At 47.0% G+C, this 130,608-nt stretch overlaps 3 protein-coding genes across 3 annotated transcripts; 2 read left to right on the forward strand and 1 right to left on the reverse strand.

The window, feature by feature from the left end:
- Nucleotides 1-76,263: 76,263 nt before the first annotated feature.
- CAMK1G (calcium/calmodulin dependent protein kinase IG) lies at nucleotides 76,264-92,365 on the forward strand. The gene is made up of 13 exons (XM_030473303.1): nucleotides 76,264-76,559; nucleotides 80,535-80,652; nucleotides 83,622-83,750; nucleotides 84,518-84,592; nucleotides 85,361-85,499; nucleotides 85,628-85,751; nucleotides 86,299-86,374; nucleotides 86,914-87,026; nucleotides 87,976-88,054; nucleotides 88,480-88,567; nucleotides 89,672-90,105; nucleotides 90,589-90,719; nucleotides 91,739-92,365. Exons 2-12 carry the CDS (start codon nucleotides 80,561-80,563, stop codon nucleotides 90,680-90,682), a joined length of 1,443 nt encoding a protein of 480 aa, XP_030329163.1. The 5' UTR covers nucleotides 76,264-76,559; nucleotides 80,535-80,560; the 3' UTR covers nucleotides 90,683-90,719; nucleotides 91,739-92,365.
- A 432-nt stretch (nucleotides 92,366-92,797) lies between these two features.
- LAMB3 (laminin subunit beta 3) lies at nucleotides 92,798-121,564 on the reverse strand. The gene is made up of 24 exons (XM_030473299.1): nucleotides 121,520-121,564; nucleotides 118,900-119,047; nucleotides 118,091-118,155; nucleotides 117,449-117,603; nucleotides 108,098-108,212; nucleotides 107,838-107,911; nucleotides 107,217-107,399; nucleotides 106,603-106,666; nucleotides 106,138-106,313; nucleotides 105,634-105,757; nucleotides 104,726-104,914; nucleotides 104,488-104,643; nucleotides 103,745-103,941; nucleotides 102,837-102,948; nucleotides 101,890-102,262; nucleotides 101,373-101,533; nucleotides 99,966-100,174; nucleotides 98,393-98,593; nucleotides 97,562-97,706; nucleotides 96,094-96,301; nucleotides 94,929-95,070; nucleotides 94,263-94,439; nucleotides 93,675-93,828; nucleotides 92,798-93,243 (listed from the first exon to the last, which is right to left on the reverse strand). Exons 3-24 carry the CDS (start codon nucleotides 118,137-118,139, stop codon nucleotides 93,107-93,109), a joined length of 3,501 nt encoding a protein of 1,166 aa, XP_030329159.1. The 5' UTR covers nucleotides 118,140-118,155; nucleotides 118,900-119,047; nucleotides 121,520-121,564; the 3' UTR covers nucleotides 92,798-93,106.
- Nucleotides 121,565-127,647: 6,083 nt separating this feature from the next.
- Nucleotides 127,648-128,657, forward strand: G0S2 (G0/G1 switch 2). Its single transcript, XM_030473307.1, has 2 exons — nucleotides 127,648-127,791; nucleotides 128,044-128,657. Exon 2 carries the CDS (start codon nucleotides 128,079-128,081, stop codon nucleotides 128,376-128,378), a length of 300 nt encoding a protein of 99 aa, XP_030329167.1. The 5' UTR covers nucleotides 127,648-127,791; nucleotides 128,044-128,078; the 3' UTR covers nucleotides 128,379-128,657.
- The last annotated feature ends 1,951 nt before the right edge of the window (nucleotides 128,658-130,608 follow it).

Consider the following 130,608-nt stretch of genomic DNA (forward strand, 5'->3'; position numbering starts at 1 on the left):
TGGGTTGGGTAAGCAAAACCAAGAGGCAGAAGCTGATGTCTGAAATACGGTCCCACCACTGCACCACCCTCTGCTCGGGCAGCCTTTGGGAGCAAACAGCTACATGAGGCACGGCTTTATATTTCTTTCTGATGTGACTTACACATTTGGTGACAAAGTACTGTACTACAATACCCCATTTATCTTATTAAATGGTCCCAGAACAGCTCTGAGAAATGTATTTAACGTGGAGACATCTATTAATTAATAAGCACATTAGTCAGCAATCAATACTCAGTTGATGATATTGTTTAAATTATACATGTACCATAAGGATATGTTTCTGCCTTCCTCATCTGTTTTAAGGCATATATTGAAAACGAGCAGTGCAGAACGGCTTTGCATTCAAAAAAGTTTGATTAAGATTATTTTTAAATAGACTAATCCTATGAACATATTATATTGCATAAAATTAGCCCTGAGCACAGTCAGTTTATCACCTCACTCTCTTCACAGTCCATTGATTAAGCAGGCACTGGGAGCAGTCTGTTCTTTACTGCGTTTGTATTTTATTGCAGCGATACTGTTATCTGCTTCAAAATCCTGAGTGAGGCATTCCCAGCAATTACTTCCTCTCGGTTTGCATGAAATGTACAGATAATTCTCAGGCTGATTCCCTACTGCCATTTGTATTACTTGAAGGTAACAGCAGCAACCTTAAACTGCAGATCCCTGTCCTCAGACCTGCTCCCACACAACACACACCCTCACACCAGCACCTACACGACAGCCCCTAGTGCGTACTGCACACAGACCGCTTCTATAGGGCACCCTTTCTGCTTCCCAGGAAAACAGGACTGGACTGACCTGATCCCAGGCACAGAGTCATTCTGCAAGAGGAGACCCCGTGGCTCCTTGGGCCACTTATGCTAATGCAGGTAACTCAGAGTCTTTCTGTGGAGCAGCATCACAGAACCATGGAATGGTTTGGGTTGCAAGGGACCTTAAGATCATCCAGTTCCAACCCCCTGCCACGGACAGGGACACCTTCCACTAGAGCAGGTTGCTCCAAGCTCCTGTGTCCAACCTGGCCTTGAACGCTGCCAGGGATGGGGCATGATGTGCTCTTCCTCCTGCCTGAAAGGGATGCTCCTTATGCTCACTTTCCTCCCTAATAACCAAAGAGCAGCTTTTGCCTGGCAGTAAACCCGGATTTCTTGGTGACACACACCCCCAGGTGTGCTTCCCTTCAGTAAATCCAATGACAAGACACATTTTGTTCTTTCATTTGCCTTGAAATCAGACTTTTCTTTTTAGCACAGGATGAATAAGCACAGGTAAAGCCCCCAGAAAGAACCAGTGCAGGCAATGCTCCTCTGTGCTGTTTCTCCCCATGCTGCCTGCACAGCTCATCCCTACCACGGGGCTCACAAGCCACCGTTTTTGCATGACAAGATGACACCAGCCTCAATTTTCCCCTAAGCAGGGCTGCCATAAATGGGAATAACTTAATAGAAGTGAGGAAAGTCAACAGAATTATTCTGGGGGGTTGTCAATATGGAGATTTGCTTCAGCCTCGTGACTGTGTTTTAATAGAGCTTAAATTCTCAGCCTGGACATTCTCAAAGTGGATTAAAAAGTATTTATTTTACATTAAGAAGCAGTCTGCTTAGGTGTAAAGTTAATATATTATAATACTTAATGCACTAATATTTATATTAATGTGTTTAAGTTATATTCAATTGCTACAAGCCATTTACACAAGTAGTTTTACCTGGAAAGTTTTAATTAAATGAGTGTACACAAGCCCTAGAGCCAATGGGTTTACTTTTAAATTACTACTCTATGAAAGAACAGTGTATGTCCTCTCTTCCTACACATAAAACTTAAAGTTCATACTTTTATTAGCATAACTGTCAAAGAAATCTTTCATCTGCTTTGCTTTCAGACACTGAGGATTGATAGATGGCCATTTTCCTCTCCATTGTGGCATTTGGAGCTACATGACCTGCTGAATTATGGCAGTGTTCTCTTGTTTACTCATAAAGACAGTATTACTTGGCTTTTGGCATCTCAGCAGCCACCCTCCAGAGCAGAAAAATACCTGAACCTAAAGATCTTTACCAGCTGATGGAATTACAAATGACATAAACACACAGAACTTGTAATAAAAGTCATTACAGGGGCACAAGCTGATTTGATAGACCAAATGAAAGGTGTTTCCATGCTGTGGGCAGAGGCAGCAGGGAAAAGTGGATGATGGAAATGGGATCATCCTGTTCGACAGCCCTCAGCACTGCCCTACCAGCGCCACGCGTGAGAGGGTGCTCTGCTCTCACCTAACCCCTGTGCTCGTCCTGCAGCTGCAGCCCCTGGAGTTACACTTTTCCTGCTCTCTGCTCTGTGGTGAAATGACAGAAGAAAACTGAGGGACCCAGAGCGTGAAGCGGGTTCCAGAGGTGGCTGAAGGGGGTTTGGGAACTGCTGGGAGGCAAAGTTACACGGGAAGGAAACGCGTTTCACCACCACGTGCTGTAGAACAGAAGATGCTCTTCACCAGCCCCTGCAGTGCCTGGGTCAGAAAATGAGTCTGAGCCACTGGGCTGAGCAACAAGCCTGGACTGCCACCAGTTCATGCTCTGTCCCTTATACTGTCTGCACATACAGATGTAGTGTACTGAATCAGAGCTTCCCAGTGAGGCATATCCAGAGCCGCACTGGCTCAGCCTTGAGGGAGACTTTTGTGGGAATATTTACAACTGTGAGTACCAGATTTGTTTCCTATGAATGTGTTCCAGTGTTTACCTAAAACTTGCCCTTTTAGCAATGGCTTTTGCCAGTAAACACCTTTGCTGTGATATTTTTGGCACATGGGCTTGAACAGGGACACTAACCCAGCCAAACATCTTAAAAGCTAAAATGAGCATTCACAGAGTATTCATCCAACTCTGCAATTACATTACTTCTGCTTTGCACTAAGGAGTAACCTTTGTGAGCGTGATTGTCCATGAGCTACCCGGACCAAGTGAAGCTCTCCCAGGCAAACCTTGTCTGGTTCCAGGGAGTTCTGCAATCCCACAAATACACGTTTTGGAAAGTTTTCCTACAGCTTGATACAAAGCTTTATGCGTTCACCTGGCACTTGAGTGGAACTGATGGGTTTGGCTCTGCCTGAACTCAAAATGCAAAGTAAAAACCAACCGATGTCAGAAGACCAGAAGAAGGACTCACACAAACCAGAAACTGATTTTCCCAGCCACACTGCACGTGTCTGGCTGCTGGGTTGCTTATGAATACAGGAGGGATTTTTCTCTCAGTCATTCAGCACTGGGTTAAAGTGCTTAGAGAGGACAGCTCAGCTGAGATTGCACAACCAGACCTGGGATCGTGGCTTTAATCCTAACAACAGACTTACCTGGACATCGGGACTGAAACCACACCAGGAGCCCAAGCGCACGCAGAGCTGATGAGCAGTTGGTGAGCACAGGCTGGTTTCACCCCATCATCTCTCCAACATCCTGGATCAGACATTTCTGGAGGTCAGCACAGAAGCATGGTGCAGTACCTGTGATAAAAATAAAAACATAATGTGTTCTGATAGTTAGATTGAAAATTAGCTTTAGGGTCTCCATGCATTGCTTTCTTAATGATGTGAAATGTAGTAGCCTCAACTGTAATAAAGATTACTCAACTGTAATAAAGACGAATTACTTTTTAATAAAATAATGAAACTCCAGTAAACACTCAGGTTTATCACTTAATTTATCCCCAGTGCTCACACAGAAAGAATTTTTTTGCTCCCTCATTTTTAATATTCTCAGTGATTAGATTCCAATAACCTGCTCCACAGTAATGTGTGTCTCATTTCCCTGGACAGCCAAAATAGGCCATAACTTCCTCTCCTTTAGAGCACTAATGCTGTAATTTAGAACTTCTGTCAAGATGAAAGATCTTCCCAGGGAGTTGCAGCAGGCCCATGGCAACACTTTGGCACAGGGCTGGATAATGAAGTTTTCATTATTAAATAAAGATATTTTAGGAATGTCATAACCCATGAACCCATTCTTCTACCACGTGTCGGCACGTTGTTTGTTTCTCATCTGCTGGTTCCATCCTCCCCCTCCTCACTCCTGTTTTTTGGCTACCTTGTGAGCTCCCTGATCTCACCAGAAGCATCAATTCAAGCCCCTTTCCCAGTGGTCCTAGGGTGGGATGGACTGGAGCATGGCTGGGTAAAGCAGGGGCTCACATCCCTTTGCTGGCAGACAGCCTGAGCCCTGCAGGTTGGTGTTACCTGAAGGAAATGCTAATGTGGATCTTCAAGCTCAGGAGCATCAAGAATTATGGAAATAGGGTGTTTTTCAGGAGGAAATTTAACACTTCTGCGTGGTGCCACACTGGGTCTTGGTAAAGGCAGCAAGTGAAAGCAAAGGCAGATTTGCAATAAAGAAGTTTCCCAGCATTTAGGTCTGAGATGAATCGACAGATCTCAGCAGGGTAACTTGTTGCCTTCTGAAGACACAAGACAGACAATTATGCATTTGCACAGATAGCCCTGCTCACCTATCAGAACATTGCATTTATTTTTGGAGTTTAAAAACAAGCTGTAAACCCTATCAGGAATTGAATTAATTGGAAATAATTTCCCCCTTCCCGTGTTAAGCAAACAGGGAAGTTCTGTGTGACAGCATGAATGCTCTGTGTAATGGTTTGCTAAGATCCTACTGATTAAAACCACAAAATCTCATTTGAAGATAGTTAATGGATTCTGCATTTCTACAAAGTATTATGAAGGCAACATTCATCTGAACTGGGGGCCTGTGCTGATTACAACTCAATTAGTTGTGATTCAATTCACTGAAGAAAAACACCCATTTCATCAGCACAAAGAAATAACCACTGGCCACAAAACACACTTTCTGGAATCGCTCTACCAACTCTTTGATATTGTGTTTAGAAAGCTCATGCTGCCACAACGCTTTAACTGTAGCCCTGAGTTCATGTCACTGGGCTCAGTTCATCCTGTTAATGCTTTTCCTTGAGACCACCTCAGTGGATACCACCCAATCTGGGAGTTTTTACTATTCAAACTAGATGCCAGCTTCGAAGCACATCCTACAGCACGGGGGTGAAAGTATTTGGGATTTTGATCTGCTGCGTTTTGATGATGGAACACCCTTTGCCAAATTCAGTTGTTGCCTTCAGCACCATTACCAGAGGATTCTGGATTCTGCAGAGCAAACGCATCCTCTGGTGCCGCCAAAGGCAGGGAGGGTGGTTGCACAGGGAGCACAGATGCCATGGTTTAATTTTGCAACTTGAAAGCAACCAAGGATGGTGCTGCTGGCTGCCAAAATGAAATCCTCACACTGGGGCTTCAGAGCTTAGAGCAATCAATGTGAAATCCTATTTTTCCGCTTAGGAGAACAGGTAAATCTCAGTGTCCATTCAGGGGCAAGTCTGCTGGGTAGGACAAAACTAGATGCCACCAAAGTGAACAAGAAGCTTCCTGCCTTGCTTTTTGCCAGTGCTATTGGGACGATTCATGGTGAGCACTCTCTCTAGAATCATCTCCTGCTTTGTGTTCTCTCACAGCATATCCCACTCTTCTTTGGGGTCCCTCTCTTTAAGTAGAATCATAAAATCACAGAATCAAAGAGTAGTTTGCATTGGAAGGGACCTTAAATCTCATCCAGTTCCAACCCCTGCCATGGGCAGGGACACCTTCCACTGGTAGTTTTGGTTTAAGCAATTTTTAGCCTTCCTCAGCACAGATCAAGTTGTTAGTCTGCACAAATTGCTTTCAGTGGCAATGCTGGGATAAGTCAAGCTTCCAGAAGGGAATCTATATTCCTATGAAAATAGTCTTCAATTTCAGTGTCGTGTTCCCACGATAAAGCTCAAGAACAGCTCAAGGCAAATGAGGACCAAAGCAAACGCAGCGCGTAGGTTAAGTATCAGCATTAAGATCTTGCTTTCGTCTTCCTGCAAAGAAACAAACAAATAAATATGAAGAAAAAGGAAAGGAGGATAGTGTGAGGAGGGAATGTCCCCAGGGCACAAAGCTCGGGGAACTTCCAGCTCCCTGGCCACTAGGTGTCTGTCTTGACTCAAAATCATGACCTGAAGCCAGGCTGGGGAAGCTCTCCCATCCCCAGCCGTTGGGTAGATGAAAGAAGTGCTTTCCATCTTCCCTGGTCTTTATCATACTGAGTCCTGGATGTCTTTGTCTCTCATCACTGTATCAGCAGCACCTCTGGGGATGAAGTTCAAGCCCCCCCTTGCTCCCCGCCTCCAGAAGCCCTGATCTGGCCGAGGTGGCTCCCGCTGTGCGCTGTGGTGGGTGCTGGGCCGGAGCCCTGCGCTGCTCTTGGAAGCTCTTCTATTTATGGAAATTCAAGCCTTTCATTTCACTTAATTAAAGCACCCAGGAGCTATCGGGCTCATGTTTTTCAGGAGATTAAAGCGTGCTTTTAGAAGGCAGGGAAGGGCCAAAGCCTGAAGCTTAAATACAAACCAACTATTCAGTGGGAAGAGATGACACGAGATTCAAACCCATGACACTGGGATTCAGCACCATCGCAGCTAAATTCTGATGTCAGATTCCTACCAAGAAGTTTAAACTGGACAAAATAACACAGGAAACATATTCTGGAATATGTTTCTTTCTCCACAAGTGGCCAAACCCATAAGTATTCAGGAAAAAGACAAATACAAATGACAATACGAACTACACTTTTCTGCTTTATCTGGTTCTAGACCAATTCAAATATTAACCTAAAATATACATTTTTCATTTCACCGAAAAACTGTGTGATAAAATCCTACTGCCATAACAGAAGTATTATTCACAGCAGTAAAACCATTGAAAGATTGAATAGACCAATCCTCCTACTCTACTACTAGATGGACTTGCAGAAGACCCACTTGTGTAAAGGCAGTTTGGAATTCAGCAAAGGTAATGCAGGGAGTTATAGAGGTGAGGCATCCATCAGAACCTCAGGACATCCGGTTTCCATTTCATAGCATTATCTAGTCTAGCATCAGCACATATTCTGATCGCACTCACAGCATGGTAAAACTAAAACCAGTATTAACCCTGTAGGAGACAATGGACTTTTGCCAGTGCAACCATGGTGAGATCATCCTCAAGCCCTGGGCCATGCTGCATTACGAGTGGCTATCCCAGGCAAGCACCTAAAGCCATTTTAAAATGGCAAAGAGCAGCTCCGTGGATGATCACCAGTTTGGGTTTTCCAGCCAGCACCAGAAATAGCTAAATCTGATACATATACAATGTGGGGTGAAGAACTCATTGCTACTGAGTTCACCTAAACCTTAGGGGTCCAGCGGGTGCACACTAATGACCCATTCACGTGCAATAGCTGCTTTCTCCCCTTCCAAGCTGCATATAAAAACCCATTTGTCATTTTGACATTTTCAATGTCTATCTGATCACACTGCTGTCACCCCAAGACTGTTATCACCAATAGACTATGCACAATAAAATCTACAGATACCTACAACAGTTGACTGGGGGGTTGTAACTTCAAACTGCATTTTAAACGGGAGCAAAACCGCTCTTGGCAGAAGTACCATGAGAAGTCATCCTTTCAGATGTGGCTCATGAGCAGAGACACCACCACGAGACACAGGCTTTCCCACTCTCTATTCCTTATCAGCGAGTAGCTGACTTTCCCCAGGGTTCCCCTTGAAAATGCCACATGAAAATATGCCGTGGTTCCAGCTGGCCAGGTGGGTATTGGAGCAGAGAAATGAATCTGCTGAGCTAATGGAGCTTAGGTCAGAACTGTGTAAATACTGGAGAAAAGAATTGGCAAACATTTGTTCAAATGAAGGCATGGAATTAGTTTCAATAGCACCCACGAGTCATAACGGCTCTTGTCCGCTCTCCTGGAGTACTTGCACAAATGAACTGTTGTTTGAAAGAATATTCAGACAAAGCAGCCTAAAAACACAGGCAAATACATGCTCGAATCTGAGCAGTCACGCAAATATTTCCTCTGATGACTAATGACACCAAAGACTTTTTCCTGCTGTTTGTGAACTCGGGAGTCATCTGCCCAGGAGTCTGAAGTGGACCATGTGGAAAAGAGCACAGATCAGTAAAGAGCAGTTTGAGAGAGGTGCTCATTTAGATTTCTCAGTATTTCTACTAAGATTCAATCCAACGTCTTTCTCCTCATTAGAAAGTCACTTTAATATCAGCCAATTTATCTAAAAGCCTCTGAATTCCTCTCTGCAGGAATCTGTATATCCCAAGGCTGTTGCAAACATCCGTCTTCTTAGCGCCTGTCAGTAACTTCCTACTATCACAGCTCTAACAATGACAATATTCCTCTGACAAGTAAAATACCTACTTGAGCACTAAAATGTGAACTCAAAGCACGGCAGCTCTTACTGTACAATAGATACTGTGTCTGAGCATCATGGGGCTTTTAAGGAACAAGAGGAGGTAAAAAGTGGAAGTCTAGGATGTCAGCAGCAGGATATATGGGTGGAGAGTCCGGAGGCCCCACAGGTCGCTGAGGTTGGAGACGGGAAGAAGCTGCATTGGAGAAGAGTTTCTGCAGGGCTCTGGCAATTGCCCACCACAGATCAAGCTCCTACTAGCTCAGTTGAGCTCAAGAAGGCTGACACTTAGCCAAAAGTCTTCAACAAGCTGGATCTTGAAGAATAAGAAAACAACGCCCTGACATTTGTATTTGCATAAACATTATTTAATCAGTTCGGTGCCATCTCATTTCTACAGTAGGCTGTGCCCAGACAATTTCCAAAAATGAGTTTAAATGCATTTAATTCTGGTGGGAAGAGTTTTCATTGTGGCAGTTCCTGAAGGCAAAGAGCGCTAAAAAAGAGACAAGGGGCACAAACATCCTTCTGCTGTGCTGCTATTCCAGACATGGCTTAGAGAGACACTTGCTAGCTGGTAAATACTTTTATAGCAACTTCTTTCCCAGGATTTTGAGGCTAGTAACTCATTTCTAAGAAACTATTCAACAGACATTAAAATTAGGTATTGTGAGTAGTACTGCTCATCGTTTCTGAGCTAGCAACTAATCCCTGTGCTTTCTCCAGGGCTTCTGCAGATTGTGTTTCCAGAACACTCACGCACATTCAACCTGTGACACTTCGCTTCTTTCCTTTAAAGAACAGACCTTCCTGGCTTCCTTTACTTGGTAGTTGGAGTGGGAAAGCTTGCTAAGAGGAACTCAAAGCCTTTGAAGATAATTCCTGCATTGGTCAACAACTGTAATAACGTAGCTAAAATTACAATGTGCTCCAAGCACTGAACATTAAAGACCTTGCATTTATAAAACCAATAAATCAAACATGGTAAGTACTCAAATCTAGCTCAGAGGTGCAGCTTCCCTTCCCCGAATCACAGAGGTTATGTACTTGAAATAGCTCTGCCTCCCAAAATCATCGAATCAGCAGATGATTTTGCAATGTCGGTCAGCCTGTTTGACGTTCCAAGATTCACACAGAACTGTTGATCAGGAGAAGCTGATCATCAGTGGCCTCTTTTCCTCCCTTTCTCTCTCTCGTTCTGGCTCCGAGTGCATTAGTTTGTTGATACAGAGAGGAGCAACTTCTCCTGAAGCCCCACACTGGTGGCCATACATTTCTGAAAAACAAACCATGTATATGTTCTCATACACAAAATAAGAGGGGTTTTTGTGACTTCAGCTTACTTAGCAAACGTGCCTGCAAAGACTCTCATCAACTCACAGATAAAAGCAAGGCTTTTAAGGACAGGAAGTCGATGCTCACATTTTCCTGGTGTATCTAGTCTGTTCTCATGAGAATGCATGAGCAGCCTTCTCCCACCAACCTGAAAAAGACCTGGAAAAGCAGCACAAGCTGGGACTAGTTTCTAGTTTTTCTCCTTTGCAATAGAATTAATATTATACATATAAACCCAAAGAAGATGTGGTCTTTTTCCTTGAACAAAGGAGGAGCCCTTTGCCTAACATCAGCACACTTGCTTATTTAGGTCCAATGGCAACCAGAGAGTTTATAGCTGGCTTGTGTTACTGACAGACTTCTCCATGCTTCTAACACTGAGAAAGAAGTCAAAAAGAAAATAGTCTCATCTTGAATATCTTTTTCACTTTCTTGAACCCTCAGATTCCATCTCGGCATAACGGGGGCTCTCGTAATGGTCCATCTGTGCAGTTCAGTTCAACTCTCTGAAGTAGCCTGAGATCCTCAGCTCAACAGCAGGAGAAAAGGCAGTGACAGAAGCATGAGCAGATGTCACACGTAGTCACCAGGCACAAGGACTGCCACTGCAGTTCCAACCTGGCTGCCTTTATGCACTGCCCTGCGCATCCTCCTGAGGTTGTGGATTCGCTTTGTTGAAAGCAGAGGTTCGAAACAAAGGGAATGGGGCATGGAAATTTACTTCCATTTAGCTGTGACTGGGTTTTATGTGGAAAATGCACCCCACCCTCTCTATCTGAGAATCAGCCGGAGCCTAACTCCCAGTGCTCTTGCTCAAGGGGAGATCTCCACTGTCAAGTTGATTTGTGATGCATTTGAGTTGACAGATTGCCTTGGGCAAGGGAGGAGGTGGGTTTGCAAAGGAAGGAAGGAAGAAGATTAAACCTCCATCAAAATGTGTGGTTACCTACGGTAGGGAAGGGGAGAGGCAGTGGGGGAGGGTGGAAACTCAAAAAGCAGATGAGAAAACTTCATTACCAAATAGGGAAAAGGTGAAGAGACTTTAAGATTTTACCCTTTAAGATCTCTGGTTTTCCAACCGCTTCTAGCGCGAAGCCGCGCTTTGGCTCCGCAGTGTCAGAGACTTTCCCCCAAATCTGAGTCCAGTGAAGCACCTTATGAAAAGTTTTAAAGAAAAGAGTCAGGAAGCACCAGGCATCTTGATTTTCACCAGCAGAATGCAGACAAGGGAGAAAAGCGAGTATGTCCTCATGTTCTGAGACAGCAAGAGGGTGCGATGCCATTTGAAACTGCTGCACACTTGGGCTGTTCCCCTGAAAAGAAGTTTCTGAGTGATTCTAACGCTGCCCTCATGCTCTGAGAAGGGTAACACACTGTATGTGTTGGAGGCACACAGATATCCCCTGTTCTGTATGATTCTTTCTGGTTAAAGGGGCATCTAAAAATAATACCTTGAACGACACTGAAATTGCAAGGAAAAAAGAAATCAGTATCTTTTTACTATTGTAAAAGCACATGATCTCAGAGGAGAAAAATGACAGCTCCTCCTTCATGGCCACACACTTGAGCATCCCTAGATTTGGCTTCTCAGACTTGATCTGTGATTGAACCAAGTAAAAAGTCAAAGTTAAGTGTTTCCATCAGGTGGTTAAAATGCAAACACCACCCAGCTCTCTTCATCTCTTCATTCGTGCAGTTTTTCAGCCATGGCATCTGCCTGGGTTCCTTCTTCTGTTGGCACAGTGTCCTCTCTCCCAGTGGAAGCAGGTTATGGGATTTGGAATGGGGTTGGATTTTCGGAGTTCCTGTGGGTATAACCCTCACTTCTCCGGCTACATTTCTACATCTACAACACTGAAAAGCAGCTGAGCCTTCTCTGGTTTGTGCCTTGTGAGTGGCACCTCCATCCACCACACCACCAGGAACACATGTAGGGTACAGCACAGGCAGTGCAGCAGATCATCAAGGATACATGATGTAGCATCAGGAACCATGAAGCCAAACAAAAAATACCTCTAACATAGATAGGAAGTATCTGTGAACCATATGGATCCACCTCCACCTCCTCTTAATGCAGCTACCAAGGGATCTCACACATAAAGTATTACCAAAGACCAATAAATACCTAGAAAAAACCAGGCCTCCCTTATGCAATGAAGTCAAGAAATTGAAGTCCCAATTTCAAAATATGAAGGTTTCAGTCACTCTGTCCCTCTCCCTAACTTCACAAGCTGGGAGAGAGGATTAAGACCTATGGTTTCCATTCTGACTCCATCCTAATGATGTGTCCAAACACGAATGTAATACCTCATGGGAGCCAGGATTACAGGTACCTCTTGGATCTTGTTATGCACTTCCTGGAAGAAGGGCAAGGAGAGGGACTGAAATTGTCTAATGCAATACAAGAGATCCCATGCTTGGAACATCTTCCTTCAGTAACTTGGATAGTACGTAGCCCTTGCTAAAACTTCATAATCATGGAGGGAAAATGTAAATCATGGGATTAAATAACATCAGAGAAAGATCATTTACAAACTCAAATTACCTGTTTTACTTCTACTTCCATTATATTTCTATGTAATAATTTCATATTGGAACACAGGAACAACTATTACCCAACCACTATTTTTTCCCCAATAATTAATTACTTCCAATTCTTATTCTTGTGCACATGCACTAAGTCAGTTCTATTCTAGTTCAGTTCTGCTTGAAAACACACACTTTGTGCTAGTGGGAGGTTTTAGTGCTTCAGCATACTTATTTTATGTGGCTGTCCACTGATGTCCCTCAATTCCCTATTAGACCATCCCCATAAATCATTTCTTTATTACTCCTCCTAGAATTCATCCAGCAATTTACTTTTCAACTGTTTGTATCATTTTCATATCAAATGCTGGACTTTAGAACAGTCCTGTATAACAACCATCTTTTCCCGTAGCTAAACAGTCTCAGCCATACATTGCTATGCTCTCCCCATGCCTTAGCCTCTTTCCTCAGCAAGTTATTACCAGTAATTAATGTTTTACCTACTTAAACTGCCAAATAAGTTGCCGTCTATTGCCATCAACAGCCAGATAAACTTGCCCAAGACCTTATTGACATTTTACAGCTGTGTATTTGGTATTATCTTTGTTACTTCCTCCAATGTTTCCAACACCTTTGAAGCTCTCTGACACTAAGAGCACAACCAAGAAGTTGCTACAGACTATTTAAACTTACTCCATCCTGATGCCGTCACAATCTCTGCTCATTTTCCTTCCCAGTGGGATGTAAAGAGAAGTGGAGCTGGGGTGTATAAACCCTATTACAAGCTCTGCCTTTTCAGCATTAAACAGCAAGCTAATCATTTTACTGGAATTCTAAATTGTTATACAGGAGGAATAGATATATATTTTCTTTAAAAGTCTATAAAATAATATATATTTTTCTGACCATATTATCAAATTCCATGAAGCAGTTGAGAAACAGAAGTCTCTAAAAAATTGGAGTATGTGTTTTTCTGGGACTCATACCAATACTTTCTCCCCATATCTTTTATGCAAAGGATAAACAGATCAAAGACAAGACTGAACAAACCAAAAATGGGATTTTATAGATCAGCATAAGAAGGAAGCACCAAGATGCCCAACATGACTACAAGGAACCATCCCAATCTGTATTTTGAGCACATAGTATTTAAATACCATGAAGATGGGAATGAGGGCATGGTTCTAGAGAGCCATCTTGCCTACTGAATAAGTTACACTGAAACATCACCATTGGTAACTATGACCAAAATTAGCCCTTGTTACTTAAACTTTCTGTCAGTGAAAGCTTTGGCACCACTTCCCTTAGACTTTATCCTTTGACGAAGACAAGGATTTTGCTCTTCCATATGCTCTAAGCAGGATTCCGGTCAGATGCTGGTGACATGAGGCTGTTTGGGGGAGGAGTTTCAGGGGCTGGTCCTCAGCTGGGTGCCAGGACAACTCTGACAGTCAGCTTGTTCCTATTGATCACAGTTTCAGTGGTGGCTTCTGAGAGAAGTCCTTAAGGCCTGGTAATGACTGCACACTGCAGGATTACCTCTTCAAACCCGAAGGATCGATAGTAAAGGTTCTCTGCTAGAAGTGCCATTGGTAACTTCAGCCCCCAAACACACACAGCGCCGTTGATCTCTGCCTCAACACCCAACACTTTTCTTTTTAATTGCCCAGCACATTAAAACTTCTGAAACTACTTAATTACTGGATTTCTACTTCATGAAAGGCTCAGTTGTAATTATAGGTTGTTTGGGGAAGGGGGTTTCTCTTTACGTTCTAATTGCAAATAATTGACTGTAAAACATTTCTGAGCGTAACATTTAGAACAAAGATGTATCCTTTGAAGTCAATATTTGGTTTATACCTTTCTGCAAAGGGGATACACAAGGAAATATGTCTTGCTTTTAGCAATATTAACTTATTCTTATGGCAGCAGAGAGCTAGACCTTTCTGTGCAAAGTACTCCACTAAAACCAAATGGATAGTCCGTGCTTGGAGAGCTCACAAGGCATTTACATGGTGATTCAGTGACAGGTATGAAGCAAAGAAATAAACACAGAGGAAATGATAAGCACTGAATCAATCCTGACCAGTTCACAAAGTATCATTTTCCATACCCTCATTTTCTAGTCTTCTTACCCTGTTTTTAAATGACCTGTCATCACCACGAATTACTTTGAAGAAGGGATGTGGAAGGAAGCAGCCTATCGCTGTGAATTTGAGTTCCCGTGGGACAACACACTTAAGCTGGTCTCCTGGAAAAGCTTCATTCTACCATCATTATATTACCTCCATCGTTATATTACACACGGAGAAGGGTTTTCTGGGTAAGAACTTCACACTTGAACACGTGCATTTCAAAGGACAGGAGAACTTAAAAAAAGCCACTGAAGGCTTGGGAAACATCAATGCAGTTTGGAAACCTTGACACGAAGTACAGAAACCAGATGGTTTAAAAGTGAGTCTGATCTGGTAATCTCTTTGAAATCTTTACTCAGAGGAAGGCATGAGGAGCCCTGGAGGCTGCACACAGAGGTAAATTATGTGTTTATTTAGAAAAGAAAGAGGCCAACTAAAGAAAGAAGGTACTGAAAGGAATGACACTGCCTATGGTGTCTCAGGGGGAAAAGAAAGGAAGGTGGTTTTGTTCTGGGAGAGAAGTTGGTTATTTGCATTATCTACCAGTAAAGCATGAAGCTACTTAAAGACATCTCATCATTCTGTTCAGTAAAATAGTGAAATTAGTCAAGATGACTACGAAGATTTGGGCCTAGGCTTGCAAGTTTTCATTATTTTCTCCATGGCCATGAGGGTGTGATTCATCTAGATCTAAACAAGTCACCTTGGGCTCCCTTGAGAGATAAGAGAGAGAAATCAGCACAAGGCATGATTCATCACATCTCAAACTGGTGCCACAAAGGGCCCTTTGGAAGTGTGTGTGTGTGTGTCTCTATCTCAGATGAGTCTAAGCAGAGCCTGGGCTGCCCAGCCCTGCCTGGCTGCTACAGAGACCTCAGTGAAGGGGTTTAACATCAGATGTTTGAGGGCTCAGACTTTTCCTGACTTAATGTCTGGTTTTAGACAAGGAAATACATATATGCCCATGGTAAGTACAGAGATAGTTCCCCCCAAAACCCTAAACCTGTTAATTCACTTCTGGAAAATAAAAGGAAAATCAGTCAGTGTTGTTTCATCTCCCTCTTTGATTATACTCCTTGAAATCACTGGAAAATCAAGTTTTAGCCCAACTACTGAATAAAATATCTTTCCTGTTCTTGGTTGCTTAAGTTTCAGTAGTGAGTCACCATCCTTCTACTTTATTAGCTCTCCAATTAAAAGGGACATCAAGGTTTTCTGCATCTGATTCCCCTCTATATCCCAGATTAATGTATCCCAGATTAAGTTTGACAGAACTAATATTAGTTCGATTGTTCCTGGAATATCTCATCTGTAAAATGAGGAGAAATCAATTCAACAGAATACCTAGGGGCAAAGAACAGGAGAAAAGGACTCCTTTGTAAAAGGAGGGTTTGCCACGATGAGGAAACAAGGGAAAATACAACTCTGGGGTTGTTTTGACAATATGCTTTTGCCTTTAGGAATGCCCGTTTCAGGAAGCCTGATGCAGGGAAGTAGCAGGGGGGAAAAAAAAAAAAGCGAAGCTACAGCAGAGAGAAAAGAAGGCCAGTGAAATAATAATAATAATGAGGAAAATGTCACATTACAATTTGAGAGCAGCATCAGCAGCTGCCTGCCCCCCGAGGGGGGATGAACGCAGACGGCGGCCAGGGCGGCGTGCTGCGTCTTGTGAGCATTCCTGCGGCGAAGGCAAGTCCCTGCAGCCCCGGGAACATTCCAGCGCCCGCACGGCGCTTCCAGCTCTGCTGCTTTGCAAAAAGAAAGAAAATCCACCTATGCTGCTAACATGGCCCCTGCCCTGCACTTTGCGCTCAGTCAGGTCTCCTTAGCAATCCCGGAGCAGCATCACGGTGTGTTCCCATGTTCAGTGGTGGTGGGAGCTGTGGGGGAGCAAGCCAGAGCCCTCACAGTACACCAAGGTGGCCCCCTCAGTAACCTCAGCTTCCAGCAGTGGTCACATTAACTTTGGATATTTGTTTGTTGTAGCAAGAACAATGTGCATGTGCAATGGTTTGCTCAGTCTGAGCTTCACCTCTGCACACAGATAACAAAGCAGAGGAGATAATGCAGTATTCGGAAATGATCATGGAATGGAACCATGACAAGATAAAATGAGCCTTTATTTCCATCCCCATGCTTGACAGCCCCTCTGCTCCTCTGCTGTGAGAAACTTTGCTCGATATTTGATCAGCTACTGCCCTAGATGTGGGCTGCCCCTCAAAAAAGTGTTAATAAGCACTTCATTATCCTGATGCTTTACCCTGCCTGTTCCAGGGAACGCTGCACACTCATCTCCAGTACATTATCTATACCATAACGGGTCTAAACACATAAGGAAATCTGATTAATCTCAGGTTCAATGGGACCAGAGCATCAACCAGGAGCTGTCTCCCTGAACTGCTGCAGTCTGCACATTTCCAGACCACAACTCCTAGGACAGACCTGGTGCAGAGTTAACTGGGTGGATTTGGCTTCATATACTGTTAGGATCCCCAGCTTGTACTGGAAAAAAGCTGGGAAGAGTAGATGGATGGCAACAGAATGCAAGCATATAAAGGCTCAGTTCAGCAGATCTGTCTTTGTGCTACCTCATACGCTGCCTGCTGAGCTGACAAGAGGTGCACTGGAGCTACATCTCCTTTTTTCCCTTTTGCCTCCTGTTGTCTTCACAGAATTCTAGGATATGCTGCCAGCTGCTCATTCATGCCAGCGCAGGATGAGTAATAGTTTCTTCATTCCTAAATGAGCCCCTCTGATTCATGGTATGTGCTAGTCATTTTCTCCAAACGCCAAGGGAATCAAAGTTTCTCATGGGCCCCCTGCAGAAAGATTAACACGCCAGCAAAAGCCTGATTGGGAATGTGGGTAAAGAACCTGGGTTGTGTATTTGTTCTTTGCCTGCAGTTCTTCCTCTCTAAGCAAAGCCCATCAGCATTTCCATGGATATTACATCCATTACCATAATGAGAATGAGGTAAATCTTGCTCACCATCTTCTTGCTAATTCTGCCCTGACTGTGCTTCTGTAATCTTCATCAGATCACACCTTCTGTAAAGCTGCAAGAGCTGTAGTTATGAGATCATGTCCAAAGCAGCCTCAGGTTCATGGGCATTGCTGGATACATTTTTCCAAAGAAAACATGCACAGAGGGAACTCATAAAATGTCTGCTCTTTCTTCGGTTGCTTCAGAACTAAGAGACTTGTAAATCATTGCTGAATGGGATGCTATATGCTTTTCTGCCTCTATTATGTATTATGGGGAAATTAATAAGTAATGGGATTTGCAAGATGAAAAGCAAGGAAACCCATAGGGTAGGTGATGGTGAGGCATAATTTAAAAAGTCAATGAAAGGTTCCGTTAAATCACAGTTAAATTATGCTGATATTCACCAAAGTCCTGTGGTAAAATGCTTTGTTCATAAAATATTGAGACTCCTTTCTGCAGTGACAAATGAAGGTTCCCACAGCCCCAGAGGACTGAAGGAGCTGGAGACAAGCCCTTTTTTGTACCATGTGAGCAAGACGACACAGCGTGCTCCAGAGCACTGGCTCAGCATGCCTCAAAGCTCCTCTTGGGTGCACTGATCCTCAGGACAGGTTCAGAGAACGTACAGCACGGGTTCAAACTTCCCAGGATGCGTCCTCTCCCTTCTCACCCCTGGCTCCTGACAAATGTGGTCACAACATTAACTAATCCCCACATAACTTGCCCTTAGGCTCTTAAACCCAGGCTGCTCCACTCCCTTGGGTCCTGCCCTTGCTCTGCATTTCCAAGGGAAAGGGAAGCTCTTGGAGCCACCTTCCCCGTACTCTGCAGAGGTCTGTGGGGTCGTCCAGCCATCCACCTGGTTTACTCTGCATGCTACTCATGGTAGCAAGTGATCTCTTGTTACAGTATGCACCCCACAGCACAGCCCTGGTGTGGCACAGAGCTTGTCAGAGCAAGCAGAATGTAAATAACCCTCCAGGCAAATCCCCTGTAGTCCTTCCAGTTCCTGCAGATACATGGGCCTCGCAGCCTGGCATCACGTCTGCAGAGCATCAACATCCTTTTACCTTTAACCATATTGCTGCTCTGTGTAGGAGGAGATAAATCCACTGGTTTTTACAAGCTGTGCCATGCCATCAGTACAGACTGGTACATGGGCTTTCTCTTTCATTTCTCACAGAGAAGAAATGCCTTTCACTGAACCTCAAGAAGTTTTGCACTTGGAAAAAAACCATTTTCTCAGTTTGGTAGATAAGAGAACAGAAACAAAGGGAACTGAAGAGGGTCTGTACAACAGTATTGAACATGAGCTTTGTGACTGGTGAAAATGGGGGCAATTCCTGCCCCAAAGGTGAGAGGAAAACATGTCAGGTGAGAAATGTCTTCTCATGACATCAGGATACAGCTCTTACAGCAGTGTCCTCAGACAGCATGGGTTGTGTGATAACAACACTTGGCATCCTCCATGACTTTGCCCCATTGATGTTGGAGGTAATTTGTTGGAGGCTTTGGCATGAGCAAGGACAGGCTCAAACCCTCTCTCTTCCATGCAATCACTCTGTATCCGCTATCTGCTAAATGAAGCCTTGTAGAAAACGGCTCAGCAGTGAAACTCTACCTGAGATCACATCATTTTAATACCGTCCCCCTCCCACCCCCCATTAAAGCTTATAAAAAGCAATGTCTGGCTTTGTGAAGAATTGTTTTGCATTTTGGGACCTTAAGGAATTAGATGGGGCAAAGTAATTATCAGGAAAGTTCTAGGAGTTGAACAGCAATGGGCTAAATGGGCAGAAAGCTGTAGAGTGCATTGAGATAAGGAAACTAAAATTTGGGAAATGACTAAAAAAGAAGGTCTAACCTTCCTGTGGGCTTCAGCCCATTCTGAATTGATTTGAATCTATATTTTAAAGACTCTTTAAAACTGTCTGCTCAAAAGTGCCAAAATACCTTTGTTCATCAACACCGCCTCTGACCCAAGTCAAACTTTGATGAGGTCCACAGGAAAAAAAGAATTCATTGATTAAACATAATGATGTATTTTCTGCTGTAATTAACCACAGCACATTCACCGTAACTCCAGTGAGAACAGAAATGAGATTATAGGACTGTTTCAATACTTCTCCTCTCGTTTGTTTTAGCACTTGTGTAAGCACGGTGCATGATCCTACAAGTTGTTGTTATTGCACTTATTAAAATTCACACCAATATTCATTTTAGAGCAGATTGAAAGGGATGGAAGCAGTAATTCTTATACTTACTAAAAATAACTGCCTTTCCAAAAGAAACCACCCCCCAAAACCAACTTCTCTAAGATTCAGGATAAAACTTCTGTCTTGCAGAGCTAAGTTCCTATTTTGGCAGCAAAAGTCAGTGTCTACCACTTGATTTTTACAGTCCAACAGAGAGCAAATTTGCTCAGCAGCAGCATGACAAGCGAGGCTGAAATTCAGGAGTTTTATGGCACATTTTTACTGGGTGATTCCACTTTTATCACACTGGCATTTTGCTAAGATGCTGTTACAATTACGTGTTGTTCTTTCTGCAGTTTTCTCTAGGGCAAATCCCAGTGAATTAACAACTTTCTATGAGCCTTGTCACCCGGAGAGACACTCCACATACCCCCAGGATGTCAGTCTATAGTGCCACCAGCAGCACCTCCAAAAAATATAAAGGCCTTATTCTTGTCTCCATCGTGAACAGTTCGCAGTCAGAGGAGCACAGAGATAACCCAGGGGAAGACTCGTTACAGAGAGGTTAGCGCTGCCTCCTGAAGATCTCGCTGTTCTTACCATGCTCCCAACTCTGCAGCTCATGCCTCTGCTCCTAGTTGGGAAACTGCAACCTCACGTAACCACTGAGGAGTCTCAGCATCACAGAGCAGGATCAGGCCCCGTGTTTCCATAATTGCTGCATGAGGCGTAACATTCAAGTCTAATCCCACTTTAATTTTGAGACACGCATCCAGGATTGCTGTAGGGAATCCTTCCATTTCAAGGGAGAAATGGGTAATTGTCTTTAATTTTGTTTTCTAACCAAGACAATCTCCTTGCAACCACCACTGAAGGGGATGGGGCATTTTCCAGGCCTCATGCAGCTTGTCCAGGGTGATATTATATTTGGATTGGCTTTGGATCCCCTGTATTTAACCCCCAGTGACAGGCGTCAACTCGACGAGAGGGGCTGTATGTGGATGTGTGCTTAAAGGGGGCTTTGAATTGAAACTGTAAGAAAACATCAGCAAGGAGAGAGGTTTTTGTGAGGGTTTGCTGTTCTCTTAAGTGTGTGCGCACCTGATCCGGGGGAAGGAGGAGCCGGCTGTTGTTTTAAGTCTCCCTTTTCTTTTGTGCTGTGCCTGGGCAGGACCCAGATGTCTGGAATGCACCTTAAAACAGCCTTATCTCCAGAACCGATCATTACATGGCAGGTGGTGGAGCCTACTTTATTTTCTCATTTCTCTTCTTTTTCTTCTCCTCCCTCTAACTTCCCCCTCCACCCCAGGGTAGGAATTTCTGAACCTCAACCAGTGAACGTCGCATGGCTCACACACCTGGAATCTGCTCCTCTCCATCCCTGCTCCAACACAGACACACAGGGAGGAAGAACATGAAAAGCCACAGGCAGACCACAGGCTATTCCGGAAGATGAATGCCCATATTTTAAGCTTGGACACAAATTACCCTCCTAAAACTCAGCAGAGGCTCCAGTGACACACCAGAGGTGGTGGCACTTGGCTGGAGCAATGCTGCAAACCAGTGCTAAAATGAGCATTTACTCCCCAGCTCTCCCAGCAAGTGCTGGTCAGAGACCTGCTGAACACCCCACGGGTACAGCTCATTCTGGCAGCAAGTCCTGCCTACAGCCCAAGCCCACCAAGGCCATGAGGCTTAAATAAGACAACACAGTTTTCACCTGGACCTGAGAACACGTAAAATGACCTTCCCACCTCTCACAATGCCTCGGAAAGGTCTAATCCTTTTAAAACAGGAGCGTGTTTTGTTTCAGAGCTTTGTAATGGCAAGGACTGGTTTAGGATCATCATACACCCAGTGTAAACACTGTGTTTCTGCTGTGTAGGCAGCTGCTCCCACATTGCTCTGCTGCAGCACAGACACCCTTAGCCTGGGTTTTCACATTTGTGTCCCAACAGCGCCCAGTGCTCAGATGCTTCATCTATTAATGCACAAACTTGGGTGCCTGGAACAAAGGAGGAGTGAGAGCTGCAAAGCCTGGCCTAGTCTGACTAGTCCAGGCTCTTCAGATCTACGATTTGGGTGCAGGATAGGAATTAGAATGCAATATCCTCCAACGTGTGATGGGTCAACACTAACTGTGCCGGATCTTGTCTGAATTAACCAGGGAAGTGCTGCCACGATCAGTGTTTAAGCACTACCAAATCTGCCATAGGGAGCTGATAAGCAAAAGACAATCTGTTGAAATCACTGCCAGCCATTTTTGATTCTTTTCTGATTGAACTTAACCTGTGCACAGCTGGATTTTGAGGGAGCTGAGCACTTCTGTAAGGACAGTCCATAGCACCAGGAAGGCAGATGCTGGCTGGAGCCCCAGCATCCCTGCTGCAGCAGCACCTTCCCTCTAACTCAGCAGCTCCTGGGGTGGATTTGGGCAGAGAAGAGCCTGGCGTTGTTGTAACTTGTGCAGCAGAAAAGCCTAAGGATTAGAAGTATGCAAAAAGCCTGCAACTGTATCGCCTCTGCTCTGCCATCCCTGAAAACATAGCCCACAGTTATGCTTTCTGCACTGGAAAACCCCAGAAACCACAGCACACGAGTAGCAGCAGAGCTGGAGGTTCTGGTTTAATTAAAGGAAGGTTTTATCACTTCCAGACTCCTCTGGGCTGGAGGAGCAGAGGTGGCACAGAGCTTACTTTTGGAAGGGTTCACAAGAGCCTCCCGACCCAAAGCCTGGGGGATGTTGGGCTGCTCTGAACTAAATTATCCACCCTGCAAATGGGCAATGGCATTGTCCTAAAGGGATAAGTGTGACAATGCTCTCAGCCTTTGCCCTGTCTATTTAGCAGAGGGGCACCAGACCCAGCTTTCTCAGTGCAGTTTGAAGAAAATAATGTCTAATTTATAGGATTAAGACACTAAAAACCTGCAAAAATCCTTCCACTCTGTCCCATTTCTCTTGTTCTCCCTGCAGAGCAGGAAGACGACAGACCAGGGAGATGGGAACATACACCCAAACATAGGAGAAACTCAACACTGTCACCAGCACTGTGTTATCTGAGATATCTCAATTTATACCCATGTAAAAGGAAAAGGAACCAGGCTCTGGAGTGACCTGCACCCAGACAGCATCTGACAGTGACTAAATCTATCCCCCACAATGGGGGAGAAGGAGAATCCCTGCCCCGAGGATGTGCATCTCCTGGTGTGCTGCTCTGAAAGCAAGAGCTTTGGGAAGGAAAGCTTGGAACAGCCACGTATGCCTAAGACCAGTCTTTCTTACTGTTATATTTTGTTCTGGAATTTGCTTAGGCTGAGGGCCCCTTCAGCCCTGTTCCCTACTATTAATGGGATGATTTTTTTCCACTACGTTCCCTTTTGCCCATCTGCAGTAGGAATGGTCATACCCATTCCTGCAGCACCTCACACCACCCCAGCCCAATACAGACTATAGGTCTCTGAACATCCACCTCCAGGTAGGGGGATGCCCACCACCCAAAAGTGCCATTCTCCAGAAACCCCGATTACAGATGTTACAGGACAGGATATAAATGTGCTGTTTCCAAAGGCTTCTGAGCTCCTCAGGTTTAACCGTCCTGCTTGTTCACTACTGAGAACAAAAAGCCTGGCTTAGAAAGTTACTTCAGGTCTGTGTTTGAAACGAGCCCAGGAATAAATGAATCGATATAAGAAGCTAAACATAGAGAGACATTTGGTTTTGTTTGATTCTGCAAACTTGGAACGATTCAGAGGCAGGAAATCTGCATAAATTATTAGAGTAAAATTAATACTCAGCAAATTCCTGGAACTTAACCTTTGTCTTTTTTTTTTTTCTGGGGCTATTTACAGTCTATTTACTTCAGTGTAATTTTAATCAAATGTTCCCAGAATCATTTAATGGCATCAAAACATTTGCAAAGTCATTTCAACATCACTGAGCTCATTTTGTAATAAAATCAAATCGAAACCTGGAAAAATTTCTGGATGAGATTTTAGAAATCAAATTAATTGACTTAAATAATTTGAAAACAATGTTCTTTTGAAATGTTCTTTGGTTTTGGGTTTTTTTTAAGGGAAATGTATGAAATACAGTGAAATATTATGCAAACAAGCAAGATATTAAAGACAGCACGTGCCTCACCTGAGCTTCTTCATGATGCTGGTGTCCTGGCACTCTGGGCCACTCCGTGGCCATTTGCACCGCAAAGCTGTGACCCACAGCTGGGATATAAAGCACCATAAACCAGGGGACATACCAAGTGCTGGAGCAGCATCAGCTGTAGTGCAACAGCTAAACCATGAGACTGTCCTACCCAAGGGCTTGCTCTGATTTTGCTGCAGGATTAGCACTTTACTGCAGGTGAAAGACTTCTGAACGAGAAAGGAAATACCCTTAAGAAAACAGTACAGACTTCATTCACCCCACAAACCAAAAGTGAATGGTGGTGAGCAGCACGCATATCTGTGCACACAGCCAGTGGCCACTGAAGTATTTCCTTCTCTCCTGCACATCACTGTGCCTTGTCCTTATTTCCTTTATGAGCACTTCCACTAAAGGCACTAACTGTTTGTGATGGGGGAGACGCTCAGCTCTCATAATGCCATTAACTTTGGGGAAGGTTGTGGTCCTGGACCAAACCTGTGCCTCTCTTCTTTCCTACACTGTTCCTTCAAGAACACAATCTACTCCTCACACCTAACTGCATCCACTTCCACTGGGCATCCGTTTCGACCCAGAGGTGGTGGCAAAACTGTGTTTGTGCTACATGTGCACAGTCTTTTGGGGGGTTTTGACTTTGCTTTATTGTTCCAGCCGAAATGCAGAAAGAGAAATTCAAATCAGGGAAATGCAATAATCTCGGAGCCTGCTGTTCATCAGCGCATCACCCATTAAAGAGCAGAGGCCTTTATTAAAAAGGACACGTCTTATTAAAAAGATATGAAACAAAAGTGATTTTTAATTTTATTGGAGAGCCAGAGTCATTGCCAGAGACAGCCCGTGGCTACGTGTGATGATCGAGTCAAGAGGGAGGGCAGTGAAGCACTAACACAAATATGAAGCTAATAACTTTTTTACTCGTAGGGAAAGTGCTGTTCAATTCCTGGTGCTCCAGGCGGGTGCAGCTTGAGTGGAAATTTAGAGAGATTACATCCACCTGCTTCCATTTCTTACATCCAGGGCCAGATCTTCAGCCAGCGTAAATCAGTTTAGCTCCACGCAGCCAGGCAGATTTATGCCAGCTGAAGATGTAGCCCCTGGTCTTGCACTTCAGAATAGGAAGCTTTAAAATACAAATGAGCACGAACCCCTTAAAATATTCTGTCTTCATAGAACTTGGGAGGAAAACCAGACCTCGTGACTATCTCCTATCGTCCAACAGATCCTGCTGGCTTTAGGGTAATGGATGATACTCTCCATCAGGGTGGCTTTTAAAGTATATCTTAAACCTGAAAGTATTGGTCTGGTTTTTGCTTGGTGGGGTTTTAAGTATTGATTTTTATTCCTTCACTAACACCTACTGGACCAATGTTTTATTTATATATTTGGGTATATGCAAAAACTAAAAGGGATTGTTTCCCTCAGGCCTGTGTACCTGCTCTTAACCTTAGGAATCTGCTTGGCTGCCCACTACCTCCAAAGACATCTGCATACAATGAATGGGTTTGTACGTGGTATTCCATACCTCTGCATGCCGGCAACAGGAATAAACAAACAGCAAACACACAAATATCAGTATCTCTTGTTCCCTTACCAGACACTTCTGGGAACAGACACAGAGCAAAGATGAGACCATATCTCTTCCACAACCCACATAATAGAGCCACCAGATAGAAAACGAGGCCAGGCACAGGCAGCCCCCTAAGGAAGACTCGTTGCTTATCTGCAATGTGTTACCTACACAACACGTACCCCCCTTCCCGCGATGCAGCCAAGAGCTGAGTGTAAGGCTCATGCACATTGAGCTCTGCTCTGTCTTTAGGAACAGCCTGAGCCCAGGCAGATGATGGCAAACTCTGTCCCACCAGCTCGGGGCTGCCACCATGGACATGCAGCCCTGAGAGCAGAGCAGCTCACAGCTCACTGCATGCTTGTAGGCAGATACAGTGCTGCACAAAGAGTGAAAAACTGCAAATAACCAATGTGGGACCCGGCCAGTCTAGTTTGCTTTGCAGCAGGCAGGAATACCAGCTTCTCAAAGTCAGTGGCTTTGCAAGGTTCTGCAAGTACAGACAAAGAACAGTTTGCATGTGACTCAGAAACTGAATATACCTGTAAGACAGTGACTGATGTCAGACTCCCCTGGCTGCTTGATGCCTCTGCTACAGTCATTCCCGAGCAATACACCGATGAAGCAAGTTGCTTCATGTTTGCTGCCTAGATAAAACAGAAATGAATTCAAAGCAGATGAGGATTTAGCTGTAGTATTGAGTGTTGCTGGATGCCTGGTGAAGGACAGTTAGTGCAAAGTGTGAGTTGTGGACCTGCAGCACTTGTATTCAGTTTTGTTGGAAAAGGGGAAGTTTGTGAAATCAGTGGCAGATGCTCTAAAACTGTACTGAAGGCAAGGACCAGCCAAGGACCCTGTTATGCCACCTTTGAATACATGTGTAGGGCAGATCTCCTTGAGCCACTGACCTGGCTCAAGGAGAGGTGAGACTACCTGGTCTGTGTGATGTGGCACTAAGGAGGTTTGTCACCTGAGCCCAGGCAGAGAGACAGGGAGACACCTCCTGATGCAAGAACGTCGCTTGTTCATGTCAGGTGAGATGAGCAGAGCGGAGCCACTGCTCCACCCGAGAGCTCGTGGGTAACACGGTGTGACCTAGGGAGGGCACACAGCCAGGTCCCGCCACAAACACCCTCCTTGATCAGGTCTAAGCCCTTGCCATGAGTCTGACAGTCCCCAGCAGGGATCACACCCTGCCTTGACTTTCTCCAGTGTCCACTGAAGATGCTTCTTGACGTACTCCCAGCTAACGCCACATTCAGCCATGAAAAGCCTCAGGCAGAGGCAAGGTATGGAAATACTTGCAGAGTTTCAGCTTGACTTTCTACTTCCTTGTTCTGGTAGTGATCTGGAATAACTCCCTCAAAATGTAGCCAGACAAAAGGAGCTTCAAAAAGGCAGAATGGTGTCACACAGAACTCTGCAGCCACGCCAGCCCTGGCACACGCAGACAAGGAGATGACTTGTGCTCACCCTGTCACAACAGCCTCTTACAGCCACATCATGCAGATTGCCTCTGAATTGTCCAAGAGGTGCCTTGAGGACATCCTTACAAGCAGGTTATCCCCCAGCACAGCGCGTGGTCCCGGGGCACGTTCCCTGGCACAGCACAGGCAGAGCATTCCCAGTTTATCAGGATACAGCCGGGCACGTGCGGGCAGGCTGGTGGGAGCACGGCCAGGATGCTGCAGGAGCAAGCCTTGCTCTTAAGTCCCAGACTATTCTTTAAGAGCCACATGGGCAACCTTAGGCAGGAAAGGGAGACAGAGCACCCAAGAGTGCATCTCCCTCCTCAGAGTATTATCTACACAGCCCTCCTGAGAAAAAGCAGAGCTGATATGGAGGGACCATGCTTTGGGTGTGAATTCTCTTGGTAGCTTTTAAACTCAGCTCCCGGGTGCTCTGGCTGAGCTCCACAGGGGCAAAGGAAGAATTCGGCATTTTTCTCAATGGGATGGAGGGGAATGATCCTGGGTTTTTCTGGGAACATCTACAATACCTGCAAAATTACCTCCTGTCCATCGAGTCAAGATAAATCACTTGCATCTTCACAGATGCTGGTGCAAACTTTCTCACTGCGGAACAGCTTCATTCTTGGCTGAATGAGACAGATTCCCTGAAGTAGCTTCTATGTTTACATTTAACATTAGTTTCTTACACATCAAAAAATGCCCTCTCAGAACATGAAAATACAAGCTAGCATCAGGGAAGGCAAGCTAAGCCTCAGTCATTAATAGCACAATGACATACTGGGATTCTGCATAAAGCCCCTGCATATCAGCTCTGCAAACAGCCAGAATGGAAAACGTGGTCTCATGGGGTGGGATTTTGCTGAGAGTTAGAAAAATCTTACATTTTTTTGAAAGGCAAAGGGATCCAAATCACACTTGAGCTGCTTCTCTTCTTTTGTCTCATTATAATTGCCATCATCAAAACCCCAGAGCTGAGATGTCACCGCAGGCAGGGGAACACACATTGCAACAGTAAATAATGCAAGAGAAGAATATTAGTCCATAGCATCCGTTTTATGTCTTTTGCCTGTGTGATGCTGGAAGGTAATAAGAGCTCATCGTTTGCAGGCAGTACCTTGCAGTTCTTCACTTTTTTTCCCCAAGGTGTGGTCAAAGTCACTGAGGTAGAGATGGTTCATGGAGCAAATATGCCCTGAAGCTATGCATCCCACACTGGGAGAGGCAGAAGACATGGGGAAAAGCTAAAACAGGAGCCACAAGCCCCCACAGCACATCAGTACTTCGGCTGTTACTAACACACACAAGCTGTCCCAGTCCTGATCCGAGAGCAAAGCACTCTAAGAGGTATGCAACTTCACCCACGTGCTCCAGACCTTGCCAACAGAGCTTCCTTATTGCCCCAGTTACCCCAGTCTGAAACCAGTGAAGCCTGTGCATGTGCAGGTTTGGTGTTACACAGATGCTATTTCTATCACAACTCGTTTTCATCAACCCGGAGCTCCAGTGGCATGAGGCAGGAGTGCAACTCCCCTCCTGTTCTGAGGAGCTGCCCTGGTGAAAACATCACCCTTCTAACCAAAATCATTCAATTAGTATTATTAGTGTTGGCTGGGCCTCAGTCCCTGTGACTTCCAGCAAAGCTGAGGCTTATACTTTAAATACTTTGCTGAATCCTTTCATCTCCTGCTCAACTAAAGCCACACATACGAATACTCCCCTCTTCCCCCCAATCTACATAAAGATCAGAACATCAACTATTATGCAGAATGATTAAAATGATCCATCTCTTATTTTAATATATGCTCTGAACAGAAAAGTTCAATCGTTCCCACATGTAGGAAGACAGGAGGGAGCTGCAGGCGCCTCTCTGACAGCCCCAACTCGAGAGTTCACCCCGAGCCCCTCCTGAACTGCGCTGCCTTCATCCTGTAGTACAGCCTCTGGGTGTGCTTCACCTCTTCCTTGTGTTCTCAGGTGGGATCCGGTACCAGGTTTGCACGGGGCCTCCCTTTGAGCCCCCCCAAAGAAAGTGATTTTGCCTTTAGAGATGTCACTTACAGACACAGAAATAGAAACTACTGCTTAACCCTTCAAAGCAGCAAGCTTCAAATTCCAAACTGTGTTAAATTTCAGGTGTTAAACAGCCACCACTCTCCATTTGTACATTCCTACACGCTACCAGTACTCAACTTGGTCAGAAGAATGCAGCTTCAAATTGAAAGTTATTTATTTAAACACCATATAAAAAAATCTGGGTGTTACATTTAAAATAAATCTGTGTGTTCCACTTCTCACATACCCAGCTAAAGCCAGGATCCATGCACATGAGTACATTATCCACAGCATGTCTGGATTGTCCCAGCTTTTCAGAAGCCATCATACATGGCACACCAACTGACCAAAGGTGGCTACCCTCAGATGTTAAGTCACAGAATCCCAGCCTGGTTTGGGTTGGAAGGGACCTTAAAGCTCATCCAGTTCCAGTCCCCTGCCACGGACAGGGACACCTTCCACTAGAGCAGGTTGCTCCAAGCCCCTGTGTCCAACCTGGCCTTGAACACTGCCAGGGATGGGGCACCCACAGCTCCTCTGGGCACCCTGTGCCAGCGCCTCAGCACCCTCCCAGGGAAGTTGTTTTCTTCAGATCTGAAGGGGCATTACCGGGCACGGAGAGCTCACACGTGGGGCTCGCTCGCAGATGCACTGTAGCCTAGAGAGCATCGCGGAACAAGTCGAGACAATGCAAAGCTGAATAAGGCTAAAGAAAGGAGCGTTCCCAAAGGCGTGTCCTTGGCCCAGGCTGGAATTGCTGCTCAGATAAGCCAGCATGTACCTTCATGTTGGGGAAAGGGAAGGGCTCAGGTTACTCACAAACTGCACTCTGAGCTGCAGACAAAAGGCCAGGAATGAGTTGACAAAGCCTTGCAGCTCGGCATGCTGGAACAGCTCCGAGGAGCCGGCTCACAGAAAGGTCTGTGTCTGACCCACCAGGAAGCGAGCATCCCACAAAGCAAGCCTGGCAGGGAGCAGATGCTGGGGATGGGCACTAAGGTCCTGGGGAAGGGGCTAAAGGTGGGAGTGGGTTGAACAAGGACCTGTGTTGCTAACTCTGTCCTCAACACGGTCACTTCTCCAAGGACCTCTCTTAAATACTCAGATCAAACGCTCAGAGAGGCTCTTCCCCCAGCGCACAGTCACAAGCAGATGCACAGCCAATGGCTGCAGAAACTCACAGGAGCTGTTTCCTGCTTCTAGCCAGTAAAAATGAAAAAGAACCCAAACCAGAAAACACGTTTCTCAGTATTTTCAGCTTCAGTCAACTCATGAGAAAATCACATCCTGACTTCTAAACATTATCAGCAAATGGATTTAGAAAAAACAGCAGAAAAGGCTGTAACATAATGAGAAAGCCTCCAGAAGCCAAGGATACTTATCCAAACTAAACTCATATTTTTCAGTAGTACATTTGGAAACTCAGCTTTCTCAGAACTTGCAGTTTTATAAGGATGGAGTCACAACAACTGCTGGTGGTTTTGCTCTGTGAACACGTATGTATTCACAGCAGCAATTGCATAATCCCATGGCAGCAGGGCACACCATTTCACATGGAACATGAAGTTTCCCAGAAAACTAAGTCCTACATACCCCTGCTTTATCGAATGATTGTTTCTTACAGACTGAGACACAGTTTTCACCAGTGCAGGTAGCTTTTCCACAGAAGACTGACATAGCCCTTTGTATACAGCAGCAGAGCAAAGCTTATGATTCCCCCCCACGCCTGTGCTCCACCAAGAGAGCAAATCCAAGATCAGGAGTCTGAAATATGTTTGTGCCCAAATCCATTATTTAGAAAGGGCACAGCCATGGCTGCATGACTCTCTGCCTTCCTCTTGAAGAGGAACATGCTGGCACATGCTGAAGGTAGGAAAAGCACCACTGCAGGAAACAAAGCCTAGCCTGGCTGGAATCACAAACAGATGAACTGCAAGAAAACTGGGAGAAAGCTATCTGCAAAGAATGCAGACCTGCCAGTACCATTCCCATCCATGCCCTAAGTATGAAGATGGTAGAAGTCAGGCTAAGCTGCTTCTGAAACCATAAAATCAACCTCACACACTGCAACACCCTGTGTACTAACGTGCCGTCACCCTCAAGCATCACCCTGCCAGCTGCAAACCTGCCCTCATGCTGCTTTGTTTCCTCAGTTGTGAAATCAAGTATTCTCCTTTTCTGTTTGCACACTGACATTCCTCCCAGGAACGGCCTGTTTGAGGCAGGCAGCAGGAATGAAACTAAAACCCAACAACACTTTGAAAAAGCTTTCTAAAAGAGCAGGCAGCGAATTTCATTTGGGTGCAACAACCAAGATACTGACTCCTCGCTGAAGGTGGGGGCTTTGTGTCATGTTTGGGCCCAGGTCTCCTATTATAGTGGGTTTACAGCAACAGAATTCATTTCTCTTCCTCAGACATCCTGCTGACTTACAGTTCATGCAGCTACACATGTATGCCCATAGTGCTTTCAAAGAGGCTTGGCTTTATTGCCTATGGCTTTCCTTGTTTAAAAACAAATCATGGTTGTGGTCCACAGATTCCTTGGAAAACGAGTTATCCTCTGTCCTTCCCACCCCCATTCTTTAAAATGTCTGTTATTATGGAATGTAACTTTGCAGTGTTGCTTTAAACTACAGAACAGAGGGAGGAATATTGCCTCTGATTTTTTCCAGGAAATAGGTTTCTCTGTAATTTTCCCACCCTGTGCTGTTTCTCTGTACAATTTTATAGCATAAATAACACAGATCTCTATAGGCATGTATCTATGATTCAGTTATATCAGCTTCCTGATACCCCTCCTTAGCCCTGAACCTCTGCCACCAGCTACTTCATTCAGTAGGGAGCATGCAGCAAGACTGCAGCCTGGGAACACAGGGCTCTGAAAATGGATCTGTGTATGGAGAGGTAGAGACCTCCACAGACCCACAAGCTAAAACAATGCCAAATGCTTCTTTCAGGGCTTTCAAAGGGCACTAAGGCATTAAAATTCACAGAGAAGCCAAAAATTTCATCTTTTTCCCTGCGAGGATAGATGCAAAGCCTTTTTTCTTGCCCTTATTGGTTTTTATTTTGCAAGCATTAAAGTATACTCCTCAGCAGTGCTCTGGTGGCTTTAGGCCACATACATCAGCTTAAAAGGTTTCTTTTTAAATCACTGTTGCATTAGTCTTGTCAGCAGGGTGATACATTTGGCCTTCTTGCTACCAAACCAAGCGTGCAGCCCCAATTGCGCACAGAGGGTTTCATTCTGAAGTGACCTGTGACTACAGAGCCTGTTCCATGAGCTTTAGACAGACTTTGCAGCTGAAAATTCCCTGCGAGCAACAAGTCTGAGCTATGTGAGGATTGTGGGTCTCATCAGTTACCCAGGGGTGGTTCAGGGAAGTTGTCACACACACACACACACACACTGACCCACTGCACTGTGCATAAAGCAGTTTGGCTTTTAGGCTGACTCCCAAATACCAGCCAGAGAGCAATGTGTTATTGCAGAACTGTAACAAACGCAGCAAGAGAGAAACTGACAGCCGAAGCTTGCATTTGATCCATCTTCTAATGCTGATGCTTTTACCCAGAGATCTAAGACCAAGGAAAAACTTAACAGCATATAGTTATGTTCTAAAGTAGAGACTCAAGAATCACTACAAATTTCAGGTTTTGACCTCTTGCAGACACAGAAAATGCAAGCAACCTTCCAGCAACTAAAACACAGCCATTCTGTCTGATCTTCAAAGGCAGAGGAGAAAGGGCCTGCTAACTTTAGAGCCTTGGGACACTGTCTTACAACTCAGATACAATCGATCTTTAATCATTTCATTGGCAGGTTATTTAAGCCCTTCCCATATGACAGCCCCTCTGGAGAGCCTCAGCAGAGATGGGGCAGCAGCTGCTGGGTCTCCTCCTCTCCCCAAAGCAAGGGCATAACTTGCCATGGCCAGGCTGCAGCCTCGGCCCCTGCACGGCTCTCGGATGGGTGCAGCTATGTTGGCAGAGAGCACAGTTCTTACACACACAGGAATTAATACACAGCAGCACATCATCTAGTGAGAGATGAGAACGTTGGCACGGAGGCGCCTCATTGTCTTCTCAAGGAGCTTTGTGCCCATATTAGCTCACTTCAACACAACTGCATCCTGACACCTTCAACAGCTTCAGACTTGGAATTTTACTGCCCAGATTTATATACTTTTTCAGTTGTTCCTGCCAAAGGTCCCCTTCTTCCCTGCCACAAACCTGCATCACATAAACACTGCTTGGAGGCTGGTTTTTTTTCTAGTTACTGAAACAACAGAAGAGACTATCTTATCTACAGGTAAAGGTTGTGCTTTCACCTCTTCCCTGGTTTAACACATCAGGATTTAGCTGGTCAATACTTCATACCTCCAAGAATGTGCAAGTATGAAACAGCAAAATGAAACACACTATGGAAGAAACAGTGAAGTTTCCAATTTCCTACTTTACTGGAAGGGCAGAAAGACCCTTTCCAGAGCCTCGGCACAAGCAGGCATGCTCTTACACTCAGCCTTGGTTTGCCATCCTATAAACACTGGTGGGAAATACAGAGCTAATGCGATGTGTCACCAGCGTCCTTTTATAAGCCCTGAGCACTGTGTTGAAACATGGATGTGGCACCTAAAAGTAACAGTGCAGAGAGCAGGTTACAGCTTGTTGGCTCTTTTCAGTGGTGGCTTAAGTGAACGGTACCTTCTGAAGCAATCAAGTGAAGCTGAGCAAAAAAATATGTTCAAGTAATCTTCCCTCTAAAACTTCCTTCTTTTAAAGAAGCAAATATTTTCATGGAAGTGTTCCCTCCTGCAAAGACAGAATTCAATCTCCTGGAAAATGGTTTTCTTCCTTTGCTTCTCTATCTTTCATCCTTTCCCTTTTCTACTTACTGTTTCACTTCTTTAGTGGTGAAAGAGAACAAAGGGAAAATGGCAAAACCAAACTTGGACAAAAAGATTCTAAAGTTTCAATTTTATTTTCCAGGAGCCCTAACTGAATGAAAAGCCCAATGCTCTGTTATGCTTCCATCAATTTATTTGCACACTGGTTCAGTTTGAGAGGAGCTCTACTGAAAACAAGGCAAAACCTCTGCCCCTGTGCAGGGAGCTCTCTGCAGGGAACACAGAATCCACAAATTACCCTGTCCTGGCACCTGCAGGCACCTTTTCTGTACCTTCTCTACTTTGGAAACACTACCTGTTATTTGTTGCACATTTGGACTTCACTCAGAGCAGCCACTGACTTGCTTTGCCACAACTCCCCACAACCAGAGGCTGCAAGAGTTTGAGCACGGAGTAAGTTCTGTTCTCTGGCTAGCACAGTGAGAGCTGGGAGCCCTCCTGCTCTGCTGCAGGCTCACTAGTACTGAGCTCTCAGGAGAGATGCAGAGCATTGCCAAGATACATCCCGCAGTTCAATCAGATGCCTCTAAAGGAAGAAAAGAGCCAAATGTATTAATGTGGAAGAGCCAGATACTAAACTACGCTGCAGAACCAGGTGTGCTTGCTCATGCCAACTCCCATTGCCAAAGGGGGAATGAGAACAGAACAGAGGCAGCATTTTGTTTTAAATTTGGAAGTGAAAGGGAGAAAGGAAACTTGCATGGAGCCTGGGATGGGGTGAGGATGACAAGAGGTTGGGGTAATCGGTTTTCTTTCCTCTGCAAGTTGCAAATGAGCAATTATGGCTGAGAGTATTTGAAATAAAATTCCTGGAACCTGTCAGCAGTTGACTGGCCTCTATACAGATGGCTTACTGAATGGGGAGCACGATCAGAGTCCTGACTATATTGAGCCATTAAGGATCTAATATCATTTAGCGTAGATGTGAATTCATCAAGACAAGTACCCTGGAAATACTTTGGCATGTTCTACCTTTTTCCTTGCAGGTTTCAGTAGCTGCAGTCTTATTCCAGTTGCTATAGGTGCCCTATGCCATCCCAGACACATCTGCTTGTCAGGGACGAGCAGAACTCATCCAAATGGTGAAATACAAATACTACGTTTCCTATATTGCTGGGATGGAAATGAGACCATACATTTCTGAGCAGCTACCATCAGAAAGCAAGAATACCTGCGAAGCAGGCTTTAAAAAGAATGAATCAGTAATTCAAATGATACATCTGTAGTCTCAAACAAGTGGTTAGGCAAGGGTACAGGAATAAATCTCTAAGAAACCTAAGCAAGCCTCAATCTTTCTCCTTTTCTCTAGTGTTCTGCAATACAAAGACATTCTTATAAGCTTTAAGTCTTAATTTTGCAGCAAGTACTTCTCACTATTCACAGCAATAAGCTTCAGCACATCCCATCTCCACAGAGACAGAAGCAGCTGAAGAAACAAAGTGGCTGAACAATGCACATACTCGTGTCGGGGTTGCGCAAAACTGCACCACAGACGAGTCCCAAACGCCACAGGTCTCCCCACAGCTCGGTTCGAGGAGGCTGCAGAAGAGAGGAGTAGGGAAGATGACTCCCTATGATCAAACAAGGGCTTTTGGCTTCACTTCAGAAAGGTTACAAGATGATTTTCTTTTCATGCATGTGGGAGAGTAAATGCTGCACAAGGAAAGGGTGCAGGATGGCTGCTTACACATTAGAGTCAAAGAAACCATGCAAAATAAACATGAAACACGGCGTTCCTCTGCGGTTCGTTGTTCAGTGATGGGAAACATTAAGAATGCATACTCTGAGGGCTGCATTTAATCCTTGTTCCTATGTAGGCAGTTGCTTTATAAAGGTATTTTTCACAATCATAAATAAACTTCGGAGGCAAACGGGGGAAAACCCTCAAGTAATTATTCTCCACCTGCTTGTGGACTGAATTTACAGTGGGCAATTTCAGGAGACATGGCCCTGAGCTTTCCTCTGCTGTGTTTGATGTCTCAAACCTGCAGACCAAGTAAATAATTTGATTCAGTTTATTGGACAAATTTAGAGGTCAAAGCTGACAAGCCTTCAAGACCACACAGGTTTCCTCCTTGGAAGGCAAACAGTGGAATGTGCCTTTCAGATACTGCGGGGAAGAGCCTTCGTCCCCTGACAGATTTCCATCAGCAGGGTTTCAGAGCTTGCAGCAGCAGCTTTATGATGTGTTGGCAGGTTGGGGTTTTTTTTTTTACACCTAACGGGTATGTGCTGAAAGTTTAAGGGAACTGATAGTTGAAATGATTGGGTATTATGGAACAACATTACGTTCCTGCTCAGCTATCCATGCCTCAGCCAGTCCCACCACATCTGTCCTTAACAGTAGCAGTTGTAAACTTTAGAGGTGTTTGTTATTCTGCAGGAGCAAATAAAACAAAGAACTGATTTGTATCTAAAAGAGCTACTGCCCTGGCTTCAAACTGTTCAGCAGTGCAGAACTGTGGAGAGTCTGGCTTATTGTTTCATACAGAAAATAAAAGCAAGCAATGAACAGTGACAACCTTCAGGACATATTTCTCGTCTGAAAAACACTGACTTCCTTCTCTCTAGCAGTATTGCAGCAGACACATTTACAGACTCTTTCACCTCCCTGTTTAAAAAGCGTGGCAAAAAAGAGCTTTTAATTCATACTTGTGGGTAGTCAGGATGGACACTGCAGCTCAGGGCAATTCAGCACATTAAAATTAAAGCAGCAAACCTCATGACCTGTGTCACAACCAAAGCAGCCTGGATTTAGAATCTGCAATTCAGCCAACAAACAAGTGGAAAAGCACGATTCCCATGCAGCCCTTACATGGAAAACGGTGTGGAAGAATAATAGTAAGTTGCTATCACTATAAAAAGAAATAAAGATGTTAAATTGGTTTTTTTACTTCATTACCTACACCCTGCTCCACTTGAAAGGCAAACTAATTGAAATATTTTGATCCATGAAGATTAGCAGATTTAAAAGATCCCAAAGGGTTTTGGCTAAATGCAAAGCACGGGCAGGTCAAGCCCGGCCTGCAGAGCTCTCCCAAAGCAGCGTTTGGAGGCTGAAGGCAAACCCAGCTCAGGGAGTGCCATGCCCGGGGCTGGCCGGGTGGGTGGGCACCCTCCAGCCCTGCACCCATGGGAGAGGAAGACAAAGATGAAGGTTTAGAAAAGAGAGAAAAAGAGCAAGCCTCAGGAGATGGGGGTAATGCACAATGCAACTCGAGGGGTCTTGCTATAAAGTGGCTTCCTTTAGAGCTGGAATCACAACCGTTGCGTGGAAGCATGCTGACAGAGCATCCCTGCACTCCAGGTTCTTCTATCCAAATTCTTCATAAGGATACACCCCCATGGCAGGTTCTTGCTACCTGAATTACTAGTTTACAGGGATTACGTTACATTCCCAACCTCACAACACGTTGTGTACTCAAGCGGTAGCTCTTAAATACATCTCCCATCTCTTTAGCAGCTCTGGAACCGCCAAGTGAGATGGTTCTTTGAAAGAAAGGCAAATAAAAGAAAAACAATGGGGCAATTTGAGCTGACAAAGTGTTTCTCTTTCAAATGGGCCCATTACATTCTGTATTAATGCTTTTAAAAAACTGTTCTGTCACAACTTGTGCCAGTGGCTCACCACCCTCACAGTGAAGAGCCTCCTAATATCTCATCTAAATCTGTCTGAGGTCTTTTCATTTCGCTACCAACACTTTAAAGGGAGGAGACCCCATCCCACATCCTTCAACGGCTGGGAGCAAGAGGCCACCTGGAGATGTTCGCTCTGGGGACGGAAACGCAAAGGGCCGGCTCCCAGTGATGGTTTCACCCCTTGGCACAGCCGTGGCTTTGGGAGGAAGCCGGTGGATCCCTGCCCCGGCCCGGGCCGATCCCTCGGGCCTCAAGGGCGGCGCCGGGCCCGGGTCCCGGTTCCTCAGCCAGCGCGCACGGCCGCGGAGCGAGGGGAGGAGCCGGCGGGCGCACTGCCCGTTCCATTGGCTGCGCGTACGGCGCGGGGGGGAAGCGCGGCCTCCTGAGCAGGCGCGCAAATAAAGATGGAAGGTTGCGGGGCAGCACCTGGAGGGGCGGAGCGGCTCCCCCCGCGCCTCGCCGCCTTCTTAAGGTCCACGGCGCTGTTTTGGTGTGAAAGGGGCCCTGCGCGCCTCTGCCCCACAGCAAAGCTTCCCCGTGAGGGACTGCGCGCTCCACCGCTGGGATTCTGTTCAAAAGGACCAAAAAAAGAAGAGAAAATCCCCGAATTTACTTATTGAGCAGCTGTTTTATTTCAGTTTCCTGTCTCCTTAGGCTTTTTTTGTTATTTTTGTTTTGGTTTAAAGTTAAGTAAAGCAGTCGCAAGCCAGGACTGGTACCTAGTTAACCGCAACAGGTGAGTGAACGCTACGAACACGTGCTCTGATGTATGGTATGAACCTTGCGGGAGTCGCTTGGTGTGGAGATGGGGTCTGGGGAAAGAAGCTGTAACGAGGTGTATTAATACCCTTCATACAGGAGATGCTCATTCCCTATGAACATCAGTGTAGCTGCTCGGTGCTGTGCTAAAACTTAGGCCAGGAAATGGCTTTTAATAGGAAAAATGCAAGCTTCTTAAACAGTAATAGGTTTAAACTTAAACAGAGGAGATTTAGGTTAGATAGAAGAAAGAAGTTCTTCCCTGTGCGGGTGCTGAGGCGCTGGCACAGGGTGCCCAGAGAAGCTGTGGCTGCCCCATCCCTGGCAGTGTTCAAGGCCAGGTTGGACACAGGGGCTTGGAGCAACCTGCTCTAGTGGAAGGTGTCCCTGCCCGTGGCAGGGGGTTGGAACTGGATGGGCTTTAAGGTCCCTTCCCATGCAAGCCAGGCTGGGATTCCCTATAGGTATTTTAAGTCAGAAATAATAGCAAAGTTATTCAACGCAACAATTGATGAGACATGGAGAGGTACTTCCTAAACTGGCAAGAATCACTGGCCTTTAAGAACAGTGTAATGCTATTAGAACCCATGGCCTTGCTCTGCATCTACAGCAGCGCAATGAATACCAGGTCTCAGCTGCCAGCTAAACCACCATTTGTAAGAATTTAGCTTAGTTTCAACCAGTTGATTCTTCTCTTTTCTATGCAAATCACTCAAAAGGTTTTACCTATCCAGCGATATCATGAAGAAGTGAAATATTTAACAAAGTACTTGTATTTGTTATTTTTCCCTTATAGAAGAGTTTTAACTTGCTTTGGTTTGACAGGTTTGCTAAGGTATTGACCTCCAAAGTCCTGCATTGCTATGTGGCACTGCAGATGCTGAAGTATTAAGCTAGGCAAGCTCTTTCTTGAAGAGGCAGAGCTTATCTCTGGGATCAGAGAAGCCAGTGGGCTCAGGTTGCTTTGTTTGCCCTTTTGTGGATGTCTTGTTCATGCTGGCTGTCCTGCACCAGGAAGAGAGAAGAGTCCAAAGGCCTTCTCACTCACTTTTAAAACAGACAATCATGAGCTTTATAAATTACTTCAGCTACTGCTGTAAAAATCAGGTTCCTCCCCAAGAGCAATGCACAGTGGTAAAGCCAACTATGAATTTTACTTACTACTGTGTTGTAAAACTGGCTCAAAAGAGAAATGCAAACCTATTTTCCCTTTAAAAACCAAGAGCAGCTAATCTAAAGCAAAGGCTTTGGACAAGTGGGAGGGTAATGGCAGAGTAAGGCAGAAAGATGGAAACCCCTGAATGAGCAGGAGATGATACTTTGAGTAGGAATATTTCCTGGAAAAGGCCCAAGCCAAGGTCATTTTCAGACAACACCTGGATCAGGAAGGGGTTGCAGAAGAGTGCTGCCTCTCGAAGTCTCACTTAGCATCAGATCTGAACTTCAGAAAGCAGCTTTTACTTATGCTTAGTTTTAAATACAAGCTTATGTTCCAGTAGAACAAGCTATGAAATATTTTCTAACCAGGATTATGAGTTACTGGCACTTTTGAGAGCATAGAGGGCATTGGGCTGAAAGTTTCAACACCTTGCAATCATCAGGCCTAACACAAAGTCCATTTAATGTAATAAATGCAACGAGCTTTGGCTCAGAGCATCCATTTCTTAGTTCCCCTACAGACAAAGAAATATAGCAAAATTAGCTCACTTTAAAGTTCAGGGAAGTCCAATACAATTTTATCTGACCTTTAGTTAAAGGTTTGCTACTTCTGAGGATGCAGCAGATCTTTGCTACTGCTCAGGTAGATGTAAAAGACTGCAGCTTGACTCTCAAGACTTCTCCCCAGGGAGAAGCAAAAACCAAGTGGTATCTCATGAAAAAAACCCCCATACTGGTACCCTTTAATTTACTTTACATGGGTTGTTCAGGACTGAAAAGAGGAATTAGCTGGTGGTGGGAGGTCCCTGGAGCTTGTATTTCAAGTTTTTGTTATCGTTGTTTTAATGTAAGATGTTGTTGATAAGCACCTTTACTTAATCTGAGCTGTTCCTGAAGGAAGCTGAAGCCAAAGCCTTCAACTGTTTATTTGCTCTCCTGGGCATATGGCTTTGTGGATTCCAGGCATTAAGTGGTTAATAGCTGGAAGCTGTGCATTAGGCATTTATGGTGCTAAAGCCCGTTGTAACTTGCCTGATAAAAGGCATTTCAAATAAGCCAGGATTGCATAGAGGAATTTCAGTTGATGGGTTCCTGCCTGGGCCACCCTTTCTCAGGACTTACCCAAAAGCTTTTAACATGTCTTGACAAATGAAGGGAGAGGCTTCAATGCAGCAACAGACAGCAGGTTTATATTTAAAAGCACAAGTGAGAGAGAAACACCCTGAACTATTTGTTCTGTTAAATCCTCCATCAGTACCTCCATAGTGGGGGGTTTTGTGAGTTGGGTTTTGGGGGTTTTTGTTCAAGTACAGGTAAGCATTCCAGTTCAGGTCTCTGCATCCTGACCTAACTTTTCCCAAGCTGCAAAGTACAAACAAATTAAAAGTGGAAATCTGAAGTTATCTGGGTGCATGGAAGAGTTGCCAAAACACGTTGCTACTCCGAACTGGAGCCTTCATTTCACCAGGCACTTTGAAAGACCCAGTTTTCCCAGGCATCAAAGAGGCAGGAACTGTGACCTGGGTCCCTGTGAAGCAAAGCCACACGAACTGGAAACAGTATTTGCCATTCCTGCCTGGGATATGGTGAACTTTCATTTCACTCATGGGATTTGTGCCATTCAGGGTTGATATTTTTTTCCCCCCATGTTTTTGATTCTTTATCTGAGAAGCAACACACAATGCTGAGTATATGCATTATATTCAGACTTCATTTTACAGGTAAAAACAGGACATATATTAAATATTTCAATCTATAATCAGATTCCTTTGCAAGAATCTCAAGCATCTTTACTGCATTGATGGGTTGGGTTGCTTTTTTTTGGGGGGAATATTTCTAACAGTCTTCATTGTCTTTATTTTTGTCTCCTTCACAGATTGCAAATTCTCTGGAAGAGCCTACACGTCTGTTAGAGGGTTTGGACAGTGCTTAGCTTAACTATTTGAATCTTCATAGTGCCTCAGGGCAATCCCATGATATACATAATCCATTTCACAGCTGCACTAAGGTGTGTGCATGAGCAGCGGCAGCCTGGCAATGCCATGTTGGGACAAGCAGTGTGTTCCTTGCTCTGCTATCCGCCCGTGTTTTACGAGAAGCCTGAAGCAAGGAGACTCCAATTATCATATCATGTGGGGCTGTGACTAAGTGAGATTATTTCTCCCTTATCTAGGCTAAAGGGAAGTAGTAGCTTAACACATTCTCATTATTGCCAAAGGTCTTTAAAAAGAACCAGCATGTACAAGAAAATTGCCTCCTGGCATTCTTTGGATTTTGCAAATTCAGGGATTTAAGGCCAGGAGGGACTATGGTGATTATCTTGTTGGACCTCCCTTGCAAAAGTCATAAAAGCTCAAAGCCTTGAGCATTTAATTTGGAGAAGCTCCTGGCAGTTTCAGATCTTCAAAAGATGGAGAATTGCCCTATCCTTTGGTAAGTTGTTCCCACAGTTAACAGTACAAAGTGTACCTGGCTACTTGTTACAAGGTAAAATTAAAGTGAATGGAAAAAAAACAGGGATATGGGGGGGGGGGGGGGAAGAGCAAGTTAAAGTTTCAGCCCATAGCATCCCCATAAGCACTGGTTGTAGAGTTTCAAATCTCCTACACACAAGTCACACACGCAGGTGTACCAGCTCTGCTTCCCTAAAAGGTATGTTAACACATGACACACTCGCCTGCGTTTTCCAAGTGAAATAAGGACGATCCATGGGTTCTGTTGTCCTTCATTCCACCGGAGTCTGTCTCATACCTAACCAGATTTCAGTGGAGTGAAGCACAAGAGACATGGAGATGAATCAGCAACAAGAGGAACTACTTCCCACTGACAGAGAAGGGGAACTGCATGGAAGTTTGGATACACCATGGATCCAAACAGAGCGGGTGTGCTGGGGCACGGAGAGCAGCAATACACGAGCAGTTCAGTAACCTGAGCATTACTTGAACGGCTCCAGTAAGAACCCATTTCAAGAATGTACTTTCTGCGTAACATGTAAAGATTAAAAGCCTACAAAGACTACAAGCTGCTTTCTGGAAGGCTCAAATACCTTATTAACAGGAAATTAAACCCTAATGTGGACAAATTAGATGTGTAACCTCATCGCTTTCAGTCACCTTCCCTCTAGGATGGTCTATCCAGTAAAGAAACCAGAATGTAACCTTGTTTCACAGCACACATGCATCACGCCGTTTGCCTTGAGGATCTTTCAGTCCAGATTCACACCAGCACTGCCTGGTTCCTTCCAACTCTCCTGCCACTCTGCCTTCAGAATGTGGCAAAAATCTATTAATGTTTTTGGCCCATTTATTTTGTAATAAAAGGAATGTAAATAAGATTTAAGTTGAGGGAGAACTTAGATTTTTCAACCTGAGCATGAGATGGATCTTTTCAGGTGTCAGTGTAAATTCCTTGAAGGTTAATGCCGTTAAACATATTTGATGCATAAAAGTGTCACATCTAATACTAATCATTCACCAACTGTAATTGCCTTTTCAAAGTTCTCGCTTCCCCAAGACAAATGCTCCCAAAAATTAGGTCTGGCAAATTTAAAACAAAACACAAATAATGTCCTCCTACTGTAAGGACACATTATTTGCTTTGATAGATTTAGTACCAGATTTCAAGAATTTATTGTCCTGTATTATTTCTGAGCTGCCTGCCTAATCCTTCTTTCCACCTCCTATTGGACTGATTTTAAAAGCATTCAAAAAACTACTTGCGGATGGCTTTTCTTACAAACACAGACCTGTGAAGGGTTTGCTCCCTGGAAAGCCAACAGCCAGCTTCCATGTACAGTGGTGCTGAGCTCTTCCAGCCAGCAGCGCGAGTTATCAAAGCTTCCAGCATTGATTTCCAGGTTTGCTCTTCAGCATAACGCACACCTTGTGCTGGGTATCTTATAAGAAACCATTTCCCTGCTTAATGTTTTAAAGTTGCACTCTTTTTCAAAAGAAATAATTACAATAACAGGACCACAACATATTTTCAGACCAGAATCTAGCCAACCCTATCCTGTTTCAGTTTCCTATACTTTCTTATCCATCTACTACTCTGTCTCTGTGGGTATCTTTAAATACATAATGAACAGAAAGAGCTCTGGAGATCTTTTCCTAAAGCATTTTTCCTCAGGGCATCCCAGAACAACTAAGACCTTAGCAAGCCATTCCTTAGCCTTGTGGTGGTGATTGATGGTGGAGGGTAACAAGAACACTGGCAACAAACTGGGGGTTTTCCCCTGTTATCTTTTAGAGAGACAGAGTGAAAGTGCAAGAGAGCAGGTATCATGTGTGAAGCATGAACAGATGAAAAATGCACAAGTTTGCTTATTTTCCAATTAATGGTAATAAAATAAAGGGAACTCACCTTCCCACTGCCTGGGTAACAACAGGGCCAGAGGGCAGGAGCCTGTGCTGGGTAACTGCTTGCTTCTGCTGCAGATCCACGATGCTGCACTCACCACTTTCTCGCCCTTCCATCATCGCTGGCTGGCTTCAGCTTCCCAGGCAGGGGAGGCCTTCATTTGTAGGACACTGTGAGCTCTATGGATGAAGACAGAAATATAGTTGTGTATTAATGATATGCTAGGGAATATTTACAGCACTACAAGCAATATATTACTTAGCCATTTGTTGTTCCCCCCCCCCATACGAAAGACACTTTGCCTAACAGCTTTCCATACATTAAAGCAATGAATGTAACGAGACAGCAGCCAAACTGCCAGAGACACACATTGCTCTGGACAAGTCTTTGTCAATACACTGTGCAGTCAGCAAAACTGCTTTAAGAGATGATAGGTGCTATGTAAATGCAAGCTCCTTATCAAAGGAACCATGGCTTGTTGCTCACACTAATGTAGCACCAGAGACAGGAAAAACTTAAGTTACTCCTTGGAGTAATATGAGCAATCTGAAGACAATTCCAGACCTTAGAAAGCAACTGATGATATAGAGCTGGCAATTCTGACAAGAAAAACTTACTTTCAGGCAAAAGGAATGAGATGAAAGCAAAACAGCCAAAAAAGTACCAGCCAGTAGTCCTTGTTCATGCATTTGGAAACTGCCGCTTGGTGCTGCCAGCACCAGTACTTGGGGCATTATGTTAAACCTCTGCTTATCAAAGGGGCCTTCTTAACACCAGGTACACCTGTACAGATGAACACAGCCCTTTTCTAGCTGCAGCTCCCCACACCTTGTAGGCTTACTCACAATGACACAATGTTATGTGCATAGAACAACTTAAACCCCTGTGCCCCTTCCTGCTGCTATTCCTGAATAGTATCTGTCACTGCAACTTGGTGAGAGGGAACTCAAATGGGTTGATCTGGGGCATATTTGAGATGTTGGTTACTAACAGCCTCAGTGTCAATTTCACAGAGCACAGAAAATAAACCAGATAAACCTGTTCCAACGCTGAGGCGCTGGCACAGGGTGCCCAGAGAAGCTGTGGCTGCCCCATCCCTGGCAGTGTTCAAGGCCAGGTTGGACACAGGGGCTTGGAGCAACCTGCTCTAGTGTGAGGTGTCCCTACCCGTGGCAGGGGATTGGAACTGGATGAGCTTTAAGGTCCCCTCCAACCCAAACCAGTCTGGGATCTAGAATTCTACGAAACATGGTAGCCGAGTCTATCAAGAGACACCTCATTCTCAAAAAGGGCACACTAGCAAGAACAAGAACCATGCCAACTGCTCTGACCTCAGAGATGGCATTTCTTAAACTCCTGTTACAAAGACACACCAGCCATGAACAAGCACTTTGACACTGGCAGCTTCATCATTTCACCTTGTGACCTGTGAGCTGCTCCACTCCCAGCGAGGGCTTTGGCACAGAAGCCACAACAGAATCCTCTGCACGTGCAGGTATCTGCTGTGCTGAGGTGCAGTACAACACCTCTGGCACAGGTAAGGAAAATCATTACAAATAACTCCCCCAAGCAATGCAGTGCTTTCACTCCAGATGCATTTACTGGCCAGCACAAAAGCAGCAAGTACGCAGCCACTCCAACTTCCCCGTCAAATAACAACACTGGCATGAGCTACAAGATGCCTAAAATGGCACAAACCCAGAAAAATCTCTGTCCTTGTCGAATCTTTCCCATAGGAAGATGAGAATACTATTGAGCCAAGCTGAACACCCAGGGACACACCTAGAAAAGCCAGTGGTTTTCAACCTTTTTAATAGTTGCATTTCAATGCTGTGCCTAAATTCCTTACCTAAAGTCAGTTTTTATCCAGGAGACAGCGAGGCCCCCATACAAACCTCACCAGCCCTTTCTTTGAGTTGCTTCAGATAAACATTGCCTCGTGTGTGGTGTTAACTTCGCAGAGCTCTGAAGCTGAGGGGAGGTTTGGATAAGAGGCCCTTTAGAAACCCTTTACAAATGTAGCTTTGATTGACTGACTGATTGAACTTAATTGCAGACATTCTCTTAATTGTACACTTAATTACTGACACTGTGTCAAAGACTTCTGCTGCAGCACCTGGAGGACAACCTTGTGAGTGCCAGTCAAAGGCAGCTGCACCAGGCATCAGGGAGGTGCTGCACGTTGCTACAGCTTGGAAAAGGAAAAAAAAAAATCATAATATTTTAATACTATACAATTAGTGTTTCACCCACCCTCAAGCATGCGTGTGCACATACACACAATCACAGATCTCTTTGCAGGGAGGGCCATCTAACACATCAGGAAGAGAAAAGGAACAAAGAGTGGTAATTATGGGCCCATGTGATAGTTGCACCCTTTTGTGGTCTCTCCTACCATCGCAGCGCTGGGAGCTGCAGGGGGAGGGCAGCATGCCATGGGCTTTGGCAGGAGCCATACAGCTGCTGGCCACCCCCGAGTTAGTAACTCCAGATCTTGTCTGTTAATATTGGAACCAGAAATAAAACCCACGATACTCATTCAAACGGTAAAACTCCGAATATTCTCAGCAGCAAGTTTGGGGCACTGCAGGTCTGCCTGAAAATAGCTCTGCATGGAGCACAGATAACAGCATTCTCACCATTTGTAATAAGAAGTATCTGCAAGAACTTTATTGAGAAGTATAGAAGCCATAATCACAGACAAATTAGTACTTCAGTGAATGCAAAACTTAAAGCCATGCTACAATAGGTTGTATGTATAGTGCATAAGATGCATGAATAAGCAGAAACTGAGCTGGATGTGAGCATTTTTTCCTCTCACAATGTTTTTACCAAATCCTGCTATTAATTAGATGTGCTAGTCAATAAAAATAAGTAGTTGCAGGGTATTAGAGATGCTTCCACTACTGCTGTGTGTGAATCATTGTGTGAATCACAGCATCCTCAGTGCATTTATCCTCACTACATTTCCAAGCAGCAGCTCTATTATTCCTGCCAAGAATCCGAGCACAGAGACTGACTAACCCATAATTCTCACAGAATCCCAGCCTGGTTTGGGTTGAAGGGACCTTAAAACTCATCCAGCTCCAACCCCCTGCCACAGGCAGGGACACCTTCCACTAGAGCAGGTTGCTCCAAGCCCCTGTGTCCAACCTGGCCTTGAACACTGCCAGGGATGGGGCAGCCACAGCTTCTCTGGGCACCCTGAGCCAGCGCCTCAGCACCCTCACAGGGAAGAGCTTCTTTCTTATATCTAACCTAAATCTCCGTTTAAGTTTAAACCTATTAAAACTTCTCAGTCTGGGAAAGTAACGAACTGGCACAAACTCTGGCTCTGTGGGGTCAGAGCAAGTCTGAAAACAGTCTGGATACCCAGGCCTGGTTAGAAAAGGAAACATCTTCCAGGAAACAGTAGCTATGGATTTCAAGCATCTCTAAAATCAGGGCTATACAGTGCGTAGCATATCAGAGACCCTACAAATGCAGCCAGCTCAGGTGCTGATACATACCTACATTCCTCTAAAAATAGAAACCCAAAGCAAAACAGAGCCCACCAAAACTGCACAACTATCCAAGACTGGAATTGTTTTCCACCCACATAAATGTAATTTGCTCCCAACACCTGGAGTCTTGTTAATTTACCTGTGACATGTTGCTACACTTAATTGCCTTTGACAATTAGTAACATTTCAACACCGCCTTTAATGGCCCAATTATGAGAACACTCGTCTTCTGTGCAGTAGATAGAAGAAAATAGATGGGTGAACCTCCAATGCAGAACTCCTCTGCAGATAGTTTAATGAAGAGCTTAAAAAACAATCCCAAAGAGACCATTCTGGCTTTGTTTGGCTCCCACTGCAGACAGACAAGCTGTGTTTGCTCTGCTCTCTGGTCCTGCCCCTCCTGGTGCTGGGCTGTGATAGAACAGCACTGTGGAATTAATTACAGGGAGAAGTGCTGAACATTTGCCTCCCTCCCTTCCTGGCACTTGATGCTTTATTGATTACTCCTGTATGCTAAACAAAGTACATCCTAAATAAATCCTGTTTCCAAACTGGGTGAGACATGAGGGGCATAGGAACACAGAACCACCTCTTCCAACTACACAAGCTCCTGCCTAATGGAAATCTTCATTAAACTAAAGCTTTGCAGAATTGCTTTGATGAAGCATGACCGCAAGTGCTGGCTGCAGTCTGGTGGCCATTCTCTCTCAGCAGAGACTTGAGGCTGCATTTGACAACTACGTTGAGTTGAAGAGAGTGAGGGAACCTTGCTGCTGCTGCTAAATGCTGCAGAACTCAGCTGTAAAATGAGTGTGAGAGGGAGACTGACGGGTCCAGCTCCACGTACAGTACACCAGCAAAAGACTGCACTGCATAAAGACCATTTGGGTTTGCTTACATTTTCAGTCTGCAACATGCATTAGGATTTTCTGTGCTTTCCCCTTTCCTCCCACTCCTCACACCTCTTCAAGTTCAGTTCTCTCCCCAGACACTCTGAGCCGAGCAGCACGATTCATCCTCAAACCCTGAAACTCTGCTGTCAACTCCCAGTTTCCTTTCAAATCTCTGCTGAACTCCAAGCTTCCTCTCACCCTGGTACCTGCATTTCTCCTCCTCTAGATTTATTTAGTGAAGTATTTTGGCCTTGAGAGGTTTAAACTTTCCACCAACATGAAATCACTGCAACCCCACTAATACAGTCAAGCAATTCTGATCTGCACCATGCACGCCAGTGACATACCACAAAAGGTCCCACTTTCCAGCCAGATATTGCAGGCATCGTGGGCTCTCACATCACCAGCACAACAAATATTGTTCTTTTGTGTTTCCTTTATAACAGCAGCTCTTTGGGTTTCCTTTATAACAGCAGTTATTTGGGTCAGGACATGATCTGGATGCTGATGGGCATTTGCTGCCCAGTTTGTGCCCAGGTCCCAGATGACTGGAGAGCAGCGAGCACCAACACAACTCTGGGAAGAACCTGTGGGATTTCACCCCTTTGACATGGTTTTAGCCACAGGGTGAGTCCCACCACAGGCTTCACATCCAAAATGGGGTGTGCAATTGTAATGACCCATTTCCACCTCTATTGGAATATTCTGTGCTGGATTATTTCACTGGCAAGTGCATAAATACCAAGGACAGCAGCTCATTTCATACTCAGGTCAGTGTCTCCAAGCAGGAAGGGGATCCTGCGCTTGCTCACAGTGATGTCTCCATGTGCCTGCTCTCAGCACTGTGCAAACTAGAGTTAAGTCAGAAGCAAGCTCAGCACCTGCAAAGCCAGCCCAAACCGGCTTCTCCAAAAGAGCCAGTGAAGTCTTAATGCTGGATAGCGCTTACAAATAAAACAATGTTTTATTAAACTACTATTACATTTTGATTGAATGGCATTTGGACTACATAGGAGCAGACATATTCCTGAAAGTAATTGGTTTTCCACATCTGCTTTCCTTTCTAATTGGACTAATTACTTCAGTGTAGGATCATGTTCACTACTCTCCAGAAAGCGAGAAACCTTGATTTACAGTGAGAAGAGCAGCAATTAGAGAGAATTAATTCATATGGCAACATCTAAATAAATCATATTATGAGAAGACAGCAATGTAATTATTGTGACTGGTGACTCCCTCGTGGAGAAACATCATCCTTAAGCCTAAAACAAGCAGCTCAGTTCCCTGAGGAATCCACCACAGCTCCTCCAATTTCACAGAGCATGTACTACCAATTTTAGCTTTAAGTCCTAATTGAGGTGCATTGTCAAAAACAATAGGGTCTAACACTCCTCAGGCAGCTTAGAAAGAACAATCGAATCCTTGACAACCCCATAGTTGTTCTCTGAATCAAATGTGTGTTCAACAGCCACAGATAACATATGCCACCAGCAGCTTCCCATCAAAGGTGCATGAATTTTATGGCTGTAATACCCTCCATGATGAGCCAGGCTTTTCTTACTCTCCAAACCCAGCCTACCCTATCCAGATGGCTGATTAAAAGGCTTAGTGAGGAGAACATGCTGAACTACAGGGCTTCAGAAGATGATCCTGCTCCACACACTGATAATTTATCTTCCTACTTAAACATTAGCAAGCTGGAACTACCTTCTTGATGGCAATCAAACATTTCTTTGCTACTTTGGCAAGTGCTGAAAGCCATTTTACCAAGGCAGAGCTCCTCCATCTGCTTATTAGTTCTGTCCTTAATGTCATTCTCATCAACTCACCAGGAAATTTGGCATTCCTCTCACAAATGCCTCCTGCTAAGGAAAATGCTACCTTCTTCTCATATTGTTCATGTACTTCCAGAAGAAATGCCTTTTTGGGGGAGGAAGAGACCATTTCCTCACATAAAACAGCACTGGATTTTCTGTGCAGGGACTCCATGGCTTCGAGTTTGCCATACCAAGAGCTAGCTCTGGGCATGAAAGTAGAATAACCCAGTATTCCACCTCAGTTCATTAGCTCTCTTAATATGGTTGTTCTACTTCCAGACTGCCTCTGTACAACTCTCACCCTCTGAATTAGTAGTGGGCATTCCCCACTTCAGAGACACTTACTACTTTTACATGTTTGATAGTCGCATTGTCTTACACTATCGGATCATCAGATCACATGCATAAGCATGAAAAGAATTAGCATAATATGATGTTATACTTCATGTCCACAACCTGACACATCATCCATCCCTGGCATTGAGAAAGCCAAGTTTCACATCCAAACAATTACCCTCTTTTAGCAAATGCTTGATCCATTAGGAATTAAGGTGATAAACTGTCAGTTCAGACAGGTGGAAACATATCCATCTTGATTTGCCATTCTTTTGCCACAGCAGATAAGTACAATCATCGGTTACAGCACCTGCTGGCTCCAAGCAAAGCTCCATGATTGGGAGGGAAAAGTGTTTAACACTAAGCCTGGCAAAAAAAAAAAACCAAAGCTTGTCACTTTGTGGTTTTAGGTATATGTATTTAAGAGCTCAACTCTTTCTGTTAGTATTTACTGCTATTCCAATCTTCTCTCCCTTTCCTTCTGAGAGATTTTCATGGCTGCCATTAAATTTCTAAACGTTTAAAAAGATAATCAAGAAATAAAAACTAAATCAAATCAAAATGAAGACGTAACCTCTGTGAGTTCATCCTGACTGTCAGACATTCGCATGCAGAAATAAGAAACCCCTGGGTTGGATTCCCTACACCCCATCACCTGGAGGTCATTTCTATGCAGAACACACAGACACAGGGTGTAAAATGCTGCACCCCACTCCCGTTGCTCTCTGTAGTCATGGTGTGAGCACCACAGCAGGTTGAAATCTGGATTTCAGTGGCAAGGGGCAGCTTAACAGCTCTGAATTGAGCCCATCTCTGCACACACCTACAGAAGAGATTCACAGCAGCACAAAACTAGTCCATTCGACTTCCCGAGATTGCTTTATTATTATACCAGTATTTGTTGCATTATCCTGGCCTAGAAACAGAATAATGGAAAAATGGATCCAATTACTTTGGAGGCATGGAAGAAAGCAGAGATTTTAAATTTATTTTAGCCCTATATATCCATAACAATTATGGATGCAGAATTATCAAAGGTCCTGAAGGAAATGAAGGCCACAGGGACCACGTGCACAATAAAAAACCCCGAAAGATGTACAAAAATACCTCACTAAAGAGGTAAAAGCAACAAAGAAAGCAACATCTTTAATACAACAGAGGAAGACTTTGTTCAAGGAATATGCATGCAATCAGGTATACCACAATCAGGTATACTGGGTTCAGTAGCAAAGCAGAGCCTATATAGGCATTTGTTAAAAATCAAACCACATAAGAAATTTACTTTGTGTCAGGCTGGTCAAGTAAGACAACAGAAGCTTCCTCACACACACTATTAAGCCACAGTGACATATCTTGGTATCTTTTTACTCTTTTGGCCAAGTTTCAGTTGTTACTCCTTGTGGGACATTCACCAGCTCACCAGTACGAGGAAGTCTTGCACAACTGGGAGTAGTGGAGAGGAAAAAGCCAGACCCCACAAACAAGGCTGGTCAGGAGCAGGCAGGGAGGGGTCTTACTGCACCTCCACCTCCCAAACCTCCACCAGGCAGAGCAGCAATAGCTCTTCTGACCATCATTTACCCCCCTTGAATGACTTAAAATCAATTTTCTAGCACAGGAAAGACACTCCCTGCTCCGGGTTTGGTTTTCATTGCTGGTGCTTTCTCCCACCACTCTCCTAATAACCATGGATTAATGAACAATTACACGGCTCCATTCTTCCCGCCATGTAATTCCAAGAAAAGAAGAGCATCTTTCGGGAACATTATGCTTGAAAAACAAAGGAGAGCTTTGACTGTCAAGTCACTGATGTTCCCTCTTTGCTTAAAAGCTTTCCAATTTACTTACAAATTATAGTGTTTTTAATGCAAATTAAGCACTAGAGAACATTCTTTCCTTCCCCCAGATTAGCAAGAACCAAATTGACCAAGAAAGCCAAACATGGAATCTGGACAAAATGAATATTTAAAATAATGAGCCTGTTTAATTATTCTGATTGGTGAAGTATGAGGTTATTAAACGCCTCTGAACTGATGACAGGGTTTGAGCATATGGTTTTGCTTTCTGAACACAGAGAGAATGTTTTCCGATACTGTGTGTTCCAGTAGTCTTTGTTGAATTAGCTATGGGGATGAAATACAGCTACACATGCTCGGAGACCTTTGGGAAATATTTCTTGCTTCAGAAGCAAATACCACAGCGTGGAAGGCAGAGGCATTCTAGGAAAGGGCAAGCGAGAGCACAGGAATCAGCCAATTTCTGCACAAGTTCCCTGGCTCATTCCAGCTGCTTAGGGAAAAAACAATGTTCATTCCAGTTCTGCTTTTGCTTCAACTTGTCACTGAGTTTACATCTGCCTGCTAAGTCTCCACTTACACATGCAGGAAAACCCTAAACTTAGTTACAAAGATACACTGTACTGAATCTGACAGGAAAATACACCAAGTTCCTTGTATTTCCTACTAGCATTGTGGAAACACTTTCCAGCTTTTTTACTTAGAACCCTGCAAATCCTTTTTAGCCATCAGGCCTCTAAACACCTGTGAGCTCAACCAGCCAGTTACGCCTTCTGTGCCCAAAAGGCTATTACACAGCACTTGCTTCCAAAAACCCTGCATCACATTACTGAGGAAAGCACACTCTGCAAAAGGAGAGCATCAACAGGGAGAATATGACATGCCCAGAGTCCCCACATAAGCAGATAACAATATTACTTCCCCTGCTCTGCTTTTATAGTATCCATCTGTACAACTCATCTTAGTTAATATAGTAGCAGGCTGTCTTTGTTTCTTCCCCACTGCATGAAACAGTTTGGATCCTCCCCTTTTATTCGGGGCTTTAAATCCCAGAGTATTTGTGTTTGTGTACAAATACTCTCAAGTTCAGAGGTGCTCATCTCCAAATAGAGGGGAGGAAAAAAAAAGGTGAACAAGGTTTTATTGGAGGTCCTGATTTTAAGATATTTAGTACCTGCTGCTTCTCTCAATTTCACGGGCCTTTGGGTCAGTGCTCTCCACTTCCCAGTCATCCAGATAGGAAACTTCATTACTGCGATATAACAATCATGCTTTGCACAGGGCTGAGCTGAAGCTTGTGATGCACCTACTCTCCCCTTAATAATCTCTCCACCACCTCTTTCTCTGGCTCCAGCAGTGACCTGCTTAAGACAGCAGCTTCAGGACTGCACTGTGCTCTTGTAGGGCCCATCGAGAGGTTACCTGGGTGAAGCAAGTTCATACCGCCATAGCAGCTCATTCACACCTCCTGATTCCTAATGCCATCTGCTCCTCCCTAAACCTATTTTGGGCTTTAATTAGAGATTCTGGAACTTCTGGAGACAGAAGGGCGAAGAGGTGAATAAGCACATCTGGTCCCTGCCTCCCAGCTCGGTATCTTGTACTTTAAACATCCCTAATATCTAATGGCTCCGAGCACAGGGTGACTGCCTCTGCCCTTTGGTGTGCACTGAGAAAGGTCAGAAATTCACTGCTCTTGGGCTTTCTGGTAGAGAATCTCATTCTCCTGGTTTCCCATGCGTTGGCTTAGTCACTGTGCATCTGACTTCCATCTGCCATCCCATCTCCGGCACTGCACCAACTGCTTCTGCTCCCTCAAGGAGAAAGCTGGAAGCAGAACACAAACCACTGTGCAATTACCTTGTCGACATCTTTCCTTGAGCTAACATGGAGAAGCAGTTTGGGATTCATCTGAATTCAACACCCCCTTACTCCTCCATTTCCTCTTGGCTTCTTGCACTTTAATGCAATTATGTAGCATGTGAAGAACATTTCAACCCTAAGCCCAAGACAGATGCTCTGAAATGGTACAGGGGAAGGATGGAAATCAGGCATTACCCCATGGGCTCAGAAGGGCCAGACAGGAAACGGCTGCAGTTGCTGAGCAGATTTCTCCACTATTCTGCCGAGGTGTTTTCTGTTGTTTTTTAACTATTTACAACTATTGGCTATTTTAGAATGCTCTAAAGGACCCTGATGCCCTAAGGACAGGAGCCTAGCCCCTTCCCAGACCAGAGCACTCAGCTGCCATGCTGGTAACCCCATGATGCTCCCCAGCATGGGCAGAGCCAGCTGCCTCAAACGGCCACAGGCACCTAACGCCAGGTCTGATGCAGTCCACACACTGCTCTACTGCCAAAACACATCCTTGTGCGGTTCCCACTGAGCTTTCCCACTGCTGGCAGAGGCTGGCAAATCCCCCCTCAGGAAAAAGAAAACAAACGTCAAGCTCCTACCTACATGAGCTACTGCAGGAAAAAACACAAAACCCACAAAAGCCAACTAGGCAAACAGAAAGGAGATAAAAGCAGTTTGCTTTAAGGCAGCAGCTTTTCTGAAAGCCCACAGTAAATCTTTAAGATTATCAATAATGAACACATTCAATGTCTTTTTTTCAGCTTCTTTTATATCACTTCTTCCAGTGGAAAGAAATCAGTCCAGGGGGTTGTTCATATGCGAGCTGCATTTATTATCAAGGGATTGACATTGTGAAAGGCTGAGAGATGTAAAATGAGCCTCGACAAGGCTCAGGGAAAAAAAAGCACACTGCCACTTTATAGTCCTTCCTCCACCTATTTGTCACAGCACCCCGGTAATGAGCACTGGAATTCATCTCTCTCTAATGACACTCGCAGTGGTAGATGTTTTCCCAAATTTAGTCAAGTGACAACACAAAGTCTTTAATATGCAAAGGAGTCCTTTGTGTAACTCACCATAACTTTGGTGTCTTGTCACGCCTTACACAAGTTCCAGGAGAAACAAATTGCAATAATCATAGGAGTGAACAAGTTGGAAGGAACATGCCACAACAATAATGAAATTTGTTGATTTTTGTGTACATGTAGGCATAAATTACATAAGACTAAATGTAGTTCCATGAATTTCTTATAAATCACAGTAATTCAGCCCTATAGAGACTATATATGTATCACACACCCAAGCAGCAGGGAACACAGTTGTCAGTCACTCCCCATTTCTCAGCTGCCTCAAACACAAGTATTGTGCCTTAAGCTCCATCTTCTATTCCTGTCACATTAATATTTTCCTCAGCTACTGAGGCAGTATGAAAACCACGGCTCATGCTCTTCGCATATGTCAGATATTAGCACGTTATAAACCAAGAGGACTGCTTTACAGGATTGTTTCCAAGCCACAGGAGAAACGGTGCTGCCAACACTCACGCTACGTAAAGCACAAGCTGGGCCTCGAAATGATGAAATGGGCTTTGCAATGACAGAATTGAAAGAAGAAACAAACTTGACATTTTAGTGATACAGGTTTTTTCTTCTAAACCGCTACCTGTACTCCATATTTTCTCAGCCCACTGGGACAAAGCACAGAACCAACTGGTGCTGGGGCAAGCAGATTGTATGTGAAGCTCACAAAAACATCAACTCTCCTGGGTGAAAAACATCAAGCAGAGGTGTTGAGTAGCACAACGCTCCCAAATGAATGCACAGTGGGACAGTGCTGTGCTCAGCCACCTTCATATCATAGCATCATAGAACAGTTTGAGTTGGAAAAGACCTTAAAGCTCACCCAGCTCCAACCCCCTGCCACGGACAGGGACACCTTCCACTAGAGCAGGTTGCTCCAAGCCCCTGTGTCCAGCCTGGCCTTGAACACTGCCAGGGATGGGGCAGCCACAGCTTCTCTGGGCACCCTGTGCCAGCGCCTCAGCACCCTCACAGGGAAGAGCTTCTGCCCAAGAGCTCATCTCAAATCTCCCCTTTGGCAGGTTAAAGCCATTCCCCCTTGTCCTGTCCCTACAGGCCCTTATCCAAAGCCCATCTCCAGGTTTCCTGGAGCCCCTTTAGGCACTGGAGCTGCTCTAAGGTCTCCCCTTCAGGAGCCTTCTCTTCTCCAGGCTGCCCCAGCCCAGCTCTCTCAGCCTGGCTCCAGAGCAGAGCTGCTCCAGCCCTCGCAGCAGCTCCCTGCCCTCCTCCGGACTCGCTCCAACAGGCGCTCGGTGTCTGTGAATTCCCCCCAGCTCCATACTTTACCCAGACCACAAGCACAGCGATACCTCAGCGCGGGGCAGGACCCGCCGCCGCCTCGCGATCCCTCATCCAGGACAATGAGAACCTCCCGCCACTCCGCCGCACGAGGCCGGAACGGGACGCGCACGCGGCGGTGGGCGGGGCCCCGGCCCCACCTCAGGGGCCGGGTTCCGGCTGAGGGGGACGAAGCGCCCGCTCCGCGGGTCGGTGCTTCCGCTCCCCCTGTACGTGCCGCGGCTTCAAACGCCAAACCCCGACCGCAGACAAGCCCCGATATCGAATAAACACAGCTCATGGCATTCGCCTGCCAGCACGCTGATTAATCCGGGTTTAGTCATTGCACTGGCCATATATCCCCATCCCTGGCAGCGTTCAAGGCCAGGTTGGATGGGGCTTGGAGCAACCTGCTCTAGTGGAAGGTGTCCCTGCCCGTGGCAGGGTGTTGGAACTGGAGGAGCTTTAAGGTCCCTTCAACCTAAACCAGTCTGTGATGAACAAAACTTCCTACTAATTCTGCTTGTGGCATTCCCAACCAGCTGATAGCAAGATGGTTTCCCTTTCTCTTAAACAGGGAGGAAACAAAGCAATGACACTCTTCCTGTAGCCTCCACTCATTACAATAGAAAATCCTTCTGTGTAAACAGTTTCAATTAAAATACATCATTTTCTCTTGATAATTTTTAATTGATCATATCTACAACATAGGTGGAGCTGCTTGACTAGCGAGGGTCTGGCTCAAACGGTGTCCTATTTGGTTGTGATTTCCCCAGGGCATCTTTTAAACCATTAAAATGTACAAACAACTTGATTTCTTATTAACAGAGTTTCTTAATTGCTTCCATGGGAAAAGAGTCAAGTTATTTGCATCTTCTTTCTTAGGGCTCCAGGGCTTTAGTGCAAACATTTAAAGACAAGCTTTTAAATGAAGCAAAAGCAGGAGTACTGCTCCAGACCTGGTCCAGGCCTGGGTTTGGGGCTGTAGTGCCAATGGAGCCACCCCTCCTCCTGCTTGTTTGGCCAAGTGCAATGAGGCCATTTTGAACTTTTCTGAGGCCGATTAACACAACAAATTAAGAGATGGTTCTTGGGCACGTTCTTGGATAACATAGTATTGGCAGCTTTCATTAAGCCAGCTTTCTTGTGCCCCATGCTTGCTAAAAGCTTTAAACAAGGACTGCACCAGAGACCTCCAATGTCTAGAATTTAATCACAGAATCACAGACTGGTTTGTGTTGGAAGGGACCTTAAAGCTCATCTAGTTCCAACCCCCTGCCACGGGCAGGGACACCTTCCACTAGAGCAGGTTGCTCCAATCCCCTGTGTCCAGCCTGGCCTTGAACACTGCCAGGGATGGGGCAGCCACAGCTTCTCTGGGCACCCTGTGCCAGCGCCTCAGCACCCTCACAGGGAAGAACTTCTGCCTAAGAGCTCATCTCAGTCTCCCCTCTGGCAGGTTAAAGCCATTCCCCTTGTCCTGTCCCTACATCCCTTGTCCAAAGCCCCTCTCCAGGTTTCCTGGAGCCCTTTTAGGCTCTGGAGCTGCTCTAAGGTCTCCCCTTCAGGAGCCTTCTCCTCTCCAGGCTGCCCCAGCCCAGCTCTCTCAGCCTGGCTCCAGAGCAGAGCTGCTTCAGCAGTAACACTTCAGAAGATGGCCTCCCCTATTTGAGTCTACAGAAATTACTGTGTTCACAAAAATCCAGCATGGATCTCTCAAGCTCAGTATATTACAGAGAGCTTATAGGCAAGTACATTCTTATTCCAACTGAGTACCTCATCATTTTAATGCATTAATCAAATCTCCATGGTTCAGTCAGGCTGAAGTCCCTGCATTCATCATCAATTCGAGATGAACCTATTATTTAGGTTCAGAAAATTACTCACTAAACACAATCAAGCATTACTTTTCTGAAGTCTTTATAACGCAAGTGTTTTCATTGTCGTTAGCCTGACAGCAGATCTCCCTCCGGTGCACGGAGCAGCAGCCCAGGGCAGGTAGCAGAGACAGGATAAGCATCTTAAGAACCACTATTAAGACTTTGTCTCACTTCAGTTTAACTCTTCACCTGCAGAGCATGTCTGAAGCAGCCACTCCAGCCAGGCCATGAGACCAATGTTAGCATTTTCTGTTTGCTAGAGACCCCTTCAAAACCCCACGAGCCTGATCGTGCTCCCTTCTCGCCCCAAATCCACATTCCCTATGGGCTTGCAAGCTGTTTAAACTCCTGCTGAAAATTTTTCAACAGCAAATTGTGCTTCTGTAAGAGAAATGTTTGCGGAGAGCGCTGCATTCTGAGATTTTTCATGTGCTCGTATCTATTTGAAAAATACTCCAGCAGGGTTTTTGGATCCATCAACTGTCTGTGGGAACACATTTAAAGGAAGGACCTACATCAGAAGTGGAAATCCCCAACTCCTCCCACACAAGGAGACCAAGCACTGCAATTGATTGACTGCGTGCACTCTCACAGTCAAAAACTTGCAGCAAAGGGCACCTCATTTGCCAAGAACTGATACATTTCACAAATGCACTTTACATATAAAGACTAAACTATAAAATCCCAGTACTGTATTGAAACTGGCTATCACCCAAAAGTCAGGAGTTTATTTCTTGGCTTTAAATATCACTGGGAAATACAAAAGGAGCCTTTTAGTTCATACTAATTATTATTCAGTCTATCATTAACAGCAACTGCACACACTTTGATAGACGGGTTGAGAAGAAGCTTTGTTGGGTTTGGGGTCTTTTTAATTGTGATTCCATGAATAGTTGCCAAACTTTTCTTATTACTGATAATTAGATCCTGTTCGTCTAGCATCTGCTGCTGCTCCAGCACCAACTGCAGAATGCTCCTCATGCATGAGGGGGGTCTGTACCCAGGACAGGAGGGATATTTGAGCAGACTTCCTAAACTTTGAGTAGGCAGGAACTGCTGCCTGCAGGAGGGCAAGGGGGGAACAACTAAACATTCTTTGCCTCCTTGCTCTGAACCAATTTTGATAAGATGACGTTTGCAGAACACCAAACTGCTCATCTTCTTCCCAGCATATATAACAACATATATACAATAAAATGATTGGCAATGGTAATATTTAGGTTTCCTGCTGATAAACATGGAATGGCTTAAGGTATGTTTTCGCACTTAGTGCACGCCCATCAGGGTATGACAAAGAAAGCTGGGGCACAGAGAACTCATTCCAGGAGCCTTTCTCAGAATTCCTACCAGTTGATTCATACTTCTGTAAAATCAAGACTCTGCTGATGTCTTCTCAGAGCATAAGAAGTGTTTATGAAATACCTATTGCACACAGAGACTATAAGCAATTTGGGGAGTTGTTTTCATACGTAAAATTGGTAAAATCTCTGAAAATTTCAAACATTAATTTCCATGAAACATCAGTTTTGCAGTTCCTTTGTTCTAACGGACAATGGTAAACAATGTTCCAGTGACCTCCAGTGGGGACCAGGGGAAAATACACCCATCCCCTGCTTGGTGTTTGCAAAACCTGGAGCCCAAAACGATGTTTGGGCTAAGATGCCCCTTCAGAGTTCCACTGCCTGATGAACAAGCAGGCCAAGTGGTCTGAAATATCCTTCCTGGCATTTTTATCCAAGTAAGTTCAAAACTAACCTTCACATTCCTCTAACATGCAGACAACTCAGGTGAAAGTCTTCATTATCCTGACAACAGGATGAAAAGGAAAACAATTATCACATGGAGACCTTGCTGCTCTCTAAGCCTGGGGTCACATTTTCATGGGACATAAAACACAAGAAATCAACTTGAGCCAATATGCATAGAAAGCACATGAAACAATTGGATGCTCGATGCCAGGAGCAAAGCAGTATTAATGCCTTTCAGCTCAAGAGCATTAGCCTAGTAGAAATAGGGACACTATTTACAAATGAGTTCATCATTATGGTCTAAGTTCAGACTCCTTCTACTTGTGCACACTGATACAGCATCTCCAGTTGGTTTACCCTAAATTTGTAGTGCCTCAAGACATACAAGCCATGAGGATCCTGCAAAGGTACACTAACCCCTTGAATCTGTCCAGTGGGGATGGGCTGTCTCTGCTGAAGTTATAGAATATGCGTGGTCTTGCAGAGCAAAGATCATCTCCATTAGCAGCTGCCATTGTAAGGCTGTGCTGCACCTTGTACAAAAACAAAAGAGCTGCATAGTGGTTCACCCTCTCTTCTGTCAACACAAGTCAAGGCCTCTTACATCAGTCTCATTACCTGGTTATCTTACTAACAACATTTGGAGGCAGGCATCAACTGAAACACTTTTAGTCTAAGATTAATCCCCTCCCTTTCTTTTGATGGTGGGGGCTAGGGAAGAAAAGGAAGGCAGTTTTTAAAGCACAAGTCCCTCTTACCACCATCTGGCCCTGATGAATATGGGAAGAACTCTGTTGATACATTAATAAATCCAGTATTACAAGGTAGAACAGATAGCAGGAGGAATGCATCCGTCATCAACAGAAAAGCCTCTGCTAAACTCGGAGGAATGACCTTCAAATTAAAAAGAAACAGTAAGAGAAGGGGAAAACCCGCGCCACATAATGCATATTCTTGCCTGGATTCAGGAGCCATTTGCCATTTGGAAAGTCAACAGGACTAAACATGTTAAAAATCTTCTTGTGATCTCACTCTTGCAGAGCCACCACCCAGGCCTAAAACCTGCAGCAATGATCATCTACAAGAGCATGGCCTGGGCCACCATTCCTTATAGAAACACACTGCAACTTCCGCAGCTTGCTGTTCTTGGAGAGACAAACACCAGTTGTGCTGACTCAGATGGGCTCCAGCAGTTACCCCCCCACACCAGGACCTGCAGGATGCTCGTTTCCACATCATCCCCCAAAACAGGGCAGCACATACAGATTCCTTCTTGATAGCCCAAGAAGGATATTTGTGCATTTTCCCTGTTTCTTTGTATAACAAAAGAACTAACATTTACATAAGAAATCACTTAATGCCACAAAACCAGCATTTGTCATTAAAATGAAACTTTGCAGGGGGCAATTCTTCATCATGGAAAAACACTAACACTTGTGCATGGTCTCTCTTTGCTACTGTCTGCACAATATTAATGTAGAAAATAATATATTGGCTTGAATCAATACTTCCCTGACTTCTTCATCCATCAGCTACTTCCCCCCCCCATTTGATAAAAGTCCTTCCATGTCACGTTCCCCCAGACTGATGAGATCACAGTGCCTCTTTCCAGCATGAGTGATGGTGTGTAGATGTATAATTGCCCAATAAATCACACCCTCTGGATCAAAGATCTGAGATCCTCTGGGTGCCAAGAGGGCACACCAAACATCATAAAATACAATAAGTTAATTCATTACTGCAAGACCACCTCTGGACAGGTTCAGTATTACTTGTCACATATAAATATCTTGAAAGATTCAGCCAAAACCATCTTACTGCAGAATTGGGGCTTGAAACTGTGAATATTTCAGGGTAAGGACTGTGGAAGCAACATGGAAAAAGGGCTCCAACCCCTTAATGAACACAGAACCTCAAGAGCTAGGACATGGAATCACTTATTCCATGCCCACACAGTGACTACTTTAGGACTTCTAGTTGTTACAGAAGACAGTCTGCATCCCTGGAATTTCATCACATGAACCACAAGAACAGATTGGACAAGGCCAGTGAGAATAAGTCTGCAAAAGGCACACCTTGTGCAGTGCCTGATTCCCATTCTGTGTTGCAGCCCTGCTTTCCTGGAGGTGGCTGAACACCAGCCTGCGATGGAAAGCAGTGAATGAATTCCTGGATTTGCTTTGCATGTGTGTGCAGCTTTTGCTTTACCTATTAAACTGCCTTTATCTCAGCCCACGAGCTCTGACTTCTACTCTTCCGATTCTCTCCCCATCCCACCAGAGGGAAGCGAGGGAGCAGCTCTGCAGGGCTCAGTTGCTGCTGGGGTTAAACCACAAGATATTCATTGCCACAAATCCCTGCTGGAGTGACCCTTCCCCAATGTAACCTCCCTGCACACAGCCCTGGAGCAAGCTGGGATTCCCAAGGTGCCCCTTCCTTTCTGCTCACCCCACATGCGAGCTGCTCAGCATCCCAGCACTATGGAAAGAAATGTTCCGGTTTGTCACAGTGGCAGAAAAACCCCAGTGTTTCTGGCTGCTGCCTAGTGGACCTTGTGCAGGTGCTGTGGGCAAGAGTCACATTGCCGGGGCCCTCCTGGCATCATGTCACAGGACATTGCAGGAATAGATACCGATAAGATGCCTGCACCCCACAAAGCTTCCTAACCACAGCAGAAGGGCTGTTTGGCAAACACATGAACTGAAAGATCGCATTTCATAGCCACAAGGTGTAGGCATTACTTCAAGTATTTCTGATAGAGGTTGATACCCTCAGAGCTTGAAGGAATTAAGACCATCCTGGCAGTTCCCACCCTTAGCCCAAGGTATGCGTGCTCCCACTCAGACTTGCACCAACAAGCACATTCATCCAAGCAAGCGAAGCCACAACGTGCTAATTTGAGTTCAGGAAAACACAGTAGCACCCAGAACCTTGTGTTTTACAGGCATCTGATTCCACCACCTTTAATCCTGTCAGCCCTGCAAGATCAGGTGTTAACATCTCTGTAACCTCCTGTACTTATTAAGATAGCAGATCTTTGGTATTCACCCCTATGCCAGCTTCAAAGCCGAGCACTGACAGGTTGCTGAAGTGTTTGTGCTTTTCAGTGAGTGGCCCTTGTAAAACAGAAACTATAATGAACACACCACAGGAAGCTTTAATACAAACATGTACTCATTACTAAGTGACTGGAACTAAAAAACCTGAGCCAGGCTTTGGAAATTAACAGGTGGGAAGCCTGGTGCTATGGAAAGTAACCACTGTTCCCAAAGGCTCTGCAGGCATTAAGAGACCTGGACGCTCTGTCCACAATCTGTTCTGTCTATGAAGCCACATTTAAATGCCTCAGACCTTTTGCTTCTCTGAAGTATGCATCATCTTTCAAATGACCTTAAAAGCAGCAACAGCCTCTAGTAGACTCTGAACAGAGAAGCCAAGGCAGTTTAAGGCAAACACACAAGCAGGGAGCCTGTCTTCTCCAAGCTAAAATGACTTTTAGAAGTACTTTGGACATTCAGACACATCCCCAACGTTTTTAGTATCCAGCTCATTTCTTAGCAATTCCATCATGAACTTCTGCAGCAGTGAGAGATTTTTCCACTCCAGCAAGATCCCCAGCTCCTCTCCATCAGCAACCTCCCTTGCCCACAAACCTGGAGCTAAACTCCCACAACACAGCCCGAGGCTTTTAAATCCAGGCAACACTAACCAGGTCAGGAAGGTTTGACCCAGCTGTAGATGAGGTTTGAGCTTAAGGCACAGCCTAGGATACAGGATTGAATAAAGTTTAAATCCTGAAAGCTGCTTAAGACTTCATATTGCTATTTTTTGCTTGTCTGTATCCAGACACACTGTACTGATGAGAGACTAAGGACTTTCTGAACTTAGAGTTTGAGATACCACAGTTGCAGGGAAAGGGAACTATAGAAGATATTTTCTATAGAAATATCAACAACTCTCTGCACAAGCAGCATGGGACACAGATAGGACACAGCTGAGACAAGAAGAAACACTTGCAAAGAGACAAAAGAAAGAAGCGAGTTAAAGCAGCAGGAGCTGGAATGACTCAGGATCTCACTGAACAGAAAGAAACCTCACTGCTTCGCAGTTTCTTTGGTTACATAAAAAGAGTTTGGTAAACAGGTCCCTGTTTCATCACCCCAAGGCCAAGCACAAAGGGAAAGCATTCTCAACTTCATCCCTTCTCCAGCTTTAAACCAAAAGTTAGTAAAGATGAAAAATGTTGTGCTTTAGAGAAAATAATCCTCTCTTCCTCTGATTACTCACTCTGACAAAAGAGCTAGAGCAAATTTCTTCCAGACTTCTCTAACCACACATTGTATCTAAGCTGTGTAGCAACCAGACACTCAGAGATAAGGAAACAGCAAGAAAACAAGAAAGGAAAAGAAAACCCCCAAATACCTTTCCTTGCCCAGCTTCTGCAGTCTTCTAAAGCCCCAAACTTCCCTCTTTTGCTCTCCCTCCATAGCCCTTGCTAAGTAGGTTTGCTGCCCATGTCGCTGATGGAGCCTCATCACTTCAATACAATTCACCTTTCTCCCATCGTTCTGCATCTCCTCCACCTGCTGGGTCTCAGCCGACCCTGCCCCAGCACAGCTGATTCCAATACAACTAATTTAGCCATAAGAGGTTCATGTCTTTGGACCTGCTATCCCTGCTCTGCCCCTGGCAAAGGTGCAGAATTAAAACCCAAATAAAACAAATAAACCGACAAAAAAAACCCCAACCCAGACACACCCCACACCCCCCAAACCTCAAATAATTTAATTGGAAATTTCATTACTTTTCTAAACATCCCTACTGGATTTCACTTCATGCTTGTCTCTCCTCACAGCATACTTGGCCAGCTTAACCTTTGAAAAGGTTTTTTTTTATTGATCAGGTGTTACACAGACATTTACATTTCTTGGAGGGAGGAAGAGGCAGGGAAGAAAATTAAATTACTTTGCTTAGTGATCTTAATTATGTGAAATAATTCCCTTCAGTCAATTCTCAAACAAGAACTCTCTGGAGAACAGTGTATTTCAGTTTGGATAAAGGAAACGGAATTGAGTACAAAGGAATACATTTTGTAACTTATTTAGATATACCTAATTAACCATCTGAGTGAGGAATCAAATCAAAGCTTCTCCATTACACTTCATTATTAAAAGCCATTTAGGGGGGAAACCAAAAGGAGGAGCCTAAAAGAGCTTTCTATGACTCAAAGGATAATCTTAGCGAAGAACTGAACAAATGGGTAAAAGGAGACCACAAGTCAAATATTTTTCATAAAAGCAATTCATTTTCTAGCCAGGCCCCAAGAGAGAGACTTGGTTACTCTGGTGTTCCGTATCCAGCTCGATGCTGGAACGAACACAAAGACTTTTAGGCTTCCCAGAAATGGGCAGAGCTTCATTAAGACCTTTGCAGTGGAACGCAAGGGAGATGCTTTGTTCTCTCTGCAGCAGCGGCTGACAGCTTACGGAGACACTGGCCCGTTAAAAGAAATGATCCCTGTTATGTTCATTACAGAAAGCATTAAGAAGTCCTCCAAAGAGTCTTCACATGGATTTGTGCATCCATATGTGTACCTTCCAAGTCTTGTTGCTGAATGCTTGTGGTAAGGAGTGGGAATGGGATTTGGCTTTATTTGTTTAGCCAAAACCCAATGAGTATGTATGTGCAGCTCAGGGTGGGTAACCTCCGCAAAGCCAAGAGCAGGGAAGCAGATGCCAGGGGCTGGCAGAGGTGCTGCATCTCACCCCACCTGAGCAGAGCCTTGCTCCCAGCAGTGTGCTTCTTTCCTCCCTCTGTTTTGGCTGGTCACAACTTCCTCTGGCAGAAGACAATATTACTTTATGTATAGGTGAATATATTTAGCAGGAATAAACCCTTCCAAATATGTAATAGACTCTGCCACAGCACGATATTCTAATTTTGATGCAAAAATTCTGTCAGCATCCCCATGCTCCAGTGGCTTGGTCTCTCCCATCACCTTCCTCCACCTCCACAGGAAGGAGCTCCGCTTGGGGTGACCCCTGGGCACTGGGATGGATTCACAGCTGGGCTCCAGCCAGCTACTGGTCGCAGAGACATTTTTAATCCAGGGGGTTTATGAGATTAGCAAAGCCAAGAGGCCAGTCCACCGCCAACAAACCTAATGTCTCCTACAGATAATGGCGCTGGAAGGTTCAAAAGTCTGAAAAGCTCAGAGACAGGATAAATTTGTCTTCATTTTCCTTTTAAATTTCAAGGAAGTTCTTGATTGAGCTACAGCTCTCCTCATGCAGACAAAAGAAATGAGAAGGTTTGTACATAATTGTTGCTTTCCCAGAAACAATTGTGTGCACAAGATCATGCAGAAAGGCGTGACATGCCTGTCTTAAGGGCATTTGATGCATTTCGATGTCTTTTGTCAGATTCAGGGAGAACTAAGACTGAAGATGATCTTACACCCTCATCCAGCCCTTACTGAGGTGATACTAATCTCTGCTGTTTTCCTTTCTGTAAAATAAAATCAATAACTCACTGCTCAGCATGCCAGTTAATAGTTATGACATACTCCAGGTCCCCTGGATAAAGAGTAAAACTCCAGTTTTCTGCAACCAGGATAGTTCCTCATCACAGCCAGGAATTTCACTCCTGAACTTCCTTGTGTGGAGAAGTTCAGCTGAGCTTGTTAGCCCCAAGGTAATTCAAGGACTTAAAAGCAGGATACTGTTTAAGGGCTCAGTCAAAGCAAACTGCTAAAAATAAATTGGCATCCCATCTGTTGCCAGGCAGGGAATTTGGTCTCAACAGTCAGGGGACGGGATGAAAGGCTGTAATAAACACCTTGAAATGGATATCTGAGGAATTCTGTGGCCTCGGGAAAATGGTCTGATTTTCTCTTCCTCCTCTTGCACAGAAAGTTGTTTGAATTCATTTTCCCTAAGGGAGAGAAGTGAACGTAGGTTTCTGCAGGATGGGGAGGGAAACAAGTAGTGAGCCTCAAAGATTACTAAAGTTCAAATGAACTTGTGCTGATAAACAGGATTTCATTGCCGGTATGTGAAGCACAGGGAGGGTGTGATGTGACCATGGTGCCAGCCCAGCCTGCCAGGCGTACCTGCTCCCAGCGAGCCATGTGCAAGCAGCGTGTTCAGATCCCATTCCCATAGCATCCAGGGAAAGTATCACATATCCTACTCTCTCCCAACAGCAAAAGCCATTTGGCAAAACCTTTGCTCAAGGAGTAAATATTTTGCAACTCAACAGCATCTGCTCGTTTGGGATTAATAAACCAAAGTGGTTTGTGCTGAATGAGCACAATGTAAAGACATCATAGAAACACAGAATCATGGAATGGTTTGGGTTGAGAAGGGGTCCTAAAGCTCATCCAGTTCCAAGCCCCTGACATGGAAAGAGACACCTTCCACTAGAGCAGGTTGCTCCAAGCCCTATCCAGCCTGGCCTTGAACACTTCCATTATGAACAACTAGTTTTCATACTAGTGAGATGCCTGGATGTATCATTTTGGGATATCTCTGCAAATTCATTAGTAAGTTCTGGAAACTATCTTCCTTTTGGCAAGTGTCCCTCTTGTCCCCCGAGGAGCTGGCATCCGCATCCTCCTGGATACTCACTCTTTGGCTCCTTACGCTGGCAGCAATCTGCGCTAATACATCATATGTGATTGGATATATTTTTTAAGCAGGGTAGGAAGGCAATAGAAAATATGAGTAAGAAAATGCTTTGCTAGGAAGTGTCTGCTTCTCTATCTGCAGAAAATATTAACATTTGAATTCAGTGAAACACCATGTGAGGAGGATTTCCAGGCTGCATTTGCCTCTACAGAGGCCTTTCTCTTCCAGAAGGACCACCTTTTCCTAAGAAGCCTGATTTTCCTGGCTCTGAATCCCATGCCTCCTTCCAGCTCCCATCCTGTCTGTCCTTTCACCTTTCTTTTTCTCCAAATCTGGTTTTACACTAACTCAAGAGGATGCAGCACTGATCAAATCACCCAAGAAATAAAAAATTGATGTTGTATCCACAAAGTTCTCACATTAAACACACCTTCACCTTGTGTGGTGGTAGCCCTGGTGCGCTATCACCATCTCATACTTCAACTCTTTTTGTGATTTCCCTCCATATCCTTGGGAGAGATGCTCAGAGCTTGGGTTGTGATTTGAGCTGTGAGAATCACAGCTGTGAGAATCTGGTTCTATTACGAACCAGGAGCTTGAAATGAAACTTTAAGATGCAAAACAGTAAGATTCAAGCCAAGAAACATATTTACCAAGCAAAACCAAAACAGCTGTTTAAACTCAGGAGAACCTCACAGAACATTGGAGCTCAAAACATACAGATTGGTTTAAGCAGAAAGAAGAAAAGGACTAAGTCCTCTCCGTGCTGTCTAGAGCTGCTTGTGAACATTTGGGGGGTGGTAAGCAGGATCTCCCCACAGCACAGGGTCCCGAGTAGTATCTCACATGGAAATAACACTTTCATTCCTCATTTTGCTCTTTCTAAGGCATCCTTGGGGTAGTTTCTCTTTTACTTACAATCTTGCACATTGGTAGGGATGCTCAGAATACCCCGCGCTCCCCTCTGCCAGTGCCAACCTGAAAAAGGACACCTGACAGCTATTTCTAGTTCTTCGCAACATAAATAATGAATGGTTTCATACTGGGAGGAATCAAATGGCACCAGATGACTCTGGTAATAAATCAGGAGAAAGGCAGGTGGTCTCCCGTCTGGCATCTCAAAGCTGATGTGCAGCTTTATGAGGAGGGAGGTGGCACTGGTACAAAACCCATCAATATAAATCTCAGATGTTAGAAGCTATTGCATTTTCATGATGCTTTTAAGGGTTGTCATAATTCTGGTCTCATATGAAAAACCCTTGGCAAAGGGGCTGAGCTAAGGAACACACCTACACCGCTCTAAATTTGGGGTTCATGTCCATCAATGTGCCCTACATCATTGTCATTCACTGGGGACAACTCTCTTGCTGCCAATTTCGTTAAAAAAAATTGGATATTTGGGAGTAGGGGAAATGGACCTAAAAATCACCTTCTTCCACTTGGCCACCTGGGGAGCTCGACATGCTTTTAGACTATAATAATAGTCATTTTCACCACACTGATATCGAAGCAGCTCTTTCATCACTGTTGGGCAGCCCACGATGTCCATGCGGGACGAGGGGACCCGTGGGGTGCTGCAGAGGGGCCGCCCTGCCGCAGGCACTGTGCTTTCGCAGTTGTGTGAGGAGCTGAGAGCGTGTGTTTGGAAACCTCCCCTGCCTGAAACAACTGTGAAAAGGGGTTTGCTAAATAAAGGCTGCGAAGCCGGGGGTGTGCTCGTCTGTCTGCTGACAGCCAGCGCTGTTCCTTCCCGGCATGCAAAATCCCAGGGACATGCAGCACCTATTTGTGTGATTTATTCCTTTCTTTACTCAGCTATTCCAGCCTTATTCTCTAATGTGCTTAGGAAACTTCTGCTTTAGTGGGGGGGAAATAATAATAGAAGGACTGTGTCACCTTATAGCAGCCTTTCAGTACCTAAAAGGACGACCAGAAATTTGGAGAGGGACTTTTTACAAGGGCAGGTAATGGCTGCCCTTTACAAGGGGAAATGGCTATAAACTGACAGAGGGGATGAGCTTTAAGGTCCCTTCCAACCCAAACCAGCCTAAGATTTGTAACAAACTGATATCCTGGCTGCTTCTCTGCTATCTGGAGTTTGTAGGTGGCTCTGTGTACTTGCCAAATACCCATCTTGAGGCAGAGGAACTCATGCAGGGAAAATACTGATAAACACACTGGCTAGAGCTCACTGTTCAGGAGGTTGTTCATGAAATCAGTTTTCATGACTCTCCCTGGATTACCTCTGACTCTCAGGTCCAGCAAGTTGCCATTCTAGATACTTTTTAGATGAGTGATATCTTCAACCTAATTGCCACATAGACTGATTTACAGTTTGCTGGGCTCACTAGTGCTGCTTCCGTGGTGCTTCACAGCAGGTTTATTTCTGGCATTAAAATAAAGACTTCAGCCATTTCATAAAATCAAATTGTAGAAATTTGAGGTTGGAAAAGATGTTTTTCCCACAATATTTGGAATCAAACTACGAAAAAGTAAGTCAAACTAAAAGGTTGTATTAGTAAGCATGTTTGAAAAAGAAAATACTAGTGGAAATAACTGGTTCTTTGAGAACGTGGGACCAGGCTATGGACTGAAAGGAACCATCATTTTAGTGGTGGTCTTGGCAGTCCTTGGGGTAATGGTTGGACTTGATGATCCTAAAGGTCTTTTCCAACCTGGTTGATTCTATGATTCATGGGGATGATTGGGCAAGCACGTGGTGAGGCAGAGCAGCAAGACACGAGGGCTAATTTCTGCAGGAGCAGGAGTGTTTGTTTTGCTTTTTGAGTGATGACAAGTGAGCAAACAAGATCTGAATTTCACATCTGCTCCAAAGACTTCTCTTACTCTCTGTAAGTAGCCAAAACATATCAGGAGTTGGTAAGACAACATGTCTGATGGATTTCTGCTTTTTTTTCATCAGCTTGCTGAAAAGTGGAAGCGAGATGACAAAACATTTCATAAGCAGTCACGGAGTCCATCTCTTGGCACGTGGGAGTACTGATAAAAGCTGGCTTTGCCTGAAATTGTAAACTGCACCTTGGTAGCCTTGATTGGAGCTCTGTAACACGGCCCTCATGTTTCCCACGAGACCTGGCTGACCATCGGCAGTTGGAAGCATCCACTTTACTCACCTACACGTAAGATGACCAGAGCCGTGGTTTACCATAATTTCCTGAGGTGCCGTTACTCATAATGGACCATTGGTGATGTTCAGAGAATCTCTTATCTGCCTGGACCCTGCTGGATATAATTATTGAGTGTATCTGTTTTCTGACCATTTGAAAATAGCTGTGGGATGATTTCTGGCAGCTAACATGTCTGCTGTGGCACAGGGAATATATCCAAACCTATTTCAATAATCTTTTCTCTGTTCTGTTTAAAGAGATGGCAGTTCTCCTTACGGCTAAATAGACTACCTTCCAGGTACTCTGTCATCTTGAGACACACCAGGCAGTTTTTTATAGCAGTGCTAAATCAAAACCATTTCTTGCCAGAGGAAACTTCTCACCTCCTTCTTATGAAATGTGACAGTGTACATGGCAGATACTGGCTTTGCTGCTCAGGTGACCTGCATGTCTGTCTTAGCCGCACCCTCTAAGTGGGTAATTTTGATCACAGAATCATAGAATCCCAGACTGGTCTGTGTTGAAGGGACCTTAAAGCTCCTCCAGTTCCAACCCCCTGCCACGGGCAGGGACACCTTCCACTAGAGCAGGTTGCTCCAAGCCCCTGTGTCCAACCTGGCCTTGAACACTGCCAGGGATGAGGCAGCCACAGCTTCTCTGGGCACCCTGTGCCAGCGCCTCAGCACCCTCACAGGGAAGAACTTCTGCCTAATGTCTAATCTAAATCTACCCATTTTCTTTCTGAATTTCTAAATGCCAATTTTCTTTCTGATCCTTCACCGTGCTCTCCAAACATCATGATATTTCTCATGTGATACTCCGAGACATGGAGCTACTTTGGCCAGACTTCCACGTACTCCTCCAGAAGCGACACAGGCAGTTTTTCAGCATCTTCTCCTTATGCCTTCATTGCCCTTCCCAGTGTTTTGCTGTGTTCCTTAGGCACACGTAGAGCTGAGGTGTGACCAGCAGCAGCGAGGGAGGGAGTCAGGTCAAGGCTGACTCCATCCTCCTCCCGGGCTGCTGAGCACATCAGGAAGGTGGTGTTGGTGCATCACTTACAGAAGGGTTTTCTCCTTCTTGTTCATGCACCTGTAATCACAGATAAAATAGAAAAAGTGATTTGAAGCTGCTATCTGGCCCAAGAGGAAAAAAATCTTAACAGAAACACACATAATCCCATATGAGACAAGCCCAGAAAAATCCAATTGGATTCTTTCCTAAGCTAAATTCTACAATACCGTTATCTCCTTGATTATTTATTGCACACAGTAATAAGCAGACAAAGAAAAAGTGCTCTTGCTAAAGTCTTTCAGCCAGATTTCAGCATCCAGAAAAGATTTATGTTGTAATTGAAAAGAGAAAGCTGCGTTTTTACTGGGAACACCTTCATAGGTTTGGTTTTAAACAGGCATCTCATGGCATAAAAATAATTGTTCTGGAAATCCTGATTTTTACTGCTCCTGTTACCTTTTTTTTTCCTGTTACAACTGATCAGTTTAACCTTCTCCGCATCAGGATTACACAGTAGGGAGGTGTCCAGTATTCCCTTAGAACAGGCACATCACTGCTGGTTCTCGGAGCTCTCCACCACTGTCCCAGGCTGCCCTTGGCTGTGCTTTGCACCAGTTTTCTACGTCTGCCCAGTGAAATACGGTTGCTCCCTCCACAGCTCTCCAGAGAAATGAGTGGTCACAGCAGCAGTTGGCAAGGAGGAACTTTTCCAGGCTCCACATGCATCACCGGCCAGCAGTCGCTGTGATTTCCTGAGCCTCTCCTCCCCAGATCAGCAGAATGAAGTTTTGCTTTTTATGGATGCATAAGTAACCCCTTGAGTAAACATCTATTCAAACCTACATAATTAGTACTTAATTTCTCAGAAAGCTAATGAAAGGCCCTTTTAGGTTCCTAATTGGCTGCTGCTTCCTATTAGTCAACTCTGAGTATGAACTATCAACATGGGAAGTGCACTATATGGCAGGAACTGTGCAGACCAGGAACACAAGGCTGAAAGCCAACAAGCAGGATGGGCAAGCATCTGGGTGCATGATCACATAAACCTCATACAGACTGCTGTTGTGCAGTGCAGGCTGAAAGTGATTCAAAAGTAGCCTTTCTTCAGTGGAAGAAATTCAGTCTCAAACCCAAACTCTCAATGCTTGATCTTTAGGTCACGGGGTAGTTGTAAATTTTGGGAGGATGGTTTGTGTGGTCAGGCCATGTCCTGGAAATCACAGCATCACAGAATGGTTTGGGTTGGGAAGGGACCTTAAAGCTCATCCAGTTCCAACCCCCTGCCCCGGGCAGGGACACCTTCCACTAAGACCAGGTTGCTCCAAGCCCCTGTGTCCAACCTCGCCAATCTCAACAGATTTCTATGAAAACAATATCAACACAGGAGATGAGGTAGCTGGGATTATTTAGGGACAGATAATCAAGCTGTACTGTAAATGTAGCGCTGAACAGCTTAATTAACAGCACATGCCTATCAGGAGCTAATTCCATGATTCTTTACCATTTTAAAATGAATGGTTACCAGTAAGTTCCAAGGACCATAATTACCAGGTTAAGAAGAATGCACAAAACCTGCAGCTTTGTGCGGGTTTGCACAAAGATAACACCTTTGGATAGTTCAGTTACCAATTTAACCACTTCAGCTATAAACATAAAGCCTGTAGAGAAGAGCAACTCTTTCCCACAGAGACAGTAGAGATTCAAAGTACCATCTACTTCCACATCAGCTTATTCCCAGTCACGCTACAAACGAAGAACCTCCTTGCTTTAAAGTCAGTGTCTGTGTTTAAGGCAACAAAGGAAAACAAATAATGCTTACAGATTCCACTTGAGAGGAATATGCCATTGAAGTACATGTTATTTCAAGGAGCTCATCTAGAAAAACACCTTACCCTGACCAACCTCTCAGAAACCCCCACTGCATTGCTCACTGAAGTCCTTATTTATTTATTTTGCTCCAAAGTCCGTGCTGGTTTCATTGGCTGTGCTGCAGTGCTCTCTGCAGGCACCAGCCTGGGACTTCCAGAGATGCTACAGCAGAGCAAAGGCAGGGACAAGGCTGGCACAGCCACTTGGGATTGCATTCTGGTGCTGCCAGGCCCATGGATTTACAACCCGTGAGTTCAGCTCCTGGAAAACCCTGAGACTGCCAACACTGATTCTTTGTATTTGCTTTCTGAGTTTGTATTTACACTCAGAGCATCACATCTCAAAACTTCTCCGCTTGGAAATCCCCTGTGCACGTGCCTCCTCCACAAACAGCCCTGCTGCCGCTGAGAATGTTCAGGAGATCTTTCCTTTTCTCACTTCTCACAGAAGCACCCAGGTCCCTTCTCAGCAGAAGAGCAGGTTTGGGGCTCACGGTGCCTTTCAAACACCTCTGCAAACAGGCTGCTGCAATTTGCACGTTGCGCTGCTGGTTTCCATCACACCTCCTCACGTCTGATTCATGCCATTAAAAACTAGATTGTTGCTTGCTCTGAATGGCTTTGGTTAATAACTGCTATTTTAACTCGAGCCCATTGAGAGCTCAGGAAAAGTCCCTGAACTGAATTGCCTGTTGTCCCGGATTTCTATTTGGCAAGGTCGAGAGCTGCCATCTCGATTGATTCTTCCCACAGCAAAGCACACAAGGGACCTTTTCCCTCTCGCTCCCACTGGGTTGTTGGTATTTTTCTCAGTGTGCTTCTGAAGGCCAAACTCTGAACACTGTGGATGTGGGGAATGTTGCAGCTCTCACATACTGAAGAGCCTTGCTCTGCTTTCCTTTTTTTCAGGCAAGTTTCTTCCTACTTCTGTCTGGTGCCTGATAACACCACACAAACTCCAAGGACTGGAGCGCAGTAAATGCTTCCCTTTTGTTCCCATTACCTCTGCCTTAAGCTTCTCCCAAAGCAACTGCGTCGTCACCAAAGAATCATAGAATGGTTTAGGTTGGATCATGTCATATTTCATTTCATTTCCCCTTAAGCACCCTGTGGGTAACCCAGCCCAGGGTGACTTGGTGCCCAGGCCATGAGCGCTCCTCTCCTCCATGCAAGGCAAACCCGACCCAGGGATCAGACACCAGCATCACAGGGAAGATGGATGCTCATGCATAGATGCCAGTTTGTTCTCCTAACTGGCACTCTATTTGGAATTAAGATCATCATGAGCCTATTTCAATAAAGGACTTTTTGCTTTCCTCCCTTGCACACATTTAGTGGCCCAGCGCCTGTGGGCAGCACTACATAGGTTCCTTTGACTAAATCTATCCTAAAATATCCTCTGTGGTCCAAGGTGTCCTTCGTGTAATCTCACCACACGAGTTTTAACTGTGGCTATATTACATTTCTACTTAGGATACAATTGCCGATAGCTTTTGAGAAAGTAGAAGTTAATAAGAAAATCCAAAATCGTGTAAAATAAGAAATAAGCTGAGAACTGAGCATGTAAAGACAATAATACTGAAAGCATTAAGTTGATTTTATGTTTTAAAAGTGGAATCAATAGACGGGAATGAAAACAAGAGGTGGAAGTGGCCAGCACCTTTCTCAGGCACAGCAGCAGAACAGCCCAAGACCGGGCACAGGAGGGCACCAGGCACCACAGGCACAAAGGTTTCGAGATAATCAGATCAATGCAGATTCCACCAAAACCTGGCACTAAAGAAAACCTTCACATTCCAATCCACATCCAGAAATTCTGACCACAATCCCTGACATGACAGAGTTCACAAGGATGGAGCCCAGCAACAAAGAAATGAACAATAACCAAACAGCCATCGCCAGGGAATGAAGCTACTGAAGAAAAAAGTATTAAGAAAAATAATGTGATTTTCTAGTATTGCCTGAGAGTTGATTTATTCCTGATATAAAACTAAACTACACAATGATGTGTTCTTTTTTCATGCATTATTCTAGATGGCAGTGTAAATCAACAGAGTGCAGTCAGTAAAGTTGTTATTGCCATCTAAAAATCCTGCACTATAGAAAAGATTCAAAGAATTATTATTTCCTATATTCATATGTACTGTGCTTCTTGGGAAGGCACACACACACAGAGGTTTTGAAAGTCAAAACAGAGCTACTGTATGGTTTAAAATAGTCAGAACTTTGGTGATGGAGATTGATCCCTTGTGCAGTGATTTTTCTCCATGGTTTTAACGTGCCGTGTAAAAATGGTGAAGAGCGTCATCTTCCCAGTGCTAGGAGTGAGAGGGTTGGGGTGCCAGAGCATCCTGGTGGGAAACCTCACCCTGGTCCAGTCCCGCTCCACGTTGTGTGGCTCCACAGAACTCCTAACAGAAGAAAATGGGGCACAAGGGCATGTAGTAATAGCACAAGGGGGAATGGCTTTAACCTGCCAGAGGGGAGATTGAGATGAGCTCTTAAGCAGAAGTTCTTCCCTGTGAGGGTGCTGAGGCGCTGGCACAGGGTGCCCAGAGAAGCTGTGGCTGCCCCATCCCTGGCAGTGTTCAAGGCCAGGTTGGACACAGGGGCTTGGAGCAACCTGCTCTAGTGGAAGGTGTCCCTGCCCGTGGCAGGGGTTGGAACTGGACGAGCTTTAAAGTCTTTTCCCAAAACAGTCTGTGATTCCATGATTTTTTTTAATACCACGAAGTCATTTCTCTGGTTAAGGCAAATGATTTTTGCATTCCACCCAGGAACGTTTCACCACCAACTGGGTACATGCGAGGAGCAGCCGCTGCTGCTCACTGTGCTCCGCTTCTCCCGGCAGCAGCTCAGTCAGTCCCCCCGCGGTGAAGCTCTCGTGCTCCCGTGTCCGCGCTGCCAGGTACCGCTGCCGTGATCCACAGCGACGTGCACGCACACCCACAGGCAGCTCGTGCTCCTGGCGATTTACTCCTCTGGAAGAGCTCCCTGGTTGCCATCACAGCGGAGCATCTCCTCCTCCCCGCTGCCCGTGAGCACCCAGGCGGGCTCTAATCCCTCCAGACCGCGGGAGCCGAGCAGGAGCAGCAGCAAACAGAAGTTCCCTTGTTTGGCTGACTTGGGTAAGCAAAATATTATTTCCTTAATAGCCATTTGCTTTTCCTGTCTGTGCTGTGCAGGGAAGCAAGTGGGATTCTGGTTAACGTGGGGGGTTTTAAATGAATTTTATCTAGTAACAGGAAAATACCGGGGGACTTCTCTGCACAGGCTGTTAGTCTAGTATCCTTCAGCACCTATATTTAGCAATTTCATAGAAAGCTGCCTTCTGACCTTTTACTTCCAAAGTATTTAAAGGAATCTGAAATGATTACAATGAAAATGGTGATTTTTGCAAGTGTTCAAGTCAATGCACTGTTTTTGGACCGATGGAGCGGTGGGATGAATACAGGATGTTTAATGTGGATTTGTTTTTAATGGCGAGCTTATGTTTTCAATTTCTTTTGTCCCTGAACACAGAGGCTGGCCTGGCAGTTCATTCACTCACATGCAGATTGCTTGTTTTGGTGTATTTTTTAAAGTAAAGCCCTTTGATTTTATATTCTCTGTAAACTTCTTGCTCATTCTAAAGGCAAAATCATGAAAGCAGCATGTGTCTTCCCCCTCCACATGTAACTTTGTCACAAGACTATTAATCATGTCTCACAATAATTTTGCTAATGCAGTATAATCCATTCAGAAGCAGCGTGTCTGTCTGCAGATGGATTTGTTGCTGAGAGATATGAAAGTGGAACAAATTCCTTCAGGAAATATTTAAGCAAGGTCATAATAACATTCATTCCATTCTAACCAATGATGTGTCATTTGCTGAATCAGACTGAGTATAGCAGCAGCCACATTTATTGACTTAGTCTGTAGAAGAGCCCAAAGGTTAGACATTAATATTAGAACTGTTTTCTACTTTCAGCATATACTTATCAGACTGAAGTCCTGCATATTGCTTGGTTTGTTATGATGGGGAAGAGGGAAACTAAATAGATTAAAGCAATGTTAAGTACCTCACTTTCATCTCCAAAGGTCTTTACCTTAGGTCTAATTAATGAGTATTTCCACTTTATTATGCAATCTTAACCCACTTCTTGCACTGTCAAAAGGTGAATGGGCGAAAGAGCAAACAGGGACCCTTCTCTAGATTAGGTGCTTAAAATAGTGCATTATTTTTCAAGTGCATATTGGGTGTGCTGTGCCCGTGCATCCCACTGCTGTGCCTGGAAGTCATGCCCACCAAGCTGGGGGGATGCACAGGGTGCCAGGGTGGATCTGACAAACAAGGGATGTCAGGAGTGTGATGGAAGCACATGGACGGGCACATCACCTGGCAGGAAAACCTGCCAGTCCAAGCACAGTCTGTTTGCCCAACTTTTGTTTCTTCAACTAAGTGAGTAGATAAAAGTAGATTAAACCCCCTTCATCCGTACACTGTGTACTAATGCTGAGAAAGGTCAGATGTTGTTGGGCCAGAGCCTGGATAAATAACAAAACCCAGACAACAAATATATCAGATGTTGCAGCCTCACAAACTGCTGCAAAGTGCAACAAGTGGTTTCACCAGGTGTCATAATCCTGTAGTCACGACCAGACCGAGAGGCATCTGTGTCCTGCACCAAGCCTCTTTGCGAACACTTTGCTATGCATCAGAAAAGGAAAAAGTATTGAGAAGAATGTGATCCAGCATGGGGAAGGAGGAAGGTGGGCAAGTATTCATCACCTGAGCACATATGCAGCTTCACATTTTAGGCAATTCAAACATTTCATTATTGAGCTCCCAAAATAGCAGCACTTACTCCCCTTCCTCGCAGAAAGGCGAGGGGAGGCAGGAAATGACTGGCTCATGATGGCACAGAAAAACTGAGAAAGCAGGAAATCAAATACACGTGTAGGGAGTCAGAGCTATTCATCCAGCCTTTCCTCCAGATACCAGCAAAACCAAATGCCGTACACAGAGAGTGACAGAAGGAGGAACTATAAGATGAACAGATGATTCACAAGAGACTGAAGAAAACACGGTACTACCTTCCTTTAGAAGCAAAATCCCTTTTAAAGAGAAACTTGTTCAATTCACAACGAATTTAACATGAGAATGTTTAATCCCAGGAGGGATTCCTCTGCACTGTGCTGCTACCGGGCTGCCCCCCATGACAATTGGGCTGTGCTTCAGTGCACGAGCAGCACAGGAACAGAGACTAAAATACTGTTTGTCCCTGGGGCCAGGCTGACCTACTTGGGTTTGGTTTATTTTATACTTCATATTCTTTGTTTGACACTCAGCTGGGAAATGGAGAGGTCATCTGAATTTTACCCATCACTCAACACCACACTGGTATCATGCATTTGATGATTATTTCAAGTGGATAAAACTCACCTTCCACCAGCAGCTGAATGCCTCTGCTGAAAATTCTCCTTATGTGACACTCCAGATCTGTAGAAATTCAGGATGGGCAAATGGCTGCAAAAGAAAACTTCATCTGGGGCCTCAAGGTGTTGGCAGAAAGGTTTTTTATGAAGAACTTTTAATCTTCACTGATTCTAAACAGCAAGATATGGCTGGGTTTTAGAAGGAGTTGCATTTTTAGGAGTTACACATGCATCAGAATCTAGAAGGTACATAAAGGTCAAGCGCACTCTGGCCTTTGGTGATTTTATGGACTGAAGCCTCCAGCTGTTTACAACTGAGTCAACTTTGTTTTCAATAATGTTAAATTAACCTTTAAAAAATTGGGTCAAGGAGCTGGAAACCCTGACCCCATGCTAATTCAGGAGACAAACTAGGTTCAGGAGGAACTCAGTATCTAAGCTGCCTGTCTTGAAACGAGATCTTCCAGCTTTTTCTCTGCCTTTCCCGAAACACTTATTTTTCCACCTAAGATTGTGCTTTGCCTTTCAAAGGCTCAGCTGTGTCTCACAGGCTTCGGTGCAGCCGTCGCTGCTCTCCAGAAGTGTGGTGCTCCACATTCCAAGGGGATGCTCCCCATGCCAAGGGCGCTGCTGTCAGCACCCAGCATCCCCCCTGCCTGGGGATATTTTCAGTGCATTTCTTTTATATCCTGATAGCATGGACAAGCCACTACTTTTATATTTTCTTGCCTAGTCTCCGGGCTTCATTCTCACCTTCCAGCGTACTTCCAGTTCTGTAATGTTAGACCTGATCTTATTAAGAGTTCTTAGATGCTTGTATAACATTTCACACCTCCCGTACCTTGTGTAAGCCCTAACTAAGTCCCCCAGTGCTCCGGTGAGCTCTCTGCAGGCAGACACCATTACTTTCTGTATTACAGCCGTGCTGCCCAGCCAGCACTGTAAAGAGCTTAGCGGTGGGGGACTGGGACCTGACCAAGGTCAAGCCTCCCGTGAGCAGACAGGGCACAAAGCTGGGCACCTCTCTGCCTTCTCTGCAGACTCCCAGCACCCTGGTATCACATCATTTCCCTGCAAGAAAAAGGCCGGGGGAAGGTTATGACTCAGAGCAGAAGCAATCTGTCAATTAACAAAAATAAAAGGTGACAGCAGCGCAAACTGCACAAGACACATCAACAGAATGTTTTGTATCAATTCCCCTCCCTGCAGTCACGAGCTCTTGAAACTATTTATTATTTGAGCAATAGAGCAGCTAAACTATAATCTATCTCCATCGCTAGTTGTACCTAACTTCTAATCCATTAAGTCATAGATGCTTTAGTTAAAATCAGCAACCATTCAGCAGGGCTTTTTTAACCACTAAATACGAAGCATAACATAAACATTTGTAATTGCCAACACGTGCTAAATGAGTGTACTGACAAGAGAGTATTACCATATGGTCACCAGCTCCTACCCAGCTGAGCTGGTATTAGGCTGCACTGATGGCTGGAGCAGGACATAACAGCAGGGACGTGGTCAGCACAAGCAGTTGTGAGTAGCAAAAGCAGCACAGAATTTCTCATGCTTGAAAAGTGTGACTCCCCTGACCAAGCAAACACCACTCACAGCACCCCGAATCCAGCCAGCTTCTTCACGCGAGCACCCTCCACACCAGTCACCTCTTCTCTTCCTCTTCCTCACAGCGTTCCCTGCTTCCACTCTGGAGGCGATGGGTCGCAAGGAAGAGGATGACAGCAGCTCCTGGAAGAAACAGACGAGCAACATCCGAAAAACATTCATTTTCATGGAGGCCCTGGGATCGTAAGTACCAGAGCTGCTCTGCAGACACGGCCACTGCTTAGATACTGCCTGCCCAGCCCCAGGCAGCAACTCCCTCCTGGGCCAATGTCACAAGAAACTGACTCCCTGTGAGCCAAGCCCCAGTCTCGAGGTGAGGGGCTGGTGCCCGTCGCTGCTGCACAGTTCTGCTGGTGCTCTGATTCACGGCTCACGCTTGCCAAGCAGCGCCAAAGCGGCTCCTTCCCACCCGGCCCTGCAGCACGGCTCCAAGCCAGCTCTGCCCTTTCCTCCTGGCCCTCTAAGCCTGAGTGGCAGCTTAGTTCAGTTTTGCTCTTTTCCTGCTGAGTGCACTGGTCTGTGGTGGCTGCAAGGTCAAGCAAGGTCAAGGGATGGCTCTGAGAGAGGTATCATAATAATACACCATATATTTAGCTCAAACCCTGACTCAGTTGAGGGATGAAACAAGAACAAGGATGTTCAAGTTGTACGATACTTCTCTGTGAGTTAACAGCTTAATTTGCCTATTCATGTGAATGAGACACGAAAACATTCCCAAGGTGGCGGAGGTGGAATTGAATTACCTCCACCAGTGAGTCGTGTCACGGCCAAATTTTCTGTGACTTGAGAACCCACAGCAAAGCTCCCAAAAAAAAACAGCTGCTCCAGAGCTCAGTGACATTTTAAATCATTATGTCCCTGGTCAGCCTCAGAAATGAGTTAAATTATCCAGCAGCTTTCCCCAAAGGAATGAGGTTAGAAAAAAGCTTTGTTCTCTCCCAGCCAACTTGTTGATTCATCATTTTTTAATAAGGGGCATAATTATTATAAACTGTTTGGGACAGATATATAGAACAGATGCCCCAGCATCTGATTTGTAGGTTGTTCATTTCCTACTATTACATTAACAGGAAAATTTAGCATTAGAAATTGGGATTTTTTCCACATGCACCACTTGAGCTGGCTGAAGAATATAAATGAGGATTTGCGACCTAAAACTACCTGGGAACTTGTTATCACCTTCCCCCAGGATCCACCACTGCTGGATAAGGGACCTTAGTGAGAATGTCCCTGCCTATTCCCTGAGAGCCCTCGGGAACTTGAAAGGCATTTCCATACAACAGCCTTCAGAGTTTATATGGATAAAAGGAGAAAAATGTGTGAAACAAGGAAAAGGTCTCAAGACCACCTGCTTTTTGGGTCAGAAGAGAGAAGACTATCACATATCATTTACTGAGAGAAGCAAAGATTTGAATTCATCCGAAAATCTATGAGTTTTTGGGGGTTGGGATGGTTTTGGGGGTTGGGTTGGGTTTTTCCTTGCTGGAACCAGTCCTGCCACAGCCAATTCCTTGCAACCCCAATGGCCTTGCACATTGTTCCGGCAGCACCCAGGGCCCCACTGGAGGAGGAGGAGGAGGAAAGCAGAGCCAAGTGAGGAGCTGCTTTAGGCTCCTGCTCCCCATCACAGCATCACCAGCTGCCACTCGCTAACAAAGACACATGAGTAAAGCAGTGTGTGCTAGATGGGAACAGCTCCATGTTCCAGTCTGTCTGCACAGCACACGGGATTCTTTGCTTAGTGGATTACAGGAGACACAGGTTTTCCGCCCTTGTTTGCTGGGTTTGCTGCAATAGCATCCCAACCCAACCAAGAAGGTGCTTCCACTGCGCTCACCTTCCTCACTCTGCCCTCCAGCTCCCTGCCTGGCTTTGCAGACTCAGTGGCAAGTTCCATTTAACTGCCATCAATTAATCTGTTGCTCATTTGATGAGGATTACTGAGGACTGACGGGGCAAAGTATGCACTGTCACTGTCCTGACACGTGTTCAGCTGCCTAAGACAAACCTTTAACAGGATTATGAGCTTTAGGCATGTTATAAATACCTGCTCGTTGCTGCACTGGGCAGAACCTTTATCAGGAACATACAAGACACTCATTGTCGCGTTGTCGCTAAGGGTAGACATGTATTAGCAGAAAGGAAAACACATAAGATGCTGAATGAAAATATGAACTGATGTTATCTGCTTATTTTGCACTTCAGATATACAGAACATTGGTTGATATACCCAAATTGCAACATAACTGGGCCCTCTCATGCAATTCAGGTACCTCAGCCCTTGGGACAATGCTGAGCAGGGAAAGGGAAGGACTGCTTTAAGACCATGGGGGCTTGGAGGAAATATGGTTTGTATTAAGCAGGAATTTCAGTGAGTGGAGGCTGTTGGGATCTTTCCATGGGGAGGGCTCTTTACCCCAACAAGCTTCCAAGTTGCAGGCACACTGTTAGTGATGTGGTTACTGATACAGCCCCTCACTTGGCCTGGGAGAATTCCCCCAACAGATTGAAGTGCAACAGTTCCCTGAAAGGCAGTAAACTAAGAGGCCATGGACGGTGCCTCCTCCTGCACCCACCCAAGGTGAGGGCTCAAACCCTGTTTGCCATCTGCCTCCCCAGCGGTGTGCTCCAAACCCAGCACAGCTGAAGTTCACTCAGAGCCTGGCACAGGCACTTGACTGTCTTCACAGATGGACCTGAAGAATGTGACTTCATTTCATTGCAGGGGTCCTTTTTGTTCACTACCTCCACACAGCTTTGTGATGAACGATGTAAAATTAACCTTTTCTCCATGAACAGAGAAAAGTGGGGGGTGGTGTCTAAATATTGCATAATCTTGCATTGAATATCCTAAGTTTGGGGCTGCTGGAGAGCATAGAATCCCAGACTGGTTTGGGTTGGATGGGACCTTAAAGCTCATCCAGTTCCAACCCCCTGCCACAGGCAGGGACACCTTCCACTAGAGCAGGTTGCTCCAAGCCCCGTCCAACCTGGCCTTGATTGTAGTTCTAGGTCTACACAATCAGCATCCACTTAGAGATAAATTACTACCGTATTGGTTTTTCTTCCTATTTCCTCTTTCTCTCTGTGAGTATCCTCCCAGTTCACAGCAGCAGCAGCTGCTGAAATACAACTTATTTTCTTCTCTGCAGAGGTGCCTTTTCGGAAGTTTTCCTAGTGAAGAAAAGAAGCACTGGCAAGCTTTTTGCTCTGAAATGCATCAAGAAGTCTCCTCTCACAAGGGACAGCAGCTTGGAGAATGAAATAGCAGTGCTGAAAAAGTGAGTATATATACATTGCAATGTAAAGAAGGAGAAATATCCTTTCCTAAGGTGGGTGGCTCTACAGTACTAATAAATATTTCTTTTTATAGGATGTATAAATGTTACTGTGAATTAGTAAAGTTTCTGCTCTCATTCCTCAGCTGGGTTTGTAACCCCAACAGAGCCATACGTGCTCTGAAGGGAGTTTGCAGTACCATCAACAATCCCCTGCCACGTAGGGAGAGGGAGATCGGCCGCAAAACAGCCCAGTGAACCTTCACTGGTGATTAAAGCAAGAGGATTTCTACTTGAAAAACCACTTTTGTCCTTGCCAGGAAAATGATCCAAGGGTTGGACCATCTCTCCTATGTAGACAGGCTGAGAAAGCTGGGCTGGGTCAGCCTGGAGAAGAGAAGGCTCCTTAAAGGGAGACCTTATAACAGTCTTCCAACACCTAAAGAGGCCAACAAGAAATCTGGCTTTGGACAAGGGCCTGTAGGGACAGGACAAGGGGAATGGCTTTAACCTGCCAGAGGGGAGATTGAGATGAGCTCTGAGGCAGAAGCTCTTCCCTGTGAGGGTGCTGAGGCGCTGGCACAGGGTGCCCAGAGAAGCTGTGGCTGCCCCATCCCTGGCAGTGTTCAAGGCCAGGTTGGACACAGGGGCTTGGAGCAACCTGCTCTAGTGTGAGGTGTCCCTGCCCGTGGCAGGGGATTGGAACTGGGTGAGCTTTAAGGTCCTTTCCAACCCAAACTGTTCTGGGATTCTGTGATTTATCTTTGCAGAATAAAGCATGAAAACATCGTGACTTTAGAAGATATTTATGAGAGTACAACCCACTTCTACCTGGTCATGCAGCTGTAAGTATCAGCAGAGCCATTTCTTTGAGGGCCAGAGGACGAAGAGTGGCAGGACCAGGATGATGTACCCCATTCCAGCACCTACACACCAGAGTCCTCCCATGTAAAAGCTGCATGCCCAAACACCCCTCACTAAGGAGGCGAGAGCCGCATGGGTTGAACTAACCAGGACCTCGGTCCATGCTCATTTTAGCAGCAAGTTTCTAAACCAAGATTAGGATCTATTTATGCAAATTAATTCATCACAGTTTAGCAGGGCAGAGACAGAAGCATTTCTAATTAAAGCTGTGCCATGCAGGGTTTCTAGAAATGAAAATGGGCAACATGTCAGCTGCAGAGAAAGCAGCTCGCTGTGGGCATCAGCTCCAAGCACCCGGCTGCTACTGTTAACTTGCAAATTTAGCTAAAAGAAGCAATCACACAAAAAACCCCACATATCTGCTTGTGCAGCAGAGCCTGGAGACTCTGCTGGATGCCTGCAGCTCAGACCTGCTGGGATTTGCCTTGTAACCTTACCCAAATTCCCTGGGCTTCCCAGTAATGCTTTTGGCACCAGAAATTCTGAAGCATTCTGAAATGCTTTCTGGCACCCTGAAAGTGCACTCAAGAGCATCCATCAGCCTCACAAAAACTGCTGCTCAAGGAATGGTTCTGCTGTAAGTAGAGATGTAAAAGGACTAGAAAGTTAGCTTTCCCAACATAAAAGCACGATGAGCTCTGTTTCATGATTTTTTCAGTCTTTTTCTTTCTGAACTACCATTTCCACAGGGTATCTGGGGGAGAGCTGTTTGACCGGATTTTGGAACGAGGAGTTTACACCGAGAAAGATGCAAGTGTGGTGATCCACCAGGTCCTGACAGCGGTGAAGTACCTCCATGAAAACGGGATAGTTCACCGGGACTTGAAGGTGAGACCTGTCCCTCAGCAACAGAAGCACCCTGGGGAGCTGATGTGACTGGAGGCTTCACCACCTCTGCCCCTGACTTTCCCATTTTCTACTACACATTTCAACCCCTAATCACTCTGTGTTCACAGCCTGAAAACCTTCTTTACCTTACTCCTGAAGAGAACTCCAAAATCATGATCACAGACTTTGGCTTGTCTAAAATGGAACAGAACGGCATCATGTCCACTGCCTGTGGGACTCCAGGTTATGTTGGTAAGCCAGGGATCAGGAATGGGCTTGTGCTGGTGGACTGTCTGGAAAAAAGGGTTGTGCATGTGCAGTGCATTGCCTAGCAGAAAGGGAAAAAAATACATAATTATTAACAACAACGTGTTATTCACAGATGCACTGCATGGACCACATAAAGACTGGGTTACAAATGAGTGTAGAGACTGAAAAAGCTCAAATTGTTCAAAAGTGCAAAGAAAAGGATAATTTTCAGAGCAATATATTTCAGCATTAGTCATGTATTTAGTGAAAAAAGTACAAAAATCATTTTAACACAATGGGATTTTGTGTAATGTCCACCAGATGCACTGGCTGGGTCCACAGCTTACTGGTTAAAGCCTCCGGATGCAGGCAGAAATTGTCTGTGGTTCTTTCTATTCAATGACATAAAATAATCCAACTGGGAAATGGGGCTATTACTGGCCTGTTCTCTGGCACCTCAGAGGCCAAGTGTACAAGAAACTACTGATTTTCCCTGTATTGGATAATTTATTATTGCTTAGAAACATCATTTGGTTTTGCTGTTCTGCAGCCCCCGAAGTCCTTGCCCAGAAACCATACAGCAAAGCCGTAGACTGCTGGTCCATTGGAGTCATCACCTATATCCTGTGAGTAAGAGCAAACAGCATCCCACTTATTTCCCCACAAGTTTCCCAACTCGTCCACCGCTTCATACACCTCTGCAGAGCAGCAGTGCCAGTGGAGGCGATACTGGACCTCCCATTTTGCTGCAGGAATTCAGCAGCGCTGTATTCTTCCTTTGCACAGATTCACTAGACCACAGAAATTAAAAGGATGTGGGGAATCAAGTACTGCAGTGGAGATGAAAAGAATCACATTTCTCTATTATGTGCCTCATATGCTTTGTTGGGTTTTTTTTTTCAGTTGCCTACAAATATCATTCAATCTTCCCCGGTACTTTTTGTTTCATTTCCTCCCACACCATGCAGCTATGTACCAGCTGTGGCTTTGTCCTTTTGCTGCTGCAGTTAAGTTTTGAATTCTTTTCTGCAGCTTTACCAATACACTTAGATGTGAGGGACAGATGGATGGCTAGAGCAGCCTCCTCTGTTACTCACTTGTGTTGTCTGCCGGGCTGCTGTGGATGCCAGCACTGAAGGACCACTGGCTTTCTGCTCTGTTCCAGGCTGTGTGGGTATCCTCCTTTCTACGAAGAGACTGAATCCAAACTGTTTGAAAAGATTAAGGAAGGCTACTATGAGTTTGAGTCTCCGTTTTGGGATGATATCTCCGCATCAGGTAAAGCTGCAATCCAGAGCCCTGTGACCTTCGACTTCCCCGGCAGGGATAGGAAAGGATGAAGTCTTGAACTGATTCACTCACACAGCAGCAAACACCCAGACATGGGAAGTCATTGCAGAGGCTCCCACCACCACAGCAGAGGAGTGATGACAGCAAAGCCAGGCTGCAGTGGCAGAGATTGGGGTGCTTTACATCCTGCCTGCAATGCAGCAGCCTCGGCTGAAGCCTCTGTTAATGTAGCCCTGATTTTCACAAATGACTAGTGAGCTCCGAGAGGGCTTAAGTTTCCCTTGGAAATAGGGGAACTCCAGGCTTTCCACCTTGTTTTTCTGTTTGGGTTTTCTCTTCTTTTATTTTCCCCTTTTCTTTTCTCCCCATCGAGTCACGCTTCCTTACAGCAACACGAGCCATGTCAGCCACCACTGCCCCTTCCACCAGACTAACCTGCTCATGGAGCTCACCTGCACAGAGTTTACTGAAAACAGCATCTTAGCAGCATGTTTTAGAACATCAATCTTTAATATATATACAAACAAAAGTAGCAGGAGGTTTGTTAGGACTTAATAACAACCACCACAATCTCCCTGCAAAATAATGGAATAGAAATAAGGGAGGGATGTAAGCACTCTTTAAGGCAACTTCTAAATCTGCTCAGTTTGCACTTTCTTATGTTTTTTTGAGTTATTTTTTAGGCGAATAATTCAACTCAAATTAATGTAGTTAAGTGTGAAGTTCGGTACATCCCCAGTTAACATTTTTTCATCTGGAGCCTTTCACTACAAATGTCTCCTTTTAATGGCATGATGAAGCAGTACACCACCTTCTTAGGGCTGACCTTTGTGATGTTTACCCACTAGCGTTTGCCATATCCTGTTAGGCTCATATCTTGGAATAAGGAGAAAATAACCTTTTTCTCTGTGCTGCTTTCTCCTCCCTTCCTACCCAGCCAAGGATTTCATCAGACATTTACTGGAGAAGAACCCAAGCACGAGGTTTACCTGTGAGGAAGCCCTGCGGCACCCATGGTGAGAGCACCGGCGCCCCGGCAGTAGCTGGTGGCCACGGGGATTTACCAGCCTCCGCGTCTGGCTCCATGTGCTCAGTGATAGCTGGGAACAGGGGTGTCTCCTCAGCCCCCGTTATTAACGTCACTGCCTGCCTCCGCATGGCCCTGGGTGTTTCTTTCTTGTGTGCACAGAAAGAAAGTGATGAATAATTAAAGATGCAATTTGTGCATATTTGCCTCCATAAACAGAGGCAACGAAGAAATCCCACCCTGAGCTTTTCCAAGCTTTGAAGTGTGTGTTTGCGTTACATTTTGTTGCTGTTTTTCCTTGGGGTTTAATTATTGCTGATTGAACGTACAAAGCAGTTAGTTGCCTCCAGAATGTGGAATGCCTTACAAATGCCATCTGCCTACGAGCCCATTTTCTTCTCTCCCCATCTGCAGGATTAATGGAAATACAGCCCTTCACCGTGACATATACCCATCTGTCAGTGCTCAGATCCAGAAAAACTTTGCAAAGAGCAAATGGAGGGTAAGTCATTCACTGGTGAAAGCCTAGAGCCATTTCACTGACAAATGCCAGTTGCTGCCATCTAGCAATAAGCCAGGCTTCAGCTGTGTGGGGAAGCACCCAAAAGCTGAGATCCTGCAAAGGCTTCCTGAAAACTGGATGCAGTTACTGTTTATAGTATGTTGGGACTGATATTCCCTCCTGCAACGCGCACTGGTAGGTTCACCACAAACATTGCACTACAGTGGCCTCGCAGGGAAGGGGGAATGGGTTATTTGCCTTTATAGCGAGGGAGTGAAATTGGTGCTCCATCAGCAGATCTTTTGGGGAGCTTAATTCAGCTTTTCCTCCTTTCAGCCTTGAAGATAAATTGGTGCTTCGTTTATATCAAGAGTTTTAGTAAGAATTTAGGTAGAGAAAGGAATGCCAGAGGAACCACATGTGTGAGAGCATTTTAAGCACATTCAGAATTCAGCGCCAGCCTCTGTTTCACAGTGTGGTTAATTTACCCCTGATTTCATAGAATCACAGAATGATTTGGGTTGGAAAGGACCTTAAGATCATCCAGTTCCAACCCCCTGCCACAGGCAGGGACACCTTCCACTAGAGCAGGTTGCTCCAAGCCCTCTCCCACCTGGCCTTGAACACTGCCAATTTCCTACATGATTTCTAAATGAAATCTAAAATTTTCTACATGACTTCCCTGTGTAGAAGTGGTTGTCATCTCCAAAAGCAGTTTGCACTCAATGGAAATCACAGTGTTTATGCCAGGAACGAGCACTTCCCACTTTCCACGCATTGTGCAAACAATCATCTCCTTGGGTGGACATTCCCTTTGTCCTGCAGCACCCACCCAGCCTGCCATACAACCATAGAATCAACTAGGTTGGAAAAGACCTTTCAGATCATCAAGCCAAACCAATACCCATCTGTCAAGCCCACCACTAAACCATGTCACTAAGGGCAAACTTATCTCCCCTCATGGCTGCCCCTCATGATCTCCAGTCACAGCCACCCCTCGTCTGCCCCCTCATAGTGGCCCACACTGTATAGCTGCCGCCCTTACCTCTCATGGCCACTCCTCTCACCAGCTGCTCACCATGGGGTTTTTATCTTCTCCCCCAGCAAGCCTTCAATGCCGCAGCCGTTGTGCACCACATGAGGAAGCTCCACATGAACGTTCATGCGGCGGCTGAAAGCCCCCTCCCCGATACACAAGCCTCAGAGGCGTCCAGACCCAACACACCCATGGCAGCCACCCGGCCAGTGACACCAAATGAAGACAAGGACACATCAGTCCCTCCAGTCCCCTCGCAGGGCTGTCCAAACCCTCCCGCTCAGCTGGAGCAAGACACAAGAATGAGAGAGGAAAAGCTGCAAAGGCATTCGGAGAATGGATCCACCATCCAGCCCACTGGCAGCAGCCTGATCCTGCCGGATAACCACAGCCCACCAAGCAGAACTTCTTGTGGCTGTGGTCCAGCCTGCATGGGGCACGAGAAAACGAAGACATCTTTCTGCTCCGAGACAGTGCTGCTTAAAAAGTCCTCAAAATCCCAGTAAGTATCTGAGTCATTGGCCATAACTTCCAACAAAGTACATGGAATAACCATCTCTGGAAGGAACTGCCTGGCATATAAATTGCCAGCCCAGGTGGAGATAGAAAGGAGGGAGGAATAGGGACGGAAGCACACGCTTTGATGGCTGCATAGCAGCACCCAGTCAAGTGTTTATGTGCTTGTAGGAACATCGGGTGAGGCACTGCCTGGGCTGCATGGCAGAGCCTGCAGCGAGCTGAGGCACCAGGGCTCTGCTGCCACACTCCATTGACTGGAGCACATTTGCTTTCCAGAAACCAGGATTGCCTGTGGTTAAAGCTGCTGATGCCAGTTACTCACCTGGTGCTGAGGCTTTGCTTCCAGCAGCTGATGTCCTTTATATTAAAAACATCAAAAACACAATTTCCATTCACCTGCAAAATGATCTTAAATATTGCTGTTTCTCTTTTTTCCTTCTCTTCCAACTCCTCCATTCCCAACCAGTCACTTCAAATCAGAAGTTCTCGTTCCGATGAAAACTAGTAAACACTCTTCCCACTGTGGCACTGGGCAAACTGGAGTTTGTTTGATTATGTGATGAGGAGGCAGGCACCGGGCTCCCCACATCACCAGCGGTAAGTGCACGGCCATCCACTCACCACTGCTTTCATTTCTCCCATTATGGCATGGAAAAGGGAAAGGCACAAATAGCAGAGTGAGTGTCCATTAAATACATTGACTCACAGGTTTTTTGCAACAGAAAAGCCTTAACTAAACCACCTTCCAAGGAAGAAAACATCTTTCAGCTTCCATTAAGGCCAGTCCAGTGATTCTGAATCCAACTTTTATATCACAACAGGGTTGTGCAAGGAACATGTGGAAGGAAGCCAGGCATAGACCTGTCATATCAAACGCTACAATTATTCAAAGCTACTCAGTGGGAATCACACTGGAAGCAAACAGCTTCATCAGCTCGGATAAAGGCTTTTCAGCTGGGTCTCACTTGTGACCATGAGCAAAGGGCTGACAACAGGCTGCTGGTCCATGGCTGGGCACAGGCAGGACATCCCTGCAGCCTGAAGGGCCATTCCTTTTCCCAGATTTGGTCCAAGCAGGTCAATTTAAGTTGCTTTGTTACCAGAGAGCAGAGCACGGAGATGTTTTTAGTAGCTGAGCACAGTACAACCATGGAAATTTCATCCTGTTTGACCATAACTTGGCTTAATTCTGGACTAGCTGAATTGTTATGATTGGTACCACATTGTTTATGAGCAGTGAGAAGTATTGCTGTTAGATCCTGCAATAAAAAATGTTCCTCAAAGGGGAGCATATGCTAGCATAGTTCTCTGCAAAGCTACATAAAATGAGCTACCTCTTGTCATCTTTTATGACTCTCTGCTGATGAGATTGTATGAACAGGACTGTAATATACAAAGGATTAATAGAAGAGACAAATGCAAGTAAGATCTACTACAGGCTCCAGAAAGGTCCATTCCAAAGATCAGTCATCTAATTCCCCTTTATAACTAAGGTACACAAAGGGATCTAAGCTGTTCCTAACCCCCATGCTACTGCTTATTAAAAGAGCACATTTTGAAGGTAGCAGTCTAGTGAAACAAAGCTCAATCCTCAACTGAAATTCTCTCTCTTGCAGAAACAGAAGGGCTGTTTTACTCTCTTCTGCACTTCAAAGCCAGACATCAACAGTGCAAGCAAGAAAGGAGGCTGTGTCCCACCAGGAAGCAGCATCTCAGAGAGCAGCGACCGACTGGTGACAAGCAGCACATTAGTCCCAGGAATCCATCAGTGCAGTGACCTCGGAGTGTTTATGGATCATTAAAACTGGGAGAAGGCAAGGGAAAGTCTGAGGCTACTGCTAGCATATTCAGTGTATATTATCCATACGACATCGCTCAGTGGTATAAGCTTTTGTTTTCGGTATACTGATTAGTTGTCCAATGCATAATAAGTGCACTGCACAATGTAAATCCTATAAACTGAAGCCATGTGGAGTTTTACTCAGTGGCAGGTCATTTTTACAATCTTCACCCTCTCCACATCTTGGGTTTTGGATAGCCCCAGGCTTTGGCACTCAGAAGTTCAGCATCCACCAGCTGCCCAGGCTGCACAGTTCTCACTTCGGCTACAAAAGGAGAGCTACAACCTGCTACCAACCTCCATATGTCTAATAATAATCACAGAAAGGTTTAAGTTCCCTGCTTCCAAGTCTGTAATTGCACAATAAATACTTGCTTAATAAAGCTGAGTTTTGTTTTGTAAAGTGCCTCTTGGTTATTCATAGAAATTTGATGTGGAAACGGTCTATTAAGTCCCTTCTAAAGCATTCCCCGTGCATCTGCAGACCTGCTCCCTCTGGTATTTTTCTGGCACAGCGTTACGTGGTAACTAAGCAGATTGTGGCAGAAAGTCAAACAAGACATTTGCCTTCACCTTTGAGTAGGAGATTGCTTTTCTCTTATTTGTATAAATATAGGTATGTTGTAATTATGCTGGAGATAACATTCTCCATTTCTGTGATGTGATTATTTGAAGAAAGATCTAGGAGGGAAGTACTGAAGCCACAGCAAGTTTTAAAGATTAACTGCAGCATAGATGAAAAGCTTCAAAAGACCCCACATGAGGGTTTTAATTTGAACAACTGAATTCAGCTGAAAGAGTTTGAATTGGCTAAAACAAGAAAGAGAAACAAGAATTTCTTGGTTTATAAACCCCTCTGGAAATAACAACTTTGGGGATGTTTTATTTGCCATAGAAGATCGATGTCTTTCCCTCTTTTCCTCCAACCACCAGGCAGCTCCAACCAGCCCAGCCAAGGTTAACCCTCTCCATGGGGTTGCTCCTTTGGCTCAGTGCAGCTATTTTCCAGAGGGAAATAAACTCAGTTTGCTAAAAGTAGAGATGCTGGGAGAACATGAGAACTCCAGCCAGAAAATGGGAATAAATACACCAGCCAGAGTCTGCAGAGGAGGGAGGCAGTGCCATGGGAGCGCGGGCAGCTCACTCAGGAGCAGCTCTCATAGTAGGCAACTTGCTTGTTGATGGCATCCCGGATCCTTCTGACCTGCTCCTCCAGGCCCGACAGCCTGGCTGACTTGGACATCAAAGCCTTGTTGCTTTCCTGAATTTCCATCTCTAAAGCTGAGGAGAGAGGGCAGGAAGGTGGTGATGGACAGGAGGAAGGCAGCACGGCCATTGCCCTCCACATCAGGTTGGGCTGAGCCGCCACCTGCCTCCTGCATAGCTCTGGTGCGGTGAGAAAAATGAACATCCTGCCTTCCCCTTTCTCCCCAAACCAACATGACTGCTCCAAACATTCATTGGTTTTGAATTCTTAAAGATGAGGAGGCACACTGGCACTGGAGGTGAGGGTTCTCATCCATGGTGGCACACACACACTTGCAAACTCTGAATTTACTGGCACAGCACCAGCAGATGCAGCCAAACACACACTATCTCACTGCCAAAATTATGATGTTTTCCCCATTAATTTCCTTCCCTCACCCCTCTGGGAGTCAAAAGCCCTCCCCCAGTGCATGAGATTGTTATACTGAGTTCACAAAGAGTCTTACTTTCCATCCTGAGCATCATGGCCATCGTTTCCTCAAACAGGGCCTGTGCCTCCAGGTCTATGCTTTGCACCCTGCTGCCCTGCTCTCCCAATGCTGGGCTCTGCTCCATCCTTCCCTTCAGCTCAGCGTACATTTGTTTCACTTGTTCAAAAGCCTGTGGAAAAGCAAATAAGCAGCACAAGTAGGATCAAGCAAATAGCCTTGGGGAAAGGGGATTTTCCAATGTTGAATCCATTTTAAATATTAAATAGATGCTGCACTAGAGCTTTGTCATCACCTTATGCAAATGCATGATTTTTTGATGCCCTCACAAAGATGCTGACTGGGCTACCCTGCCTCAGGCAGGAGATACAGCAGCAATAACTTTCCAGCAAAGGGCAGTAGGATTGAGAAAGGTCCTGGAAAGGTGCAGTAGTGGGATACTGCATCAGATTAATTAGAAGTGACACGACAACATGCAAGCCACGGCTTGAACAGGAAAGCCTCGTCACCTTATCTAACAACGTGCCAGGACACAGCTGGCTTTGCTGTCTAGTGACAGCGGGGGGGGACGAGCACATCTGTGACCACCCTGCCTGAGCGCGGTACCTGCTGCGCGGCCCTGGCCTGCTCGCCCGCCTCTGTGGCCGTGGCCCGTGTGTCCGTGGCCCGCAGGCGGTTCTGCTCCGCGCCGCGCCGCAGCTGCGACAGCCTCTGCATCAGCCCATCCAGCTGCCCCGCCACCGCCTTCACGTGCTTCTCGGCTGGACCCAGAACAGCCTCGATCTAGAAGCAGAGAGCTCCACATCAGGAAGGAAATCGCACCCAAAAACTCACTCCTGATGTTTTTTCCCCTCTCTGTGCAGCTACACTTCCCAGTGGATGTACCACAGGAGTTGAGCAACCTGCTATAGTGGAAGGTGTCCCTGCCCGTGGCACGGGGTTGGAACTGGATGAGCTTTAAGGTCCCTTCCAACCTAAACCAGTCTGGGATTCTGTGATTCTAAGTGCAGTTTCAGCAGGGAGCAGGGACTGCTCCCTCTGCAGCTGAGCACAGGGCTCATGTCAGAGGGCCCAGCAGGGACCGTGACTGGAATTTGGAGAAGCACCCAAGTGAGACATGTCAGAAAGAGGAGACTTTTACAGCAAAACCATTTACAGCAAGATCCCATTTCCCAGCTGTGCTGCTGCAGGACTCTACCAAGTGGGGAAGTTTCAATGCAGCGGTGAGCAGGGCACAGTATCTTTACTGGGAAGTCACCGTGCATCACTTACCTCATTAACGCGCTCCTGGATGAACTGAAGGGAAGAGCCAGAGCCCCTGATAGCACCCTGGGCCTCCAGAAGCACCGTGTTTGCTCGCCGCAGATTCCCAACCACATCTTCCACGTTGCCCTCCACAGCATTCGCCCGGTTCCTGGGGAAATGTGGGAAACAGCCTGGAGTGAGTGTAGGTAATTGCATGGACTGGAAGTCAAGGTTGCAGAGGCAAAATAAGGAAGCTTGAGAAGCAAGACAGGATTGTTACCGAGAAGATTGCAACCTCCCTCCCCCAAAAGCCACAAACCTGGGGACACTGCACTCCGGCAGAAAGGTTTCTTTTGGGGAGAAGTGTTAGTTCCGTTTCATACCCCCAAGAGAAGAAGAGACAAACTGAGACGGGGAGAGAAACACCTTCCTTTAAATGAGTTAGAAAGTTTTATTTTCTAAGTGGTGCAGGAAAAAGTATCAAAGGGAAAGCAATAACCACTGAAGCAGTTTCAACGAATACTTTCTTGCTTGCAGTGGGACTGTTCAGGCCAGGTGATGGAGCTTTCCACGGAAAGCCAGACTCCCTTGTCTCATCACTTCCAGCAGGTTAAGCAGGTGTCTGACACTATCAAGGAGTTTACATACTTATCTCACTAACCTTCTCGCCGGGATATTGCTGCAAGTCAACACGTGACAAAGTAGATGCTCCAAATTTACAAGGACATGCTGTAATTACTTTTTAAGGGACCACAGGATAATCCTCCCAACTTTCACCCAGAAAACAAATAGCCCATTTAATCTCCTCATGCTCTCTTGTGCAATTAGGATGTAGGTCACCAATATCAAGTAATACCAGGTCAACCCTGTCATCTCCCATCACAGGGACTCAAGAGATAGAGAAAAGCCTCCACTATTTTTGGTAAAGATCTTCTTGTTCTATATCTATAACAGGATCTATTCTTGGCAGGCAGAGTTTTTGTTTGTATTGGGGCACCAGGGAGGTGTTTGTAGAGATTGAGGATTCGGTCTTTTAGGTACTGTATGGACATAGAAGATCCTGGCCTAAAACTTCAGCTTGTGCAAGTCAGTAGAGCTCCAGCTGAGCGAGATTTCAACCCAACTGAGAACCACCACGTTCAGTCCAGCTGAGTGACCTCAGCTGCCAACAAGCCCTTGAACCCCAACCGACCCGGCTTGCTCTGCCTCCTGCTGAAGCTGCTTGGCCTTTGCGATGTCCTCAGCCGTCTGGGCGAGGATGCTCTCCGGGCACTGCAGCTTAGTCGCCAAGTTTTGGATCTCAGTCATTTTTCTCAGGACTGCAGCAGCATCCGTGGGGAGACGCAGGGAAAGGACAGACTCACTGATTTCCTGGACAGTGGCAGGGTCCGTGTCCTTGTCTACAGAGCAACAGACAGCGTCAGAAACGGGAGAGAGGAAAGGTGGGAGTGCAGACACAAGGGAGGATCAGACATACAGCCAGTCGTGCATGCTCTCATGCACACAGTCTCTTCATTTCAGATAGCTGCCAGGATCCACCCCGAATTAACCTCCTTGAGTTCAGTGCACCTCTCATTCAAATCAGCAAAACTTTCAGGAAAGGACTGAAATGATACCTTTAATTTAGCAATAAGAACACCATGGCTAAGCCCAGCACAGACCTCACTGAACAGATGAGGTTGTGTTTCAAGACAAACCTTCTTTTATCTCTCAAATAACAGTTAATAAATCTGAGGAATCACATGCAGGCAGAGCCCAAGGGACATTAGCCCAGCGATTAGCTCAGAAACATCTTCTCTCATCATTAACACCAGACAGCACCAAATGACCTGATTTTCTTATTTGGGTAATGCTCATGAGGCTCATTATGTTATTACAATCTGTCTGTGAACAATAAGTCATCCCATTGGATTACAGGACTGATTAATAGCCTGCTCCAGAGAAGAGCTTCTGTTTATCTCTGGTCAGCGAGTGTGACCAGAAAAGTTCTCTGCATTGGGTCAATGCCAAGTGCAGATCCACAGCGAGCACCAGCCGTGGGGATGGGTTTGTCCTCAAGCCCCCGGGGATGGCACAAGGCACTGCAGCCAAGAGCAGGACATCAAGCAAGCTGGTGTCCATGCTACAGACAAAAGACTGCTTCCTCCACAGCTTTCCACTTCTGTTGATTCAGTTCACTGCGTCAGAGGCAATATTTGAGAGCAGTTCCTTGCGGAATGTTGGAGACCCCTCCATGAAGCTCCACGCACAGAAAGTCAAGGCCGTGTGGTACCTCCTGCCCCACATCCCTCACAGATGGCCTCCAAATGTCTCTGCAAGGATGCAGGCAGAGTTTGTCCTGGTGACATCCCAGGAAATTCAACACACTAAACCAGCTGGGATTCATTTGGGTCAACTTGGACAGCTCGGTTAAGCCTGTGCAAGTCAGCTTGTCAGACTGCAACCACTGACAAACACGGACTTGGGTACTACTGAAATTCCTCCTCTGTTTTATTGCCCGAGCCTCCCTTGCTGCCTCAGAGGATGCGCGCTGCCTTTGCTATGTAAATACCCATGTGCAGATGAAGTGGATATCAAAGAGCTTAACTGGGGTGAGCTATAAGTAGTTTTTTCCCTGCACAGACCTGCATGCACATACTTTACAGCTTGCAGAGTGCTACCTGACAAGAAGTTTCGGACTTGCTGGATGAACTGCTGGATGCGCCGCACGTCTCCTTCTATCTGAGTCCGTGTTATGCTCATCTGGTCCACGAGCCTCCGAGTGTTGCTTTGAATCTGCTTTGCAGATGTCTCTGTTGTTTTAATCTGCAAACAACAATATCCTGATGGAGCCAGTTCTTCTTGATCTGGAATCCCAGCAGCCCTACTTCAACTCTGAGTGAGCAAGGCAAGGCGCTTTGGAATTCTGCTATTTCACATTCTTAATATGCCACTGCTTTAAAGGATTGTAAATGTTAAAGATTGAGGGTTGGATTTGCAAAGGAAGCTCTCAAAGAGGGACAGTACTGTTTAGCTTTGTAAAACACATCTGAAATGGGTTTTGAATTACTGTGAAAACTCACTTTATCTTCGCAAGCACCCAAGAGACCATAGAAAGAATCTGCAACAGCACTAATGCACGTACAATAGTATCAAATGTTAGAGCATCAAATGTTAGAGCAGATACACCTGAGCAAACAGAGAGGTTTCCACATCCCAGCCCTTCTGCCATATAAAGCCCAAAGCAGGAGGGAGGACAGGCTTCCTGGTGGCATTTCCAGAGCCACTCACATGCCTTTCGCTCCATGGCTCCTGTGCTGGGAGAAGGAGGCAGGACCCACACACACAGCAGGGAGTCTCCCACTCAGAAATTCCTGAATTTCTGAAGCTGCCCAAACAACCAGGTCTCAAACAGGGTTTGAGATGGGGTATTTAGCACAGCTCACTCTCCACTGCCCCCGCCTTGACACCAAGGGATGGAGTATGGGGCTTGGCCATGGGCTCGCACTCACCAACTGTGCCGTCTCCCGGAGCCGGGCGCTCAGGCCGCGGAATTCCCTGGCAGCTTCCCCGGCGGTGGCCAGGGCCCCCCTGGACAGCGGGAAGATGCCATGGCAGGGGCCGGCCCCGCAGGCACTGCTGTTGTCCCGCGGGCACAGCAGCCCCTCGCACCGGGCGGGCGTGCAGGGCTCCACTCGGAAGCCACCACAGATCTGCAGAGGAAGAGAGTGACGGGGCAGTGAGGACACTCGCCCCGCTGGGGAGACCTCAGTGCCCGTGGGGAGGCAAACCAGCACATCACAGCATCCCCTCGCCAAGGGAGCTGGGGAACTTGCTGTGCTTGTGCTGCAGGAGCTCTGCATGGGGACAAGGGTGGAGCCAGCCCTTCCCAGTGATGTGGTGACTATCGCAAATGGGCACAGCCCAAACGACTGGAGCCCGTCACTGCATCAGAGAAGAGCAGCCAGAGCTATGCACGTGTATAGCAGTGCTGAATGCCTACCTCTGAGACAGCAACACAAGGTTGGCGTCTCCTCACCACCCCAAGCTGGAGCATAAACATGAGCAAAGCAGGAGCTGAACCCCAGTGGCTCATGGAGAGTAACAGCACATCAACATGGAACAAACATTTACTGCAGGAGAGCAACTCTTCCCCTCATGGTAGGGAAACCCTGTCCAACCTGTGCCGTTTGCTTTGGGAGAGACAATGGGATGAGACAACCCTGTCCTCCTGCCTGGACATCAGTGGTTTCAATTGCACAGCATCTTCTACAGTTACCACCCACCAAAGGGTGCATTGCAGCAGGGGCACATGCAAACCCAGAACCAGTGCAAGCACTAGCACAGGCTGGTCGCTTGGGAACGTGTTGGTGCCCTGAAAAGCAGAGAGGGGAGGTTGGTGGTCTCCACAGCAACCGTGCGTTAGGAGACACCGAAATGGATCTCCATGGCAATAACAAAGCAGCGAAGGAGAAATAAAAGAAATCTCATCCAGAAATTAAGTGGGACTTTGAGATACAAGAACTGACACGTGAGAGAGTCCTTGGAGGAAGAAGTGCGTGCCTAGGAGGGGGTGGTGGGCACTGCTTTGGTATCAGTGATCCCCAGGCAAGGGATGCTCAGACAATTCATAGATTCCCAAACTGGTTTGTGTCGGAAGGGACCTTAAAGCTCATCCAGTTCCAAGCCCCTGCCACAGGCAGGGACACCTTCCACTAGAGCAGGTTGCTCCAAGCCCCTGCGTCCAACCTGGCCTTGAACACTGCCAGGGATGGGGCAGCCACAGCTTCTCTGGGCACCCTGTGCCAGCGCCTCAGCACCCTCACAGGGAAGAACTTCTGCCTAAGAGCTCATCTCAATTTCCTTTAAATCTCCCCTAAATTCTCCACTGATGTCCCAAAACAGCAAGTTGCTTGGATGCCATTTACGAGTCTCTGGACAGAGACTTTGTCCTGCCATGCTGGACTGTCTGGGACAAGATGCATGACTGCAGGATGAGGATTCTGCCTCCTGAGCACTACAGGGCCCCCTTGAAAACAAGACACATGCAGTGATACGAGCCAGCAAACCACTCTGTATGTTCACCTTGTTTATGACAGGGGTCAGGTTGGGAGATGAGGCTATCTCGCCCTTCAGGGTCAGCAGCTTGGAGGTGGCCTCTGCCAGGCCCCCCCCCAGCCCTGCAGCGCTCCGGCGGCTCTCCTGGTTCTCAGCCAGCAGCCCAGAGGCACCAGCGATGAGGTTGCTGGCATTGGTGGATGTCTGGTAAGCAGATCTGATCGTCTTGAAGGCTCCTGCAGGAATAAAACCCAGAAGTGACACAAATACCTCCGTGACTCATAAATGCAGCATAGCTACACAAACGAAGGCATCGACTATACCCTGCGAGTGGATGTGAGCACAGAGAGGAGCAGGGCACAGCCACAGGGATTAGTCACTATGGCATAACAAAAAAAGCTCCTCTTATTACCAACTGCCTTTCAGCCATTCCTTCAGGGAGCTACAGAGCTCTGCTGAAGGCCTGAACGCTGGGTTGGGGTTAAAAGATTGAAACAAAACTAAAGCAAGACAACGTGGAACACTTCCCCGGACGTGTTCAAAGCCAGGTTGGACGGAGCTTGGAGCAACCTGGTCTAGTGGAAGGTGTCCCTGTCATTGGCAGAAGGTTGGAACTAGAGGAGCTTTAAGGTCCCTTCCAACCCAAATCATTCTATGAGTCTATGATGTGCACATCCTGATCCTGGTTGCTCTGTGCAGCCCAGAATGGCTTTGGCAGGACAGGACAGGGCTTTTGGAGCCCTCTCCCTTGTTCCCAAGCAGGTCCCACCATTCCCTTGCAGCACAGCCTGGAAGGAGAGTGGTCAGGACATGTACATCTATACCCTGCTCAAATGGGGAGGTGCAGAGCCAACCTGCCCAGGCAGCAGCCACTTGCTGCAGCTTTTACATCCCCAGCCAGCTGAGCCCTGTGCTGCAGCAGAGAGGGGGAGGCAGCAACAAGACACTTGGAGAGAATTAGGGATATAATGGCAGCCTACCACCAGCATCATCACAGGGCTTAATTAGCTCTTCTCCTCAGCGCCTGACAGCCGCCTGGCTCTCTTCCCCACCCCTCCATCCCCTCCATCTGTGCACAACCTTCATTATCCCAGCTTCCTCCCAGCTTCGGTGACACGCTCACAGCAGGTCTCTTCCCTTCCCACCTCTCCCCTGCAGTGGGGTTTGTGCTGAGGGACAGGAATGTGGTGCCCACGGAGCGAGCTGCCTAGCCCCAAAACACAGGAGCAAATAACCCAGGAGTGTGAATCCTGGGTCATGGACCAGAGGCTGGTACAAAGCATCTCCCTTGCTGGGGAGGGAAAACCTATTTGCTGTTCCTACGCTGACAGCAGGTTAAAAACTCCATCTCATCCACCCAACCAGTGCGAAACAACCAGGCACAGGCACGTTGAGGTAAATTAACAGCTGCAAATTACAGCTGCAGCACTGTACCTGACAGATCCGTGCTGCGGCTGGTTTCAAACTGGGTCTTCTTGCTCTGATACTGGGTGTTAGTGATAAGCAAGCTGCTGTTCAGCGCCTCAAGCTCCCTCGATAGAGAGGCAGTCTCATCCAGAAAATGAAGGTCAGGATTTATGCCTTGGACCTGCTCTCTGGGAGAGAAAAAGCAGAAAATATGAATTCAAGGAGAGAGCAAAGCACCTGTAGACAGAGAGCAAGACTCTGACACTGACAGCACCCACTGAAGAGGCACTTCTGAGCCTGGAGAGCTGATGGCCAAAAACACACCATGCCCCATGCGGGTTTGTGGAGGCAGCAGGGAGCAGGGCTGGGCTGCAGCTCTCCCACACCCAGGCATGCAGTTGGAACTGGATGAGCTTTACGCTCCCTTCCAACCCAAACTGTTCTGTGAGACTATGATGCCAACCATGAGCTTGTCCCCCAACCTGCTGCCTTTGCAACACCTCCCAGCTACGGGATGCACCCCACAGCAGCACCCGTCGCTCACCTGATGGCAGTGAGCGCGCTGCCCACCTGGGCCAGGCCCTGCTCTGTCACAGCAAAGCGACCGAGGATGCCCTGAGCCTGCTGCACGTTGCCCTCTGCCTGCGAGAGGCGGGGGCCCAGGCGGGACCCCCCGCTCCTGGGACGCAGCCATGAGGTGCTATTGCTGAGGCCGGCCTGGCGCAGGCGCAGGCGCTGGATGTCCCCGTCGTAGGTGTGGAAGCAAGGGTGGCACAGCTCGCACCCGGGGTAGGTGCTGCAGTGGCCGCGCTGGCACTGGTCGCAGCGGGAGCCCGTGACGCCCGGGCGGCACAGGCATTGGCCTGTGGTCTTGTCGCAGCCCACGTCCTCCGTGCCCTGGAAGTCGCAGTTGCACTCTGAGTGATGGAAAGGGGGAGAGATATAGAGGTGAAGCCCACCAAAACAGGGAAAATAGAAATTTATATATGTATATAATCAGACCCTGTTAATGGGATGCCAACACAACCTGAAACCCAACCCGTGCACAGTCTGGGAAATCATCGAATCCCAGACTGGTTTGTGTTGGAAGGGACCTTAAAGCTCATCCGGTTCCAATCCCCTGCCACGGGCAGGGACACCTTCCACTGGAGCAGGTTGCTCCAAGCCCCTGTGTCCAACCTGGCCTTGAACACTGCCAGGGATGGGGCAGCCACAGGTTCTTTGGGTACAGGAATGGGAAGAGCCCCCAAGCCCAGTCACTTGCCCAGCCCCTGACTCTGCAGGGCCAGACTGCAGGAGGCTCACCCAGGGCTGCTGGGAGGGGACTGGTGGATACCAGGAGATGGGGATGAACCGGGAGGCTGTTGCAGAGAGGAAATCTCTCTTACAAAATGTTGATGTCAGGACATGGGCCAAGTGCTGTTCCCCAGATAACCTGTGATTTCACAGTGCTAGGAAACACCAAGCCACAATGAAAGGGATGCTCCCTACCTGTGCACCCTACCCGGATGTCTCCGTAGTGCCTGTCAGGGCAAACCTGCTCCTGCACAGCAGAGCACGTCCGTCCTGTGAAACCTTCTTTGCACGGACACTGTCCTGTGAACTGAGGAAAGAGAAATACATCAGGGAGATTTATTTCTCTGGGCTCTTTCCTGGGAAAGCCCTTCCTCAGCTACTCTTGAGCACCGAAACCAGCACACGGACAATCTTCCCTGCTCAGCCTGTGCTCCAGGACATGTCCATGCTGCTGTGTCAGGCTGCAGGCTCAACCATGGGGATGCAAACAGCCCAAGCATTCCAGAGCAGAGTTTTCAGCTTTATTTCAATGACAAAGGGATCGCCCACAAGCAGCTGCTTTGTGATCTCAGGTCTCCTCCCTGCGCTGAGCCCGTTTGAGACCTATCTTTGGCTCTTTGAATCTGTCATAGTTTTTTATTTGCTACATTTAACTTTAATTTTCCCAGTTGTGTCTTAGGCCTGAAGTGACACGCACGCTTTTCATTGACAAATGAGGATAATTAGCTTGCCTCGCCTGTATGAAGATCTCTTATTAGAACTTCCTTGCTAAATACCAGCCCTTTTCAAATGGCTTAATCTTGCCTCGATAATTACCACCTTCTTTCATTTTCCTGAGTAGTCTGTCACGGTGTTTTCTAGGACATGGGAAAAGGAAAATAAAAGCAGGACACCCTAGGGAATGCACAGCCCTTTTTGTGGAGGCTCCCACAGATGGGATGGGACAACGGAGATGGTTTCAATGTTTTGAGTGATCCCCAGCAAAGGAGAAAAAAGAGCAAGTTTGCAAGAGTGTGCACGAAAGAAGGCAGGTAAATAGAAAAGAAATACTGCTGCAATATGCTGAATGTGCCCTGAGGATGCCTGGGGCGGGCTGGTGGTACCTGGTTGCAGTGAGGGCTGCGGGAGCCATGCGGGTGGCAGCCACAGGGCTGGCAGCCGTGGCCACTGCCCATGTCCCAGTGCTCGCCCGCACACTGGTCGCAGTCGTTCCCCACCACGTTGGGCAGGCAGAAGCACCTCCCTGTCTCATCATCGCAGGGCATGTCCTGCCGTGTTCCCAGCACATTGCAGGTGCATCCTGAAACAGGGAGGGGGTTGTCACGTTAAAAATGGGTGCAGAGCACCAGCCTAGCTTCCCACTGAGCCAGGTCCACGGGATGGCCTTGCAGCCACCCAAAGACGAGCTCTCTTGGCTCTCCCTTTCATACCCGAGCTCAGCACAAGGGACCCACACCTCTGCCCTAACACCACGCTGCCTCCTCCAGCCATGCAGCAGGACTCAGCAGCTCAAGGGGTCTCAGCATCCCTCCAACCCATCCACAACTGCCCTTGCCCATGCACAGCCCCAGTCGCCTCCAAGGTATCACCTCCTGCATCCTCTGTGGCTTCCTGGGAAGGGGATACAGCCCTACACGTCCCAGATTCCACTTTCCCTGCGCTCTTTGACAAGCTTATACCTGAGACAAGCCGCAACCTGGGGAAGCATTTATAAGCTTCTGCAAATCAGGCCTTTAGCTTGGAACCCCCAAATCAAAGCTGGCTGGGAACCAAGTCCCGTTCAGAGCCACCGTGGATGCTGAGCACAGAGGTGGGGTGCAGGGGATGTCTCAGGGGGTGTACTCACTGCGGCACCCCATGGGGTTGGCGTTGGCCAGCTGGGAGAACCCTGGCTTGCAGAGGTGGCAGCGGTCGCCCTGCACGTTCTCCTTGCAGACACAGCGCCCCGTCAGCGGGTCGCAGATGGAGCCCGGCACGGTGCCATCCGGGTCACACTCACAGGCTGGAAACATGCAGGACATAGCAGTGCTGAGGGGAGGATGAGGGGCCAGGGAAGGTGCTATGGGGGGGTTACAGGCACTCACGCAGACAGGCTTCGGGATGTGCGAGATCCTGCTGCTGGTTGCGGAAATAGTGGGTTTTGCAGCGCTCACAGTTGTTGCCCTCCGTGTTGTGCTGGCAGTTGTCACAGACGCCGCCGCTCGCCCCGCCGCTGGCACGGTACAGCTCGGGGTCAAAGTGGCACGAAGTCGAGTGCCCATTGCAGTCGCATCCTAAAAATCCCAACAAAAAGGCCCATCCAGTGCTGCAACCCCCGGCAGCGGCAGCTCCGGCACTAGAGGGTGCCCAAGGCCCTGCGTGACACGGTGACACCCGCTGACTGACCAGGGTGACACTGGCACCGGTCTGACAGTGCGGCCATGGGCTGGCATTGCCCGGCTGCAGCCCTGGGGAGCGAAGCCACTGTGCAAACACGTCGGGTGCCTTTTGCAGACACCCCTGTGTTAACATCCACCCCACAAAGTGTCACAGTAACAGGTCTCAGAGCTCGCTCCTGTCACTCATGGCTGGGGAGGGTTTAGGAAAGGCCTCAGGAAAAATCATAGAAGGGTTTGGGTTGGAAGACACTTCAAAGCTCATCCAGTTCCAAGGCCCCTGCCACAGGCAGGGACACCTTCCACTAGAGCAGGTTGCTCCAAGCCCCTGTGTCCAACCTGGCCTTGAACACTGCCAGGGATGGGGCAGCCACAGCTTCTCTGGGCACCCTGAGCCAGCGCCTCAGCACCCTCACAGGGAAGAGCTTCTGCCTCAGAGCTCATCTCAATCTCCCCTCTGGCAGGTTAAAGCCATTCCCCTTGGCCTGTCCCTACAGGCCCTTGTCAAAAGCCCCTCTCCCGCTTTCTTGTCCGCCCCTTTAGGCACTGGGAGCTGCCCTAAGGATTGAAAGGCTGTTATAAGGGAAGAGAGGAGAGGGAAAAGGTTCCTGCCGTACTCTGGCACTCGTGGGGATCGTTGTCCTCAGCGGGTGCCCATGGCCGGTTGTTGTAGAGCGCAGCGCAGCGATCACAGTTGGGACCAGCAGTGTTGTGCTGACACACACAGTGCCCGTGGACCTGCTGCAAAGACAACACATTACCCCTCCTGGCTGGTGGCTGCTCAGTTCAGAGCTTCATCCTCCCGATGCCTTTCTAGCATGTGCCTGGCCCCCATTCCCTGCACAGAGATGAAGCTCCAGCCCCCAGCCAGGGCTGCTGCAGCACCAGGGACAGGCTGCTCCTCACTTGCAGCCACAGGGCGATTCCCGCCACCTCTACCACCTACCTGAGGGACAACCACACTCAAGGCAAAGTGCACAAGCATAAATTAGGGACATGAAAACCCTACAACAGCTAACAGCCTGCACTGGCAAATCCTCCTGGGCATGAAAGGAGCCTCCTGAAGCCTTCTGCATGTCCCCAGAGAATGACCTCCCACAGCCCCTGAGGCCAGTGCTCACTGTGGTGTGCGGGTCTCCTGCAGGGGCACAGCGGTCGGCGTGTCCGTGGCAGAAGCAGCTCCCCAGCACCTGCACCTCAGACAAGGCATAGAAGGTGCTGGGCGAGTGGTAGCCCTGGCGCGGGATGTGGGGCAGCCCGGTGAGGTTGATGCGCAGGTTCGTGAACTGCCCCAGCTCTGTGGGAGACCAAGGAGAGGTGTGAGGGGGCAGCAGGCACCCAGGCACCAGCAGCAGAAGTGCATTGCAATTCACACAGAGGGTGCAGAGCAAGAGATGGAGTCATCAGCAAAGACCTTAGAGGCACCAGGGCAGCAGCCTAATGTGCAGCTCAAGGCCTTGCTTGCAGAGGACCTGCTCCCCTGCGGGGTTACCCTGGCTCTGTTCTCTCCATCACATGTAGGAAGAACCATGAGGTGCATCATCCTCCCCTCCCTTTCTTGGACATGAAACAGGCTGGCCACTTACTCTCGATGGTCTGGCTGTAAGAGGTAGTGATGGTAGATGCCAGGTCTTGGACACTGAATTTCACCTTAGAAGGAAAAAAAGTAAATTTAAAAAGCAGGAAACACAAGGTGCTTTCTTCTCATGCTCTGGGGGCGTGTGCTCTGGATCTGCCTCTGCAGAACATCACCTACACAGGGAAACGCCTTGAGAGTTGCAGAGGATTTTGCTGGACACTGGCACAGGGTGCCCAGAGAAGCTGTGGCTGCCCCATCCCTGGCAGTGTTCAAGGCCAGGTTGGACACAGGGGCTTGGAGCAGGGGGTTGGAACTGGAGGAGCTTTAAGGTCCCTTCCAACCCAAACCATTCTATAATTCTATGATTTTGCAGGAAGACCAACATAACACCTCACTTGTCCCAGAGCAGTGAGGGCTTTCCTCCCAGAGGATCAGGAATCCTCCTAAGGACTCCCCTCAGCAGTGCTGGGTGTCCACAGGCTCCGTCCCTCACTACATATCATGCATGGACCACCATGTGTTTCAGCAGCACTGCACAAGGCCACCCACCCCAAAGCCAGTGTCACAGTGGTGGGAACAGGCAGGGGTGGGAGTCTCTGCCCAAGCACCCATGGATCCTACCTTGCCCCCCTGCACAGGGTGCCCCTGCAGCGCCTGGCACCGAGCACCCTGCCAGCTCTCGGGGGAGCCCTGGGGGACATGAGGGAAGGCGGTGGCACAGTCGGAGGCCAGGTACTGGTACACGTCCCATGTCTGACCGAAGTCAGTGGAGCGCTCAATGAGCATCGCAGCGGGCAGAGGTGACTGCAGAGAGAGGGAAGAAGCACATCTGTAACGTGGCACACCCCAGCCAGATCCCACCATGGGGCCTCGGGATGCTTCTCCTCCTCTTCTCCTCCCTCCAGGCTCAGGTCTCTGCAGGCTGCTGGAGCAATCCCCTCCCCTGCAGGTTACCCACAACTTCTAGGTGCCCCCCGCTCCCTTTGGCCAGCCCTGCTGCAGCCACAAAGTACACATCTGCACCAAGGAGGGTTTTAGGCAGACATTCAAGAGGTGGGGACCCAGCACCCCACTCTGCTGTTCCCAAACACCCAGAGGAACGGCCAGGAAAAAGGAGGGAGGGGGACCCTGGTGTGCTTCCTATCAGGAGCTTAACAGGAGCTGTGCACTGAGATCCCCACATCTCACAGAGAGCCCCCATCATCTGTGACCTCCTGGCAAGCAGAGATGCTGCACACAAACCCTGAAGTGAAGCAGGATGCTGCCGAGCTGGAATGGCTGGTCCAGGTCCAGCTGCAACGAGACGCGCTCGATGCCTGCGGGCACAGAGAGGCAGCTTCAGAGGTGCAGACTGTGGAGCTGAGGAACAGAAACCGCCTCGCTTCCTGAGCCAAACCACTTATTTCCTTCTTTCCCTCCCATCTATTGAATCCAGCACCTCCTCCTCCCCTCATGCTGTTTATCGCTGGGGCCTTGGAGCTGTGTTGTCCTGTGGTACTCACCATTCTGGGACTGCCACCAGCGCGAGTGCCCGGCCGAGGACAGGACGTTCTCCACACGGTGGCCGTTGTAGGCATGTGGCAGCCGCGAGTCGCACCGGCAGCACCTCATGCTCCACTGGAAGAGAAAGAAAGAGTGGAAGCGACCATCCTGGTGTGGCCAGAGGGAGAGACCCTGCTGCAGACCTCAGGGATGAGGAGCCCAAGTGCAGCGTGGGCTCCTGAGGAACAAACAGCATCCCTAAAGCTGGGTTGTTAGAGACCTGAAGAACCGCAAGCAGTAAGACTAATGATACCCAGAACTCAAGTGGTCCCATTCATGCCCTTTTAGAAAACATAAGTCCTGGTTTTATGGACTAAAAACTAAACCCAAAATGCTTTCAACTAAAACCCATTTTTGGCAAACCATCAAAATTACTTTCTTTTTAAGCAACTCCCCTGTTTTCCACAATGACAACACTTGATAGAAAGCTCCTTGCAGCTTTCCAGGACCAGTTTGCCTTTTCCACACAGCCGATGGGGACTGTTTGGGTGAACTGAAAGGCCACTCTCGGGGTGATGCTCAGCCTCCCTGTGCTCTCCCCCGGGAGCACAGCGGGAGCAAACAGCTCAGTGGGTGAGAAGTCAGTGAGTGGGAAGTCGAGTGGCTCAAAGTTCAGCCCTTCACTTGAGCAAGTAATTCAAGGAGCAAACAGAGATGCAGCACGGGGATGGGAGAAAAGCCAGAGTCCCTGAGGAGCAAACAAATACTCACATTTTACTAACCAAGCAACGCTCCGTGCAGTCACTACCACGGGGCCGTCGGGAGCGTGTGGCACATGGGCAGGCTGAGAAATGTTTAGAAAGCAACAGGAAAGAGATTGAGCAAGAGGCAGGGAGCAGGGGAAGTCCAAACACTGAGCAAGGGGAGAGGCAGGTACAGGGTTGGGCAGCAGGATAGGTGAGGACCACCAAGAATTCGGGAGAGACACCCAGGTGGGGCAATGGTGGGGAAGGGCAGGTCCCAGAGGGGTGTTAAAATAGTGGGTGATGGCAGAGCCAGCAGCAGCATCCTGTGGGAACACAGGGAGGCCCTGTCCAAAGTGCTCAATGCTGGCCACGCATTTTGTAGAGCAAAGCCACGGGGCTGTAAAGGCCACCAGGAGGGAAAAGATGGTACCCAAGGCGTGAAATGAAGTACTTGGTACCTCCAGCCTGGTGAAATGGAGAGGAAGAGACAGGACAAGGGGAATGGCTTTAACCTGCCAGAGGGGAGACTGAGATGAGCTCTTAGGCAGAAGCTCTTCCCTGTGAGGGTGCTGAGGCACTGGCACAGGGTGCCCAGAGAAGCTGTGGCTGCCCCATCCCTGGCAGTGTTCAAGGCCAGGTTGGACACAGGGGCTTGGAGCAACCTGCTCTAGTGGAAGGTGTCCCTGCCCGTGGCAGGGGGTTGGAACTGGATGAGCTTTAAGGTCCCTTCCAACTCAAACCAGGCTGGGATTCTGTGATCCCACTCTCTGAAAGGGTTCCCAGGGCTGCACGCTGAGGCAAGCAGAGCCATATAAGTGAGCTATGGGATAACGCTGTCCTGAAAGCAAACGTGATGTGAAACATTCCAACTAGAAATGGAAGTTGTTGGTAGCCTGAGCAGTAACGCGGCCTCCCAAAAGAAGCACCCGTACATGAGCTTCACATCAACATGTCCCAAAGCCTGAGAAACTGGGAATGATCGGGAATAGCGTTTGCCACAGGAGCAGAATGGCTCCGAAAGGTCGTCCTGGCAGGAAAGTGGGTTTGGAGGAGAGGAGAGAAGCGCGTCTGGTGCAAGGTACCTCTGACATTGGGAAGGCAACGGGACACCCCGCTTCAAGGGCTAGCAGCTGCTGGGGTGGCAGAAGGTGACAGCAGAGGAACAGGACACATATGACACCCCAGTGATGAGATCAGCTTTCGGTGGCCAAGCAGTGACATCCGGTGACTAAAAGTACTTTAAATCCAGCTCTGTGCTAAAATCTCCCCATCTGATACTTTAAAAAAATGAGCCAATTCCAACCCAAACCCTAAACATGACCCCACACACACATGTGCTGGGGTAGGAAGAAATCTGTACTTGGGAGAGGCTGCTTGGCCAGAGGTCCACAGTGGCACAAAGATCTCTGTTTTACTCTTTAAAAGATGAATTATGGGTTATACATATTGCCTTACTCCTGATACAGGCACACCTAAGCCAGCCATGTGTTATTTCTACAAAAAAGGACTTGGCTTCACAAAACCCACCTTTTTTTACATAAAAGCAAATTAAAATTCATGGAGAATTTTGTCCAGAATTACCTTTTTGCTCACTCTCCCATGAAACCACACAAAGAGCAGGTTGGCCTTGACCAGAAAGCACCAACTGGTACCACAGTAACAGCACACAGCAAAGCAGCTGGGCAGCAGCGAGATGTGAGCTCAGACCATGGGCTGGTTTTGGTTCCTAGCAAAGCCCAGGCCTGACTCTACTCTGCCCCAGTCCTGGGAACCTTTAGCAGTTGGACTGATATGGAGGAGAAATCCTCACTTTATACTGATCTGTTTCCATAATATTTTCCAGAGTCTTTATGTTCTCTGTCTATAAATATTGCAGAACAGGAGTTGGCTAACTGCAATATTTATAACAATATTGCAGAATAAGCAAACAGAGAATTCAAAATATACAATCGTGCCATTTCCCTGGCTCTACCAACTCCTCCGGGCTCTGCCAGTAAGAATCAGAAATAATACAGTCAGGTCCAGGCAGAGGAACTCATCTTGGATACTGGCTACTAGCAGCAAATTGTCAGGAATTACCCACAGAGAACAATTCCCAACAATGATTAAACTTCACAAAGACTTTCTGCAGGGGAAAGGTTAATCTCAGCTGAATTATTCAGTAGGAGTGATTCACGCATACTTATTAGACCATTCACACAGCCAGAGATACAAGTACCTTCTAGCTACCACCCAATGCTGGCAATGAAGCTGCAACCACACTTAAAATGCAGTGTTAAGTGAAAATGAAGCTTGTGAGATGAACCATCCTCAGGCAGCCCTGGAATCTTCTCCCCCCCCCCCCCCCAATTTCGGCTTAGATTAACCCTGGAAGCAAAATTCATTTCACATCCTTGGAGCAAATTGTGAAAGCCATTGCACAACTGAGGATTTGCTATTGCTGGCTGTGACTATTTGTCTCAAAGTTCCTTAGGACAGAGGGAATTACCAAAAATGACAGTCCTGCACCGGGCTGAGTGGAGATTTACAACGTGCACACCTTTCCCCACATCTCCCCTTCTTTTTTTACCAGCATAGCAAGAGGATCAGTAGATCCCTTGGAGCTGGGCTTGCCAGGAATAGACCAGGACTACATGACAAATGAGATGAAGAGGTCACAGTCTAAGCTGGGTCACTGACCCAGGGCAGCCCTGGCTCTCCAGCAAAGGAGAACTGGTGTGTGTCAAGGGGGTATGGGATGTGGGGCTGAAACAGCCTAAAGGGAGGTAAAAGAAGTTGTAGGTCTGCATAAGAAACACTAATTGCCCTCCGTGCCTCCAAGCTACTTGAAAGAGCTGCCCAAAATACGGGTTATGGAGGTTCAGAGATTAGAGAAAGCGAATTCCAGTCTTCTGAAAGGCGATTCAGGAAGTGGTTGTTTTAGAGGGAATGTGAGCATTTCCCTTCAATAAACAGATTCACAACTTAGGAGTGGTGGAGGGGAAAACCAAAAAATCCATGCAGAAGAACAAGCAGCTATTGTAAAACTGCCCATACATTACATCATGTACCTGAACACTTCTGCATGCAGGGACACAGCGCAGAGCCAGCCCCTGTGCCCCTTCTGCTGCGTGTTCCTGCTGCTCTCCTCCTGCTCTGACCTTGTGAGCCAGCTGCTGAGCAGCCTCCCATGCCTCCTGCTCATGCTGGGGCAGAAAACCTCAAACCATTTTAAGCTGATGGACTCTGACCAAAGTATTTTAAGTAGCTCGAGCTGCCATTTTAATGTGAGTTGAGAGCCCTTGAAATAAAACCTCCTGGCATAGGAGCACAAACCCAAAATAAACTGAAGTTATTCATCAGCGAAAATGGGAAGCTGCTTCTCCCCAGTCATGAAATGAAGACCTTTCATAGCTGCAGAGACCTCGGGGGTCCAGATTTAACCCAGCTGCATGTCAGTGAGCGGCACTGTGTCAGTCCGGCTCCTGGCACGCAGCCTCCCATATGGGAGCTTTGCTTGGTCTTGCACAATTAATATTCTATAGGGACAGTAATTACTGCTCCAAGTTTATCTGGGGACAATCTGAAAAGCAGTAGGAATTTATACATCCACAGAGAGATTGAGGGTTATTAATAAATAGGGTGGGCAGCAAGAATAAGTTACCTTGGGAACAAAGGCACCTGGTAAAGCCAAGCTATGCAATTCTCTATTCCAGCCCACTTTCATTCCCTGCTAACACCAGCTGCAGGACATGCCAGGCACAAAGAGCAGGAAAAGGCAGAAGTTACCCATGGTTATGTTATCATGGTTAAACATCTCAGTGAGCAATTGGTATTTGATAAACTAGACCGTGCTTCAATTTTGAAACATAGATATCTCAGCCCTAACATCTAATGTCACATCCTTGCTTGGCTGGTCATAAGTGACACTGGAAAATGAGCTCCGAGGCTACACTGAACACACAAATAGAGGGCTCTGACCCTCAGATTGGTTTTACCTGTGACCTCCACATTCAGAGGCAACAGCAAAAATGGGGGAGAAGACACAAGCTGGACACAAACATCCTAAGGATGGGGTTTAAGGAAACGAAGTTCACTTCTCTTGCTTAAAAGCAAGCACGTGGGTGCCTGTTTCCTCGCCCCGTCTGTTCTCACTTTCCATCTCCCCTCAGCAAAACTTCATTTAGAACCTGCCAGGATGACAGTCTGCAAACCCTCTATTGCACCAGCTCATCCCCACACTCCTCATGCATCGCTGGGGTCCTGTCGCCTCTGCAACTTGTCTGCAAGGGAATGACGTGATGTCTCCCAGCATATGTGTCGATTTGCAGTTGTGTGACAAAAAGAACACAGAGAAAGGAGGAGGAGGAAAAAATAATGGGAAATGGGGTTTTTTTTTCTTTTGCATGTTCATTGCAGGTAGGGACATATCCCTGCAGCACAGAGCAGGGTGTGTCTGAATGCCAGAATAAGGTAAGCACGGAGTAGTTGCTGTATTATCTTCAACAGGTTGGGAATATATATTGTATAAATATAAACACAAACCCCTGACATGGTGAAGCAATACCCAAAACTAGAAGCTTTGCTTTAACCAGGGGCTCGGACCTCCTGCAGTCCCATCTGACCACAGCTATTTTGTGGCTGCATTTTTGTGTGTTAAAACCCCTGAGTTTGACTGGTGACACTGCAAAGCAAAGGAGCTGGGAGGCACAGTGGCTTTCGAGCGTGCTCTCCCCTGTTCCAACACGCCGAGGGCCTGTCCAAGCACCCGGCAGGCAGCATGTGTTGGATGAGTCCCGAGCTCCCTCCCTGACTCACGCAGGTGGGTAAGCAGATGTACCCATCAGACAGCAGCAATAAGGCAGACAGAAGCATTAGTCTTGCACGTAGTCTCTTTTGCAGTCATTGGCCTGTATTTTTGGAAGCAGAAAAAGATGACTCGGTGCTGAAACACCACGGGGAGAGATGCTACAGCCCAGCCCCTGCCAGGCAGCTGCGACCAGCCATCAGCAGGAGGAACCTCTGCCAGGCCAGGAGCTCTGCTCTCCTGCCCACTCTCCTTCAGGGTTCTCCGGTACCTCTCGCCTCAATTCCTACCTGGATAACCCCATATCATCATGACAACTTCCCGCCCTTTGTTCTTCATATTCACCAAGGCCCCCTGAAAAGCGGGTGAGAGAAGGCAAAAAAATATTGGTCCTTCACCTTATCCAAACAGCATTTTAATACCCAAAGTGTTAAAATGGGATATCAACCTTCAATACCTAAAGGAGCTGAAAGAAAGCTGGAGAGAGGCTTTGGACAAGGGCCTGTAGGGACAGGACAAGGGGGAATGGCTTTAAACTGACAGAGAGGAGACCGAGATGAGATCCTAGGCAGAAGTTCTTCCCTGTGAGGGTGCTGAGGCGCTGGCACACTGTAGGATGCAGGAAACAGAGCAGCAGCAGCAGGACAAGCACACCCAGCTTCACTGCTGCCTTACCTATTCTTCAGCAAAAGGTTTCAGTGATGTGCAGGGTGTTTGTGGCACTCTGCTAAATTAATAAAACAATGGGAAAAGTCTGTAGCTATTTCTAGTGCTGGATATGTCTTTAAGCTGAAAGCATCGCACAATCCTGGAGGAAAGCAATGATCTCTCTCCAGAGAAGTGTTAGTCTAGCCCGGGGCGAACACACCACAGCAGGGTACTGCTGCTGGCAGCAGCAAAGCAAAGGCTGCACAGCCCTCATGCTGTTGTTTGGAAGGGCCAGGCCAGGTGAGGAGACTGGGACCTGCTAATCCACATGGAAGCCACACCGTGCCCTCCCCTGGCTGGAGCTGGGCAGCGTGAGCTGCTCCATATTCCTATCAAAGCACTACGCTTCGCATTTAAATAGTGAGACAAGTTAAGTGGGCTTTGAATCACACCTCAGTCAATGAGATTCTTTCCACACACATCAGCGCCTTTACAGCTCCAAATCCAGGCTCACTTTATTTTTCTATTTTATGTTCAGTTTCCCCTCTTGCTTTTACCTTCTCTGCTGACTCAAGTCACCATTTCCCAAGCACTAAGTGATTTCCAACCCAGACCATTGGCCTGCCTGGCTTCCACCCCCCATCACTTTTCTATCCATTGCTGCATTCCCCCGTGCTATAAATGGCAGTGCTGAGTGTCCCTCCTGGATTTCACTAGACTGAGCCTACAGCCAAGGAATGGAGCAATTAGTAGTGCAAAGTATAAAGGTTAGAGGGACTTGGAGCCAGAGCTGACAATGGAGCAGAGGCTGAAATCGATGCCCACAGCAAGTGACCCACCAGAATTGCAAAAGATGACCCATGGGCTGGTGGTGGGGCCAGACGGTGCGGAGCTGCCAGCTGGCACGAGGGGCAGAGCAACCCCTCATCCCGTGCCCTCTGCTGAGATTGCTAAAGCCGCTCTAAATTTGTACCTATTTGGCAACAAAACAAGAGCAAGACTTGTAACCACGAAAGAAAAAAGGAGACGTAAGAGTTAATACATGAAACGTGCTTACTTTTTATGGGATGAGACTCCGAGAATTGAGTTCAGGGGATTAATTTTCGCTTAAATTAGGAAGCAGAAAAAGGGAGGGAAAAATCAGGACAGGCTCAGTGCATGGGGATTTCTCCTGCAAAGCGAGGAGCTGCCCTACACAAAACTCCCATTAGCCATTACAGCTGCAGAACAGAAATAAGGATCTTGGAGGAATTTACTAGCAGTAACGATGCATCTCTCATTTTAAGAAACGAAAGAACGTGTAAGGAAGCAAAGACCCCATTCCCGAAGCTAGATTGGAAAATCCAACTTAAACTATCAGTGTTAATTGTTCCATATTTCTTTTAACCCTGGCACTTGTAAGGCAGGGTATAAGGAATATGAAAACAGACTGGAAGAGACTGCTGCAATGATGCTTCCTCCACAGTACCACCACAGGCCCTCACTCACAAACTCTGCCCCAAACAGATCATTTCTGCTCAAAGTATATCACAGCCATCAAAGAGATGCCCAGTCTCCACTGCAAAGATTACAAATGATGCAGATGATCACAACTGAAAGCCCTTCAGAATGATCTCTCAAGGCCAGACAAAGGGAATAACTAGTCCACTTCAGCTGGTATTAGGACAACCAGCTTAATCAAGGTTTTGCAGACACTCGCTTCCCATAGTATAAACCCCTCTTCAAGTAAAAGTCACTGTCAAAAGTCAATGTTAAGTGAAGATTTCAGAGCTATATTTATGTACAGTTTTCCTCAAGTATAAACAGAAATTGAGAAGGAAAAAGAAGTCAAAGCAGAAATAATTGCTTGCTATTCTTCCTATCCGTGGGCCGCAGCACCCGTGAGAAGCAGCAGGGATTTGCTGGGGAGGCGAGCAAACAGCCCTGCTCCCTGGGAACAGCAAAGTGGCTCCAAAGAAAGCAAGTGGGAGCGTGACTGGAGGAAAATCCTGGCTGCAACTGTCAGCCTGGAAAAGGGCCTGACAAAGGACAGATGCTGCAGCCAGCCCAGCATCCGGGAGGATGTGATGCTCACACCCATGAGGGCCAGGAAGCTGCCCCAGCTTCACACCAACCACCCGCTCTGGCCATCCCTGAGCCCACAGAGGAGTGAAGATCTCTCCAGCCCAGCAGAACACCACCAGCTCCACAACAAATCCACTTACTGCCACATCTTGGCCTTCAACTTGAAGGGGAATTAAAACCAGAAAGCAGCTGACTCACTAGAGCTGGATTTCACTGTAGCAAACACAGCCTCCGTGGAGGTCTGCCATCTCCTTACCTCTCCAGCATCTCTCCAAAGACCCTCTTTGCCTGCCCTGCATTGAACATGCTCCCTTTCAAACTCCTTCCATGGAAGTTACAGGGTTAACATTGCCAGACCAGCAGAGAAAGGCTTTAGGAAGTGCTCCCATCAGGGACATCACCCCTGCAGCTTGTCAGCTCTGTGCTCAGTCAGATTTATCCTTAAACTCTTACTGTGATTTGGTGGCAGCTTTGGAGCCTGGGAATCTGCAGCTGGCTGAAACGTTATCCTCCGGAGCAGGATGTGCCCCCGCACAGCCAGAATAACTGAAAACAGTTGTTCAGTTCAGGAGCTTTTCCAAGCCTTTGTGAAAGACCTGAAACGTTCCCATTTTCGACAAGTGAAAGACGAGTTTAGTTTATAACTGAAATGTCTGGGAATAGGAAGGCTTGGCATATGTTGGATGCAAAAGCCCCTATCTTGACTCCTGTGCTTCACACTGGAGCTTTGCTGCCCTTTCCCTACCACTGTGTTCATAGAATGGTTTGGGTTGGAAGGGACCTCATCCAGTTCCAACCTCCTGCCCCGGGCAGGGACACCTTCCACTAGAGCAGGTTCCTCCAAGGCACTGTGTCCAACCTGACCTTGAACACTGCCAGGGATGGGGCAGCCACAGCTTCTCTGGGCAGCTGTTTGTGCTCAGCTCCTCTTCTCCACCCCAGGGATGGTGGAGAAGGGCTCCAGGGGACATCACAGATGGTGCAATGACCCAACAGAGTTGGAAGGGGAATAAGTACCTAAAATGGGTTAAACACATCCCTGTAAAAGGGTAGGAAGGACAGGAGGGGTAAAGCCATTAGCATCCCGATGCGAGGTTTAGGAGCGTGGAGGGAGGAGATGAACATACCTCTCCATGGGGTGTGCAGTACGTCTCAGGCCTGGAGAGGCCGCATGTGGAGGATGCTCTCAGGAGGTGGGCTCGTCCCAGGAGGAGGTCTCCGGCGGGGGGGTAGCAGGCGCCATGGGAGCAGGCTCCCTGTGCATCCAGCACCCATGGGGCCGCTGCGGCAGCAGGAAAACAGGACACAGGGTTGGTTCAGGGTGGCACAGACATCAACCAGCACGTCTGCTGGTTCTACAACACACCAACTACCAGGTCATGCCTGGGACAAAGCTATAGAATGCATATGCCAGAAAGGACAAAGGTATTTTGCCCCTGAACTACCTTTATTTTTCATATGAAAAAGGCACTTTTTAAAGTGCTTTGTACTAACAATTATTTCTGAAGCACTTCTATGCCATGTCCCCAGTGTTGCAGGGATGCTCAGTTCCCTGCCCATCGCACTGAACAGTCCTGGTTGGTGTCCCCTGTTTCCCTATATAGCCAGCCCTATAGACAGAGAGCAGCCCTTTGCCAGCACTATTAGCAAATACCAGTCTCCCAGCTGCTGCCACCATACTCCTACTAACACAAAGCTTACATTAGCAGCATTTCTATTTAGTCAGCTTTCCCCATATCCTTCTAGAAGCACTGCCTGGTGAGCCTTACCCAGGAGGACAAATAATGCCCATAGCCAAAGGTGGCAGTGAGACTTCATTCCACCAAGGACACACCTAGGGAAGAATTTGCAGCATGAGCAAAAATGAGCAGAAAATGCCAATCCCAGTCCAGATCCTTCACGTTCCTTCTCAGTTTACAGGGAAATAATATTAATTGATCCACAACAGAATAACATGAGCGAAAAATGAACAACAAAGAGGAAAATCAGATGCTCAGATTGTATTTTTTAATGCACAAAGAATCCCAGCTTATCATCTGACTCGTGAAGCGTGCATAAGAGTCTCCTAAAGTCTATAAGAGATTTTCCTCTTCCCCAAACACTACCTTTGGATCCTTATGTTATTGCTGAGGTGAACCACAGGTACCAGCTCTCAGCAGAGCTATAATTGCTGACTGCCTGGCTCCACAGGGACATTGAAAAGCCACAACCCCAGCACCACGATCCGCATGGGCAGGGAGCCGGCGCTGATGCCAGGTCTCAATGTATGGCTAGAAACAGTGCCCTAAGGAGCATGCACACACCAACATACACCACCACCCCCCCATATAACCCCCCAAGCCCCCTCTTCCCAGGCACGCCACACTTTCTGTCCTCCAACCTCACTCTTTACCCTGCTCTTCCAGAATCCATTCACTCCTAGAATCAATTCCAGATCAAAACTCACCAGTGTACGCAATGGCCCAAAGGCTCGTTGTACAGAAAGAAGAAACCCATAAAAATCACTGCAAAGTGTCTCCTGCAGGAGAGCCCAGAGGAGGAAGAGCTGCCAGCGCGCCCCAGGAGCCAGAAACCTCACCTGCCCTCCTCGCTGCGTGAGCAGCAGCACCAGCGCCGGTCCCCACGGTGTCCCTGGCTCACTGCGAGGGCTCTCTCCCCTTCTTCCAACCACAGAAGCCCTCTGAGCGCTGGCTCCTTTCCCAGCTTTTAACAGGCAGCTGCCTCACCTGGGAGAGAAGGTGCCTGTGGGTGCAGTAATGATAAAGGGAGTGATTCAGGGATCCTCAGACACACACACCCAGTTACCGTATAACTCATGACAGCTCTTAGACAGGGCGTGCGGCCGCAGACATAAATCACTTCGGATGAGGATGACGGCAGCGGGTAACCAGCAAGCGAAAGTCCATCTGTAGCTAACCCACGCGGGGCTCGAGTGATGTCCCACCACTGGGACATCACCAAGTCAGCTTGAAACCAGCTCCCTCCAGAGCTGCTGCACAGTTTGGCACCGGGTGATGCACCCAAACGTGCACCCGCCCTCTCAGAAAGGTTTTCATGTCGCGATTAGCATCATGATAACAAGGCAGTGCTGCTATCAGCACCCCAACTTGATCGTTTAAAGCCTCATTTGGGATGTCCACGTGAGTTATAAGCTCACTGTTTATTCACAAATCAGACTGCAGCCTGAAGGCGACCTCAAGCGCAGACCCGGTCACGCAGCCCCTCTCCCATCTGCGGTGCTGGAACTTCTCAAGACACAAAATGACCTAAGATGAGCTGGAGAGTTATCTACAAAATGCAATCCTCTGACCTCACCAGCTGTGAATAGAGTCCAAGAGTCACGTTTATTAAGAAACACAACTCTTGTTTGGGTACCTAGCTGCATGCCCAGCTGATGAGGAGCCTGTATCCCCTACTTCGGACCTAATTCGGAGCTCTCTTGCACTTGACACGTCTCAGTGGTCACTGTTGCTTTACATGAGTATTAACAGAAAACAGTATCATCAGTTTATTTGCTTTTACTGTGCCATCAAAGTAACATTTTAACGAGACTGTTCAAACTGATGACTCTTCACTCAGTGCAGCTCCGCAGCTCATACATGCAGTATTCCCTCTCTCCCAGCACTCCCAGACACTGCTCGTGTGCTGTGTTTCAGCTAGAACACAGCCTTTTATCCTCAGAACAAGCCTGTTCCACTCACTTTACTGAAATGACCCCCAAAATCACATCAGGTGACTCTGGATCTTTGCTCCTGTTGCTTTGCTGGTGTGTGCGACCTACCTGCCCGTCCTCACACTGATCGATGCACGCTGAGGATGAGGCGCTCAGGGAAAGGGTACACACAGAGCTGGGGAAAAAACCAGTCCCTCAGGCTACAGTATGTGAACCATGGGCTTGGCTTCCGCCGAGGTGTGCCCCAGCGCTGGGTGCGCCTGCCCTCACCCGTTACTGCTCAGCAATGCGGTAACACCACATTCCTCCTGCAGCCAGGATGCCTCCTCCCCGTCTTAGCTGGCAGCAGGAAAGGAAGCAGGAAGAAACACTGGGACGTTTTACAGACAAATGGTGACATAAGATGTGCTATGAGGTGCCAACATCATTCCTGCAGGCTGGTTGTGAGCAGACCCAAGCACAATCAAACCTGTCAACAGCATAACTTCGTGCAGTAAAGTGTGAGAAATCACATCAAACTCCCTAAATTCCTCCTCTGGTGGAGTGACTATGCTATAGGAGGCAAAGGAGAGGAAGGTCTGTGATGCTGGACATGGCACTCTTGCAAACCTTGGCTAAATGGCCACTGCTGGGAGCATGTTCTGCCTGGTTTAAAACCAGGCCCTAGAACACTGGTAGTCAAATCAAGAGGCTGAATCTCCTCTTGGAAAGACTGTAAATGCCACGTATTGATGCACAACCAGCTCCTGCCAGAGCCAGCAATGCTGAGCATTAATACTCTGCAACGGTGATGTTCCACCCCAAATTACTGTAAAGCAACTCTGTCACACAAACAGGATTGGAAAATCCTACCTCAAACACAAGCTGCTCCAATGAACTATCCAAAATAACTCGGCTCATCCTTTCCTCCTCCAGCCTGCCCCCGGTGACTTGCCAAAGCAGGTAAAACATCACCTGGGATTTCAGGCTCTGCAAGTTCAAACAAGACCAAAAGCATGGAACAGTCGCATTTACAGAATATCTACTGCAAATCAATAAAGCATGAAAGCAAAAAGCAGCCCTGATCAGCAGGGTGTGCAGGGACAGTGTGACAGAGGATCCCAGGCACAGCTCTGCGGCCCAATGCAAGTGAGGAGGTTCAGGCTCAAATGCTGCTCCAGGCTGTACTCTGCCTGTTTCACCATGTACAGTGTGGTCCTGGGTTCCACGGAGTGAGGATGTGTTACAGATGGAGGCACATTGAAGCAGCAGGGCTGGCTAAATACAGAGGAGACAGAATGGTATAAAAACACTACAAAAAATGAAATATAAATCTTGGAGCAATCCTCTGTGGTCAGTGTCAGGGACAAGAAAGATGCTCTCAGGACTTCCAGTGCCTTTTCAGTTTAGCCTGAAGCTAAATTACACCAACCTGTGCTGAGGTGAGCCAGAGCTCTCAGGCCTCAGCAGGCTGGGTAAGACATTCCCTGGAAAACAAATCAAACCAGCTCCTGCAGGACATGGTGCTCTGAGTCACGGGACATACCCTGCCCTAACAATGTGTTAGAGGACACGACTCTGCTGGAAGCACTTTCTCCAGGATGAGATGCACAGCTAGCTCCTGCTCCCCACCACACCGTCACATCCTCGCATCCAGTGACGTTCGTGCGGGCAGGATCATTTGAGCTCATGCTCTGTGGTGCATGCAAGGGATCTGCTCAGCAGCTTCTCTATCCCAGAGGTGCTCTTCAGAGGCAGAAAAGCTCCACATCATGCGATCCTGTACCCATAGCAATGGGCTGGCATCAGAAGAGCTGAGCCAGCGATGGGCTGAAGGGGACACTCTTTAGAGGACCCTGTCCCTTCCATATGCTGGCAGCAATTGAGAAGGATGCTGCTGAGCTGGTTTTAAGTTTCAGGTGGAAAGAGAACACAGCACTGCAAACAGAAACGCATCACAGCCAGCTGTTTAAAAGCTTATCTCCCCCTAAGAACAAGGGGGGGCACAGAACATCCCTGCCAGCTGGGGGCACGTGTGTCACTCACTGTCACAAGCTCACACTCTGTTAACAGGTAATACCTGCCAAGCCTCTGCTTTTATACCCAGGTTCCTCCTCTAGAAAGGCTGCTGGAGCCCTGCTGCCACAGGAGGTCAGGTTCCCTGCTCTCTTCCGAGGCTCTGAGGTTGCTGATGGAGCAGGATGCATGTGGTGGAGGAAGCACCAAGAGTTCATCGGCCTCGGGCAGCTCCCAGTGTGAACTGGGAAATGAATTGGGAAACAATCCCACTCCAGTGAGAGCAGCCAGAGTTGAACAGGATGTGACTCCTGCATGAGTGGCTTTGTTTTACTTCCTCCGAACTGACATTTGCTTTCTGTTTGGATTAAAGGCTCATGAGCACTTTACTCTGTTCCAAGGACACCTTCCGCATTCAGCAGCTTTCGATATAGTTGTTGAGGTGTGACACCAGTTAATCAGCACTGACCAGGCTGCAATGATCCTGTTCAATCAGCTTTTAACTTCTCTCTCCGGAGTTCAGAGGAACACGAAGGGACGTGGAAATCAGGGCCAGAGCCCTGAGTGCAAGAACACTTAATCTCCTGAAACACAAAACCTCCATTAAGGAAAAAGGATGCTGAGTATAACTGTATAGCTGGGATGAAACCCCAGTGCTCTCCATCCTTAGGCCAGGGACAGCCTAAGTGCACCTTGTCATGGAAACAGAAGAAGCAAAAAGCTGGAAGGTGGTACGAGACCTGGAGCTGGAAGCACTTAAGCTGCATGGGAAGAAGTCAGGGTAAGAAATGCTGTCTTATGGCGTAACTTTTATTCCTGATTTCAGGAATAAAACCATGTTTTCTTCCACCTCATCTTTTCATCTCCCATTTTAATTAAAACCTGACCAGCAAAACCCCCTCCCTACTCCAGCCCACGCAGATGCCTTAAAATACTGGGTTTGCTAATTGCCATATTTTCTTCTAAAAGCATTTCAGGAATTCCAAATGAAACTCCACCTCTCATCCTGAAAACCCTACACCTGCTCTAGAAGCAAACAAAACTTTGAACCAAATACCAGCTGGCCTATGTTAGGCTTAAATCCATGTTATCCCGGGAGCCGGCTCCGTGGGGACGTGCCTCTCTGACAGGCTCCCTTTGCACAGTGGGTGCCCACTGGGTGCTGCCTCAGAGGTGACTGGTCCTCCCCAGCACAGGACCTGCATTATTTGCCCTCCTGGGTTCTTAGGAGCTTCCTTTAAGCCACGTATCCTCCCTAACACCACAAGTGCACACTACGTTCTCCTCCTGGATGCAGCTTGTTCCTCCCCCTACCTGCTAGAATTAAAACACAGCGCTTGCAGCACATGTGGTTTGATCCTGCCGGGGCAAAGTACAAGTGGTTTGCCCCACCTTGGCTCCCATCCTCAGGCAGCACGTCAGGCTGGAGCAACGAGCACAGCCCCTCAACCCAGACCACATCACGGAGCTCATGCTTGTCATGCACAAAGTCCAGCAGTGCCCGACCCTTGTCCACACACGCGTGTGGAAGATGAGGCAACACATCTTTACACCTCAGCAGCGCTCCCACCAAAACACACTGAGGTGATGCTGTGCCACATTTTGGGAATTGCCGTCACCAAGAGGCAGAGGTCAGCTCAGTGTTTTGGCTCAAGTTCCTCTCCACAACCCTGCAAAACCCAAAGCCATGGCCCGGGCTAATGGAACGGGACCTCCAGTGGCCATCGAGGCTGCCACTTGGCATGGGGCAGCCTCCCAGCTAGAGCAGGATGGGCCCCCAGACTCACAAAAGCATTACAGAGCTATGAGGTCTCCATGCAGCTTCTCTTCTCCAGGCTGGACAGCCCCAGTGTTCTCAGCCTGTCTTTGTACAGGAGCTGCTCCAGCCCCTGACCGTCCTCGTGGCCTCCTCTGGACTTGCTCCAACTCTTCCATGTTGTTATGCTGGGACACCAGAACTGCAGACAGTGCTCCAAGGGGGGGGTCTTACTCAAGTGTCACCCTCCCACCAACACTTGTCTCCCAGCAGCTCTCCCCCCAAGCCTCCATCACGCACCCGCAGCGTGCCCAGCGCCTGCCCTGCCCCTGCCCAGGACAGGCATCTGCCAGCACGGAGCTGTGCCCCAGCCAAGGGACACAGCTGAAACCAGAGCCGACCCCTCGCCGGCCCTTCTGCATCGCTGGAAATGCTCCCAAGAGCACCGCCAAGGTTATCTCTTGCCAGCCACGCCAGCAGGAGAGTTAAATGTGGGCTCCTATGGGCAGAGCTGCAGCGTGGCTTCACCTGCAGCCCCCAAAGCAACCTGTGAAGCCGGAGCCGGGATGCAGAGCATCACCCCCCTGAGCCGCTCCAAGCAGACACACATCCCGGCCTTCCCCACGCCGGTGATATTTAGGTTAAGCCTGAGGTGCTTACGCTGCTTGGCAAATTCAGGCAGAGCCCTTCTTCCAGATGACGTTCAACTCCTGCAGCTCTCCCAGCTATAAAGCCGGGTTTAATCAAAGTTGCAATTAAACCTGACAACCTCCTTGTGCAGACTCTCCGAAATAAGATTAGAAACAGCTAAAATTAGTCTAATTTAGTGTTAATCATTAATCCTTTTATCCACTCTTAATCCAATTTAAATGTCCACACAAGGAGCTTGCACAGACCTTGTTACTCGAATTTAAAACAAAATTAAATGTTATTTAATTAAATCACCACAATCTGAGTGCTGCTGTAAGAGGTGTTTGCCATAGATGATTATCAGCTGCTTGGCTAACCCTCAACATCATCTCTGTGCTCATCCCACGGCTCCAGCTCTTCGTACTTGAGGTTTGCACAGGCATCTCCATTGGTATTTAATGAGTAAAAAGTACTTTTCCCAGTGCTCAGGTTGGAAAAAAGACTTTCAAATACAAGGTTTAGGAGGGTTACAAAACCCAAAGAAAACCAACCCAGACAAACCACAATCAACAACCTTTTTTTAGGCAAAACGTCACGATTCCAACACTTCCCACTGACCTTTGTTTCTAGGGCTGTGCTCTGCTCTCTGATGTTTGTGCAGGGCCCCAAGAGCTCAACACCGCTCATCGCTGCAAGGAGACAGCCCATCTTACCACCACAAAGAGCTGGTAACCTGGGCATGCAGCCAGCCCTGGCTGCAGGTATGGTGACCTTCAGCTTTCCCTGTCTAATTGCTGTCTCCTCCAGCTATCTTTTCTGCAATGGTCATTTTTCAGAGCGTTGCAGAAGAGAAAACACGTCGTTTGAATGCAGGAATCAGCTGCAACCTTTGCTGCCAAGTTGGCAGAGAAGATAAGGGCCTTTTATTTAAAGTAAAAAAAACCCAAACCCAGACACTGAGGAGGGACAGACGAGTCTTTAGCAACTTTTACAGCCACTCTTGCAATACAATTTCCTAAGCACACGCAAAACCCCAAGTCTTCAGCAGCAGCGTTTCTCTGCCTGCTCTGCAATGATCTCCCGCCCAGCACGTGTGTTGCAGGGGGGAAAGACGGATGGATGGACGTGCGGGATGTGAGGAGCGAGGGGTGACTCATCCCAGAATCATTTAATTACAGACAACGGTGTGGGTTGGAAGGGACCTTAAAGACCATCTAGTTCAACCCTTCTGAGTGTTTCAGGGCAGAATCTGGGCAGGATCAACCCCCGCAGGGCAGTTCTGTAGAAAGGAAAGGTGTTCAGATCCTCCAGCACAAGAAAAAAGGGATGTGGCAGTTTCTCAGAGCTCTCTGCTGTCCCTCTCCCACACTCAGCACTCGGTCTCGGCTGCGCGACACACGTGAACGTGCCAATGCGGCACCAGTGATGCCGCAGGGGTAGGAAGGGGAAACACGGCCCCAGTCATTCACATCACAAGTTTTCCGTGTCACAGAGAGGTTTCTCCTGGCTGGGCTGAGATAAAACCCAGCTCGGGAGCACCAAACCCCCATTCCCTGTGCCACAGTCCCTCTTTTCGATGTGCTGGGGGCAGGGAGTAAGAGAACTCCCTTTTTGCCTCCCTGGTTTGAGGACAAGACACCTTCAGCTCCAGCTTCCTTCAGGCTGCACCACATCAGAGGTTACAAACACCCCTGGGTGCTCCTTGAGGAGATCCAGCCTGAGGAGCCACCAGCAGCAGCCTCCTTTACAGTGGGAAGGCTCCCACTGAGCTTTATCTCTTTCCTCATAGAGCCAGGTTGGACGGGGCTTGGAGCAACCTGCTCTAGTGGAAGGTGTCCCTGCCTGTGGCAGGGGGTTGGAACTGGATGAGCTTTAAGGTCCCTTCCAGCACAACCCATTCTGTGATCCTACGATATACCCACCACTCCTTAAAGTGCTGATATTGCATCAGCTCAACACTATATACTATATACTGCCCTGGCAGAGCAATTCCCATCATCTCAGCCATACAGATCGGATGAGAAATCTGTCCAGACAGCATCATCTGCTCTGCAAAAACAGAAGCTGTAAATCTCAGCAACTTCTTTGTGGCTTTAGCAACTTCTCTAAGGTCAGCAGGTGCTGAAATGTATATGATTCTTCCACATACATCCATATGCATTCTGGTTCTTCCAGGCGGAGCGGTGTATGTGCACAGATGGAGCCACGGGTGGGAGCAGATGATGTAACCTGCAGTGTGTTAGTGATGCAATGAGCTCCGGCAGCACGCCAGGGAAGAAATGTGATAGTACAGCCTTTGGTTTTTCCCCAAAATGGAAATACTCCATCGTTTAGATGAATCACAAGGAGTGACACAACGGGGGGTTACAGAGTTTCACCATCAAGTGCAGGAAAAGTGAAAAGCAGGGTCTTAACAGGTTGCCTGTAACTTTCACTAGCTTAGGAACTGGATGCCCCATCCCTGGCAGTGTTCAAGGCCAGGTTGGACACAGGGGCTTGGAGCAACCTGCTCTAGTGGAAGGTGTCCCTGCCCGTGGCAGGGGGTTGGAACTGGATGAGCTTTAAGGTCCCTTCAACACAAACCAGGCTGGGATTCTATGAATTCCCAGTTATTCTTTTATTTCCCAGACATCAAAGCACTGTCACACACTGTGTTTACCCATTTCTAATAGTTCCCTTTGCCATGAACCCATAGAAACCTTTAACAAATATCTCTGCACCTTGTCCTGGGCAATACCTTTGTTCACGCCTTCTCTAGGGTAATCACTTGGGTTCTTCACCGGGCAATGCCTTTGTTATGCTTCACTAGGGCACGTTTTTACGCACTTCCTCACTGTGCTGGAGCAGACTGCGCACAAACCCAAGCCTTAGACCGGACCATGAGCAAACCCAAGCCTCAGACTCAGGCACTGGCATATTTTACACGCTGTGGACACAGTCCCTCACCCCTAAGTACCAGCTCTGCAAAGCTCCTGATAAGATATTAAGCGTTTCTTAGAGGAGCAGCGTGGAAAAGCATCCATAAGATCCCTGGCTCTGGAATCAGATCTCGGGGTAAAGTAACACTTGGGGGCATGGGGGGGGGAGGGCGCCAGGAAGTTTTGTAAAACGGAAAATTTAAAGTATAAAAAATAGAAAGAAAAGGGGTTTTTTTAGCCTGGCGGGATTAAGGTCAGGAGCTGCCAAGTCGGCGGCGGGGGGGAGGGCACGCGGCTCGTGCTGGCGGCGTGCTCGGGGCACCCCGCCTCCCACCCCTCCGGGGCCCCGCCTTGGTCCCGCCCTCCCCGGCGGCGATATAAGGCAGCGGCGGCGAGCGGCGGGCAGCAGCTGCCGAGCGGAGCCGAGCGGAGCCGAGCCCAGCCGAAGCCAGCCCCGCCAGCCCGCAGCCCTCCCCGCCCCGCAGCTGCCGCCTCTGGGTAAGGGGATGCGGTGGGATGCGATGTGGGATACCAGGGGATGCTGTGCGAAATGCCGAGGGGGTCTGGCTGCATTGGAAGGGTCTGCCCAGCCGGGGGGCCTTGGGTGGATGTGTTTTCCTGGAGTGAACCTTTAGGAAAAATCCCGAATCCCCACTTAGAGCTGGGAAGAGCTTGCACTGTTTGGAGAGCTCTGAGCACTACCAGGAAAAAGCAGCTGGATTTAACTAATGTCCCTCTCTTCTTTTGTAGAACTGACATCTTCCAGATCCACTGCAAAAAGAAAAATGGAAACCATGCATGAGCTGATCCCCTTTGCCAAAGAAATGCTCAGCCAGAAGCCCAACAGGAAGATGGTCAAGCTGTACATGCTGGGCAGTGTGCTGGCTTTCTTTGGGGTGGTCATCGGTCTGGTGGAGATGGTGTGCAGTCCTTTCACCTCTGAAGGGAGGCTAGAGGAGGAGAAGAGACCTGCCCCGAAGCGAGAGCAAATGCTTCCCCACAAACAGGAGGATTTGATCTTGGAAAAGAGCAAGAAGCCGGGAGTGATGCAGAGGGCCCTGGTGACCAGGCAGCACGCCTCCTAAGAGCCCTGCGCTAGAGGGGTGCCCGCTGAGCAACCAAGCACAAGAGACTCTGCTGTCCCATTGTACCTGGTGGTGGTTCCAGCAAGAAGAGAGAAGTGTTGGCTGAAGGAGGAGACCGCAAGTGCAAGACTTGGAAGAAGTGAATGGTTATATTTGCTGCTGTGCAGCAGTGGGGAAACAATACCTTTTGTTGGTATAAACATGTGCAAGATGCACAGCATGGTTTCTTATTTTTATTACAGATGCATTTTGCAAGATCAATAAATATTTTATATGGTACCAATGCTCTCGAGCTGCATTTATTCTCAAAGCCATCTCTGATTTGCAAATAGGTGTCGCTGGCACCTTTTGGCTCTTCTCCTGGGGTAGCTGAGGGTGCCCAGGGAACAGTTGAGGGTGGTGACTGCATCCTCACAATAAATCCCACTCCTGAGTCTGTGCTGGGACTGATGGGGTGGCATTTCTGCACCTCCAGCAGCTGCTCCCCTTCCCAAAATAGGCCCACTCAGGTGGTGGGAGAAGGTGGCATTTGTCTTACACAGGAGACAGACATGCCCCAAGTTGGAGGTGGGGTTGTACTTCATGGGGTTATGTGGGTTTAATGACACAGATTTGTGCCTCTGCCACAGCCCAGAACTGTTTGAACCCACCCCTGTCTATCCCCCAGCAATCCTCTAACAGGCTACAGCCGCTGCACAGCTTAAAGAGCTTAAGAATCATCTATCATTCATTCCCAGGATCCTTCACAAACCCACCACAGCCACCTCATTGTGCAGAATAATATTAGCTTCCACTATTATAGAGGTGTCACAAATGGAAAAACTGAAGCATGGAGAGACGCTATGGCAGAGCCAGCCTGGAGGCTGCGGAAACAGAGATCCAAGCTTGAGGGCACTGCCAGCCTCATGAGAGCAATTCCACCTATTTAAAAACCTTTCCTGGGCTTAATAGGAATCTGTGGCATTTGGGACTATGTAATGTTAGTCCAGACAGCCACAGCTGAAAGATTCGGACCATGCTACAGAAGGAAGGGAAATAGCCCTGCCAGTCATGACTGTGACAGAAAATCCCTCTTTATCTGCTCAATGGCCAGTGGGACAGAAGACTGGAGGAGGAATCCCGCCGAGTCTGCACAAAAACTCCATTCAAGCTTTCAACCAAGTGTAAAGCACCTTTTCTTCATGGGGAAAAGAGCAGACTCCAATTGAAAATGGCCTTTGAGAAGTACTTTTCAGTCCATAAGCAAGCCTTAGGTCTCTGGCAAGGCTGAACAATCCAACACCTCATTGATACTAATGGAAATTTCATGGGAAAACACGGAAGAACTCAGGCCTGAAGAAAGCCATAAACTGACTAGCATCCATCATCCTCCCCCCCCCCCAGTTCCACATGTTATATGTTTGCAGCACAGCCTCAGGGACAGGGAAGGCTGACCTGCAATTCCCAGTGGCACACTTGAACTAAACGGTTCACAAATGGATTAAACAGAGATCAGAATCACATCTTTGTCCAAGGTAGCTGCAAACTCTGTTAATCACACATTGGTTCCCAAGGTTAGCACTTCTGTACCAGTTCCAGGAGTCTCATCCTGCCTTATGGGATAGGGAAATTTAAATAATGAGGAGATAGAGCAGAGAAGCTGTGGCTGCCCCATCCCTGGCAGTGTTCAAGGCCAGGTTGGACACAGGGGCTTGGAGCAACCTGCTCTAGTGGAAGGTGTCCCTGCCCGTGGCAGGGGGTTGGAACTGGAGGAGCTTTAAGGTCCCTTCCAACCCAAACCGGGTTGTGATTCTATGAAGATTCTACTATTCACAGCACATACATGGCCTCCTCTCATCATGCTGGTGCCCTGCTGCCCACACCTACTCTCCACAGCGATCCAGTCGCGGGGTTTAGGAGCTTAAAGCAAAGAGGTTTGTGGAGCAATCAAAATAGCTCCTCCTAAGACAGCTAATGGGATTAGACAGCTAAATCACTGCACTGCGCCGGCAGTTCTGGAGCCAACTTGGTGAAGTCGTGTCCTGCAGAAGACAATCTCCTGCCTCCTGACGTACTACAAGTTCAGAGGTTGTTACTGCCCACGTTACCCTGAAAGGGGAGCGCAAGGGGTGAAGCCTACACGTTACCATTTCCACCGAGGATTGTGTTAATGTAAGACAGGTCTGGCTCTCTGCAGAGCCGTGAATTAGACACGTATTAATGGCTGATTTTACCACAACGACCATCTTTA

The sequence above is a fragment of the Strigops habroptila genome, chromosome 18 (assembly GCF_004027225.2).
Source record: "Strigops habroptila isolate Jane chromosome 18, bStrHab1.2.pri, whole genome shotgun sequence".
In the NCBI taxonomy this organism is placed as follows: domain Eukaryota; kingdom Metazoa; phylum Chordata; class Aves; order Psittaciformes; family Psittacidae; genus Strigops; species Strigops habroptila.

What these genes read in the sequence shown, in the direction of transcription:
- G0S2 (XM_030473307.1), top strand. Translation starts at nt 128,079, where the DNA reads ATGGAAACCATGCATGAGCTGATCCCCTTTGCCAAAGAAATGCTCAGC.
- LAMB3 (XM_030473299.1), bottom strand. Translation starts at nt 118,139, where the DNA reads ATGAAGTCTCACTGCCACCTTTGGCTATGGGCATTATTTGTCCTCCTG. An exon ending in GGCATTATTTGTCCTCCTGG is followed by an intron (nt 117,604 to 118,090) that starts GTAAGGCTCACC and finishes CTGCTGCCGCAG; the next exon opens with CGGCCCCATGGGTGCTGGAT. An exon ending in GCATCCTGCTTCACTTCAGG is followed by an intron (nt 107,400 to 107,837) that starts GTTTGTGTGCAG and finishes CTCTCTCTGCAG; the next exon opens with TCACCTCTGCCCGCTGCGAT.
- CAMK1G (XM_030473303.1), top strand. Translation starts at nt 80,561, where the DNA reads ATGGGTCGCAAGGAAGAGGATGACAGCAGCTCCTGGAAGAAACAGACG. An exon ending in TTCATGGAGGCCCTGGGATC is followed by an intron (nt 80,653 to 83,621) that starts GTAAGTACCAGA and finishes TCTTCTCTGCAG; the next exon opens with AGGTGCCTTTTCGGAAGTTT. An exon ending in AAAAAGTCCTCAAAATCCCA is followed by an intron (nt 90,106 to 90,588) that starts GTAAGTATCTGA and finishes ATTCCCAACCAG; the next exon opens with TCACTTCAAATCAGAAGTTC.